The sequence below is a fragment of the Diprion similis genome, chromosome 1, assembly GCF_021155765.1.
Source record: "Diprion similis isolate iyDipSimi1 chromosome 1, iyDipSimi1.1, whole genome shotgun sequence".
In the NCBI taxonomy this organism is placed as follows: Eukaryota; Metazoa; Arthropoda; class Insecta; order Hymenoptera; family Diprionidae; genus Diprion; species Diprion similis.
The window spans coordinates 3,006,957-3,151,135 of NC_060105.1; the positions used below are offsets into that span (position 1 = coordinate 3,006,957).

At 46.0% G+C, this 144,179-nt stretch overlaps 1 protein-coding gene across 2 annotated transcripts; it reads left to right on the forward strand.

Moving 5' to 3' along the window:
* The first annotated feature begins 15,928 nt into the window (after nucleotides 1-15,928).
* Nucleotides 15,929-112,639, forward strand: LOC124409663 (homeotic protein ultrabithorax-like). Of its 2 annotated transcripts, XM_046887470.1 has the most exons (4): nucleotides 15,929-17,854; nucleotides 72,085-72,138; nucleotides 98,270-98,677; nucleotides 111,654-112,639. In XM_046887470.1, the coding sequence occupies exons 1-3, from the start codon at nucleotides 17,182-17,184 to the stop codon at nucleotides 98,596-98,598; spliced, it is 1,056 nt and encodes a 351-aa protein (XP_046743426.1). In that variant the 5' UTR covers nucleotides 15,929-17,181; the 3' UTR covers nucleotides 98,599-98,677; nucleotides 111,654-112,639. The 2 variants fall into 2 exon arrangements, with proteins under 2 accessions (XP_046743426.1, XP_046743504.1); XM_046887548.1 differs by lacking the exon at nucleotides 72,085-72,138.
* Nucleotides 112,640-144,179: the final 31,540 nt, after the last annotated feature.

The window sequence follows — 144,179 nt, forward strand, 5'->3', positions numbered from 1 at the left end:
CGTGTTTTTGCCCCTCAGCGGCGGCCCTTTGGAACCTGCATCAGCGAGCCCGCATCGGGACGACGAGAAGTTGGCCCTGGACGATGAACCCCCTCGATCAACCGCGTGTACTGCGCTAACTTAAGCCTCGACGAACTCTCGCTGCGGTCTTTATGTCCACGGATACACGGCCGTGCCCGTGCAGCTTAGCAGGCGAGACGTGCCAGCTTGCCGTGTACGTCGGACGGTGTACCTCACCAAAGAACGGAGCTAGGAAGGTACCTACGTGCGTGGGTTTCGTTTGCATACCTGCCCATGCACAGCGCTCTAGGCTCGTTGAGTCAAGGATACTCGTCAGGTCGTCGCTATCAGCGATCGCCGTCCGGAGATGAGAACTGCCCTCTAGAGTCTAGAGTGTCTCCGTCCCTCGTCTGGAAAGCCCGTCAAGACTGTCAACGAATTCCAAGAGACATCCAACCGGGGCTTTTTTGGGACTACTCGGTGCGATTCCGCGGTCTGGGGTTGCAGGGACCGCAGCTGCGCAGCGCGTAAATCTCTAGATGCTGAAAACACGCGACGAGAAGAGCGAATGCGGCGATATCTCAGACCGCGAAATTCGCTAACTCCCTCTGCATGCGGCGTATATTGGAAACGGCTTGCCCACGCGATCGTGTTTCGACTTGGCGCCGACAGAGCACGTCATGGTTATAAATAAGCACCCGTATTTATGCACCTGACAACTCTCCTCGTTGCGCAGGGTGTACACTCGGCTATTCGGCGAGCGACTCGCGCTCGCTTCGCCTGCAGATACGACTAAAGCTCAATCGCGAGACCGTGGCGATCGCGTGATTCAGACCGTTTATAATTACCCTTACCGAGCTACCTTTCCGCCCCGAAGCTACCGCCGTCTGGTAAACCGCCGAAAAGTAATGGCCTCCATTTCAAGCACGTACTTGTGTACACCCCCCGGTGTACAGTAATTACCCCCAAGGATCCGGAATATCGGAGCATTATCTTCGATAGAAAGGGGTAGATCAATGTAAGGGCCGTAATTTTAACCGCTGGAACAAATGATGGGCGTTAAATCGGAGCTGCTTGATCCAGGAGGAACGACGCCAGTCTCTCGATCCTCGTTTCGTTTGAGACCGTTTAAATTCCGGTGAAAACTGCGCACGTACCGGCGATCCAAGTCGATTGACCGTTGTTATGACAGCTCTTCTTGCCACAATAAGAGGAGCGCTAATAGCACCGATTTGCATAGCGGATTAGACAAATTATGTGTAAGCGTACCGAAAGCCCACATAATTTTCACCACAGGGAGTGCTTTTGTCCACTCCTCGTTGGTGCTAGGCACGTCGGTCACTCCAAGAATGCGTCGCCGATTCTACCTGCTGACTATAGTCTGGCGCGTTGGGTAAACTGTTGGAAAATATAGATTGGTAGCGCTGAGTCCAAGCAATTTAGATGGAAGGAGTGCAGCGGATATACGTTGTGTACAAATTTCCTCGTCGTTACGACGACCGCAACGTTCGTACTGCGAGTTGAATCTGTTTTCGTCTTTATTTCTATGAATTTTTATTTTATTTGTTTTCATTTTCTGTTTTTGTCCTCTTCTCCACCGTCGCTGAAAGCATTCTCTGCTAATTCACGAAGCAATACCGGCACAGTGAGTAACCGATGCCGCCCGGCTAGTGACCCGAGACAAGAGACACTAAGCGCTTCATGGTCACTGGTGTAAATCACCGCGCTAAGTATAACCGGGGAGATAAGATAGCAACAATTTAAGGAGACTCGCCAGTTTCGCAGCTTAGAATTCGAAAGCTCTTACACCTGCGGTTCGGCCCACGTGTCTCAAAACGAAACGAAACGGACTCCGATTGTTTTCGATTTATAATTTAAACCAGCCGTTTGATACCGAAACACCGTCACCGACGCACCTCAGGTTTACCTTTCTATTCATGGGGAGGGATCGATGACTTCCCTCGAGTCAACTCGGGGACGATATCGTGCACGATGTGCAGCCTTGGGTCGATAGACGCGACGAGGTAACGATACACCGCTAGTCCTTCAGGGAATGTCGTTAAGATAGGCCCTTCTCTTCCACCGAGCAATGCGGTTGTCCCTGCAACCCAGCTTCGTCCCACGGACGTCCTGTCATCGACTCTAAGTTTCCGCGATATGCAGAGTCCTGCAGGACTGCGAGCGATACCGGGTTCGGCGAGGCTGACCTCTCATCCTAGCTGAAACAAATCCTCATCCAACAACAGACCCGTTATATTGGTTTTCGTCTGCGAAAGGTATATCAAGCGATTCGCCTGAAGTGAGCCACGTTGAACGACCTCCGCTGTTCGAAATAATACAGCTGCGATAATCTTCGTGAATTACTGCAATATATTCCAACCTGAAAAACTCTGGCTCACCATAAAACAATTAGTCTGGAGGCGTTGCGTCTGAATTGTACGTCGTAAAAAACTAGCTGCAGGGACCTTTTCTAGTCGTAGATGATGCGGGCGAATTATATGATTCAACCGATCCACGATGAAATCTCGAAAAGATAAAGATAAAAAAATAAATAAATACAGAGATCTTAAAATCTACGACCTTTGTCTGAGATTTAAGAACCTACTTGAGTTTCAAATCAAATACTCGACAGATCTGCATGGAAAAATATTATCACCTATCGAAAAAAAGTTTTTCTCTGTTATCGCATTTGCCGGTAAAAATCTCTGTAACAGAATTATGTACGGTATATACACAGGATGTCGAACTTAATACCTTGCAGGTTTTCTTCTTTCCTATCCTTTTTTTACGACCCAGTGGCGTAACTTCGAGTCCGTAAAGGAATCAAGGCTGACCCATTTCTAGTCGGCAGGTCTTCGCTATGTTTTTATATACACGAAGGACGACCACAGTTCAGTTTTTATGAAGAATTCGTCGCGCAAAAAGAGTTGCCAGTTTTAGCATAAGTATCTAGAGATACTTATGAGTAAGAAAAATGCAGTATTATTTGACTGTACAAGATGGACGTTGAAAAAGCATCGGGAGAGTCTGATGCTAATTTATTAACATCAGCTACGCATTCAGCAAGTGCATCGTGTATCATGTCACGATTATAAGCGAGCTTGCACCGCGCGATAAAATTGTAATTAGAGTGTTAAAAGTGATTAAACCGGCTCCACACTAGCGTGATTTACGAGGAGGGTTTGTGCGCCGGGGATTGGGATGCAAGCGATGGGCTATGGGCGGCTAGATAATTTTACCTAGACCAGAACCAGCTGGACCCCTTTGTGCATGGCTGCCGCCATCCTCTCCGACGGCACCGAGCCTCCGCATTCCCGGCGCGCGTTTTCCGTCTGCAGGCCCAGTTCCACGGGACGAAACGAGGATGAAACGAGCTGCTTTCAGGTTCGATCACTTATCCGACTCGCGTCAAAGTACGTGTGGATTTTTTTATCGCCGTTGTACCTGTCGAGTTTTATCTTTGGTCTGCGTGTTTTTCTCGTGCTTCATCGAGGAACAGTCCTCGAGAGTTACTAAATCTACCGATTATCGAGTGATAATTTTCTCCCCAACGCGAGCGTCGTGTCTGCCCCCCTCGACGCCCCCCCCCCCCGTAAATACGTCTAATTCGGTCTCGGACGCGAGAAGAAAAATATCTCCGAAATCTCGACAATGAAAATTCCCGTCACCGGCTGTAAATAGTCTGGAAAAGTCGACGCTTGGTTGTGGAAGAAAAGCTGAAGCGTTGCTAAATTCGAATTCCTTAAACCCGTGTACTCTTGGCAAGTGGACCAAGCGTCGGTGGTAATTTTTAGATCAGATGAATGGCAGGCTGGTTGATGACGTCTGTAAACAAACAGGGTTGGAAGAGGGGGGAGGGAGAAAGAACACCGCTGGAATAATAAACGGAATAATAAAAGAGAGGGGCTGGGATCCTATCGAAGGAATCATCTTTCTCCCGTCGTCCAGGACACGGATCGGAAGCTGCAGGTAAAACACGCATCTTGAGATTGAATAAAACAATGGAAGGTATCCGGCACACTCTCGTGTGTACACGCAGGTACGAACACCAATGTATAATGTATAATGCCACCTGAAGCGCCGTACATAGTTGAAGCTCATTCGAGAGCCACGTGCGTGTCAGATTGTGCGCCAGAGATGCGAGCGTACGTCAGGAAAACCGGAGTTACGGCTGCATTATGCGGAGAATCGTGTATACGCGACTCGCCGATAATTCCGCGCCGACTTCGCCGCTTCTTATTCTTATTTGAATAATCGACCATTGCTGATCGCCGATATACAGGCATGGCACTGGAAAACCACTTGTAGTCTCGACGCGACGAGTATCTTTCCGGTGAAACTTCAATTCAATGTGTAACTTCACATGATGAAAAACTGTTTCCTACGAGAAGCGTGATTCATTTATGCGAAAATTACACGCGAGCAAACTGCAGCGGCGGGTGACAACGAGGATTTTGTAGCTGATCATAGCTGCTTGGCTAATAATAGGGACACGGAATAACACGTAATAGCCAACCGCTTACTTGGCCATCAGAGCAATTTCATTGTCAGTGTGGTTGCAGGCCAATTTGCCGTTGAGCGTTGTTGGGAGATGTTCTACTCCGTGGAGAACGTAGCCGATCTATTATTAATCGCGCAATTTCACGTGATCCGCGGCCGCTTGGTTCGAGACCTCGGATTCTCTCACCTTTTGAAAAGCAGGAAAATTTCCATGGAATGAACTGATCTGTTAAACAGTTCACGACTCCTATCAAAGTCGAGTGATGATTAGACCGATGATTATACCCACATGGGTCATTGGAAATCCCATAACTTCACGGTCGGGCCGAAGAAGCTTCTGCATCAAGTTTACGAGCGTAGTATAGTACGATACAACTTCACACCTAATCAAATTCCGTTATACTCGGACTTTTACGAGTTCAACACGTTCCGGCTATAAGCTGATGCAGGTGTGATCACAGCCAGCGTGTCGAGCTTTGATTCTCATCTCGAAAACCATTCCACGGATTGCAATATCTTATGTAACACAATGCAGCTATATAGTTGAGTGAAATGACCCACTTCGGTAACATTAGAGCCAAAAGTTAGGTACCACAAACGTTACCTTGAATGAGGGACCGTCGCATTAATAACGAATTTCGGGAATGATCGCAACCAAATTTAAGAAGCCCCCTGATTCAGAGCTGCCATCACAAAGCTTGGTGACTTTAGCGCTATGATCGTGCTGCGCGAGGAAAGACAAATGGCGTTTTCAGGTTGAAGATGTACGGGGGTATCCATTTCAGTTCCGGACGATGGGTCCCGACCTCGGTACCTCCAAAAGGATGCCTTTAGCCACTGGAATGAAAGGGATCCTGCTCCCAGCATCACGCATGGAGCTCTCATATTTTTTTGTGGGAAAATAGTTGGGACAGATATACCGAGTGTTAGATGACGCGGGTATATATATAAGAGACTGCAGGAGAAACGGGCGGAGTTTAGACGGGGTTCCATCGCTGCAAGGTTATATCCAGAAGAAGGTATCCTCCCCTCTTTCTTCCCCGTACCTGCCGACGTCGTTGCGTCTCCCTCTCGTTCTAATTCCCTCTCGCTCTCTTATTCCCTTTCCCATTCCCGCCACTGCAGTCCATCGGCCAAACGACGATGGTGGAAGGACGAGGATCCATGATGGAAAGCCATTGTGTTGGACCGAATTCGACTCACCGCGCTCTAATAAAGACATTCCTCTTTACCTCCGCGTCAAGGTCCTCAAGTTCCAAGCCCAGCAGCTCGCTCTTTGATCGAAATAAAGGCAGGCAGGCAGGCAGGCAAGTTTCTCCGCTCTTCTGTTTTTTGTTTATTTCACATATATTATGAGTCTTGTGCGTTATGCCTTATCGCTGCATTCGTGCGTGTCTATTTATCCCGAAAGAGAGTGAGAGAAATGGAAGAGGAGAGCACTCGAGGCGAGCAGCTGTGAGACCAAGGAATCGTAGAAGCAGCGACGTGCACTTCGCGGAGCGCGTGCAGAGACAATGATTTCCTTATTCTCTATGCTCTTCGATACCCAGAAAAGGGGGAGAGGGAGGGGGAGGGAGAACCAAGAGGCAATTACTTACGTTCGTGGATTACATCCGAGGCTTTGAATTGCAAATGGATGTCGAATACATACGTACCCTTATACCGAACCATGCTGTACAACGTTTACAGAAATGTGTAAAAACAAAAATATACCTGCGGTATGACTTCGTGCTGTTATTATTCAGCCTCGTTCTTCATACGCTATCGTAGCTTTATCAATCTACACGTGACTCCGTTCTAAAACCTCTTTCGCAATTCCTTTCAATCCATATGCTTCGAGTTGGACTAATTTCATGATTTCCTAGCGACAGTGGAGTTCATCATCGGTTGGATTTCTCGATCACGAATGAATATGTTAAGAACTTTGAAAGCTCACCATAGAGTGTGCGTAACTGTTGGTCTTAGTATTTAGTGAGGCTTGATTTTCACATTATTGAAAATCATTAATCATTAAGCGTACCGCATGTGGACGTATTAGATCTGCAAATTCGTCGCTGTGCGGTAATTCGTCGTTGAATCTCACGTGAACTACAGAGATACTTTGATCACGTAAAGATTCGTTCGTTGCACAAAGCCGCCCGTTGTTCAACATCGCACACAGCTTCTCATTGTGCAGCAACTTCCTCGAGTCGACACACTCGCAAGCAGCCATTCTGCTGCTCGCAGTCAAACATGGAAGCGAATCAATACTGCCTTTTAAAAGGCTCAGATCACTCTTGACTTGGATAAAAACAGGGGAAAAAATTACCGCTGCATTTAGTATTTTTGGGTCTGGTGTGTTCTTGTTGCTACTGGTACAACATTTATTTCTTTCGACTGGAATTTTCCTCGGAGGAAAATTGAACCGTCAATATAGTAACCTGCAGCATTTTTGCAGTAACTCGTGACTTAGACAGCATCAGTCCCTCATCTTGCAGAAATTTACAGTAAATCCAGCAGACCATTTTTCCTCCTCAAATTTCCTCTTAAAATTCACTCACGTAGGATATTCCTTTTTGTTTCAGAATCAGGTCGCCAGAAATGGCTCCAAGAACTTCTTGGAATCGTTGGAGCATCAAGATCGAAGACTTTTGGTGGGGATGATGAGAAGGTAAGAGCTGAAAATAACGATGTCAGCTGCTAGAATAGATGCACCATGACAAAAGGGCTTGATTTCGAAATAATCGCGACTGGAATAACGGCGGCATGAATCGCGATCCGATTTACAACAGTGTTCCTGACTAAGGTCTTGCATTGTCAAGAGAGATCTTGCATTCAATGCCGTGCAAAGAAAGGAAAAGACCGGAGATTTCGCATCTCGCACTCTCGTCAAAGTTGAATCGAAGAGTGCAGTTACGTATCCGCGTAGGTACAGGGTACTTACACGTAGCCTCGTAGGTACCTTCGTTCCCCCGGTGTGTGCAGCCTGCAGACATAAATATTAATCGTAAAGCAATAGCTTACCCGCACCCTACCATTAACTCTAGGCATTTATGGGCATTTATGGGCCATTCATTTCGTTTTATGTTTCAATTTAGATGCATTGATACTTGTTTGTTTACATGTACGTTGCCACTCACTCACTTATACCCTCCTTGGTGGTAACCAACCATTATTATCTGCTTATATTCCCGCCTCGAGTTACTTATTGTTCAACAGAAGTATATTCTCATACCTACGCCGAGACGCTCTTCATGCAAAACCCCCGCACATTACATCCATATCCGTTTCTGCAACACACGCTTGCACCTTTCGCGATACTTCTCGTATTATGTAGGTACCTGTAATAACAGTGGGTAACGATTCGTCGGTAGTTCGATCGTTTTTTTTACCAGCTTGAACCGAATTCCGTCCATTGATCAATCCGGAATGTATAATATATGGACTGTATTTTCACCGTTCTTTCATTTCAACTTGATTATTAATTCGCAGTCTCGTAGAAAACGTTAAGTACGATAAAAATTGGTTTTTGAGGAAATAAGTTACGCCAATGGTTGGCTATCTCAGGAAAGACTCGTGCTGGCTCCACGTATAATAAACCAGCTTTCGTTCTAGTTTTATTTTTCACGCACGCAGAGCCGTCCGGAATGCATAATAAGTTATATAGAGACCGATGGAGCAGGGCTCGCTCGCAAGTTTGCAATTTTTACCATTTTTCCCCCGACTCAACTTTATTATCATTATTATTATTATTTCGCATATATCTTGACTATATTTTTACGCAATCATAACACCGTTTAAAATTTTTTCTCTCTTCTTATTTCCATCCAAAGAACCTGCAGTACAGAAATTTACCGAACAGCAATAAATCTCAATCTCGAAAGCTCGATATTTCGAGGAAAAATTTTACGTACAATCTTGCGATGCGTCGGCAAGATCTTACAGTGAAAATTATCCAACTACTTCAATCGATAGAAAATTTATCTGGCAAATGCGAACGTAAAAGTCTCGTAATATGACTAGAATCCATATGTAATGCGGTCTCTCAAAGTTATTTCAAAAAGATTTTAACAGGCTTAATCCCATGCTATAAAAATCCACGGAAAACGATCCCAATATTATTATTATTATTTCTTAAAATCAAAGTATACGTGCGAGAGATTTTTTCTCTCTTTTTCTCAACGCGCTCACATCCACCATGAATTGATCCTTTTGGAGCGCTATATTCCCCACATTCTCCTCCGCTCGGTAAGGTAGGCAGCCCTGGGGTCTAACAAGTTTTCAACTCACGTTTAAATAAATTGGCCACCAATTACTTGGCAGAGAACCGAGAGCTGTCTTCGCGAGTGCTCCGAAGAAGCTGAGCCTGTGGTTTGGCGTCAGTTATGGCACAGCGAGCGACGGCGAGCTGCAGCTCATGCACATGCAGATTCGCATATTCGTTAATTAGGTATATCTGGTGTCTCCTTTTGTTTTATTTTCTTACTTACATTTTTTACAGTTTTTACTTATTTTTTTTCGTCAATTGCCATTTTCTGTGATCTTATTCGTTTCTTCCCGTTTTATTTGGCTCATATCGCATATTTTATGGAGGCGAACGTATTCGCCGCCCAATTATCAGCGTCCGCGTTTCTCCGTCGTGCGATCGCCGTTGCGGAGCTTTTTAGTCAGATGCAGTATAAACCGTCGGGTCTCTCGGGCGGGTCCAGGTCACACGGTATGCAACGAAAGCTGGGGGATAAGTACGCGAGTGGAAATTTATCAACGAAACACGTTTTCGCAAAATATCGACTGCGAAAGCTGCAGTTCTCTGCAACACGGACACGGCCAAGTGATGCGAAAGCTATCCGCTAGATGGCCGCCCGCACTCACTCTATATCCTTAATCCCGTCACCTCTACCAAAGATAGATATTCCTCCGATTTATATGCACGTTCGAGATCGATATAAACATTTATACTTTAGTTCGTTTCTATTTTCTTTTTTCTTTTTTTTTTTATTCTTCGTATTTTTCTCTTCAACTAGGAGAAATTATGTGTTTTTGGGATCTCTTCGAGTCTCGAGATATCGGACGAAAGAACTATAAATTTGATTTACCAGAGAGCAGAATGAATTATTTAATTCGACCAATGATGATACGGTAACCTGACGCGTTAACTATTTTATGTTTCCAATATTCAATCGCATGTATATACCTAAATGAATCGAGGCGATATGACAGTTTGGTTTTAGCAAATATAGACAGCTTTGTACGCGATAAATACGGCAGAAAAGAACAAGCAATGGCGAATAAACGATTACCGAAATTTTTTCGCGGATGAAAAAATTCCAACAGCTTGAATTTAACATGGTGAAGAACATCCGGGTTCTTGCCTTTCGACAGATGATGGCGTGAAAGTAATTACGAACTTAAGGCACAACGCGTTTGCTGAATAGCAAAAGTGCCACTCGGTCGTATGACGGCACTTATTGGGATGTTAGGCAAACACCGTTGAAAAAAATAAACAATGAATTAATAACACGGCAATATTTCGTCGGTTAGATAATACTGGCAATTATAGTAACATGGCCAACAACTCCAATGGCTCAGGGTCGATGATCAATGTAATATTCACACATGGCTCAGCATATATATTATATAAGCGAGTCGTGAAGACAATTCGAAACCGTTGCGTCATTCCCTCCGTGCTTGAAACGCGCGTGAATTTACTAGTGATGTAATCAATTACCGTCTTCGTCGTACGGGCGTCTCGTGTAGAGAGAAAAAAGAAGAAGTAAAAAAATTACATTTGAAAAAAACCTTGACAAGTTCCAACACTGAATAAAAGCGTCATTTATACGTTTATCGAAAGAGATAGGATAGGATAGGATTGCATCGCGAACAGTGATTTCCCAACCGGTGACGGAAGCCTTGTGATACACGCTTATCTGTATTTCCTTAATGTTACAAGTTTTAAAATTCCTACGAATATATATCACGCAATTATATTCATAGATAAATGTATAAATATTTACACAGCGTATTGAATAATATTTTTTTCGCCATTGAAAACATACACAAAGATATTCATAGAAAAATAATTAACTAGATCAATTGCAGTAAATATCGTTGTAAATAACGTGTTTCATTTTATCATCGATAAGAATATTTCGACTGTAAAACTATCCAGTAGCTTTGAAAAAATTCCGACAACTAACCGAATAATAATATAACGCAGGGTCAGTTCCAAACGTGGTTATCGAGACTAAATCCAAGCGCGATATTATAAAATGGCCCCTAAGAAAGAGATTCGAAGTGCGTGCTTTGAGCGCCTTTACGGTCTCGTTCGGTGAGCAGTTAAGTCAAAATATGAAAAGCTCACGACCGACTAGTTGTGATCCATAATACATTATACATCACGAATTGATCCTTGGAGCTTTGATCCCCGCTGAGCAAGGGCTCACTATATAACCGATCAAGAACCAAGGTAGAAAAATGCAGCCGGATCGCAGCGAGCGAGGGATTGTTCCCCGCCCCCCCCCCCCCCCATACGCCCATTGCCACCCCCCCCCCCCCCCATCCAACACCACTTTAACGGCAGCAAAAACTGCATGAAAATGAAAATAAGACGAAACGAAATGAAAGGAAGAGAGCCGCGGGCGATCAAGAGCGACCAACGACCGACGCACGAAACCGCGGCAAGGAACGGCGGGCTTTCGCGCCGGGGGATCGGCGGGGGCTGGTTTAGCAAGAGTGCAGATTCGGCGAGCTGCAGCAAGTGCAATGGCCTCTTACGTTCGGGTTGGCGCGTTGCTATAGCTACCAGTGCACCAGCTCTTTGGTGTATAAGGTACGCGAGGCCTGAAGCCAGAGATTTTTGCCACCACCCCCCGACGCGCCTTTTATTTGCCGGTGCAGCCCCCGAGGGGGACATCAGTCACGGGCTGGACCCGATTATTCTCCCCATTGCGCGATATAAATACTTGAATACGATTTCGGCTTAAATCTTTTGACTTATCGGTGCACCGCGAGGCGAATCTTGATGCACGCAGGGGATCGAAACGCGAGTGAGTATGTATGTATGTATTAAACATGCAGTAATAAATTCCTGAGGCGTAGGTATATGTATAGGGGAGCACGCATATGCATACCTTCTGTAATCTTCACCTGACGATGCCGTTCGACGTGTCTCACTTGCATGTGCGTCCACGCACTTACATGCTTTTGTACACGGATAAGTATACATATATACTCGTATATATATACTTCTTGACGAAAGTTTCACGAGAGTTTTCAGCCGAAAATATCTTCCTTTTCTTCCCTTCTTCCTCGTCGCTAGATTCTATTCACTATTCGTGGTCCCCCGCTTGTTTCTATACTCGCATCGTGCATGCGTGCAGCGGATATGTGTGTGTATGTGTGTGTGTATACCTATGAGTATGATATGGTGTTTCTCTTGCGGTACCATAATTCAGGCTTAACGTTCTCCAGGAGCTCAAACTGATCCTCCCGAGTCGAAAATGCAAAATTTAAAACTCCATGTGGTACGCTACAGCTCCTGAATGCGAGATGCAGCTTTTCGAGGCTCAACCAAGTCTCAGATATAAGCTACATACTTCTGCAGTTTCGATGCCACTATGGACGGCTACCAAGTCTCACTTGGAAAGATCTCCAGATTTTACCGAATTTTTCAGGCACAAAGTTTATCATATTAAAACCATTGTCAGGCACTCAATCAAGCACTTCGCAATCAACGTCACAGAAAGCTTCCAAAATAAATGAAATTCTCAAATCCTACACTTGTTTCCAAATTCTCCGTATACCTATTCTAATCCTGATGATTCCAGTTCTCATTTATTTCTAATTTCTCCTCGCGAACTTGCGCACATGTGGTAAAAATCATGGCGTTATATTATTCGAGTAAATCTTCATCCCCGTAAAACACTTTAATATTCGAAAATACGTTTCGCTTATGCGAATTAGTCCAAATTTATAAAACCAGAAATATATAGAATTGAAAAATTGTCTGACATTTCGAAAAAAAAATTTCCCCCGTCAACTGACACGATTCGCTCCCCTCAATTAGGCCGGTGACCAGATGAGGCTGACTGTAAACTACTGGTAGTACTTCACCCGTGTTTTTTCACCTCTGACAATAACTGCCGCGTAGATGGTTTGGGAACAATTTCTCGTATGAACCGTTAATATCCGCGTGCGGGAGGGGAAGGGAGGTACAAATGAAATCCAGCAGTTCGAGGGGTGAACGAGCTGATTGACAGTACTAAAAACGATATTTGGTCAGCCTTGTACCTACTTGCATTTCGCGCGATCAAATAAAATCCTGCGACGTTACGAAGCTTAAATTCTGACGTGTAACCATCGATCAAAAGAGTTTTTAGTGTCCATTGTGAGTCGCGTTGAGGTACAAATTATTCGTTTTCTGCTCCTGATGTGAATTTCTGATCACGCATCAAGAATGCGGCGATCCGGCGGACGGCGGTCTCAAGGCGGAGCAAGGACTTGCTCCTGAGAGCTGACAAATGTGGTTTCTAAATTGACGATCGAAATTTAACGCAAAATCGGTCGCACATGTACATATATATGTATACGTATTCGGCTGATATCGACACCTCATGCATAAACAACTCTGCAGAAGTTGTTTGTTGTTTAGCAATATGCAAACGAAGCTTAGGCCGGTTTTTCACTCATGCATATTACAGCGCGAGGTAATGTAAAACTTTTTCAACAAATTATCGGCTGGTATCAGCCGCATGAATATTCACGGGCCTCGATGATCCCCTGTCGCGATGTCGGTATATACCTACTATATAAGATGCGATCAGAATGCTATTTCTCCGTGATAACTAATCTCCTCGATCCGGACGAGATCGCTGTTTTCAACCACCGCGAAGCGCACATGTGTATTAAGAAACACGACAGTGTGTAATAAATAATCGTACAAATTATTCATCAACTCCGAATTCAAAACTCGTTTGAATACCGATGTAAAATTGAATTTCTTTCAAGTATCGTTCGATGAACGTAGAAAAATTTGGGGGTGTTGAAACAGAGATTAAAAAATTGTGGCACAGGGGATCGGATACGACCACAGACGATGCCTGCGAAAGAACATAACTCAGGGTAGCTGCTACAGTCTGTAGGACGAAGAAACTCATAGCTGTAGGCTCGTTAACGGGAGTGGCTTTACGAGAATGAGCCGTTCGTAAAATAAACCCCTTGGTTGCAGGCGCAGGTTATCTTTGATGGGTCTTTAAAAGGGGCATTAGGCCCATTTTGGCTACCCAGCGAAGTCCCCACCACTCGAGGGGCTCGCACACGCCCCCACGAACCCCGACACGCGCCCCGTTCTCGTACTCTCTCTGCACTATAAGCTTAAAGGCCCTGCTGCCTGACTTTTACGATTCTGTTCAAGTGGTCATAAAACCCAAGTTTACTACCGTCATGATTGTCAAGCGAACGGGCCGCTGCCACCTGTCGGAGCTTCGTGTAAGAGTGCCCGACCACATCCCTCGCCGCTGCCACAGCACCGTGCCTGACTAGGTATACACGAGCAACTCTCTCTCTCTCTCTCTCTTTCTCCCTCTTGCTCTCTCTCTTCTGATTGCCCCGCCAGATTCACCCGTCAAAGGCTTTCACGAGACGTTTGAGAAAGCCCGGAATCAAGATCGGGGAGCGATTGGCCTGGTGATGTCGGAAAATTTGGTGCATCAGCCGAGATTTCTGAGCTGCAGTTCGAGCGGTTAGTGGTGAGCTTCCGTCGCGCATTTGCTCGTGCATACACATACACGCTTGTGTGTATATACGTGTGTGTGTGTGTGTAATACGGGTGGCGGGTGGAAGAGCAAATGGGAAGCTCGAGCGGCACGGGAGGCTTATGATGGGCATTACTCGGATCGTTATGGAATAATTTACGAGGTGCGAACCGCGGGGGCGATAATCCAACGACATTTACATCCCAATAAACACTCGACCCGATACCAACGTCCAAGATACGGATGTGTGCGCTGGTTTAACGTGCGTGTTGCGCATAACTACGTTTTCACACATCAATCGGCGAAGCCGCGCACTGCGTTATAATATGTGTGATACGGATATTATACGCGATGTAATAGACGCGATATTTGTACGTATAAAGTATATTATATCGCAACGCCGTTGTAACCAAGTCTCCCGTGAATTAATGTATGTCTGTATGTATGTAATACGGAACCAAGAAGAACTCACTTTTACGACATTTTAATTGTACGGTTGTCTAATTGGCCCGTAAAGCATAAAGCGCTCGTAAAAGCTTTAACGATATTATTATTACCATACGTTTGACTGCCGCCGCGTTTCGTGGCACGAGACCGGTTATCTCCGCGATTATTTTCATTCAACTGTTTCATTCGCGCCAGCTAACCGCAGTATTCATTGCATTTTATATCCTACGTGTTTTTAAAAACCTTCTCTCGTTTCACGGAATTTACGTGACATTGTTACCGCGCTTAATTTCCACCATTTTTTATTCATTTTTTTTTTTTACTGGCGTAGAAAATTTGTGTGCTGGGTGTTTTTTGAACCGATCAGTTGGCCGCAACTGACAGAAGCGGCGCCGGATCTGTTTCATTCGCCTTATCATCGCGGCAAAGAGAACGTCAGTAATATAAGAGAGAAAAAGAGAGTGAGAGAGAGAGATAGTATAACGCAAAGCGAAATGCAAATAAAAGAACAAGTGCGACACGGTCGTAATAATAGAATTTGCAATTGAACGTCGTTGATGTTGGTCGTTTGAGGGCCGGGACGAGTATGTGGATGTTGGTTCGCGGCTATCCTCAGAGGTGGCGCCGACGGTAAGCGGTCCTCCACGCGTGGCACTCCGCGTGTGAGGCATCTCCCTCCAGGGCGAAAGCTCAAGGGTGGGAGAGGGGCGGTCCTGGCTGGCCTATTGGCGTCGTTCACCCGGGGAACTACTTTCCCCGGGCGTAGTAAGCTCGCAGCGTAGCGGCGCGTCGCTCGTGACGAATTCAATTCCGATTGGTCCTTAAGCAGCGCTCTTCCCCCACCTGCGAGCCGGACGTTTCCTCGTCGACTCGGTCCTCTCGCTCCCGCCGCTCGTTCTCGGTCCTCGTCTAACACCCAGCGGCGTATCCGCGGAGCGGAGTCTCGATTTTAATCCGGCGGCACGTCGCCGAGTTTCTCGAGTGGCCAACAGGGGGCGCTGTAAGCTCGGAGCTTTCCGAGGGGGAGAGAGAGCCAGCGCCGAGGGACGGCCCGGACACGCGGAGGGGGGCGCGGCACGCGTGCGAGCGAGACGGGACGGTCGCCTTCCTCTTCTACGGGAGGGTCCCGGGGGCTGCGGAAGAGCGAGAGAGATAAAGAGAGGGAGAGAGAGAGCGGACGTACCGAGTGGCGCGGCGGTACGTCGGGCGCGAGAAAAGCAGTGTGCCGTGGACCACCGCACCGGCATACCGTGGCCAAGTTACGATCCCCTTCCCAGGCTGCCGCATTTCGCGTACACCGCACACGCCGTTGCCGCTGCCGCCGCCGCCGCCGCCGCCGCCGCCGCCTCCACCGCCTCCGACTCTCACGCAGGGGACAGAACGGGACGGAACGACGCGGCACGACAAGGAGGGACGAGCGCGCCGCGCCAGTCGCGCTCGAGTCCGCGTAAACGATCCACCACCACGTTCGACCGAGTGCTAGTGCAGTTCCGACCGCCGAGTCGCGCGGCCTTATCTCGTTTCACGCGGTTTACACCCCAGACTGGTGGTACCAACGGGTTCAGTATATACATTAACAAGTAGAGACGGGGAAGTACGGGCGCCACCTGCGCTTCTGCCGCGTGCTCGAGTGGAGCACAGATTTTTTATATGCGAATAATACAGAGCTGACTTGCCGTTGTTATATACATACTTCACGAAACGAAATGTCAATCGAATCGGGTGTATTGTAATCGCGGGGGTGAGATAGGTGGATGAGAGAGAAAGAGATATATAGATAGAGAGAGAACGAGGAAGAGACAGCGAGAACGAGAGAGAGAGGGAAATCTGGCGTTTTACGAAGGTCGCGTGCCAGGCGCACCGCGTCGCGGTTACCAGAGAGTCAAAGACGAGGAGGCAACTTTTATAGCCCGTCTTATTGCCGGGTTTTATTGCGTCGTAACGATTTAACGGTCGTCACTCTCCGCGTCGAGCGACTCTACTCTGCCGCCGAACTACCGCAGCACCAGGGTGCTGGCTCAGCCGGCAACGTGGTACCGCGGCCGTCCGTCCGTTCATCCATCGCTCGTTAAATCGCCAGAAACGCGTCATGGTGTCCGTTCCTAATCGGCACTCGTAGTGGCCCATTGAGTACCGGAGGGCGCCCGCCGAAACGCCACCGAGACCGACTCTCTCGAAATCTCGGTCATCACCCTACCATTCGGTGACTTTTACGGCCTCTTGAACGGTCCTCGCCTCACGGAATCCCCGCCACCGTCCTCCGCACCGGCTCATCTGGTACACCTCTCCTCGTTCGATCGCGGGTCCATAGAGAGCTATCAGGCTCCTCGCGATTCCGTCGCGGCCTGTTGTACTTATACTCCGCAGGAGTGGAGAACAGCCGACCGCAGAGACTCTTCTTCCACGCCGGGACCAAAGTCCCAAGGCGATTCCACGCTTTAGTGGAGGGTATAATATTTCCAGTGAGGGTGTCCAGTGCAAGTGATTCAAAATACTAGGAATAATGAACTCGTACTTCGAGCAGACCGCCGGTGGCTTCTACGGCAGCCACCACCACCAGACCGGGGCCGGGGCTCAACACCATGACCCGGCAACGGCGGCCGCTGCTTATCGCAGCACCTTTCCACTCGGCCTTGGGATGTCACCGTACGCCTCGACCCAGCACCATCACCACACGTCCTCCTCCCTGGGCATCCACCCCGGCGGTGGAACGAACACCAGGCCACCCCAGGACTCGCCGTACGACGCGAGTGTCGCGACGGCCTGCAAAATATACTCGTCAACCCCGGAGCACACAACCTCGTCCTACTCCTCCTCGACGGCGAAGGACTGCAAACAGCAGGACCAGTCGGCCCACCAGAACGGATACGCGGCCGTCATGGCCGCGGCGGCCGTCAAGGACGTTTGGCAGTCGGCAACCTCCGCGGCGAACGGACAGAGCAACCCGGTCGTCAGGCCCTCCGCGTGCACACCGGAGGGCACGCGGGTCGGAAGCTACGGAAGCCTCGTGGGAGGCGATCCTGCCTCGAGTCCGGGCAACAACGGTTCCTCGAGATCGTTAGCCTCCTCCTGGAACACCTGCAGCCTCAACTCGGCGGCCAGCCAACCGGTCGCCACCCAGCTCCATCAGCAACCCGCCGCGAATCACACCTTCTACCCCTGGATGGCCATAGCAGGTGAGTTTATCAAGCGCAATTTGCATCCCCGCTCAACCTTTCGCCGACCGGTCCCGATCCACCTAGCTGCAAGGGTGAAGAGCGCCCGTTCTTCGTCAGAGATCTCGCACACGTGCTCACGCGTATAGGTATGATACCCACACTTCGGGGCTTTCGGGGCACGTGGACTCACGCTCGGTTAGACTCGCCAGCAGAGAAAGAGAGATAGATAGAGATAGAGGGAAAGAGAGAGAGAGAGAGAGAGAGAGAGAGAGAGAAGCCAGGGGACCAAAACGTCTGCACGGTGAATTCAAAGTAGGTAGGCGACGAACCGGGTAATTTGTGTATATGAATGTACACGCGGTTGTGACCGTCTTTCGAGTAACTAAATCGCTTTGTGACAAATCGCTGCAGCCAAGGAACTCGCACGACGCGACGGCCGGATTTTGTTTGACCGAGATTCTCCACTTTGAATCTCAATAAAAACATTCGGCGCGTCTAGACTAGACGTGGGTGTCTATTCAGTGCCGGAGATAAATTGATCGTAAATTAGTCTGAATTCTGGGTCTCTGGCCGACTTACTAGCAGACTGCCAACAACTCACGGCTTGATTCATCCGCAAGAAAAGTTTCTCGTGATACAGTAGCCCAATATCCGCGATATGCATTTTCCGTACGTCCGGGATGAAAACCGCGGCGAATTGACGGGGAATAAGACGGCGGCAAAACGGAATCAAGTGCGTGTAAAATTGCCACCAGCGGAAGCACGGTCCTTGTGTATTATACGTATATACCTACGGAAGATAAGTGCTCTGTGGGCTCGTATACAAATGTCATTATGTGTACGTACGTACGTGTAATACGCCTATTGTACACAATAATGCAGCCGCTGAGGGAGCGTAGCGTCCAATTGGGGTTCAACCGTTCAACTGCCTTTCTCTTGCTACTCACCCCTCCGGAACCTGAATTCCGGCAGTCAGCTGTTTATACTCTGATCTCAGTCACACGTACGCTGCTCGATGCTCGAGAGCTGGTCCTTCTCTCTCTCTCTCTCCCTCCCTCTCTTTCCCAGTATAGGAATAATCACCGCTACACGAGGCTTACCTGTGTTCATCCCACATTCACACACTCACGCATACAGAGGTATCGAGAGCCCGACTTGATCTCACTTTTCGACTCCTCTCTATACGCCTCTCTGTCCCGCACCAGCGCCGCCGAATTGTTTCCTTCCCTCTCCAGCCTCCCGCGGTCCGATTCAAGCTCTCGGAATTTTTTAATTCTCTTATTCCTCATCCTGTAGCAGCGCGCCGGACACAGAAATTGGACCACGCTTAATGCCTGCTTGAAAAATACAAAAGAGCAAGTCCTGTTCAACGATACGAAGCGAATGTACATGTAGCAAGCAGAAATTTGTCTGTAGCTATCGCGTCCCTCTGAGACATGTAATCTGAAATTATAAAATCCTTCGCAATTTGTGTAGCCCAGCAACACGAGCATTAAAATTGAGACAAAACAAGGAGTAGAGATGATCGAGAAGAGGAGTGAGTTAGTACATTCGATATACTCATCGCGAAACGGATCCCCTTGAGTGTATTTGCTCTGGCCGTATAGTGTGTCTGTAAAAGAATAAAAGAAGGAAAGGAAAACGGAAAAGTTTACATTACGTGTATACGGGCTCACGCCCATCTCGTCGACCCCACTGAAAATCCACTTTATTCGACAGTCCCTACGCGAGAACATAAAGTACGCCCATTATACACGTCGGAAGGTGTATAACGTACCTACCTACCTACCGTGATGCAGGTATACGGTAGTGTTATGGACGATCATGTGTGTGCGATACACGCACACGTAAACTCCGTGGCGTGGAGATTGAGATGTCGGTGTAGAGGCGTGTGTGAGAGGGGTGCCTTTCACAGCTAGAGGTCCTGAAACGGATGATAGGTTATGCGAGGATCGCCTGTGGCCCTTGGTTGGTCGCCCATTTGCGCGGGAAAATCGCTTACCTTGTCCCAGCGGTGAAATACACGCGCAGCTTTCTCCGTCTTACGAAGCGCCGGATCACTTTCACCGTAGTACCTTCCCAGATGCGAGTTATATTTATGATATGTTTCCCCCGAAAACGAGAGCCTGAGGGTGCAGGCTCGCTGGTACATCTATAGGGTAATTAGAGGGCGTGAGACTGGAGGACGGGGGCGCTATCTGCGAAAGCCTCTTATATTTACCCTTATATACTTCTCTGCCCCAGAATGTGCCTCGTTATTTGCACGTCAGACCTCGAGAGCTCACCTTTTTAAAAGTACATTAAGAACGCGGCCTCGATAAACTGTCGCGAAGTCTTGTTCAACGTTCTTCTTTTGGTGGTAGGTACGATGCCTCATACTACATCCGCCAATTCCTCGCACCCTTGGTATCAGCTATCAGTTAGATGTGAGAAAGAGCTCTTCCAAAAGTAACTGAATCATAATCAAACCTGAATAACATCAAATCAAAACGAACCGCCATAAAGACTGACTGTGAGAGTTGAGCCTCGTATTCTCCTTGGAATTGAATTGTTTCCAAGTTCGAATCGCTAATTGATTACTAATTGTGAGAGTATACGTGAAAAAAGTGGAAATGATCTACCGCGTGCACTGCATGTCCTACGAGCGCGAGTGAATCGCGTTTCTCCTTTGCTCTCTTTCTCTCCTTTTCTCGCGTCACGAGAACCCACGAGTAGTCGTAAAGAAAAAGCAGCTCCTTAGTCACGTGACGATGTCGCATAAAGTCGTAACTGGATGAGGATCGGTATCCACACAAGAATGAATGGAAACGCGGAGCGGAGCATCGCTGCTGGTTTCCCGCGCAAATACCACGCGCGGTAGTCTTCGTCCCTTCTCTCGTTCTCTGCTTCTCCTTCACGAGCTTACAGTCAACGAGCACTGTGATATCCATCCAGAAATTAGTTAGAGACGATCTGAACAGAGAGAGATTATTGATAAATAAAAAATGATGAAAAATGAATAAAAAAGATTCAAGTCTGAAAGCAGAATTTTTATACCCTCAATAGACGAGTGTAAGTGTGCATTGAAAGGCAAAGACACCCCGCTTACGAACAACTTCCGAGTGCTTTAAGTTAGGATATCGCCGGACTTCACCACGTGTATTATATACATATGAAGAGACAGGGAAGGAGCCAGAGAAGCAGACACGGTGGATAAGGATGGAGAAAAGTGAGAGAAGGAGGTGTTATGCCACGGGTTTACCTCTGGGAGTCGGCTCGTTCAATATAAACCAGCAACGAACAGCGCTGTAACCGTATAACGCTGACGTTTACGAGGGCGAAATCGCAGCTTGCCTCGTTTCAACCCCTCAACCATCTTCTCCCACTCTCGCCGCTACCCGCTACCGACCTTTTCCGACCGCGCGTCGCGGTGCGAGCGGCCCTTCAGTAATGCAGGTCTCTACCCCTGTAGATGGTGCAGGTATCGGCAGTGCCGGTTTCACTTCGAAATGATTAGCCACTCGGAGCCAATGGAGCTCTTGGATTCCATTGCATTCGCATTCAGCACTACAAAAAAAAATAAAAAATAAAAATGCGTTGAACATGTCAATCTAGTTTTCGTTTCGTTGTCAGTATTGAAATTACGATTGATTCCCTTTTCTCTTGTTAGATTATCCTGACAGATTTTGAAATATCAGTTTACTTTTCCGGATTCCGGTCTCCCTTATCATAGAGATCAAGTTCGCATCGGCGATGGCCGGTTGAGCTTTAGTATAGGAATGCTCGATTTGCACCTCATTCAAAATCTTATCGACAAGGAATCTTCCAGAAGATTCTTTTTCACGGTTATGCACGTCCAGAAATATGAAAGAGTATTTTATAACGCGGATGGATACGTAGGTATATATATGCAAGAATCTTTTTTTCCTCTCCGTTTCTACTTTTGCACCGGTTATTCAGCGCGTACCTACGTGTCGGCAATAAATGTATAAACTCGTCTAATTGAAATCTGTTGGTGAACTTGTAACATAGTTGGGCATTGCTGCATGGTTAAACAGGAACTACGCCGTCTGCGGGCGCGATGATTAAAGGATGGAACTCGATGTTCGCCTTTCCAATTCTCCCTGCTTTTCTAGCTTATTCTTCTTGCGCCTTATCTGTCAGTCCAGCCCCTGGTCGGGTAACCGGACTCACCGATACTCGGTGCTGCACAGTTAATACTTACGTAAAGAGAAGCAGGCGGCTTGCTTTGGGGAGATTTATTGCCATCGTCGTACTTACAGGCACAGGCAGCCGGAATTTGTAATGAGTAGTAAATTATTGAGCGTTGTTAAAATAGGTACGTACACACACACACATACACAAAACGTCCAGCGTACACACATCTAGATCCGGTCGATAAGATCTATCCAGCGTTAATTAATTACCGTCGACAATAACCGGGGCTTCTATCTTACGAGAATCATTCCTGCGTCGCAGCGAAGCTACACCTCGTCGTCGTCGTCGTCGTCGTCGTCGTCAGCATGATGCGGCCAAGCTGTAACGAACTGGCTCCAATTTCACAACCCTAATTTCCTTCACCTTGGCGTGTCTCCGTGGCGGAAAGAGGACTCGCGATCACTTCGTTGATGAAAGATCCGATTTTGAAACTCGGGTGGCGGGTCAAAAGGCCCATTAATTCCTCTATCGCTCGGCATAATTTAGAAAACAAGCAAAGACCGGCGACCATCGCCTGGGCCCGATACTCGGGGCGTACGCGTCGATCTCTCTCTCTCTCTTTCTCTCTTTTGGGACCGCCGCCCCCCTCCGATGGGCGCAGGGCCTGATCGCAGCTGTGAGTCCGGATGAGTTTGACGCCCGACTTCGCTCCTCACGACTCCTCGGAGGGCTAGGCCGAGTCGCTGCGGCTCCTCTGAGGAGGGACGCCCGCCTATATCATCCACTCGGAAAACATTAGGCCCGTTTTTGGCCCCGGCCCATATCCGTCGATGGACGACCGAGTCTCTCTGCTGCCCACGCAAATATCATCTCATGCGGGCTCTTCGCTCACCATCAAGTGGCAACGTCAAAATTCAAACGATAAATATCACCGATTCATGCCGCGAATTCCTCGAGCACTTGGAACCGCTGCTATAATCTCGAATGTGATTGCTCACCTATGCAATAAATCCCACAGATGCTCAGCCACGTTTATTTCACTCACGTCTTCGCCTCCTCTTACTTTGTTACAATGGAACGCAGATGAGAGATTTAATACATTATTCAATCCCAGCAAATAAGCACTCGCTCGACTCGTCTGCGGTCGCAAAATCCATCGCCGGAACTTACTTTGCCACGTATACGAGTAGGTATGATAACTTATAAACTGTTAACGGGAGGTTTTTATTTTCCCGCATTCCTTGAATCCAAATCCCGAAGAGCTTGCGCCAAAAAGCACGTCGAAATCTGACAGAGTTATTACACACTTGCTAAAGTCTGAGCTGTGAACTGATAAGTTTTGTGAACTGAATGTTCTCAATTTTGACCATAACATTAATACTTACTCGATAGAAAAAAACAACGTTCATACTGTTTACTGTTGTGTAATGCATATGGCATCGTCGTATTTTATCCAGTCTTTATTACCTGTGCTGCAGTAGCACTGACAAGAGTTGAGATAAAAATTATCGATGTAGAGAAGGTGCGTCCAGGCGTGGTTTGAGGTGTTCGAGTTTCACGTAACTGCGGGTATACCGACCACTGTTGTACGTAGAGTTAATAGATTTTGTAAAAGCCATAGTCATTTGTAATACTTACATGAATAGAAATGTTTTACCTTCGGCGCGTAAAATATCTCAGTTTTGTTCTTTTCTATCTATTCTCCGTCTTATTCCCATCATCGTTATCTGGTTTCGGTAGTGATAATTACAAGTAGCGGCATCCCGATCCCTGTAATTTATTAATTCGGAACTGAATATATCTTTATCTGTCGGCGATAATCGCGTCTGTATAACTCGCGTGCTAATGCTAGCGGAAAGATACGTCAGATGTTTCCGTGTATTACTAGGATCTTGGAAAGTTAAGGAAACAATCTACCTATTGTTTTGAATGAAAACACATCTTGCACTGAATATTACGCAATGAAATCGCCACTTTATACTTCAATACCGAGTCGATGCTATTCTTTTGCCAAGCGTAAAATTTATGCAACTGTTGCAAGTGTAAGGTGAATAAAATACCTGCATCTAAGGTATTGCACCCCAAACCGACGTCTTGCCCTTACCATCGGTGATTTCATTAATTTTTAAGTATACGATATAAAGTTTACAAAAGTAAACCTCTTTCACTGAGTTTTAAATTTTTTGGACCATGGGTTTGATTTTTGGGTCGGTTTCGTGTGGAATGCCTCATAGTGATAATATATATATATATACAATATACACATATATATATATATATATATGTGTGAATAGGAGACGGTGATAAAATTTGAATAACCATCCGATTAAGAAGAAAAATTTAAATTGTCACAGTTGGAAAAACTTTCACTAAACGAATGTGTCAGATTCGTGATACTTGCATAAGTAATTCATTTGGGAACATGTCGTTTTAACGGAACCAGAAGCTTAAAAAATTCCGAGTCAAGTGAATATTCCACGTTTTTCAGCTGCCGACACATCACACATACACAAATGGAATGTAGAAATTATAGTTTTCAAGATAGTTTGACGATCATGTCGTTGACACGGCAGAGCTAAAAAAGTTTGTCGAGAAAAAGAAGTTCGCTGCCGAGTTTAGTGGTTTCGTTTTAGTATCGTTATAATATCCATCAAACGAGGTTAACGTCGACGAATTTAATTATCGTTCGACAAAATACGTGATTAAATGCGAGTAAAAGGATACAAAAAGTAGGCAGATACATGGAGAAGAGTAAGGAAGATGGGAAAAAACGAAATAAACAATTACAAACTGAATTTGGAGATAAAAAAAAAAGAGGAGAAATCGTTATACAGCTACTGCGTCCGCTAATTGATTTCTTGGTTCCCGCGCGTAACTTATGGCCGTTTCTAGCTGAATACAGACCTGCGCCAAGTTCCCGGTTTTGCCTGCCCCCGATGGTCGGCCATTACGTCTAGCACCTGCCACCCCGAGAGTTTAAAACCTGACTACGGAACGCTTAGCGACGTTGCTCAACCGACGTTCGGCGCAATTATCTTCTTTTAGAAGTGCCCACTACCGTTAAAAGGTCGCGGTCTCAAGACTAACCTTATACCGGCTATATTACCGCTATACTCTATCCACGCTGTAAAATTATATGCGCACGATTCTCACCGGTGTTCATATCTGCTTACCGGAATTACGAAAAAAGAAAAAAAAAAAAAAAAGAAGAGAAAAAGAGAAAAAAAAATGTTAAAAAATGCTGCAGCGAGCAACAACTCAGAATGAAAGAATTGGGCAGTAAAATGACGGAAATTTATAGACGGTAGATCGGCAAGAGAAGATGGTATGTAGGTAATATCAAATTTGAATATTCTTAATGCATTCAGGAAACGGTGAAACAATTGGATCTTATAACCGAGTTTATATGACGGCGCCTGGCTCGTGTGCCGTTAATTTTATATACATATACATATATGAGAAAACATATCAGGGTATTATAATGGAATTTATTACACACCCACGATCCTGTTAAGCATGTATAATACGCGTTGATCGATCCGTAGATAAGAATACAAACTTTTGTCTTTGCCCGCGTAAGCTGTTTTCCATAATTAGGAAATTTCGAGCAGTGGCTTAGGTTTACGTGTACAAGATACATTCGTGCTAATTAATTTTTCCCTCCCGTGAAATTTATTCCTCACACGAAGTCGAGCAAAGAAACTTTGAAGGCTCCGCTCAGCGAGATGAGAAAGAGGCAAAAGCGTCGTCGTCGTCGTCGTCGATTATATGGATGCGGTAAGAAAAAAGTGAAAACAAAGGGTTAGCTTGTTTTCTCGACTACATTCGCGGACGTTAGATGGGTGGGCACGCGAATCTAAAGTGTATAAACACAGCGTTGCCAAAGTTCCCCGCATGCAAATATACATAAAGAATTCGATCGATCGCGTCGATGAGCGAGCAGAACTCGCTATGGATAAAACCGTATTGGAAAGTTCCGTCTAGAGAACTTCCTCGATGGCTTTTTTGGCGGACACAGAACAGCATATGTGAAATCACCTTGTTTACGGCATTCGTCTCTTTTGCACCGAAACCGCGTACGCGATTTTTCGCGAGAATCTTAAGGGTGCAGACTTTCGGGCAAAATCGAACACTTTACTTCAAATACAAAAAGATTCATTTTCTTCTTTTCGCACTCAAGAGTACAATTCGCACGAAGCCATTAACTTGAAAATCGTTAGGTATACATACACCATAAAAGCCTGGTGGTATAACCATTACCGTAAATTGATGTATTTGCGTTGATTTATATCGTCGTTAGTATGGTCATTAAGATATTTTATAGAAAAGATAGTGGACTGATTAGTTTCAGAGTTAGATTTAAATTTTGCCGATTGAACAGCTTGCATCGTATAATCTGCAGCAATTACATATAGTTGTGACATAATCTTCTAAAGGTCAGAGACAGTGTTACTGTAATATTTAACGAGCCGGAAAAAGACAAGGGAATTAATTAATGACAACTGGTATTGAATTATCATTATACACTAATACCGTAATTCGAGACCAAAAAAAAATTCAGCAATAAATTATCAAATTTATGACCCTCTACATTGGGCAATATTATACATACATGTCTACAAGCAATAAAAATCTTCGCAGGGTTTCTCCGGTGTTTCATCTGCCAAACTATAAAGCATAAAAACCGTTCGCAGCAAGTCTCGCAAAAGTGACTAATTGAAACTCGTTTGCGCAGAATTCGATCGCAGGCCGATCGCCGATCGAGCACATTGATTTTCCCTTCTTTTTCTCTCGAAGTATATGATGTAACGAAGCCGTTTGACCTCCGAAGGGCTCCAATGGTCTTAGGTACGTACCTTCGGTAGGCGGTAAATAAAAGGGTACGTTGCATCCTTTAAACAAGTCGTTTTGTCAAAGCGTGAATAAAAATTATGACAGATTTTTTCTTACGGACGTTTTTATTGCCGCGTTGACGTCCATTAAACGACAAGGAGCACGTACATTACGCGGACATCATATCCGTCGCTGCTTTGCTTTATAATATTTTGCGTTTTTATTACCGCGACGATGATTAATTAATTTTTTATACACACATAACCGAGGAACCTTTCATCACTCTCGACTAGTTTCCTTCAGACTATATCATGTATACGCTCCCGATATCGAACTTCCGGATTTAATTCTTGACACGTATTCAATAACATTTATACGGGACGCATGTTAAAAGACTGTGGAGATAGATTCGGTTATTTTATCGATAGGTTCCTTTCACACGATTGTACTATTTCACCTCGCATAGAACACTTTACCTGTGATAGTGATAATCGCCGCATTTCTTACGGACGTGTCTATTATATAATTATACACTTTGATCAAGGCTATGAGCGTTGATACACACCTGCATACACCTGTTTGTTTCGTTGCTCTATTCATGTTTCTCAATTATTTATTTATTTCTTTTCTTTTTTTTTTTGCACCATTCGTATCTTATCCCCGGCCGTCCCCTCCCGTTTCTTTTAATTATACCGAATTAGCTCCAGCGGGAAGTCAAGTAGCTTCTTCTCTGACTTACTACCAACTCAAACACGCTGTAATCCGGTTGAACTGGTCTTTACATTTTAACAGTCGTGTATCGGACGATCGCGTCAACTGGACTAGCGTTATACCTACATATACGTACAGGTAAATTCAAGCCCTTGAACTCTGGGTATCAGGAAATCGTTCTCTCCCGCAGGATGTGAACCTGATCTTATTCCAGGCTTGTAGGATCGTTAGGTGTACCTAGTCACGATTATTATACAGCCGCAGGACGATATTCTCCTCGAAGTAAGAACCTGCGACAAGGCCACAGAGGGGTGCAGTGCAATAAAATCGACACTGCCGTTTCCGCAGGCACGTTCCGTGCCCGTCTACATCCCCGAAGACACGCCGTGCTCGAAGCATAACGTGTCTCAAGGTACGGAGAGCCGCTAAGCCCCGGACCTCAATTCCGGGTCCCGCCTATAAACCGTCTACGCACAGCTAAACCGCGTGGACCGTTAGTTTTCTTTTTTTAACGGGGACAAGTCGTAAAACGACCGTCCAGTCTCTTTCGGATACAATGGAAATAACAGTTACAGTTATTCTTACCTTCCAAATCTTCGGGATGTTCGCTTTTCCGCCTCAGTCTTGTCGCATCTTTCGCTCGTCGCAAGTAGCTGCTGCTCCGTTTCATAGTTCGGTGATACGACACTGTAACAGATAAAAAATCGACAGTATTAATAATACAATATAACGGTAGAGATCGAGAAAGAGAGAAACGTGATCGTCGACGATATTGATCAATCTTCTTATAACTCAAGTGTGTCTTTGGGAAAGTTTCCTCCTATATTATAATAACCTCGAGAGTCGCGCTACGATTTTAATATAACAGTTCCTCTGATTCATTTTCATTCATGTATTCGATCGAGGAAGCCGATCGCTTCCTGGCCCAACCGGGCCGCAGGACTGAAAGGCTGGTCGGTGGTTGCATCCGTCGCAAAGACTGCATGCGGCTGTCTTCGCATGGCATTAACACGTCCGGAACTCTCAAGTTGACTCCCCGATATTTACGGCCGGGTATATCGTCGTCCGTATGCTTTAGAATCTACTCGGGCACGTGCAGCCATCGCAACCTCGCGAGTCGATGTCACACTTTTCTGTGTTTCGACAATTCGTCGCGCCTATAACGGATCTACGGTGACAAAGTTGTCGGAGATTTTTCACCGTCGAATCGAACGAGCCGAAGCGTGGGCACGCGGATGTTGATGATGAAACGTCGATCAGCCTCGTCGAGTTGCAACCTCCAAAAGCTGCGTGTACCTACGCAATATAATCGTGCGGTTTTTAATTTTTTTAAATTTAACAATTTTTTCTTTTACTCCGACGTTCTTCTTCTTCTTATTCTCCATCATTTTGTCCGGTTCCTTCTCCCCGTTCTCGATTACCTCGCTTTTCTCGTGTAGCCTCGGCTTTTTTCTCTCCCTATCGAGGCCTAAACGCGGAGGCACGTGATACCGGGGCAGGTATTATACCTAAGATATAACGTGTACAGCGTGGCTTGCCCGCCGGAAATGGGTGTATACGTATGCGTATAGTACGTAGCACACGATGCCGGCTTCTCGCTGTTTGGGTTTCGTTTCGTGAGCGATATGTATATACATTATACACACACCTCCCGTATAATGCCGAGGTCCGTGAGTATTATATGCCCGCTGGTTCGATCGTCGTTTTAAACTTTCGTAACGTTAATTAGGGGCAATGAATTTTATTGCGGCAGCCGAAGGTCGTGGTTGTAAATCAAACCGAACCACCGAATTTGGGGCTTATTCGTCGAGCTGCAGAGCGCTCTCCTCGTCTGCTGCACGCTTTCTTGTTAGCGTTCGTGAATCGAGACGGATAAAAAGAATCGAAATTTGAAGTAAGTAAGTAAGCTCGGGAGACGCCGGCCGTCCCGACGCCCCGAGAGCGATGATCGTTGATGCCCCGAAGCTCGGGCATGATGTGACATAATGTCCCGCAGGCTAACAACCCCTCGGCAAAATTCAAGGGGGAGAGAAATAACGGCTTGCAGGAACTCGGCCGCGTCGCGGCGTCGCTGGAAACTCGAGTCGGACTCGATAGCCATCTTATGTAGCGATCGAGTTTTGCGCGACTCCATCGCTCATCCGGATACTCGATAAATCATTCTCGTTCTCGTGATCTAGAGCTTCTTCTCCGACGGAAGACACTTCTTCTTCTTCTTCTTCTTTTCGATGCAGGTATATATACATACACGGATGTACGCACAGCGAAATCCGCGTTTCCGTCACTGAAACCACCGACGCGTCGCATGCAGACATAAATCAATCGGTCGTTTCACCCTTGCGTTCAAGATATGCAGGGGATGGGTCAGTTCTCACCTTTCGAATCCTGATGTTTGTTTGTTATTTCTGTTGAAAAAACGCAGCAAACAGCGAAGGAGCGATCAGTCGAATCGCGGTGCCTCAAACAAATTCCAAATTGTTATTTCTGGCTGGTCTTGTTTGCCCGGCTTCCCTCTCGTGAGCCTCTTTAGTTATCCTTCGACGGAGGCGCTTCAACACCTTCGCTGCAGCCGACGGACGATTTTCGCTGATGTATAGCGCTGCGCGAACCTGAGGGCAATGTGTAGCTGTAATCTAAAATACGGAGCGATATAACAACGCTTTCAGGCGGTGTAATTTAATCACGTCCAAGGATTCAGAATTCACGAGCTCACCAGTCGTTATTCAGTTATCGTCCTCGGAAGAATAGTCCTGAGTAGTTTACGCGAACATGGTTGAGGATAAATGATCGCCGATGCGTGCGGAAGAGCGGCTTCAACGTCGCGGATCGTACAATCAAGCGCAATAAGAGGGTGAAAAAAAAAGAGAAATACGAGGAGGATACTCGTCCATCACACTTCGAAACTTCTAACGATTTACACCAAATAGAATCGAATTTCTCATGGACCGGCGGAGAACCGCGAACTGAGTCTGCTTTTGGCGGACGCGTTTTTATCGCTGCCAAAAACCGTGAGATACCCGCGATTCGGTGGCGCGTGCGCTGCAACCAGCAGCTTCGAGAAACACGGACATAAACACTCCGGAAGACGGAGGCAGAGTCGTCCGCAGGAAAGAAATAAAGCGCGCAGCCCGAGCCGTAGCATTAAGACGGACGGTGCCAATCGTATGCTAATATACCCGCCAGATCTTATTTCTCCTTTACCAGGGACGCGAATCTCGATTCTGCAGCGGCGAAGCTCGCCGGAGCTTCGATCCTCTTGATCGAAGGGCTCCGCCGAATATCTGGAGCCCTTCGAAGACACGCGCGTATATTTTACCGGGGACCACAGCCTGCTCGAAGGTTATACCCTGCACCGTGCTGGTATTAAGTACCCATATTTATACCCATCTCCATATCCACGGAGAGGAGAGGAGAGGAGAGGAGAGGATATTCTCTCGGAGAGATCGGCGTGGGCGAGACAACGCAAGCCTGAGCTGTAACGCGAGTTTGGATGAGGTTTGAGGTCAGGATCTTGATCTGGTTCTCGATCACTTTTTTCATCGCCTATTTCTTTCCCCGACTCCGGTACTGACTGATTTTTTTCTCCCGAGCCGTTTTGTTAAAACTTTATCATTTTTTTTTTCAATTTCTTTTTCTTCTTTTATTTCGCCGTATGACAAATTATTCAAGTCAGCATCATATTGTACGATATTTTCTTCTTCACGATGACCGAACCGTTTCGCGATCATGCTGTGTTTATACGTATATATTATAATAACCGGTAGTGTTATATGATGATTTTGTACAGATAGACTGCATCTTCGAATCATATATTTATCGAACATCTGAATCGTAAATAGGTGGATAAAAATTTTCGCTGCCTCTTACAGCACGTCTGTTATACATGATATATGTATATACAGCTACATCCATCGATTATGCAAAATGAACACCTATAGGTGAGATTTCCATCTGAGTCGCGCACGCGACGTAGTTTCCAGTGATTGAAGATTTGTCGCAGAACATAAATCAAAGCCTCGCAAACAGACGCTGCAACATTATCGTGTAATACGGGATAATTTATACACATTCATCGCGGTTCTTCGATTGATCATAAATATAACTGCAACGGAATCGAACCGGCGAATACGATTAAGCGCAATTCTCTAAAAAGTTAGGTAAAGTAAAAGAAAAAAGAAAAAAAAAAGAAAAAAGCAAACCAAGAAATTAAGAGAAAAAAAAGAACCGTCTGCTCTTCCGTTACAGATATCCAAGATCTCGTACAATGTGAAGTAATTTTAATCTCCATGGCGTTATAGGGCGGACACCAGTCATACCCGTCCTATAGAAGGAGAACCAGCATAGGAACTTGTTTCGTATAGGTATTTTATGGGTCAAGAGAGTTGGGCGCATACCACGCGTGCGTCGTTCTCACCGCGTTTATATTGTAGGCAGGTATCCTATACACACACACACACACACACACCTGTGTGTAGGTATGTATCTATATATAATATATGTATACATATATGATACGAGTATAACGCGTTACGTTATAGATTTGATTTTTTAGAACCGCATGTCGCGGTATGAATCAGTTTCCGGGAGCGATACGACGAGTTTGATATATATCATTTGATGACGTAACAGGGTTTGAAAGACTTTGCTGCTTTGAAATTATGTGTAAAAAAGGAAAAAAAAAAAAAAAAATAATAATAATTGACATTCAAGCAAAAAAGAGCGAGCAAACTTTTTACCGCGATTTTGCAAAAATGCACATAAAAATATCGCTGAGAACTCGCGAAAGTTACGAAAATTAAAATAACGCTGATTGCTGAGTTTATGTATAAAACATATATGGATGTATGTTTTACATACATATGTATCTATATACAAATATATGTATACGTGACGTTTTGTCACAAGGCTACTATCTCCTCGTAACACCTTCCCTAATGGTCGTTTTCTGTCTCATTTAGATGCAAAGATACGAAATACCACCGTACGTCGCATCTGTATTCACTCATGAGTATTTTATGCACACACGCATACACGTTATTAGATGAGAGATAGATACTATTATTACATGCCTCGGTGTAGCTGCTGGTTTGACTCTCGCCACGCATCAACCCATCGTTTCCATACGTCGAGTAAAATTCGGACATCGATACAGGTATAATGAAAAAGAAGAGCCGCGGAGGGGGAGTTGGAGGTGTAACTTTTTAAAAACCGGTAGCAATTCGGAGATATAGGCTGAATCGGCGATTCGGAAGGTCGCGATTAGCATGAGCTTGGATACACAAAAGCCGAAGCAGCACCTGTTAAGGAACGAATTGGCGAACATTCGATCGGATCTTTTAATCTGAATCCCATTTAGCGTAGTCGGAGTTATTGGACGGTCGTTCGTTCGTTCGTTCGTTCGTTCGTTCGTCGTTCGTTCAGTCGAAGACTGCATGCAGGATTCGGGCAAGAAAGACAAGGAAGAAAGAAAGGAAGGAAGGAAGGGCTAAGCCAGCGGGAAGGCAAACCAAAGGCAGCCCATGATGGAGAAAGAGAGAGAGACAAAGAGAGAGTGCGAGGAGAGGATGGGAGTGCAGCGAAGTGCGTCCATCACCGACTCCCCCCCCTCCCCCCCCCCCCTCTTTCCCATCCACGCTCTCAGGGTCTCTCTTTCTCTCCTGTTCCCTTTTTCTTCCTTCACTTCGAGAGAGACTCCCACCACTTTTGACCCTTTCTCCAACAACCAACCGCTCCAATCGGCCCGGGAACTCCGAACGAACGAACGAACGAACGAACGAACAGCCCGACCACCTGATGCGAGATTCGAGATGCGATTTCGAACCGGGCCTTCTCGTAACTGTACACAGGCTTGTGTGCCCATGCCTTCCTAGCTGAGCTCCACCGCGCTCCAAGATCGAGAACGAGTTGTGCAACTACCGTGTGTATCGATCGGTATTTAACCACCGAGAGGGCTCGTTTAACCTCGGATCGAATTACACCCAATTGTAAATCCGTAGGAGTCCGATGATCCGGGCTAACCGACGATCTCACGTGGAATCCGAAGTAGCGAGGATCAACCCGCGCATATCCTTACAGACCTCTAATTTGTCCGGTTTGCATGATTGCAAGGCGTTGCCCTTCGGCTCCTCGGCCTTTCGTTCTCTCCCTTTTCAATCCGCGCCAGTTCTCAGGCGAATTATACCATCGAGCATATAGATCTCCAGATTTTCGTACGAACCGATCGTCCGTGAGCTCGTCTCTTTCTTTATTCGCTTCGAGGCAACCGCGATTGATGCCGTAGAAAGGCCGATCCGAGTAAAGTGTGCGAATGGATATCCTTTTGGATCGATTACTTCTATCGTTTTACTACATCTTTACCCTGACCAGAGCCGGATCTAAACGGCGTGGCCGAGGATAAAAAGCTCTAGGCTACAGTGCGCGCACGTTTTTTCATTAGACGTTGAGCGAGCGGCAACACTCCAATCAATATCTAATCGAAGGTAGTTCCGGTCGATAATGATCGCTCGGTATCGAATATCGAGTTTCAGCCCGCGGAGAGCGCGTATAATTTGCCGAAAATCAAAGCAAGACGAAAGGCGTTATACCGAGAGCTTATGTATACATATAACGCATAGGATATAGGTATAGGTATCAATTTATCCAGCAGACCCAATTGCGCGGGAAATAGAAATAGAATTTGAGAAGACACGCTTCGTAATTCGGGGAGGAATCGAGGAGTGCGGTAAATGACTTGAAATTCAATTCCCGCGAAACGGTTGCGAACGCGTTTATTATACACCCCCGTCAACGGATACGGTGTTGGGGTAGGTGCGCGTATCTCGATTCGTCGTGTAATGTCCCTTCGATCGAACTCACCCGCCGTCGTAAAACTGTCTCGGAATTACGAATCCGCCAACCTAATACGTATAAAGCGAAACTGGCGCGGATGGGAATAGAGTTTATCGCATTTTACCAGACTGTATAACGACGTCACTGCAACGCGCACAGCGTACGTATTACATAATACGTGTAACACCTTACGTGCATATCGTCATCGATATTTTTCAGTAGAAAAATACTTTCCATCAACGAAATGTGCTTGCGCCCGGTTTCGCGATGAAATAAGGGGGGGGGGGGGGGGGGGGTTAGGGGGTTGGTAAACTAATTTACTCGAGGGGTACGCTGGTAGGTGTGAAAATGAATAAATATAAATAAACCAGGTAGAAGAATAAAAAGTACGGGCGAGAGAAGGAAAAAAAAACGAAAAAAAAAAGTAGAGTGGAGAGATAGGATTTCGCGAGAGAAGTAGCTGCTGTAAGGGATGGCTTACGGAGAACCAAGGGGGCCAGGGGGTGATTCAAGCAGCATTATCAGCACGCGCCGCGCCTTTGTGTGCCTACTAAATCTGTGAAATAACTACCGAGAGAAACACAGCACCGCGCGGTTGTTGGAACATTTTGCACCCCGGCCTACCCTACACGGTCCTGTTGAAGGTGCTGTGTGCCGGTCTCGTATCGGGATAGGAGCACCCACTTCCTCTCCTCCTCCCCCCGGTGAAACGTTACGTTATACGCGCGTTCCGAAAGCGAAAATTTTAATGATGTTTGCCGAACACCCTGGGTTCGCTTAACCCGGATGCCATGCTCTCACCGCTGCGCTGCGGTTCGACCTCGCGAGACTCGGTATCTCACCCGTGCATCAAACTGCGCGTTGACTACACGGTAACCTCTACAGGGGTGGAGGGTCGGAGGGCGGCGGAACGTTATGCGAAGACGAAGCCTTCGTGGCTGAATCTGGTTCTTTAACGTCAAGTCGGCCCCCCTTCTCTTCGAATTATCCGTTTTTTGTCCGGGGAAGAAATTACTCCGAAAAGGGTAATATACCTTTGCTCGATGATCGTACACGTGTAACCGGTAAATACAGCTCGAGTTCTGGATATACCTGTACCAAAATCGCGGTCAACCCTCGAAAGAGAAAAGAAAAGGGGAAAGAGAGATCGTTGGATGGCCGAAGAGACGATGAGGCCCATTATAATGATCCATCCGTTCCGGGGGACTGAGACCCACTGGATCGAAAAGGTTGGCAGCCCTTGTATTTTCTGGTAACACACAACACTCGAGGTCAAGTTTCGTTACGCTGCAGCAACAACAGCAGCATCGCTGCATGGCATGGCGAGGTCGTCCGATCTGAACGGGGTTCGGAACGCCGTCGATTATAGATAATTTAATTCAGTCAGTCATCATTAGTGATTATAGTGGCGGCTGTTCGGGCTGAGGCACGCATTATCCCTACTGCATGGAGGTTTTTTGGGAAAATCATCGCCTTCGCCCCACCTCTTATGAACCCTTTGTCATGGCGTTGAACCGCATCCCCGCGGGTAGAGTTCGCGGCGGCCTTACATTGTAGCGAAATGGTGGCGTATTATAGAGTGTGTGAAATTCAACTGATCGCACGTTCCGATCAACCGGTTAGGTGGAAACGCTGCCCGATCCGGTATCGAGAATAGTCGTCACGTTCCGGGCTCGGGGATGCAGGAAACAGTTCCTCCTAACAGTGGTTGTTAATAATCGATGGACCCGAGCGTCAGATCGGAGATAAACCTCGGAATTCAACTCCGAACCTGGAACCGCACACCTGACTTCGGGCGGTGAAACAGCTCGTGATTCGCGGTCGGCGAGCCTCTCTTCTTTACTTCTCACCGTCGACACGACCAACCATAACCACAGTCGGGAAGCCTGGATCGTCGACCAACAACCAGCACGAGGGATATCAACTCTCGTGGTCGGGGGCCGCCTCATTACCAGGTTGCTGCACAGGTACCACGCTGCGATCTCGAGTCCTTTCCACCTCAGACCCGATGTACACACAACGTGAGGTTCGTATGAGGCCGTGCAGGAATGAAAGATGAAGAGAAACCCTTGGCGCCACGTACCTACTATACGGCTTGCAAAACGATCACCCGGCTGTTCCACAGTCGGCTAGCCAAATTCTGCCAAACCCGAAAGGGACGTCAACGTGTGTTGGCTGTAGTAGTTTTTGGCCAACTTATTGGCAAATGCTCGTGACATAATATGCACGGTTTGCTCCCAACGTTCTGTTAACGAGACGCACAACATGGATGGTTTACGCCGGCAGGACGCAGAGAGCCGGACTCTTACCAGCCATGGGCAGAAGCCTCGTAGGTGGAACGACCCAGAAAACTCGGGACCAATGGAACACGCTAGACAGCTCGAGATAGGACCGCGGTGGTGGTGGTGGTGGTGGTGGTGGTGGTGGTGGTGGTGTAGGTATACATTTGAGAAGTATGGTAACGCACCCTGCGGTGGCCTTTGGTTTCTCCAACGACGCGGGATGATGTATGGCGTTACACACATGCATCGGTTACCCACCCATCCCACTTCCACCGCACCGCACCTCCTCTCGCCCTCCCTCCCCAAGGCTCCATTAGGTATTATATGCCCTCTACCTGTGTGCCTATGCGCCAGCGAGCCACAACCGAATCCAAAAGAATAATAATAAGAACGAGACTATACAGACTATTCCTGTTACCTTGCATTCCTCTTGTTCAAACTCACCGGACCACCCCGATCCCGAGCCCTGCAGAGACCGTACACAAAATCTATACCTTACACGAAACGCCCGCGACTATTATGAGCTGCACCCACTGCGATATACGCGGGGTCGAACGAAACGAAACGTAAAGAATGTTATCACCGGTGAAAAATAATCGGTATACATACGTGTGTCACAGTCTGCGTAGGTATTGCACGTACCTACCGGGACAGTTTAAACTTACTCGGTTAATTTTACCCTTCGTCAATTATATTCTCTCACCCCTCGTCTAAAATACATCGCACCGCGCGTGGTCGGCGTATATACCTACCAAATGCAAAGGGAGAAAGTTACATTACACACACGGCGGATGAATAAATAAAAAATTCATATGTCGCCGGAAAGGGGGGAAAAAAATTAACAAAAAAAAAAATAATAATGGAAAAAAATTCGTCTCACCCTGCTCAGTAAAACAGGTACAACAACGTGAACCCTGCATCGCGTTCTGCAGTGCGATTCACCTGCCTGTGTACCCCTTTGATTGATATCCCAGATGGACCTGGATAAGTAAGTGTTTGTTACGGAGAGGGGAGGCGCAGAAGTACGATCCGTATATGGGTTTAACGGCGTAGTCTGCACGTGGCACGCGATGCGTCCCGACGCCTGACGTCCATCCGCGCAAGTGATCGTAGTTTCTTTCAGAAACGACCCGACCCAACCCCTCCATTCTTGTTGTTAAGGGCGCGTCGCCGATGGACCTTCAGATAGCCCGTGACATCAAAGAGCCCCGGAACCGTCTCCGGGGGTGGCCAGTCCCCGATATCGTCGTCTTGATGAATTTCCCAAGGCCCGGCAGCAGCCGGCTGTAATGCAGGCTTCGATATCGTTCCACCACAGGTAGAATCGTGTCTGTCTTCTATCTATGCGAGTTACGTACGAGGCAGGTTTGTACGCATGTCCAGAATCTTGCTGGCCGAGGGAGAGGAGGGGTAGGGTTGAAACTCACGGCGACGAGAGAGGCGCCTTTATTTATCGCATTTAAATGAAGCCTCACCGTGTAATTGCGCCGTGATGCATCAGGATGATTTGCGAGGCGCGAGGGACTCGCCGAACGTATAACGCCCGTAAGGACCACACCATGTCCATCCGCACTCCACGTCTTCGATGTGTGTTAGGTACCAAAGGAGCCTGGAACCCTTCGCCACGTCCCTGTGCTCACCTCTCCAATTACACACGCACACACGTCTGCTGCAACGTATGAAAATCTACCTTAACGTATCGTAATACTAAAAAAATTTCACTCCATGCGTGACATTGACTCTAACGAACTGTAGGCGCGGTCAGTTGTGATAAACGCATGCTCACATTGTTCGTTATTTATAGTTGAAGACTCGTGTGAAAATATGTACGAATAAAATATCCAAATAAAAACACTTGAACAATTTTTTTTAACCCTTGTTGTAAAATTGTAAAACTTAGAGAAAAGTTTTTCTAGTAGGCTATAATTGTTATCTCCAAATGAAAATTGAAATGAAAATAAAAAGATATGTAGTAGATACACTTTGGCTGATGTTATTCTATAATTTTTTGTCGAATAGATCAGATTAAATGAATTATTTTACATATTCGTATAAAAAATTGATATCGAGCTTTGCTGGAGCTTTTTTTTAATAAGTCTCTCGACCATTGTTCACGTCAGACAAATGTGTGAACAACAAGTCGATCACGGTACCCGTTAAGATAGCTTTGCCTGATGTCTTTTCTTTCTAAGCACCAGATACCCACACTAAGTATAAAATACTGCGTCCGTATAAAGGAGAACACGTAAGCCCATGTAAGTATACCCATACAAAGAATGAAAATTGTCGCCAAGAAAACCAGCACAAGCATTTCATTCCAACAAAGGATGAAAAAAAAGAAGCAAAAAAAAAAACCACATATGCATATATAAAAATCAACGAAAGAAGTAAGATATAATACCAAGGTATACACGTTGTTGTTGACGTCCGTTTCACAATGTTTTGCATAATAAATATATCAAACATACCTTATATATATATATATATATACCATCGAAGATATACGACTGCGGTAACAATAAAACTGCGTGCAAAGGAGACTGCGGATGATGCCGGTTACGGGGGGTGGGGGTGGGGGTGGGGGTGACGAATTTGTGTTATTTTTCTTGATGAATTGAATTGGAATAGGCAGGGAGACGAAGAGAGAGAGAGAGAGAGAGAGAGAGAGAGAGCATTACCTAGTGTCGTGAACGGAGTTGGTCAGTCGGTGGCATGCGTTTGCGGGGCAGGCAGCCTGAACGTTAGGCACTCGCTCGAGTGGATGGCCGGCGTCACGCCACGCGGCCCACCAGGAGTTATGGTTACGGCTTCGGGGACGACCGCTGCTACGGGGCGATCAGGTGGTAGGAGTAGGAGGAGGAGGCGACCGGCTAAAAATAATATTACGACTCACGGACAGGCCAATTTCGTCACAAAATAGAGAGACGGTCAATAACGGCCACTTTGTCATCGTATTCCTGCCGCAGGCCGCGGCGCCGCGAGGCAACGGGCGTTTAAATTTTCCACCCCCTTTGGGCCCCCGAAAAATCTTCCCTCCTCACCGCATACTTTATCGCCCGGAAGCCCATTGTGCCGTTAAACCCCGCGGAACTACCGGATTTTCAGCCGTAGACGGTCGCGTCGAGGGCTGCGTGTAAGAGGGTGGAAAAACCACCCTTACGCAACTTCGCATTCCAAATTAGACCTAATAAAAGTGCGGGTATTAACAAGATGTTTGATAATCGTTCCGATTGTTCGTATAATATCGTTATTCACAGGGAATTTAACAACCGAAAAATGACAACCATTCTTCGCTATCTTCGAAATGCTGTAATGTAGTCCTCGTGAACGAGCAAGTTCCTTGATCTACCCGACTGGTCATCGTAATTTGAGTTCCGGTTGTTACTCAGGCAGGTAAACGAGAACAAAATCAAGGTCTTCGCGGTAGCTGTGGAGGCCAGATTCCCTGGTTGACTCCTGCGGTGGCTAGAAAGTGATTCCCACTGGAGGAAACTCGGTTTGTGGAATCGCGGTCTTCCTGTTTACCCGTATTACGGCTGCCTACGCATACGCACTGCGGCGTGCTCGCGGTTGCCAGGTAGGTTACACTGCTGCAATATGTGCCGAATTCTATAGCTGGGCTTTATTATCACTGCTCTTACAAACTTTATATACGTGCACGTATTTTTTTAGTTTATCCCGCGCAGCAAGCACTTACACCCTGTGCCTCGGACAAGATTTAAGGGTTGCTTGTCGCCACGGTTGCGTGAGCTCCACCCGTGATATAATTACGCGGTCGTTCGAGGGAGCGCGTGTAGCCACCGACGCTGTTGAGAGACTGCCGTTTCACCTAACGCGAGATAACCCATCACCCACCTTCTACAGTGGAGTGATGAAAATATTGGTGCAGATATAAGTGTCAAGGGTGGTGGTTTAGGGCGCATTGAAATACGACGTTAACAAACTCAAATGTTGAATCGACAGGAAAGCAATAACAATAACATTTCTAGTGGTTGTTTCAATTTTTCACACCACCATCCAACCTACTTGTAGGTACAATAGAAGTTTAAAAGTCGCATTACGACCGCAGGCAATGGAAAATATCAGATACAGCAAAAACAATTATTTTGGTCACTTGCGATAGATTGGGGTAGTTTCCGGCTGAAACCCCCAAAATACACAACCTGAACAACGTGGCAACTGCGCCCATCGATCGAGTCAGGTTTAATTCCTGATATTTTGAAACGTGACTGCACGTGCCCATAAGTATGTCGATATAAATGATGAACAGAAGTCATGAAAGCTCAGACACCGACTGTTTCATCCCTACTATATACCTAATGTTAAAGAATTATCTTGAGCCAATCTGTTTCGTGAAGAGAAAATTGATCGCTGCATAGTCTGTAGTGTTGTATACCTTCTTAACGACGGTCTAATTGCCCCAGTGTGAATATTGCACTCGGTATCCCGATGCGCAGAATGAATACAAATATCCTTGGAACAATAAACCATTCTCACTATACTACAAGGTATACGACAGCATGACTGTATGCGCACATCCGCAAGTTCCCTCCACTCCTCCGCCCCCCCTCTCACGGTGTGGATAGCAAACGGGTGGCAGAGCTCGTGACACGGTGAGTAGCTACGTGGTGGTGCAGTGGCGTGTGACGTACACAGAGAAGGTAGGAGCGAGCATCATAGCACGTGGTCGCCGAAAGTCGTCAGCCATAAACGGGCTGGCCATGCAGGCATGAGGCGGCCGTGGCAGAGTGTGGTATCGAAATGTGAGCGGCTCGTCGGGTGTGGCCTTAAACCACGCGAGCGCCATCTCGTCGAGTATGACGGTACTGCGAAGCGGAGTGGCTGGTTCGTCTGGTCGTGGGAATCGCGACGCGGTCGGTAAAGGAGGATACTGTCGGGTGACGCAACACGTGTCATTACGCGCGGGCTCGTTTACATTTTATTATACAGCCGGGAAGTAGCGCGTGGTTTGTAGGTACGTATGTTAATATGTATACCGGTTGTTGTGTAAAACTGAAGCAAACCGCTTAATTTTAGTTTTTATGCGGTTGTCGCTCCCATTATATCCTCACTGCGAGATACTACGACCAAGCTCGTATACGTACGATTTTATTACACCACAAAGTCTGGACCGAGGGGTTGTAAATTTGTTCAAATCACGATTCACGGGTTTTATGTATTCGTAGACCGGCCGTAAGCGTTTTAGTATTATTAATTGATCCATACGAGTCCTCATCACTATTCCATCAGGAGCCATATAGCACAACCACGATTTGTCTCGTTAATTATAAACACGAAATATAAGGCCCTCGTTAATATCGTTAATTAGTATTAATTAGCCAGTTTTATCGAACGTAATAATTCGACAATTAAAACCTCTCAAGTGGTTTGCGAGGCCTGCGCTACGTCAGCACTTAAAGAAAATGTTAATCACCTAATTTGTGACTTTTGATGTACCTAATATATAAGTCATCCCCGCCGGCGGGCCATCGCGTGGCTTTCGAACGAGCTTCCGGTCGCCATGGAGGTAAACAAGGGAAACGCGCCATTGGGGGTACGAAGGGATCGCCGAATCCTTCATGGGGTTCGGGCGACGGGTCGAGGCGGGAACCGCAGGGGCAGGTCCCTTTCTCCGTCCGGGAAACACCCCTGCGGCCATACCTGGCACCACGCAGGCATTATGGCTTCTTCTCCCGGGGCCCGGGGATCGGGAACGGCAGAACCCCATAGGTGTACGATCCACCTATGGAAGACGTATAAAAAATAGTAGGGCCCCGTGTGGAATTTCGAGGGGCAAAGAAAAGACTGCAGTCGGCGGTCGCCGCGCGGAGACTTCACTGCACCGCGCTCGGTGAATACGCGGCTCGTTAGCGCGCCTCCCTGAATACTTGTCGTCCAACAGGATACAGTCTCCTTGCGTTCCCCGATCGTCCGAACGTCGGTCTTCTTAAAAAAATTCCGTCCCGCGGATATAATGTGTCGTACGTTAGCGTCAGTTCGCGATTTCAACATATTATGCATGACGATTCTTCTGGTGTGACTTTGAGAAGTATCGTGGAATACGCGACGTCGACGTCGTTTAATAATCACGATTCGTCGCCCCTAACGATTACAGGTAAATATATATATATATATATATACATGTATGTATCAACCAAATACACCGTGTTCTCGGATCTCGATAATTTGCTTGGAAAATCGTGAGCGGACGTCGGGAAGGCGATTATCGGAGGTGCGGGAGTAACGCGTTCGCCCGAAAGCTGCGGGTGGTTGCGGAGCTTCTCGGTTATGCGGACTGCAGCCTTCGTAGCCTCCGGAGCACCTTTTAAAAGGTCTAGACTCACATGCTTGCGCAATTAGCAATGTAAATGCCGGTTAGTTAGCTGGCGTGTTCGCAAAGCTGCGCAGGGGCATCCGCATCAAGAGACAAGGTACGGGGTGGCCGTTCCAGTGGTGAGCTAGATAACGGACCCCCCGTCTTGAGAGGGCCGAAGATGATCTCGACGAGAGACGATAAGGGAGCTGCTCACGAGCTGCTCAATTCCTTGTTGCTCTCGTTAGTCCTCCAAGGGCGCGCGTCTCGCGATACTGGAGTATGTAACTCAGGGTCCGATTATCCGGATACGAGAGCTTTCACCATGTACATCGTGCGACGACGCCTCGTAACCGGACAATCGTTGAAATACAAGGATGATTCTTGATGAGCTTGCAGCCGGCAGTTAACGCGTGTAAGTTTGGAAAGCCGAGCTAGTCGTTGCGCGGTAGCTTCCATAAAATTTAATTTCGCCTCGCATCAGCCGGTGGAGTCAACCCCTGACTGTTACCACTTTCCCCTAGCTCAGGGTTCTTATTCCAATTCTAATTCTTGGTCGTTAGTTGTTCCGCGGCGTCGTTGCTCGCGTACCTACGTCAGCCCTCCCCAAACAACAATGCAACTATTTCGTAGGCGTAATTACGACGGGAGAAGACCTTCCAGAGTTTCGTAGGAATTTCTATATGCAGTGGTGGAAGGCGCATCCACCCCGTAGATTCTCGGGGGTTGGTCGCTCGGATGAGTCCCGCCATCAAGCGCGCCTACCAACAAGACGCAGTCTGCTGCACTATTACTTCGCACTGTACGTAAAACCTCAGTAAATTACACGGTATACCTATATATATATATATATATATATATACGTTCCCAAGTTTTGCGCCGTCCGGGGGTGCGGAGCGTTATAAATTCTCGCTACTCTTCGTTTCTTTATACCTACCCATATACTCAGCGCATCTTTGCTCAACCGCGTGTCTCTTCTGCAACGAGTGCCGAAGAATATTATTTTCCTTCACAACCACACATCCGTTACAAGTAGGTATACCTGCCCGAACATCTGATGGACCAGATGTGGTTCTGCTTTTAGTTGAAGGATGAAACTTTTACGCCAACATTATGTAAGCACAAGTGTAAAAATCTGTCCAAGAATGAATTCCAGAGGCCCCAACCCTCTTCCTAGTCATTTACATTGACGATTGCGTAGGTAAGGTGGCTACAATCATTCACTAATTGGTTATTCGGAGTGAGTTCTAAGTTGTGTCGATCAGGTATAAAGTAGATCTCGCAACCTTCGGTGCACGTCACACGGTGGGTAGTTATGTTAAATAGGGAGGATAGACATGCCGCTAGCTGTGCAAAGCGTTGGGGGAGGACGAGGACCGAGCGTATTTCTGCTTATCGAAGCTTGCTAAAAATCATTCGTTCAACATACACGACTGAATAAAACCCGAGGACAGAGTATCGTATAGCGTGGTTACAAGCTCCTTCCATTACCCGTTTGCACGAACGAATTCCTATACCTGCAGACGTGTAGAAGTGCCTATAAGACAGACGTGTGCGGATGTATTTACCAAGGAATTCTACCCATTTCTGTTCCCACAACTACACGTGACACGACGATGGCTCCACAGGCCGTGGCAAAAGTAGCGGAGCACTCAATCCATGGACGCTCTGGAAGGAATGGCGGCGGGGACAAAGGGGGTTGAATAGCTCTTCGCCATGTATATACGTACATAGAGCCTCCTGCTCGACGGTCGCGATGCAGTTCCATGCACCGGCGGAAGATCCTGCTCTATGTGCTCGTACACACACCTACCCTGTACCGTCATACGTAGATATATACAAACGTACGTACACCCGCGTAAAGTAAAGCAACTTTTATCCACCGGGACGTTTCGCCGCGCATAATACAGTGCACTGAGCACATAATGCTGACTCTTCGGCTATCCATATATACATATATATATTGTACACACATAGGATGTATTTCTATACCATTGTAACGCGAGTTGCAGAAGTTGATGTGCAACGAGTACAGACGTCGACAAAGTAGGAAGAGAAATAGAGACAGTATAAGGTAGCATTATATATCTTGGGCTAACGACCGGTCTGTCGCAAAAATCCATAGCGAGCATAATAAGAATGGCTTGGGAAAAGCTTGAGCCAAAATCCCGTCCATTGGCGATAGCGGCGCGCCGTGGTCGGGGGTTCTGGCGTGCTTTTACTTAGCGGTAACCGCGCGGACGACTATAACAGGATATGGCTTGGAAGAATCAATTTTCATCGGTTTCAAATTGAGAGATTTCGAGAACGAGCATCCGGCGATACCGATCGGCAGTTTGACCCTTCGTTCAACTCAGCGTAGGCCCAAAACACCCTGAAGGAATACGACTCACGCAGGTGCAGGACGGAAAACGACCGCATCGGTTGTTGAAAAAGTCGTGAATGAGCCGCGTGTCGAGATTTTTGTTTAACAAAAAAATAAAAAAGGTTTCCTCAACCCGTTGCAACGCCGAGGGAGAAATTTTGCCACGTTTCCAGCGTCGGTGACACACGCGTTTATTCCGGGAGTTGCTTCCGCCGAAGCACGAAGAATTGTTATAGAATAAACAGAGTGCCAACGAACGTGACTTTGCGGAAAACAGGCGGAGCACACGCCTCACGCGCCGCACGCACTGCCTGCTGACCCACTGCGCCAGGGCATGCAGGGATTATAATTACACCTAGGTAGTTGCTGCGGTAACGCGAGAGTGCCAGGGTAGGTACCAAAAATAATGCGGCTGACCCGCAGCCCGGTCATTCTCACGTGCATCCGGTTCCGAGCTGATTATTGTCTCTCTCGAGTCCAGAAGGTGCAAGGTAATAGAATATTCCGTTGATGGGTAGGTGCAAGGTACATAACAGATGCAAAGTGTTAATAGAACGGGAGAATGACTGCGATAATGATGATGATGATGATGATGATGACGGCGACGACGACGATGCAGGTGGTAATGAGGGCAGTGTAGCGATGTTAATAACGAAGCTGACGCGATGATGATGATGATGATAATAATTGGCGAATGAACGACGCTAACGAGCGATTCGATCTCCTCGCATTGAGGCACGTCGGATCGTCGGGTCGTTGAGAACGACTTTTTATATTGCATTACAATGGTGCTGAGAAGCTCGAGCACGGTTGGCGATGGTATTCATTGGACAGTGCGGCCTGGAGCAGCAGACCTCGCGCCATATGGCATTGACAGTTTTGAAAACGGCACTGCGCCTCTTCGTTGGCCGAGCCAACTTTTAACGGGGGTGTGTGCAGCGGAAGGCGGCTAGCGAGAATCGTCGTCGTCGCCGGTTTAATTGCTCAATAGAACGCGATAATAATAAGTATCTGGCACCCGCGTAATGGCAGATATATTATTATTAAGGTCGGTAGCGCATAAATTTAACAAGAATTTTCCATCCCTTATTCCCACCCCCGGGGCACGGCGACGGCGTGATATAAGATAGATACGACGACGCTGGTGCGTAAGTCCTATAGAAAGGGGCTTATGTAAGGTGGTTATACTCCGGGCGTTGGCCGAAGGGCGCGAGCTGGGGACCTGAGGAATGGCGCGTGGGACTGGAAGGGGCAGGGGGACAGGGAGAAGCCTCTCGCGCCAACCTCCGCCCCCTTATGAAGGGTAGGAAGCAATTATAACACTAAATTAAGGGCGAGGAAAATTCGGTAATTAGAGGGATTCAAAAGGGATAAAAGCCCGCTTTTCTACCCCCTCTCTCCCACCCTCACCCCTCTCTCTCTTTCTCTTTTCACTCCTCCTCCTCCTCCTCCTTTTTCAGCGTGCCAAACTGACGCCACATTTTTATCGCGATAAAGTCGATCTTGGGCACCCTATTGTTCCCTTTTCATAGACCAAGCCTATATAGTAATGCGGTGTCCGATCTTGTTGCGCAGGAATGTCCTCTCCAGACTCTAGTTTACAAAGTCGACAGTTGGTTCTCAAGCTCTGGAATGTTTGCAGATAATTAATACATTTTTTCTAACCCAATCATCGACACCGATCAGCCATCACGTTCGAATTTTATGGACCTGGTGGTACACCGGGCAATGATCGTTTTCCATTACAAGTCTCGTGTCGGTGAAGAAATGAATCACGTTAGTCATCGATGGTCGTTGTCCTCCGTCGCGTTGCGGCACCCATACCTGTACGGATTTCTCTCACACGCGCTTGTTGCATCGTACATTGCACTGTACTATTGCATTGTGTTGTATTGTATATATCCTAGGTGGTGTTGGGAGTTACGGACCCGCGGGTAGGCTAGGCTACCGTACCCGATCCCTATAGAGCGCAGTTAGAGAGGAGAGTGATCGACTGGGTTAGAGTTAGGATAGGTTAACATGCAAACACGCGCAAACTAACGCTGGACCATGGATCGAGGGCGTCTGTATATCTATACTCGCTATACGGTCAGGCATTGCGATCCGTCAGAGCGGGTAAACCAGGGGCATAAATTTAATAGGTTTCGCGCCCCTCCTTCGAGCTTTATGGCGCCGCCGAATTTCCCATTAAATAAACAAACGCAATGTTCATTACGGGCTGGCGAGTTCCGACCGACGATCCGCCTGTCAGGGGCTCTCGGAGAGAAACTATGCTACTCTTTCCCTCCCTCTCTCTCTCTCTATCTTTCTTTCTCACTCTCTCTACTCCTCTCCGCACGCCAGAACTTGCGGTTGCGTAGACGCGGCTACACCTACTTGCCTCAAGAGATATTTACTTTGGCCAGACGCTGCAGCGCCGTTACAAGTCCCCTCCCTGTATCCGAGGAAATTCCTCACTAAACTCGGAGGCATCAGATCTCACCGAATTCTCCTCACGTTCAGCTTTGTCTAGCTACTGCACCCCTTGACTTGCTCGAGATCAGGTTCTGCTTAACAAAATTCGCCAAATTACGATTCCATCGAAATTCTCTCGCAATGATCATCACTCGACCTCTGCCTGGACATTGTCACAGATGTAAAGCCGTTCGTCGGGATTCTCTCCTGTTAGCGAGGTTAATTACTGCGCGTTGATTCGATTACAAGCCATCAAGCAGAAGCGACGAGCACCGTCGATAATTTCTCAATCTACAATCAGCGCATAACTTTGCACAGTGTAGAAGTGGCAGGCTACGAGAAATCACGAGAGTCGATCGGCAGGGAATATTCATGCAGCAAGATGAACCAGATGCGTATCTCGAATCTCACGTCTTCGTTAGAGCGCCGCTGCACCATCCGCGAACCACGTCTTCTTCGAACGGTTTCTCTTTTCTTCATCAACTGTTCAACGAACTGCTGTGCATCAGCCGGAGGCTTCGGCGCTTTCCTCAAAGGCCAATAACTCGGACAAGGATGCGATGGGGCGCGGCTGACTTCCACAGCGGTTCACCCTCGACCCTGCACTACGACCCAGCTTGGGTTGTCCACACATGCTGCCACAACCTTCTCCCGTTTCCTTATCAGCGAAAAGAAAACTCCTTGGTCAATTCAAACAGCCAATTTCAAAGACGAACGACCAGCGTCGAGCGGGTCTCGCCTTAGCAAGTTAGAGACCAAGTTCTTCCATTTATCGTCTCCAAACAGATAAGTCAATGCTCTTATCACAGGCATTTATTATTCAGCATAGAGCCTCTGACTTTACTTCCACTTGGAATCGATCGGCTCAAGACGTCGCGCGTCGAGCTTGATCCCCAAGTTTGACTGTACAGGAGATGAGGATGCTGCTTTCACCCCGCGCCGATGGCCACGGGGCCATATCGCTGTAACTCCTGCTTGCTGATAATTAGTGCATCCATCAGTGGGAGCAAGCCGCCGCAGCTAATGCCGATCGTATGTTACCGTTATCACGGGTTCCCTACCAACGGCCAGCCTCACCCTTTTGCCACCCTCGGTGCACCTATTTGTGGATCGTTCGACGCGCTATGTATCGACGGAATGGGTACCTGGCCGTGGCCATAGATACAGTCTCTTCGACCGGTTGTCTGCTCATCTACCTGATCAGAGCGTGTATCTACGGGATAGGTCCGTGCGACTTGTCGATACGGTTAATAATCTAATAACCGGTAGTTGCCACCAGTGTTTCGTACCTTCTGCAACCTACGTTGTATGTAGGTGTGTACCACTGTGTATATAATCGTAAGTCATTAGAAACGCGTCTGCGAGTGTGCTGATATACCTACCCGCGCAATTTGAGGTCCACGAGTTGGGGGGAGAAAAGGCTGAGGTTTTTCCATGGAGGATTAAAATAGAAAATGTTTGCGTAACCTTTATCCAAGGATAATTATCCACGTTGTGTCGATCAATCATGAACAATATCCGTTATTAGTATCGTCCAACGATCGCTGTTGAATTTTTTATCACGACGGGAGTAGTTATGGTTTCATATAATTTTCCATAAATTGTTACTTCGTGTTCCATTATTCATCTGATCAGAATAACCCGAAATCATGAGGCTTTCGCCTAAAAAAGAAAAAAAAAAAAAAAAAACGGTGGACGGATTTCACGGTTTTTAAGGAGACGCTGCAACTCTGACTACTACTCGTTCGGATACACTGAACACTTTAGGAGCATATTAATGCCCATTAAATCAATCGGGAATTTTATCCTCATTATGTAGTCGGCACACACAAAAACGATGATCACACGTTAATATCGTTAGTTCCGCATTTCGGACCCGGTACCACAAGCCATGTTCAATGACCACACAAGGTCCAGATTCGTGGTGTAGTTCACCAGCATCATGACTAAAGGCAAACTCTTTGAATCCATTTTGGGCCCAAGTTTGGAGAAAAGTCAATTGCACTGATTTGAACAGCAAAATCGGGACCGGAAGGAGCATGAAACTTGAAAGGGTCGTTACGTCAACATGCCACTGAACGATATTCGATTGATCAGACACCTTCGATGGAGCATTTATGGCTGGCAATCGATATCCCTTTATGCCCTACGGGGCAGGTTATTCTTTGCGAATTTGTTCCTGCAGCGGCACCAGTGGGGGTGGAGCTGATCGATCGGCATGGCCCCATACTTTCCCCGGACTTCGCCCCATACCTTCTACTGCGCCATAGGTATGAACTCACCCGCGTTTCAGAGTCACTAGATTTCTTCGGACGGATATTGGTAGAAAAATTTGCCAAAAGGATGACATTTCCGTTTGCGTCAGACCGAAATAATAATAGTTGCGCATCCATCAGCCTTGTGATAATCTGAATGGATGACTTGTAAATTGATTGCATTATAACATTAAATCAGGACATTAGACAGCTTCTAGATCAGGTCAGTTAGTTGTAGATACAGCTTTTTACGTACATCGAATCAGTCCTTTCTGGATCATTTGCTCCCTAGTTCAGTAGGACGAGGACCAATTGTAGGCAGATTTGACGGTCAGCTCTAGAGTTTATTAGGATTTAATGCGTAGCTGGATTAAATTATGCAAAGTCTATTTTTTTCTCAACGAAGTAAATATGACCGATTGAATTTTTATGTTTTCATATTAATGTTGCAGGTAAGCACGTTCGTCCACTTGATTGGCTGGTTCTGGCGTGTCGGTAAGTTTGATCAGTGGATTTTAACTTGGTGGCAGAAAATTTGAGATATTGGGAAAAAAAAATGAAAAACAGGCGGTACAGTCAAGCGGCGAAAAAGCACCGATGCACAGAAAATTCGCTCAGTTCAGAAGTGAAGTTTCGTACCTGCAGGGGTTCGAAGTTTTCTAAACGGAATGGACGTTTCTCGAGGGTGAAAATCATGGCCGCCGGTGCGTCGTCGAAGACTCGAAGCGCCGAAAGAAAGGTTCGCTCGCAGCTGGCCGTTGCTCCAGAGATGCTTTTCCAAGGGTTTTCGCAGGATCTTCCTGTAGCCCAAGGGGTGATCAATAAATATCGGTGCCTCAGGGTAAAATTGGGGAGGATTTTGCGGGGACAGTCGTGCTGCGGTTGCCACCCCTTCCCTACCCCTCCCCCTCCCATCCCTTTCCAGCGGACGACGTATGGTGGCAAATCGAGGTATGCTGTATATAGGCGTCCGGATATATATATATATATATATATATATATATATATATATATATATATATGTATATATAACGCATTATATGTCCACCGACCCGAAGCGTGTATGTGTATCCATCTGTAGCTGCAGGGCCATAGAAGGCAATCGAGGATCGCTCGTAGACTGTAATTCTCTTAAAGTTGTGATCGAAACTCACTTTGGTTTGATCCAAAAGGGGAGGGATGAACCGAATTTACGAACAAACGGGACCAACGGCTGCAATACGCGGGTAAAGTAGAAAAACGCGATGGGAAAAAAATCCGGGCTAAACGATTGGGCAATTCGGAACTTCCTTCGAACAATAACTCAGCCATCAGGATGACGCGCATCGCTGTCGCTGGTGATCGTACAACAGTATGAAGTGTACATCCTTCCAGAGAAATTTTTGCCAAACTCCTAAACGCCCCCCGAGGGGCCAGTCGAGACCTCCATGCACCGCTAGGCGGGAACTTTTATAAGAGGATGGAAGAAAAATTTCTCGCATCGATGGATAGAGTCGAGCCAGGATCACACAGAGCAACTCGAACGGAATCCGCACTCCTCGCAGTTCTGCCGGATATGAGTTAGATGACGAGCTGTTCGATGCTTCCCGAGGCGTGAAATGGGAGCGTTAACCATTCGCGTTTCACACGCCCCCGATCTTCCCTTCCTTCTTCCCCTTCGGGAGGACAAAACGACAAGCCATCCCCTCGTTCGCAGAAATGCTCGCTCTGCAGACTGTTTGGTGGAGTAGGTGTGTTGGCGGGTGGCGTGGGGTGTCGGATAGGTACCCGGCACCCTCCTCCCCCATCCCTCCTCCGCCCCTCTCACCTACCTCCATAATATCGCTGGATCTCGTTCGCCTCGCGAGAAGATCCCGGGTAGGTAAGATAAAAGTTATGCGCTCCGCTATGCGCAAGGGAGTCGTAGATCACCCGGTGGACGTCTGCGGGGACGCAGGAGCACACGAACCAACCCCCTCGACCCCCGAGACTGGAACCCCCGGCTTCCATCCCTTCCGCGCCCCTCTATATTCGTATCTCGCTATCTCGAAGCCCCAGCCACGTCGCCTGCACCCGCGCACGTCTTTCCACCGTGATATATCCTTTAATATATCATCAGTTTACCTATATATAAAATGCCGAACCGGGCACATAAGGCGGCCTCCTTCACGTGTATATATATATATATATGTATATATACAACACATATAGATATATATTTCTGCGTATGTGCCCACCCTGCTTATACTTCCTCCCCCGCTTAGGTCCGTGAGTATAGGTATAGGTATAATGTATATACTTATACATACCGTACGTCTACCTGACCCACTACTGGGCGTGGCAAAGACAACGCAAATGATTTCCTCTTCTCCCCCGTGTATGCCTCTCGGCAGAATACAACGATTTATCGGTTTGGCTTGTTTTATGGATATGCAGAGGTGGGTGTGTATAGGAGGCATCGCTAAGGGTTCGGATAGTCTGTCTCGAGCCGGCATGGAAAGCAAAATAGTTCACTTATTCTTCTTCTGTTACCCCGGACCTAGCCGGTGTAAACACAATTTATTGCAAGGGGTAGATTTCTTGTGGAGATTCGCGGTCCTTTTGCAAAATAAAAAAAAAAAAAAAAAAAACAATTTGCGTCTCACTTTTGCAATTCGGTTATTTCCTTCTAACAATTCAGCTAGCTCGTTGGCTTTGGTCGTTATTCACACCTCGCTCTATCCGAATCTGGCGCAACTCTGGAACTACTCGTATATACTCTCTTCTTGAACTTCGTTGGTTGAAGCACTTTATTCTTATAGACCCGGATGAGGAATCGACACTAAGAAAACTTTTTCATCATACTGCAGAATAACATCCCGGATAGATATCGACGTACGTAATAAATTCGTAGAAAAAGGCCATCGTATAATAGTGTAGGACGAATAGTTACGTACCAAGCACTTTATCCGAGAGCAGGATGGTGTGTGAAGAAAATTACCAAACGAATAACGTTCTGCCTACTTATCAATGTAATTAGGCAGTGATTTAGACAAAATGTGGGGCGGTGTCCTCGACGTGGAGCTGATAAAGCTGAAGCTCTAATAAATCCTCGCCAACTCTCTCTCTCACTCTTCTATCTCCATCCCTCTCTCGGCCCAGCATCTCATCGTGGTTTAAAAGCAGGATTCTCGAAACGTGACTAGGTATGCGTGCAGCTGATGCAAGCAGGCTCTGAGAGCCTGAATCTTACGTCGCAAATGCATTCCAAGTAAAATTTCTTATACGTACGGCTATATCAGATTCGAAAAGACACACTTTTTTATAACCCTCGTCTCGCGCTACCTTTTTGGGTGGATGGGTGATACGTGTATGTATGTATAAGTTACACACATATACATATATCTGAACAAACGTTATCCACGCATAAATTAGGAGAAACTGAAGTGAGAGAAGGCGCGGAGGATGAGAAGAGGGAGCGATGTGGGAGGACAAGGAGAGCCTCTCTCCTCGTATTTACATATAGATGCCTTGGCTCGGGAAGCACCGGCGGAGCATCCCTTATCCCCGTCCCTTTTCGTTTCCCCCTTTTCCCGCCCACTCTTCTCGCCTTCGTTGGTGCTACTTTAATTATTCGCCGTCAATAAAATTCTTACGGCAACTTCGCGTCCATACGAGAAAGGATTACCTACAGTCAAATCACTTAGTCAGCAAAAAAGAAAAAAAAAAAGAAAAAAACAAACAAAGAAAAGTGAGAGACAGAGAAGAAGAATCTGTGGGCAGCGAAGCGTGCATCAGTCAGATTCGTATCGATGGAAGTATTCCTTCTCATTCTATTTTTTGCACTTACTTCAAAACGATTACACAAGTTTTCACGAGGTTCAAATCCGCGAGTTTAATTGGCGAGCTGTTCGAATAGTTGTTAGGTTAATTAAACGAGTTCCAAGTTTTCTTGAAAGGTAATAAAATTATTGTAGGCTCAACACCGTGCTCCGAGTCTGAAATAATAACACAGCATTTTGAACGCGATTCTTTGCTAAAGTTTAATTAAAACTTGGATGCGTAATCATTCCGACAATCGTCTTCTTGCTCAAGGGAATTATTCCCGCATGGACTATACCGAGGAATCCGCCATCAACTTCCGTTGTCGCCCGGGACCCAGAATCCTATACATACACACACAGCAAGCGAAGACAATGCAAGCAAGCTACCAAATTTTTTCCCGTCAACTAAACTCGACTCCTTTATTCTACGAGTTTATTATTTCATTTTTGCACATGCTGCTTTTCCTTTTCTTATTCTCTCCTTCCTCTCCTCCCTTTTTTGCAACAAGAATTTTAACGAACCGTTGAACCCGAATCTACCGCATCTCTGCATCCGGATGCAGACCGCAGTAAAAACTTGAAAGAAAATATTATTTCCTTCATGTCGTATAATCAAAATTCAACCGCGGGCATATATCAAACTCTCTTTTCATACAAGCGAATATGTGACATTTTTTTATTTTCTACTATAACCGTGAAGAGAATCTCTAATTAACCAAGTTGTCGTCAGATTTTTCCCGCCTGTCGAATCACGGAGCAAAAGTTGGGCGTGCATTCCTATGTATATACCTACGTGAATAAATTTTCGGGGTGACACTTGTGACACCGGACAAGATGCATTGCTGTATCCATAAACTCGGCTGGAAGACATTGAGGTCTCCGAGGCGACTAGTCACCGTCTTTCCCACAGACTCCGGGACAGCCATTTCGGTTTTCAAAAAACGAGACGGAGAAAAAAAACAAAAAACAAAAAAAAAAAGAAAAGAAAACAGAAAACGAACGACACCAAGGGTAAAAAGGAAAACACCGATCTGGAAACGATAGTATTTGGTGGATCGTCCACTCGGCAGACCCCGTCTGAAACTATTTTTCGAAACGACACAGACGCTGCATAAGGGACTCGCCTGAATTCTCGACGCATCACCAACGCACGAATATACGTATATGTGTGTATACATATATATATATGTATAAACATCGCGCGGGTGTTATCAGTTGTCGGACGCCGGGGCGCCGGATATTGTCGCATCCTCCACTCGGCGCCTCTCTCTCCCTCCTTGGACCACAGCCTCCAGAACGAGAGAGAAGGAGAGAGATAGAGAGACGACTGGAATACGTTCGGCAACTCGATCGCAGAGTAAAAGTGAGAGAGAAACAGGGTTATTATTACCAACCCTAAAACCCGTAGAGCATTTCTTCAGAAGATCCCTGCGCATGAAGACAAATTCAGATATAATTCTGGAACACGAGGTTTCTTATTCATCTCGCGGCGGTGTTTGCTTTTCCTACGGCAATTTCCTTTTTTATTCCCTGTTCTACTTTTTTTTTTTTTTTTTTTTTACCTTTTACCCGTACGCAAGTGAAGCGAGTGAAGAAGTATGACCGTCGGAAATCAAAGTACGTATGTGATACACGAGGCGCGGTGTTAAAGCTACCCTGGATTATATGTACGTACGTATACGTACGTCTCTTCGAGTCGACTCGCGCCCTCGAAACACTCAGCAGACATCTGAAAGTACGTCTTCCTTTCTTCTTCATCTTGTATTTTGAGAACAGAAACAGAGAAGATACGACGATTCCTGCTGAAAACGAAACGAAACGAAACGAAACGAAACGAAACGAAGCGAGTTAACGGCAACGGTGAGTTTTTTTTTTTCTTTTTTTACTAGCAAGAAAATTCGGCCCTGCCAGCGTGTCCGAAATGCGAAAGCGTGTCTTTTACGGCAACGGGATTGTTGGCGCAATTTTCATTTTTGTAAACTTTCTTTTTTAGTGCTGCGCAGGGTAGGTATATAGATGCGTATACCTTCGAGGGGACGGGTGGCAGGGTACCTCTGGGGCTGTAAAAAAGACGGATCCGCAACTTTCGACGGTGAAAGTTAGCTCGCTTCCTTCCGCACACGAATACGAACCTCTGATACACAAACGTTTCGCACATTCTAAGCTGGGTGTAAGAATTCAGGGAAAGGACGAATAAAGGAAAAAAATCCAGTCGGTGTTTTACTACGGGAAAAGTCGACGGGACTCTCTCGACGGGACTGACTGGCTACACGGTATATAGGGTCGGTCCTACTCGTCCTGCCGGCCGTTGAATATCCTGAAAAATTTTACGGCTAAATTATTTTATTGCCCACGGCGGTCGGGCTGCGTAAACAAAACGCGAGAATACCGAAACCTCAGGTGAACTACCTGTTCCCCAAACTTCGTCAGTCGACGATTGACGTCGTGCGGCGCGGTTCTTGGCGTCGCGAACGTAATCCGGAGTCGATTTGCCTCGCGAGTGATGAGATTAGCGGTGCTTTTTGATGAGGTGTGGGTTTCGTCAATCCTAAAAAGTGAACATGCGAAGGAAAATATGGTAAAAATTTGCAACTGTGAACGGTGAACTTATCGTTTTCCGCTAGAATTTTAACGAGCGAAAAGTATTCGTCGATTCTTTGGATTGAAAGAAGAATTGAGCAGCCTAGGTATGATCTGCAGCAAGGTAAAGTGTTCATGGTGTATTCTGTGCGGATGGGGTGAAATGGCAGCGAGACATTGCAAGCTACATGGGTATCCAGTTGCGGGGGTGGCGAGGGGGCGGGCAGGAATACTGCAGGGGTGGAAAGAGTTAGAGCTATAGGGAATGGGGCCAACGACGAGCAAATAATCGAGTTTAATTGCAAAACCGTCGGCATGATTTAATTACACAGTACGGCACACAGTGCTGGCGTAATAATAAGTAAAACGACGGCAGAGAGAAGATAAATAGAAGGGAGAGAGAAATGACAGGGTGATAGGATTCGAAAAATTGGCAACCGGAAGTACAAGGACTTTTGACACAGGATAGCAGGTAAAAATTTCGCTCAAGCGTATGATATTAAAAAAAAAAGCCTGAAACTGAGTGGAAACCGAATCGATGAATCTAAAATTTTTCAAGACATTATCGCACATATCGATTCTTGAGAAATTTTTACAACCATGGATCAACAGCAAAGAGGTAAAATTATTCTCTCATACTTTTCGAAAGATATTCAACCACAGAAAACAAATTTCCTTCAAGAAAACGAAATGCACTTGTTTCTTTGAACACACGCACAGCTGCAGCAGTCAGGCAGGCATAGGTGCCTTCATATCTTCGGTCGGTTTGTAGGGCCGAGTTGGTTTATCTTTGAGCTTTTTGTCTGGCTGAAACGTCGGCGTGGCAACACGCGAGCGGTTAGTTCGCCCGAGCAGGGAGTCAGTCAGCAGCAGCGCAGCACTCGCACGAGAAGATCCGGTTTCGATATCGCTCGCTGGTTTAGCACGACACGCGAACCGTTTACCCCGCTTTTCGAGGGATTAAATTAAACAAAATTCAGTTATACAATTCGAAACGAACAGCTCGAGTAGCCGTCGAGCAAAGTAGGTACGTCCCACGCGAGCGCGGCTCTCCGGCTCTATAAAACACTTCAAGAAGCTATATAACCTGTGGCCGATCTGAACGAGCCAAAATGGAAATCGCACACGCATTCCGCGTACCGATCACCGCACGCGGGAATAAACAACGCCGATGAATCAGGACCGCTTGCAATAGAAGTTTGCGGGGTTTCCGCGCGCTACTTGAAAGCCGCGGCCAGCCGACGGCAGCGTCGCGACGGTCACTCGGTTCGTCGGGTTTGCGTTACAAAATTACTTTCGGTCTTCTCCCTCTCCCCCCCTCTCTAGATTCAACATTTAACCAGATTCAAGCTCATCTTAAGAAACTTTAAGCTCTCTCTCTCTCTTTGTCCTAATACGATCAGTCTCATTGCTTGATAGCTTTGGGTTCACTGCTGTAATATAATAAAAACTGTTCCATTCCTTTCTCTCTCTCTGTCTCTCCTCCCGTTTCGCATCGGGGGATGAACTTTCGGCGATACTTAATACTTCACGCGCCCCCGGAGCTCGACGCCGGGCGTCGCGACGGCCCTGTGGCGGTGTGACGCGGGACGCCCAGCCGCTCGCCCACGCCTGCACCTCGTAAACTTAAACCCTAATTAACCGGCGCTACTGTTCCCATGTATACCCGCGTTACGCTCGCATGTGGGTACGTGCAGCACACACGTTTGCTCTCTTCGCTATAAATACGCGTTAAGGTCCGCATGTAGGTACTTGTGTCTCCGCAAGCTCGGCTCAGGCAGCTCAGGCAGCTGTAGGTATGGCGATGGTGATATTCTCTAGCTGTTCCTTGCCCATCAAATAGCACTGTTTACTCCTCAACTCTTCGTTATTTACTCCCGTCAGCGTTGTTTCACCGTTTTCCTTGCCTCTTTTCTCATTCCCCATCCCGATCCCCATCCCCATCCCCATCCCCCGAATCCGCATCCGCCGGTAAACTAGTGGGAATTCGTCGAGTGAATGTTATACTGTTTGAGATTGCAGGATATATTCGTTTGCTCGGGATACTTATTACACGGTTTTGTTTATAAACCATTACGCCAAGTTTTACGCCCGACGCGCGGTGAAAAATGGATGAATCAGATCATACGGCGCGCACGCTAAGACGTAATTTGTTGTGTACTATTAACCGTCCATTCAATCTCATGACATTATAATTTCAACGCGGGCGAAAAACCTGCTCTAACCAAAACGTCGAGATATTTTTGTTGGGAAAAATTTCAATCTCGTAAAATCAATAAATCGTTATGAAATTCCTGATGTTCCATATAGTTTCGATAATATATAAAAGAGATGCGAATATTCGAAAATTCCGCACATAATTGAACAAAAATTACCATGTTGCGTTCATGTTTTCATTATGCAATCGATTATGCATGTAGTGGCGTAATTAGCACACATCATCTTGCTAATAACGATGGGCTGTTCATACTTATCGCCAGTCACGGTCAGTCTTATTTGCTCAGGGCGTATCGACGGCCTTCACGGACATACGTGTATCGTTCTCGTTAACCGGGTATAACCGGGTTTCTTACCTGTTATACCACGATGTATTCGTTTACGATCAATAAACTGAATTTATGAGGCGTCGGAGGGCCGGCTGATTCAAACTCTCGGACATTGGACTCGAGCACGGGATACAAGAAAAGGAAGAACAATTAATGGAGGGTGAAAAATCATTCTCCGAGAAACAAACAGACCGTGAAATAATAGCGATCATTATATCCGCGCGCGAAAATTAGTTCCTCGACTATTAAGTTTCATCGGATACTTTAACCGCGGCGCTTTAATCGCTGCAAAATCAGCATGCTTTTTCCGTTATTATTGTAAACAGCGTGAAGCGTGTGGAACAAAAATTGATTTACAAGTTTAATTCACATTGAATGACCAATAAACGTTTTAAATCGATATAGACCCAAAAAGCCTGAACAAGATCACTTTTCGCATAGAAGTATATCGGTATCAGAATAGGAATTCCGAGTCTATTGGCTTGATGCGATGATGCGATGTGGGCTTCACCACGTCATACTGTAATTTCTAATCTTAGACGGCTCCTCACGGCGATACAGAACACCACTATATTACACGTTATATCACGATCTGAAACTCATGAGAAATGCAGTTTAAATTTCGTCTATTATGATAACCGGGAACATTTTTTTAACAATTCTGGGGTGAAGGGGCTTATTTTTTCTGATTTGAATAACAGTGACAAATAGTTTAGGAATTTCCTGTACCTTTACCGTATGGTACATAATGTACTGTCTTGGTTTCAGGCTTCGAATATAATCACTTTCAAAACCTATAACGAAAACATCGTGCTACGTACATATAAATTTCGCGGAACAAAGTAGCCAACTCAAAAGCTCGCGTCTCTACACAATGATTTTAGAAAAGCACCAAATCGCTGTGAGTTTGAGAAACTCTTTAAAATCCAGTTGCACGTGATAGTTGAGAAGTAAAAAAAAAAAAAACTCTTCTAAAATTTCTAAAAGGGTGGCAGAACCGCGGGGGTGGTTTGGCCGACTCGCACGTGACTGGATTCGGTGGCGATGCAGGTGGGGGTTGGGGCAGGTGGATGTGTGCCACGAAGACACGTGTGCATGGGTGCATGGGTGTAGAAGCGACGAAAGGAGTAGGTAAGTCGCAGGTGTGGGTGGCGGGCGTGGAAGCAAAATGTGAGAGGACTTGGCTAGTCTCCTTGGAGCCAGCATGGCCGCCACTAGTGCACACAACGTCTCCTTGAAGGCGCGTCGATGCGGACCGCATCCGGAAAAATGCGGCCGGTTATTTGATTTCGTTATTGCGGAAGAAGGGTTTCCGTCGAAACCCGGAAATCGGTCATCCGACACTCGCGTAACGACGACGCCTCGGCGAAATTACGCGCTCACGAAGCGCCAGCTTCGTCGCGGTTTTTATAAACGTGCGTGGGCGTCGCGCACGCCGCGACATGGCGGAGAAAGTGTGCGCCGGACTGACTACAGGCTGCGCTAGCTGCGCTCGCTTCGTTCGCGAGACGCGCGCATCTTCCAAATTCCGACTAATATGGCGGGCTGCTGGTGGAGGAAACCGGTCGATGCGATGCCACGACGACCGAGAACCCGCTCCTCGTGGACCCGACGCGAGCCGTCGGGGTGGGGCAGCCCACCATATTCCAATATGGCCACCATAACACCGCGGTAAGCCAAACATGTGTTATTTAAACTGTTTTTCATACGTTTTTAATACCGTTTTTACATTAGTTTGTATTTACGGTTCGTCGAACGATGTGAGGGTAGTGCGTACGCCGTTTTGCCGATAATAATTCGCCCGGATATTCGAATACTTCGGGGAAATCAACCCCCTCTAATGCCGAGTGCGTCTCCGCCTGCAACTGCAGTTTTCATTAAAATAACGTGACTGTGTATATGCGGTGTATTTGTGCGTATATGTGAAAATTGATGAAACGAAGATTAATAATTTTCTCTCACATTGATCTGATCAGTTTCGATCAACTTTATGTTCATAAACTTCGGTACTTTAGAGTAATTGACGTTGCAGTGTTCAAAAATTATTATTATTATTATTTTTCTTCAGTGACTTCTGAAATTACAAAAATCCATTGAACTATGGCAGTCGTATGAAGAATTGGTTCAATTTATCACTCACTAATTCAGGTTTTACTTTTTTTGGACATCAGTGAACGCGTGGTGCTAGTATTATTTTCAATTTTGGATATCAAGAATACTGACTCTTGCACACTCGTTGAAATCAGTGGTTCTAATTTTTCGTCCACTTAACTACGTTTAAAAATCTCAGCGAGTTTTAATAATAGAAACATTGAACTGAAACATTTTTGAATTCAAATAAATAATGAATCAAGCGAGAAGACAAATTCCAAAACTGAAAATCCGCAGCTTAAAAAAAAAATAAAACGACTATTATCGTTTATTTTGTATTCAATGGCGTAAGCAAAAATGACATTTTAAATTTCGAATATCCAGATAGTTGATCTTACTCGCGTCAATAATTCATTTATTTAAACCAAGAGTAACAGAGATCGTGCTTTGAATAACTTGATAGGTATAATCCAGGGTTGAGAAACGTGTTTCGAATATTGACGAAGTGCGTTTCGGATAACATGTTTCTTCCTTTGCTGCAGCAACAAAGTGCATTCGTTTAATTTATTCGAAGCGGCGCTGCACGTACGAGGCGCAAGCGGAGCCCTCAGAAAGCTCGTTGCAAGCACTTGTTCGTTATTTTTAATTATCTCGCGGGGTCTGCACTTTTAATTGAACGACAAGATTTATGGGATTGAGTTTGGCCGAGTGCAGTTGCCATATGCAATTTCGAGTAGCTGATCACCGCACTGAATATAATCCACGCTGCGTTATATACGAATAGTCCGAAAACCTATCCGTCCATTTTCGATATTCCATCGAGTTTGAACCCTGCAGTAACCACGAAGCGTGAACTGCATTCTAAATACTGATCGCCTGTCTAGTTCCTATAATAAAATCAGTTATACACACAGTGCATAATTATTGTGCAGCAATCCGTGAGCATGAGGATCATTTTTGCATAATTTCAAGATTCATGCAGGGAAGGGAAGGAAGAGGAAAGGAAAAATAAAAACTGACCATTTCTGTATGTTTATGTATTTTGTAAATTCATTGCCGACGATATAATTAGACGTTGCTGCACCGGCACATCGCTCGATTAAACCATTGTTGATTCTGCATGATCATTCACTTATAAAGCGCCTGTGCAACGGCTAGCTAGTCTACCGATGGCGTGACTTGAACCGATCAATTTAGTTCTGAGAAAATAATTAGGTACTCGAATCGTCTAACCATCACTTTTAACAATCCGCATTTAATTAGCGAATCGTTACTCATATATACCTATATATGTACATATGCTATGTAAAATACACGTTTCTCATGAATAAAGCGCATCGTTTAGTGTCGATTCTTGACGGTTGATCAAATTAAAAACGCTTGAGAAACGCGAGTAAAAAAAGAGAATAAACGTATGTATATAAACGGTACATTCTTCTGCGACTTTACACAGGCCCTAATTGATATAATTAAAACATAAACCATATCGCGAGAAAGTTATCGCTGGCTGTAACGCTATCGTAATAATACACTTACAGAGTGTTTTTTTTTTTTCGTCTCATTTCATTTCTGTATAATAATCGCGTTGAAATTTAATATCATTATTCCACCATTTCTGTGACTGAATATTTTGCTGCGTACAATACAATTAATATATACGTATAATACCAACGACGTTGATAAATTTAATATTTGTTTCACGCAATTAGTACACGAATTTAATCAATCGAACATGCCTTTCGATAAACAGTAAAAAAATTGTGTAGGTATTTAAATAGTATGTAATGTAAAATATAAATAATATTAATAATAATAATAATAAATGAAGTACGTAACGCGGATTTCTGTCGCCTGTTGCATTATATTTCGGCTGATGCCTACACGCAGTGTATAATGTCGTGAAAATAATTACTGTATCATGCCTACGTTGGCCATTTGGCGGCCGACGGAAGGTTGCAGAAGGCAGCTGATGACCGGCCGCGCCGTCGCGCATGCGTTTTCTGAACTCCCCTTTAGCACAGAGAGCTTTTCGCTAACTTTGAAACGCGATCAAAGTTCACCGTAGATAAAGATAACCTCGGTTAGTGACATGCGTACGTTCGTAATTACGATAGGAGGAGTCGCAACTGCGGAGCTGCAGCTGCATTGCGAGTAAAACGCGTGGCCGTAAACAAAGCTGCGATTTGTATGTCGCGTTTTATCAAATCGTTGCAGTTTGCGAATTTTTAAACGTCTGATACGGTTGATCTGATAAAACGCTATCAGTATCACACCTGGACTTTGAAATATATATTTTACCACGGAATTCTGTATAGCATATATATGTATATACATATATATATATATATATATATATATATGATAAAGACTTGAATGAATGAGAGAGAAGCAGAGAGCGGAAAGAAATGGAGTGTTTATTTCGGGAGCCGAATGCACTCGACGAGGCTGCTTACCTGATGCCAGATTTATTGGCGTTGAGTGTAAACTCTTATCCGAGCGGCGACTTTGAAATCATTTTTAACGCGTGTATATGTAGCTATGCCATCTCTGGATATCTCTGTTACAAAGACACATGATCGAACGGTGACGCGTGTTTGTTTGTCGAGCATTAACTATAGGCTTCGCGCTGTTGCGGCGGTGCGGACGAGAAAGGATTGAAGAACAAAAAATTATTCACAACTCGTTAATCCAGCTTGAAATATCAATCTCCAAAATACACTCAGATGCAAAAACCTTGCGCTTAATATATCAAAATGAAAACTGGCGACAAAAATTTACTTTGTAGTTTAATAATCATGGAAATGACAATGCGCGACGAATAAGTACAAGCAATAATACTTGTGCCGATAAAAAATATTAAAATCAAAAATCCTTACTGCCGGATTTGTAAATTTTACGCAAAAATAAGATATGAAGAATTAGGGACAAAATGAACAATTGTACTTCGGAGCGAGCAAATGTAAAATTTCGCTGCCATCGGAACTTTAAAAAAGTCGGATTTCTCGGTTGGCCAATGAATGATTTTTCCTATCGAACGCTTTGGTATTCAGGTTTCATGTTCTTTACGACGAGCGAGTAATTACTGAAAATGATTGGATATACGTGATCACGTACGTACAAGACGTAAGATTCGCGCGGAATTTCAATGCTTTATTCGCTATGTCGAAGTTAAATTTGTACTCGATATTCTCTTTCGTGTAGCACAAGTTGAAAAAATTTCATTTTACCATCTGAGATCCAGCTAGCAAAATTCGCCTCTATACATTTGCTTATGTGTTTCTTAGATTTGTGCGTCTGCCTGCATACGTCGGTCGAACTAATGGGCTGTAACACGGAAAATTGATTGCCCTGTTATATGTAGAGGTAGTCTAAATATAGTTGTACAAAGACGGTTTATAGATAGAGCTAGTCGAGGCATGATGCGTACATGAAACAAAAGTAATCAAATTTCATTTATTGTTCAATGTATTTTTCGAAAAAACTTCGCCAAGTACAACTCACTACGAATTTTTAACTTCGTCCCTAATTCTTTGTTTTTCCTGTTGATTTCTTATTTGTGCAAAAAAGTTACTTTTTTTTGTAGACAGTGATTTATTGTTTTAGAACAAAATACTGGCTATTCTAAGATGATTTTGTCGCAGCATCCGATTTATTCGGAGACGATATAGATTGTCAATTGAAATTTAACCGATTGCATAAGCATAAACCTTTTAAATTAAACCGATTTGACTTGGTTTAATAATTATTACAAATTTGTATATTTTTACTTACAATTAGTTACGATTATGAAACACATGAACATCATTGCATCCATTAAATTATACAAATTGAATAGTCTAAAAATTTTAGTAGGACAGTCACTTAAATAATTTGTGCTAAGATTCGTATTACCAATTTCGCTTGTTCGAAGCTTTTTGTGCATTGTACCCCGGAAGATCAGTTACAATTAGGACGATACACTTTACTAGTTCGACATTTTCTTTTCGCTTCATGTACTCGATATTTCCATCGATCGAGTCTATTTGCATTTTTAAGCTATCCAAGTTTCCTTAATCATTGAAATATTGATCATGGAAGCTCGGTATTAACATCAAATTAAGATTTTAATTAACGTTGCTTCAAAGTTGCTATTACAATAATCTTGTAGAAAGATCCGACTTCAGATTCCGAAACTCGTGAAATTTCTAATCTTACTAAATGATATTATAAAGCTACTTTTGACGCACCATAAAGTTGTATGAAGAATTCCGTGGACAGATTATACGATGATGGTCCAAGGAGCCACTTGCTTGAACCATCACCAACGATTCTGAAATGATTTCCTGTTAATTTCTAATCTTAATTAATCGCTTGAATTCCACTGATCATTAAGTGATTCCTAAACGTTAAAAGATGTTTGTTATCTCTGATTTTCAAGTGTCTCTCCTTGTTGAAGTACAGCTTAAATTCCAGTGGTTCTCAAGTGACTCCCAACTAATTCCCCAAGAAAATAACCTCTTGATGATGGTATTTAATCCTGCGACTGGTTATGCCAAATTTGAAAAAAAAGTTTCACCTGAGATGGGTTAGGACTGAATAAATATCATTTGAAAACTATACTGACATGAGATTTTTAAACCCGCGTTCGAAATAAAATTTTTAAATGTCACAGTGAATCGTAAAAGGGAAGAATAATATGCAAGAAATGCCCGCGTACGTTCCGTTCGCGCATTGCGTGCACTACGCGGATGATTAACGGTCAAAAGACCAATAAATCACTGATTACCTCTGTCTCAGACTGTACGAAACAGCGATTAGAATCCTTAGCGTGCTGTTTCAGTCTCCCCCACTCTTTATCGATGAACGATCGTCAATTATAATCAGGTTATGATTTCATATGGTAGTTAGTCACGACAGCGTGTATACACACGAGTTCTACGCGAGTATTTTAATTATATATGTACATAAAGCAGAGAATTAATATTTCTATGCGATGATCAGTATCGCGTATCCGCCACATACACCTTCGCCTATCACTAAAGTCAATCTAGCTTAAGAAGAGCTGTGATCTAGAGGAAGTCGGTGGTGTCGGCAAAGCAGAAACACAACCAGCGTCCACACCTACATATACCTACACAAGAGAAGAAATCCTTCGTCAGCCAGTCTTGTTCGTCTTTATTCACACGGCCAAGGATCACGGAGAATCAATTGCGGTCCGCAGGATCCAGGCAGAGTTTGTCATAAATCTGTGCCTAATTGAAAGACGGCTAGCGGAGCTGAGCACGAGGGGCGAAAAAACTAGCTGCGGTTCTACGCCAAGGCGACGAGCCGACATCCTGCAGGGCTCTATGTAGGGCAGTGAAACTCGCTTTGGATCTTGTTAGAAGAACGAATGGTACCGGGACTCGAGGGGTGGCGGAGAGGGGCGAGAGATACGGACGAGGTGGATGTAAGGGGGCAACGCCGAGAGGCGAAGAACCAAGGAGAAGATAGGCATTGAGAGATAAGGGACGCGCTGCGCTATCTCTTCTACGAGGAGTCTGATGGGGAGGCGCGGCTCGAGGGTGGCCGCTGACTGGATCTCGAAATCAATTTAGGGAACCATTCACGGAAAATTGGATCGAGCCAAACTCCTAGTCTTCCCTTGGAAGGTTATAAATTTACCAGATTTAGGCACACCTCTTACCTACTGTATGTGCGTGCGTATCTGTACTGTTTTAAATCCATTACTATTAACGGGTGCACTTCGCGTGTAATCGCGGATTAACTTACTCACCGTCAAAATCCCCAGCCTTCGCGAATTTCCGCAGCTCGAACCGCTCGGATACACGTATAAAACCCTTCGAAATAATAACGTCTTTGTTACGTGTGTGTATATGTACTACATATAACGAGAATAAGCCAAAATCCTCGCGGAAATAACGATACTTGATAGTTTTAACACAACGTATTCTGGCCATTTTCTACCTCAGAAATTCTTTTCGAATCGATAATTATCTGCAAGATTTCATCGTGATACGAAGAACAAGATCACAAAACTCGCAATAATTATAAACGGTGAATAAAACTCTCTGCAATAGCTCTATAAATACATATATAGCTACTTCATACATATACCTAGTTGGAACATCAAGAGACTTCGTTATTTTATTCACTAGACTAAAGAGCTTTCGGGGCATAAAATGTCAGGGACTTTTGTAACATGCCAACGGTTTTGGATACCTCGTTAAACTTTCGCACCCTGCGCCACTCGTCGAGCCACCAATCAGGATAATTCCATCTCGATTCACTTTGCAGGGCTTGATTTCATTACACGTAGATCATATGTCTTTCGAGGTCAAACGAATAGGGCATTTTTCTTCTGACCTTCGCTCGTTCGTTGTATAATTGATATATTCGATTCTCTTATTTTCGTTCCGCACAAGCGATAAAAGTGACGGGAGGTTGTGCAGCGGGAGCATCAAAGTCGTCTCGGTCGCACAAGTGTGAAGGAGTTGATGACAGATAAAATATAACGCGCAAGAAACATTAATTGTATTTTTCTTGCTCGGAGTTTTATAAAGAGGGGGAGGGGGGGGGGGGGGGTAACGCACAGAGACGTTGGTGCAGCGTGGTTGTCTCGTTAATTTTCTAACAACTTACCAAAGGTTCGACCTGCACCAGCCAGAGACTACACTTTATGTTATTTGGAGAAGAGGAAGAGAGAAAGAGAAAGAGAGAGAGAGAGAGAGAGAGAGAGGCGAGAGAATGCGGGGCTGAAAAGTACCGTGGATAACGAGGTGACGAGAAGACAGACGGGGTCATCCGAATACATCGTATGTAACTCGGCGAGGCCGAAAAACGGCCAAGGATAACGCCCACGATACCTCTCGAGCCGCACGTTCGTCTCTGACCTGGAGCTGTGCAGCGTCATGCGGTGCAGACGCGGCAAGAACATCTTCTTCGATGGAACATTGCGTGGTGCCGGTGGAGAAGTGCATCTCGCACACCACTAATCGTCACGGTTGTTTCGTTTATATAACGTGCAAAATGTGAATGAACGATCTCGTCGCGGAATATAAATTGCTCGCGAACAATGTCCTTCTCTCGGTAAGGGAAGAAGAGAAAAGAGGAAAGAAGAAGAAGAAGAAGAAGAAGAATAAGGAGGAACAGCCTGCAGGCACTGCTCTCTTCGGGCAGCATCCCGAAGACGTACCCGTTTCGTTGTACGTACACGGGGCGAACGCAGAGTCGCGGGGCCCGCGGGCCCATCGGGCATTGAGTTGTAAAAGCGGTCGTTCGGTCTCGCCGGCAGGCAACGAGGCGGCACACGGTTGCCTTATGTAAAGGCACCAGCACCAGCACCAGCACCAGCACCAGCACCAGCAGTAGCATGCCACTTGACGAGTGGACGTTGTACCGGCGTTCCTCTTCAGCGTCGGTCTCTCCTTCCCTCGACGTTGCTCCGCGTCTTCATCTTCTGCAGGTCACCCTCGAGGCAGAAACGCGTTCGTTTCTTCCTCGCCGGGGTTCCGGTGTTTGGAAGACGATCACGTCGCCTCGTTTGATCGCGAAATTACATACCGACGAATTATTCTCAGGGATGAAAACGTGGAATTCGTCGCGAGGATCACGACTCCGAGGCATAACTCGCTGGAGCGTGTAATCTATCTGGACCAGGTTCAAGGAGAGCGAAACGTTGGTTCGACTCGACGAGGAGGTGGAGGAGGAGGAGGAGGAGGAGGACAAGGGGAGCCGGCCAGAGGGCCGAGGGACGCGATGACGAGCGTGAACCGGTTATATGGGCGAGGCCCTTTACTTATTCGTCTTCTTGTTCCTCGCTTCGTTTTCGTTGGTAGATAGAGAGCGGGGGAGAAAGGAGGAGGAAGGAGATCGGCAGGACGACGGCGGGAGACGAGGAGGTGAAGAAAAAGCCTCTCTTAGAGGTATCGGCGGCGGCGGGGCGCGGGCGGGAAGGTATACCAAGTATGGTGGCAAAGAGGACGACGACGGTGGGACGAATCGGCGGGGCCGAAGGGGGCCGAAGGGGGCCGGAGACGGGATGAGGAATTCTCGTTGGCTTCGCTTCGATGTCTTTATACGCGGCCCTTGTACGCCCTGGGACATATATCTGTCTGCGCGGAGCGAGGCGCGCCGCCAAAAAATCAGATCGAGTGTAAAAATCGCATAAACTCGTCCTGCTGCTGCCGTTCCTGCTGCCGCTGCCGCTGCCGCAGCGGACTCCCTGCGACGAGGGCCTGCCGCTCCGTAACGCGGCAACGGCAACGACAACGGCAACGGCAACAGCCGGTTGAGCTCCACCTCGTGTGCCGAGGCCGATCACCTCTCATATTTTCTCTTATTCTACATGTCTGCCCCGACCCAAGAGTTATACGCGGGTTGCCGCGCTTATGAAGGATCCCCGCTCTCTTTATCGGCGCATATTCGAGAGGGCCCTGCCCTCCCGCCGCCCTCCGGTATAATATGCGCATCCTCTCGTATCGCGCTTAACGAAACCCATTCGGCTCGCGGCGAGCACCTTCGCATATTACGATTTCGTCATGGAGGGTCATACCCAGTATTATTATTATTATCATTATTATTTTTTTCACGCGGTTTCTCATTTTTCGATATCTCTGATCGTGGACGTCAACCCAATTCTCTCCCTCCCGTTTTGCAATGTCTTTATAACACACACGCACAGTCACAGGTAGGCACGTGTACCTAGATAAGATTTTTTTCCCTCGAGTTGGCAAGAACGTACTAATTAAACCGTACAAACGGTATGATAGTCGGTAATCGATTCGCACCCGAGTATACGCGGATAAATCATGAAGTCCAGCCGCACCACGCCGCGCCGCGCGGCGAGCCGCGAGTAAAGTAGCCGGGAATAATTCACGGATGAGATCTTGGCGAACACCTCTAACCAATCTGATCGAGCCGGTGTAATAGTTATTGCCCGAGTGGCCGCCGTAGGTGTCTACCTACACGGATACCTAGTCGTATGCCTTTTACATACACCGCAACAATAATCGCGCAGAGCTTTGGTACCGCGCGTTTGCTTGATTCGCGATCGAGATCTGCGGCCTGCCTCGGAGTCTCGCTAGGTGTAGATACGCGTCTCGAAATCGAACAACGGTCAGGTTCTGCATCTCTCTCTCTCTCTCTTTCTCTCTCTCTTGAAAGAGAGATAGAGACCATGAAGGTGGTAAAGGTTTCAAAAGTGTAGCGACTGCGAGGCGAAGCAGAGACACGGACAATTATCCATTCGAGCTTTATACTCCGCGCTGATTCTTTTGACTTGACTCGGCTTTTGCCTGCTTGCTGCACTTCGTCCTGGTATTACGCCTCCCGCTATAACATACACGGCCGAACCGAAGAGCCCGGTGTACCAGTCCTGCAGTGGTTGCAGTGGTTGCAATGCACCTCCTAACGAGCCCGCTTTGTTTTGCAGTGCATGCATGCCCATGCTCCGTCTGCCCAACGGACGGTACTCGCTTCCACGTCCGCTATACAGGGTGTCTCGGTGCCGAACCTGCAGGTCGACAAACTTTCGAATTGTGAAAACCCCTGTCAACGCCACAAATTTCAATGAGAAATTCGAAAGTTTGAAACATTCGTTTATTGTCTATCAATATACCGATTGTGCACCTATGTATACTAGTACCTATGAGTGAATAAATTGTAACCGATTGACTAGATAAATTGCGTTGAACATTTAAATTCATTTTTTTGATGAGTCAAATTTTAACCTGAAAAAATTTTTTACCTTACACACTCGAACAGAGTGACTTTCGTTACGATTTTTACGACATCTGATCTGGAACATAATATTCTTACCGCATACATATCGGAAAACCCCGATATACAAATAGCAAAGCGATATTTGATTATTGCCCGGAAGACACCGGGTATAGGAGAAACGAAGTGAGGAAGGGTATCTCCTCCGGAGCGACCGGTTCCATACAAGGCTTTCGAAGGTTTCTTCTTCTTACACTAAGACTCGAAGACAAGCATCAGCTGCACCGTTTTCTCGCTAATGAGATGGAATTGAACGTGGCCTAAGATTTTTCTAGACTCTCTTTCGTAGCTGACAAGTTCTCGCTGTATAGAGCAGGTTGTGTGTAGGGGTGCGGGGATGCGCGGCACGGTGCGGCACGGCGCGGCGCGGCGGTTCGTTCTTATTTCGTTCTCCGCTAGTTCGTCGCGCGCGCGGCGCATTCTAACCGATCTGGAAAGAGTTTCTCGTTCGCGATCCGGCGAGCCGCTCCGCAGCGGCGTTCTTTGATACCAAATCGTTTAATTGTGTCCCATTAGCTCGCCGGTAAGGTATAATGTGTGTAGGAAGACTGGACTCTTCTGCCCTTCCATTCCGCACCCCTTCCACCGTCTCACCACCACCTCGCCATTTCACTTCTGCGCCCCCGTCTTCGTCCACCGGTTACATACTCGTCCTGCATGGGAAACGCGAGTCGAATGGACACGCGGACGTATAATGCGACGGTCATCACGCTCGTTGCAAAATACTACCCGTAATTTATAATAATTACCTACGCTGATCGCAAGACCCGTCGCGAACGTTTTTCCCCCGCATTTTAAGGCGCGCGCATGACAAGCAGCGGTGCTTAAAAATGAACGGCGAAACCGTCGTTTCAGCTGCTCCACCATCCCTTGCATTCGTTTCACCCCCTTCTCCTCTCTTCGCTGCATCATCCGTACGTGACGTAATGGCCACGTGACGCCAACGCGACGCCGACTATCGGGAGCAATGGCCGACCACTTCGAGAGCCAATGGCTGCCACTTTTTCCACGAAAGTTCTTATACGATTATTGCTCGAAACATGAACGAGGATTTGAGTCGGGTGTTCGAAGCCGGTTGGCAGATTTTGTCCCTCTTGAACTGGTCCCGTCACGTTTTTGGTATTCAGAACCGAGTCTGACGGTATTGGATTTATGGAAATCGATAAACGGAATTCAGAAGTGCTGATTCACCTCATTAGCCATCCTGACTCGTTCGAATGCCACTTCGGATGTTGTAATATTATCTCGACAAACGCACGAGGTTTCACCCCGAGTATGTCGAAGCTATTGATGTTTTTCTTTCGTGTTTCAGGTAAGCAGAATATCTCGGATGTAAGATGTTATATGGAAACGTGGTTCAACCTCGGTAAGTTAGTGTAGTTATTCCACAATACGTTCTCGTTAAAAGAGTCCATCATTTCTTCATCCATCGACATTCATCTGGTAAAGGTGCGTTACAGTCTAAAATGAAAAAAATTATCCAACAAAATCGGTATCAAATATCCCACATCCTAAATTTTTTCAAACACCCTTTCTTCCTCCGGAACCTACAACGATGACACCCCCAAGCGTAAGCATTCCGGATGGATCGTGGCTCTGAAAATCCTGGGTAAAAGCAGCTGCTGCACACCGTGTACCGTGAAATGTAAATCGGCGAGGGTATATCGTTGGCGAAGATACAGCGCATTTATAAGCCGCAGAACCGATGGCAGGAGACAGCGTGGTGTACCTTATACCCACCATCCTGACCGGTAGCAAACTCATTACGAAGGAATACCTTCCTCCTTATACCAAAGGCTAGAAGAGGCGACGCGAGGTGAAGTCGAGCACGCGAGGGTTACGGAGATGGTGGAAGCGTCGCCTCGTTCCCGGTCTGCACACGGAGGACTTCCTCCCTCTAGTCGAAGGCAGCAACGAGCCTCGGCCTGACAGCCGCGGCTAGTGAGGATTTACGGCTGAGGCATTCGAACTCGAGGAGCCGCGGAGCGAAGCGCATGGTTTCATCGCATCGAGTGGGGCCAATGAGATTACGGGCCTTAGGCGCCTGAGTCTGAGTCCAGGGCTCTTGGCCTAGCCGAGGAGCCTAGCGTATCAAGATGGCCATGCAGGACGTGGTTCCCCGGTAGTCGTGCTCCCCGATCCGGGGAGTGAGTTCCGCGACGTCCCTCTTCGGGACTCGAGAAACGCGGCCGACGTCATCAGCGGCTGTTGAATGGTTCGTTTAGCTCTGCTGCAAACTATTCGGCGGAATGTCCGCGCGGAAAAACTGTGAATTTATAGCAAAAAGACTGTGGACCTCATCCAAGCGCAGAAAGATGAGTCGCGAATTTAACGCCCCATTAAGACGGCGTGCAATGGGTTATATCTGGCGTTTAATCTCCACCAATTGCAGCATCACTTAGCGTACCTACCCACCTACCTAACCCAGACCTGTCAGCGAGCAGATTCGAGTGACAGATATCGCCGATGTTAACGCAATTTGCGAAGACGTTACCGTCTGTACTTCGTATTTCGTTAAAAATTGCAAGTTGCGAAATGTCTGAGGTTTCGTTTAATCCTCAATATTTTTCTACCTCTTTTTCATTTCCCCCGTGAAACGTGCGTGCGCGCGGTAATCGAAGCTTTCGAATTATCAACCGGTACCGACGAATCGCTGCGGTATAATATATGTATAATACGAAAATCGAATCGACCCTGGATCCCGAAGAGCTGACTGGTCGTTATAAATCTCGAGTATTTTTCTTTTTGTTTCAATTGTATTTTACTTCTCTCTTCCCTCTCTCTCTCTTTCTTCATCTTGAATATAAAATAAAAGGCACTGAATAACGTTGTAATAAAGTCGTAGTTATATTTTACCTCGCGTACATGGAGCCGAGCCGGTCGATTAATACCTGTTTTATATACGCGGGACGATTATATAGAGACGTCCGTACGGACTTATATCGTGTTGCTCTGCCTGCATAAGTAATAATAACAACGGGAACAACAATAACCAACAACACCAAAAACAACAACAATTATAACAATAATCACAACAACATTGAAACCAGCAACCTTACCGATGTAAATAACAATGATAATAATTCGGTTGAAAAACGCCGGAACATCCTTCGATGATTATCAGCTCGTAAATCCTGGTATAAAGATATCGCGAGTAAATTGCCGGACGATCCAGTCCGTTCCACCAACACTCGGGGGTTTTGTCGACCGTTTCGACCCCCTCCCTCCCCCGCCCCCCTTTCTCTTCTCTCCCAACTCCTTTTGCAGGCATTCGCGACTCCCCGAAATGCATATATGTACACACGCATATAGTATATATATGTTACTTACACACACCTAACGGCTCAGAGCTCACCTGCAGTATCGGTGTAGCTGTTCACTGTATCATATATATTATATATACGTATGTATATAAAGGCGGAATATGGACGGGGCGGTAACAGACCAATCACGTGCCGGCTACTAATTTGCTGCTCTCAAACAGCTGCCGTTCTGCCGCCTATGGGTTCCCGCAGGTTCCCGCAGGTTCCCGCAGATTCGCTCGATGCTGCTTACAGGCGCTGCTGTGCACCCGATTCTTCGCCCGACCCGATCGACCGGCTCACGCTGAGATGCCCGATCGTCCTCCCTTGGTCCTCTCATCCTCTTGTTCTGCCTCCTTCAGCTCTCTTCCACTTCTTGCCCTTCCTCCTCATTCGGCTTCAGTCGCCGTACCCTTGGCCTTCCTCCGCCTGTATTCCTCGATGCGGACAAAACATTTCTTAATTGGGTTTCGTCCGGAGACGAGGAACCGACCGTTTTCTCTCTCTCTCTCTCAAGAGAAAGAGAGAGGTTTGCTGGTTCTCTTCTCCTTTCATTCGCTTGTTTATATAATTTATATGTATTTATCCGTTCGTTTCTTCACTTACTTATCCTTGCTCTCCGCTTGCTGCAAGCCCGAAACTGTATCGCCACTTCTTCCGCTCACGTGGTTATTCCTTTTTACTTCGGCTATAACCGAGCCGCCTCGGTAACAAATTCGCGTGGTTTTACTCGCGTATGAACAACTCACCAATTCTCTGCTTGATCCGACTGCACGCGCACTATTTAGCGGCCACTGGCCTCTCTCGTGGTTATACATAGTGCAGCATCGCATCGATGCATGCCAGAAGCCTTCATCTTCTTCTCAATGCGCTCACTGTTGTATCTGACATTACACGCACGCCTGTAATGGCTCTTTTTGCAAGACTGGCCATTAGAGAAAAAAAAAAGGTAATCGAAAAAGAAAGAAAAAACGCCAGCTGCGTTGCGGTGCTCTCAATCTCTTCTCTTTCTCCGCACTTTATATTATATAGACTTCTCGATGGAGTTCCATTTGCAGCGAATGATCTCTTCAAACGTGACGGATCTTTCTCACAAATCTTCACTCGATGATCAAGAAGTACGCTAGCTTGATTACGAACTAGCCGATGTATGTAAAAAGTATGAAATTCCGTTGATTAATGCATCGAGTGCAGCAGTGAAGTAGGCGGCATGAAATGAGTTCACGGCAGAATGTTTATACAGACCTCGAAGCTGGAACAACGATGCTCGCATACACGAACAAAACGAGTCGGTAAATATATATATATATATAAAACGCGTTGCAAGTTGGTTATAGAAGCACGCCGTCGTCGAGTTGCCGCAACGTCGTTAAGTCGGTCTTTATACCGAGCAATCTATAAAGCATAGGGATACAAGCGGATACCGTAGAAAAATCGGAAATAATAAGATCAGCCTTTGTCGCTGCGGCGGCCCCGTATTTCGCTATCGTCGACAGCAGCGGTGCAGCAGCAGCAGCAGCAACAGCAGCAGCAGCAGCGGTGCAGTCGAGTTGCAGTTCGCAAGCAGCTCGGCTATATCTGACAGAGACGGAGAGAAGAAGGAAAAGGGAGAAAAGAGCAGGGCGTTTGAGTAATGGCGGCGCGGTCGCGGTGCAGCGAGACGTAATGAAATCCAGCTTGCACTGACCGAGGTGTTTTGCTCCAATCCTTGCAGCGCAAACAGCCCTGACCACCCTCAGCCACCCCTGACCCCCAGTGACCCGCACTGACCATTCCCAACCCGGACGACAAGGTCACCCTTTGCGGATTTCTCCTCGCCTAGTCGAGCCTCCGGACGCGTTTTCTGCTTTCCATTATGCACCCTGCCGCGTTTCTTTTTTTTTTTTTTTTTTCTTGTTTGTTTTTTTTATTTCGTTTTTCACACCGCACGTTCGCCGCCCGATTTTTTTTTTACACCTCCGCTTTTCCTCGCGCCACCTCAATTCATTGTTTACCAACTTTCACCGAATTTAGACGCCCGTGCGCTCGCTCGCTCCCCCCTGCAGTTGCCGGGGACAAAAAGTGGAGAGTGGCAAAAAAGGGAGGAAGGAAAAATCATAAAGGGGACGAAATTTATGGGGGCTGCTTGTATACACACCTCGAGTCCTGGACCGACTTCGGTGACTCTACGCTTCGCTCTCTTATTTGCGGAAGACCGACGGGAAATCTTTTGAGAAGTAGATTGCAGACCCTTGAAACGCGTTGCAATTTGTCAATGGCAGGAAACAGAAAAATTAAAGAATAAAGAAATTGATAAAATCCCGGATGAGAATTGATTAAAATCCATTAGTTCTTCGCTCGGGAACGTTAATCGAGAGTGAATTAAGGATCGAGGTTCGAAATCAAGGCTTTTAGGTTATCGGAATATAGGTCGAAGGAGCCTAGACGTGCTAAAGATAAGAAGAGAAAAAAAAAATCCTCGAATAAAATGAATAAAACATGAAACTCTTACGTAGCAATCTGAAAACGGCCATGTATTGAAGCTGACAACCATCTTCTTGCCAATTCTTTTCAAAGGCCGTATAAGCGTAAAACATTTCAAATATCCCTCTTGAATGTAAATTCGGAGTACACGAGCATTTGAAAAACTTGCAGATGTCCCGAAAACGAACGATCGTATCGTTTCTCACGGTAGAGCTTCATCCAGTTTTCTTTACCATGAAGGGAGTCTCTGTTTCTTAACTCTCCGACACCCAGAGGGAAGCAAACATGAGCGAAAACCAGACGAGTACGAAGTCTCGAGTTGAAAAACGATAAAATAAGACGCATCGAAGGCTCGTTGGCAGCGTTTTTCGGACGCATGATTTATAACGATCACAGTCTGACTCAGCGGTCCGGAAAAACAGGCACCGATAAATCGCGCGTACGGATCTTGGTTGACCAATAAAAGTATGGCTCGCGAGGATGAGGGTTAAAAAGGTGAAATAAAAAACAAAAAAACAAACTATGGCGTGGCTTTTCGTTTTTTCTCTTTCAAGCTGGGATAGTAATTAAAGTTGGAATTGGACAGGGTCGGTGCAAGTACGACGCGTCGCAGGCGACAGCAAAGGGAGAAAGGGAGAAAGGGAAGGCTATACGGCACCCTCAGGGTGACGGTCTGAGCTATTGCCCAATAAAATGACGCGGGCAGTCGTGGTCGAAATGGCGTTTCGATTGATACTATTATTGTTATGGGTGACCTGGGACGCCCAGGGGTGGCCAGGGAAGATAGCGACACGCGGGTCGCACCTAAGGGATATAAAAGGGCGACCCAAGCAGCGCGCGGGAAGCGAAACAGACGAGTAGAGGTCGAATTCCCGGATTCTGCAGAGTAGTCCCGAAAAAAAATTTGATACCGCTAGTGCACAGCTGCGTAAGCCCACCCGCGTAAAGGAAAGAAAAGCGGCTCGTATGTCAGGAGAAATAAAGTTTTCCTGCTTGTATAAGGTTTCCTGAACCCCGAAGGACGAGGATAGACGAAGCTCTGCAAGGGCTTTCGAGAAGCGTGCGAGTTTACTTGAAATATTGCCAATTTGTAGAATGCCGAGTTATACAGGCTTGATTGCGCCGGGGGCCCAAAAACAATCAATTTACTCGCTGCGGCACGCAGCCGGTGATGGTATGCAAATCAATTCGGCAGTTTCCAATGATTTACAAGAGTGCGTTGTTCAATTTGTTTAAGTGTATCCCGATTCCATCTCCGCGTGGTTAAATAAGCTCGAGCTTGCAGGAAGAGAAGAGAGCGCAGGGCGCAAACCACCCCCTTTATAAACTTCGGCCACCATTCAGGCCGAATGTTTGACGAAGAACTCTCCAAAATGCCCGACAGCTCATATCTTTCTCCCAAAAAATCCATCGGCTGACTAGCTATATGTGGAGCGTACAACACGCGGGGCGCCTTTATGCGAGAAGGCAAAATTTAAATATAACTAAAAGGTCTTGTGGCACAATCCAGGAATAGCGTTTGCCTTCTGGCAGTTGATTTGCCTTGCATGAAGCTTACGGCGGCGGTTCCGAGCCGTATGGAGAAGAAGAAGAGAAGAAGAGACGAAGAAACGAAGACGAAGACGAAGAAGAAGAAGAAAGAAGAGGCGTTCCTCGGTGTATACATACGTAGCGCCGGAGAGTCCCGCGAAATGCTTCGGGGTAAACCTAGGCGTCGCGACGCCGTCGTCCCTCTTCTATTCTTTATCTTTTTGCGCTCCAACGTCCTCCTAGAACGCAACCCCCTAAGACCCCGACCCTCCGCCCTCATTCCACCCGTATCACCAACGGTATGCAACACTGTGTGTTTTATGCAAATGTAATCAGATTGTTTGCGATTTTCTCTGCTACCGCCGTTCTTCCAACCAACCTACATATACTCCGGGTCCGGATATACTGCATAACCCCCCTCCCCCCCCCCCCTCCCCCCAGCGCCCTTTCGAGTTTACGAAACAAACACCGACTATATTGACACATGCGGGTCATTTCGATTCCTGTTTTTCTCTTACCAAACTTCACAGTCGCTCTAACGAAATTACAAGTCATAGATTTTCTCCTTCTTTTATTTGAGTGAAGTTTCTTCTACACTTCAATTTCACAATTTCTAACATTTCCGTGTACCAAAATTTTAACCGATATCAATATAGTCACAAAGAGTAACGTGATATTAAGAAACTTATGGTTTCGTCAAAAATATATTCGATTGAGTAAATCAGTCACTTTTTATTTCTTCAGTACCTCTGTAATCTTAAATTCTTACTTGTTGTACAGATTCGATTTTACAAAGAATGAAAAAGAAAGGTGATTAATGAGATAAAATTTTTCTCCAAAGATCGTCACAAACGTTCAACCTAGCGGAAGTATAACATATTCAACACCATTTAACCGCGATAATTGCAACCCCTTTATAATGTCCGGTATTTTGTAGCCCCATAGAACAGAGAACATTTTACAAAAATTAGTCTCGAACAAGCAAAAATTCATCCCGCTATTTACAGTATAACAAATAAATATTATAATCATGTTTGGAATTTGCCGATCGCGTAGATAACAGGATACCTAATATTTTGATCATGTTCCTGCAGCGTGCACTGAGCTGCAGTCACGGAGCGGTGATGACCGGTTGGACAAGCGGCGAAGCACATAATGAGGGATAATTTGAGCCACAGTACTCGACTTGTATACATATATCACCTACACGTTGCATCGTAACTGGTAAATACCGGCTACCGTTTCATCCGCGAGAGAGATACGAGATGAAGTAAAGTACATAATACAGAGATCGAACCAGTTCCGCACCCCTAAGCTGAAAGGGGCATGCACCCGACTGAGCGAGAGAGAGAGAGAGAGAGATAAAGAGTAGAGGAGTGCAGACCGACTGCATGCACCTCGTTCTCTGTCCTCCACTACACTTAAGCCGGCACCCCGAGCATGCAGCAGCGCTGTTCATACCGTAAGCATAAAGGTGTGTGTATGCATACCCTGCATATCTCTCGGCACATACGTGCTCCCATCCCTCCGCCCCTTGCGGATGTACAGATATAGATGTAGACAACGGGGGCGGTGGGGGCGGGAGCGTTGGTGCATGCTCTGCCGTGATGGCAGTAACTCCGGAATCCTGGGGGCTTAAGCGCGCGCGGCGAGGATCAACGGGAAACTTCCCGTCGAAGCTTAAAGGCTTCGCGGTCGCTCGGTCTCCCGCCTCCACCCCCGTCCGCGTCTCTCCACCCCCCCGTTGCCCTCCACCCGGCGAGGCCGCCAAAAGTACTTTGCGAAAGGTTAACGAGCACCCGCGATCTCGGACCGAGCACCGATCTTCCGCGTCCGCACGGCTCTTGTCATTTTTCCAAATTTAAGGGGAGAGGGTCAGACTTCGACCGGGCCGACTGATTAAAAAATAAAATCGTTATACGAACGAAGATTGCGATTTGAAATTCGGCAGATTCGGAAGACCCTGTACCTGTTCTGTTTTCTATGCCGCTATTCCGCTCTGCAATTTTTTCTACACGTTGTTGCGAGGTAGCCGCTAAGGGAGACAAAGAGCCGCGAGAATGCGGGGCAATTTATTAATCCTTAACGGCAACAAATCACGGTTCATTAGAGGGACCCATTATTACGAGGCGATTGTACCGTCGCGTAGAGAGGATACTTCCTAGCAATTTGTCAGCCCCTTTGCTATATCCGCATCCCTGTGCTGCGGCCAAAGTGTATATCCGTCTCCTTCTCACTCGCGTGAATACCTATAACTATAGGTATATATAATAATAATACCGACCCCTGGAAATCGCCGTTGGGTATGTGTGAGATACACACTTGCAGTGCTGCCGCGTAAAGAGCGATAGGATGTATCTAATAAAGACATTAATATCAGCCACAAGTGTATCTAGATAAATTCCCGAGGTGAATTCTACCGCGGCGGAAAGTTGCGAACTTTGCCTTGAGGCGGCTAAGGGAGGAGGGGGGGATTAGACTTGGATGGAAAGGGAAAGAGGAGGAAAGGACGGGAACGAATGGTGGTCACGTATGCGAATAGATTATACGATCACGATTTCACGACTTGAAAACCCGGTGGCAGCACTATAACATCGCACGAACGATCTTTGTTGCTTTGCTGCTTTCGTTTATACCGAACGCCGACTCGCTGTTAGTATGAAAAACCACAGTAATAATAATCATCCCAGCGACATTAAGAGAAACAAGTATATTCAAAAAGATGGTAATTTTAAGCGATCCATCAAGAGGTTGAAAAGAGAAAAGAATAAAAAGAAAAAAAACACCCGCAGAGCGAGAGAGAAAAATCATCGCGTCACAAATACCTGTACGCGTATAATATTTATGTAAAGTATATATGTATAACATATATATGCATTTAATAAGATATCGTGTATGTTATCTGTTCTTTAGAGTAGCCCGATGACAGGTCATACTTTTTATAGCTTCATTATCGCGTAGATACCTCGGTAAATAATCGTTATGGATTCCTTGTCGTCAAGGTCCTTGAAAATGGTTACTCGGTGTTCTGAACAACAGAGAAAAAGAAAGAAAGATAGAAGGACGATGACGCAGTCGATAATTAACCCGAGATGGTAATCGGAGTTATAAATCAATGGCGTTACAATGTTTTCGCTTTTGTGGTTACTCATTTTTTTTTTTTTTTTTTTTCTTTATTTACCTCCTAATAAACCATAATTCAGGTATAATTATACATCTACCGACCGTAAATTTTTTTTTTTTCCTGCAACCTTTTAACGCCCACCGAGTAGGTACCAACGCACAAGTGCAGAAACGCGACTCTTTCATCTCTCGTTCTCAGAATAATGGCGTCCTTAGCAGCTAGGGCGTTTTGTCCGCCCGTGGGCGAGGCTCCTGTAATGGGAACGACAGATGCTGAGCGGACGCCATATTCCGGGGAAAGAATCCATTGGGACTTGGGATTGACTATCGGGGTCGCGCCCCAGACCTTCCGAGCCCAACCTGCAACCCTCCGATCCCGGAACGAAGGCTGTGCTTCACAGACGGATGGACGGGTAGGTAGATCGGGTTACCAACCTTCCAACACAAGCACGGATCACCGCCCCCATCCGCAACAATTTCCCTGATTAGCTTCACTGGCTTACAATTCGCCAATTTACCCAAAAACCCGTAAAGCATCGCCTGCCATAGGACCGCAGTCCCACATGCACAATATCGCACGCACGTGTCTCTCTACACACGGCGAAACGAGGAGGGATGAGGGCGCGAGTGAGACAGAGAGATAGTAGAGAAGGAAGGTATACGGTTAGCCGCCATATGCGAGGCACATCTCTCACCTCTCTGGACCCAAAACCGAACTAATCTATTTTTGGAACATTAATAATCCGCCCGTTCGTTTGCATCGAATTTCTCCGCAACCCCCCGCGCGCTCGGTCATCACGATTTTCGACAATTATAATAATTAGATATTATTACGTGTGTACAAATATATACATACCCACGCGATATGCGTATATATTATTCATCGCAGGGTGAAAACACTGAACCGAACGTGCACTGCAAGGCCGTACGTTTATAAAAGGTTGAAAAAGGTTCGGTAATTCGTAACGACGACGTGGCGTAATTCAACTGCGTTGGTATCATGTACAATAAGTTGGTTATGGTTTGTGGCTAGATGCTGGGGCAGTACCTATTCATACATGGTAGAGTGGATCGAACCCATACGGCAGGGTGGTGTTTTTCTCCCGGATAAAATGGTCACGAATAAAGCGGTGAGGAGGAGCACATGATCGTGCGGTATATATAAAGGCGCCAGATCCCAACCGGCAGCATCTTCGTAGTTACATGGGGTATAGTTTCACGTTCGTCGCATAACTCTGAACTACAGTCAGCCATTGATTGCAGGGTGCAGAGCTGGCGGCGTCTTATCTTCCCCTCGCACGCCCCTGCAGGCTGCTGCTCCGTACGATCACTCCTCGGGCAGAAAATCCCCCAAGTAGGTACATCCCCAGAATTAATATCCACAGCTCGTCCGACGGCTCGTCCATCACAATTTGTCGACCCCGCACCGGGTAAAGCGACGTGAGTCACGTTGCACATTATTGCATCCGTGTTTAACCGCACGATGAAATGCGGCGTGTCAAGAAAAACGCCAAAAGCCGATCGTCGATTTGCCTGGTAAAAGGAGTTTACTCGTGCATTCCGATCCGTATAACGTATCAACGGGTGAAAACTCGCTGTCTCGCACAGGTATCTACGAGATAGCCGAGTAAAATTTCAGCGTAAAAGGATAACGAGGAGCCAGCTGCTCAAGCTATGCAGAAGTATCGCGTATGCGGTAAAGTGCATTGCCCTGCCCTACTGCACTCTTGAGAAATTTAATCATGTAGACTTTTTTTCTACTTCTCCATTGAAGCGCGAGTCAGTCTATAAGTGCGAGGGAAGTTCTTGATAGATCCTTGTGTACCTACATAGTATCTCGCACAGGTTATATAATATAATTGTACCAAGACGGCTACTGTAATTTGTACACTTGATAACGGTTATTAAGTCCTTCATTCCGCAAACCCTATCAGTCTCCGTGTTAACGGTTAATAAGCTCGCGATGAATTTCTTTACACAGTTCATTTTCCTCGTATTGAAAATTGCTCAACGTACGTACTATCGTATCGGTTCAGAATTGGAAATGACGCGGAATTAGTTTTCCGTGCAGTTTTTTTTTTTTTAGTCCTTTTTTTTCTCCCCGCAATCTTGTACCTTTTCAGATTCTCGGACGTCGGCAAATCGTTCGCCGCTCAAAGACAAAAGGATTGTTTGAAAATTTCCAAAACAAGATTGATCCTTGCCTTGGAAGTTGCTTCGTCCGATTTTTCGAAGGGTCGTTTGGCGGATTTGCGACTCAATCGAGAAAAAAATCCCTCACGATAATATCACTATACTGTATAAACTCGGTGAAAAATGTCGCATGAATGTTGAAGAAAGACACGCGCAAGTATCGGACTCGAAGTCCCGGAGGGGGAGGGGTTGGAGGGCTGGAGGGAGATATTTCGCGGAACATGCAGATGGGACGAGGCAAGGAGGGCATGTACTCGTTTTTGACAAGGGTTATTTCTTGCGTCCGTTGTCCAAGGATCAGGCGAATGACGCGATGATGACGAGCCGCCATCTCGCCGCAACTTGGGAGGTCCACCGTTGATATTCCCCCCTCCGTTGCCCCCCGTGACTCCGGCGTACCGGTCAGTCCCTTTCGAACACCGGCCTTCCCCCCCGCTTTCCTCCCTCCTCTTTCCACTCTCCTCTCTCTTCGCCCTTACCCTGCCCTCGTATCTCCGGGCCTCGCGCTTCTTGCGCAGGTAAACTTCTATTCTCCTTGGCCGGAGTTCGTCGGACCCCCTCCCCCCTCTCCCTAGCCCCCTGTGATCCGGGGTCCAGACCCTCGAGAGACGTCCGGGAGACGAGGGACGAAGGGTGGGGGTGAGGGAGGCATGAGACCTCGGAGCACGCCACGATCATATTTTTTGCATCCTCTCCGCGAGACGAAGAGCCTGAGAGTGAGCCGATGAAAATGGTGGACGTCGAGCATTCCGGGCTGGAGGATATATTATCCGCGAGTAGGTATCTCTCCGTTTCGTAAGAAGACTCGGAGTTACTGCCCGAACCTATTTAACCGACTATATGATGACTGTTATGAATTGACCGGGGGGTGGGGTGGTGGTGAGCCGGAAGAGAACTTGCGGCCGCGAAGGGCGGGGAAAGAGGAGATGAGAATTGAAGGGTGGCACGAAAGAGGTTTTGGCGTATAAGCGCAATCGCTGCAGCATCGATAAACGCAACGTCGGTAATAACCGGCAATTTGCGAGGACTTTTAGTTAGGCAGCTCGCGTACCCGGCATTCGTGAACGGGTCGGGGATCCGTAAGAGATGGTAGGGGTAATTGCTATAAGAGGGGTTGGTCCGTTGGCTGCTTCGTTCCTATGTCTTCTCGGCATTCTGCCGCTGATATATATATATATATATATATATGTGTGCGTATATGTATATATATGTGTGTGTGTGTGTGTATCCCTTGGTGAAGAGAGGACGTGGTTTTCTTCTCAACTTGGTTCAGGACCAACCGCGTGTCGCGAAACGAGTGGCCGAAAACTTTGCTTGAAAAATGTCGAACGACCCCCCCCCCCCCCCCCCCTTCCCCCCCAAACTCCTCTTCGCAAAATTATGTGTAGATACATCGATATTTGTCTGCACGTCGTTAAAAGCTCCTCAATAGCTCGATTGCGTTAAGCGAGTATAATTTTACACGGTAACCGTTTAGGGATCGTCCTGCGTATAGAGATTCCAAAAAATTTTTGCGTATAGAAATTAAATAATGGCATAAAAGTAATCTGCCGTTCTTTTCCTTACATCGATTTTACAATAGAGCAGAATAATCTTCACACACCGCGTACATCGCGGAATGTAATAAATAAGTTGACGGGTTGTCGTAAATCGCGTAGATACATGTATGAATTGCGTTGCGTAACACTGCCTACACTACCTGCTACGAAGGGCCAAAAGCCTCGAGACATCCTGTCGGCGCGTAAAGGTCGATGTGGATATCTTTATAAGAGCTTAATTCGTGGGGCGTGTGATGTGCTAATGACTACCTACGCTCTCTATAACATAATCATATCCTATGCCTAACCCCCTCATATAGGTATACTACAGTCCAAGGATATTGACAGTCGGGTGTGTGCGTGTATATGTATATCCTGATCCTTGGCGTATCTATATATACAATGATTTATACTCGGCACGGCCGGCCGTAACTTTCAAATTATATCAATTTCCTTTTCCTAAGCGTGCGGAAAATTTTTTCTATCACGTATATTGTTCACGAACAAGAGTGAAAATTGCCACTGTCCGCACGTCTAGGTAGGTACCTATATACACGTGTATAGATAATATAATACGTCCTCCCTGATATTTTAGTCCACATCTTTAGAGATCTGGTCGGCTATATTCAGTGGATGAAGAGGGTGAGAGTGCTGCGCGTATATTGAAGCATGATCTATATTCGCGGATATTATAGACGGCGAGGTTTACGCGGATTGTGTTTTACGGAGTGGAGTATATTTATGACAAAGTAGTCGCATCTCGATTGGCGTTATTCAACTGCAGGGTGGACAGTTTATTCTCTCCTTTTTACATACCTACTATATACCTATTTCTTCTCGCTTTCTCCCTTTCTCCCTCTCTCCCTCTGTCTGACTTTTTTTCTTTTTTTTTTCTACGTTTCTGCAATAAAGTACGCCTATCTAATCAAACTATAAAATTGATGGGGTTCTCCTATCGCTCGCGAGACCCACACATCTGTCTCTTTTTCCAAAGTTCGGTGAAATACAGCCCCCCTGCACAGTCGTCGCGGTAGTTCCACGGACTCGATCTATAACCGCTGCGTCGTATCCTGAGAATGGTAAAAACGATCTGAAAGCATCGCGCCGCGGTGCTGCGCCATTGTCATTCGTATATTAACGTCGCTTTCAAACTCGTTTGATTATTATTCCTGCAGTTCCGCCGCAATCAACGCGGACAGAGTAATTGCTACCATAAATCTGTTCTTCGGGTTATTGCCATATACAGGTACATACCTAGGGATTTTCTTTGCAGGCTAGAAGTCTCGCGTAGAAAACTTGAATTTCTTTTTATTTCTTTTTCATTTGAAAAAACGTAGAACCGAAGATTGGTAAAGCTGACATTGCCGTTGCGCGCGTAAAATATTTACGCGTCTCGGATACATCGGATGGAAAACAGAATCCAACATGGCGGTTGGTAAAATGATAAAAGAGATTAAAAAGAACTTGCTGTCGGAGGCCGAACTGCGAGGACCTAATCTTTTTATTTAGTTTTTCTCTCTCTCTCTCTTTTCCTCTCTCTCTTTCCGTAAGTGCTCCGTGTCCACCTATTTCTCATAAATTTGAATTAATTTACATGTATTTGAATTTAACGCTGGCCATACTTTATCAAAGCAATTAAGCTTTTAAGCTCCCATTTGCATTAATCCCATGTTTATAATTACTCTGACTTTGAAGGAATTCAAAAGTTTCGGCTGCGGCAAGGGGATCGACGCATGCGTCTCGCGCAACGTGTTTGTAGATTTTATCCCGAGTGACGTGCTGCAGCTCGAACTTTCCATCGCCGCGATCCTGACGCAGTACATATATACCCGTCGAGAAATGTCGACCGGAACAATTGACAACCCGAAACCTGCAACTGCACCAGCAGATGAAATAGCTGATTACAGAGACCGCAGTGAAGAAGAAAAAAAATACTCGAGAGAAAAAAACAAAAAAAGCAACGAAAAAGAAACACGTAATTGACCACAATCAATGCATAATCGCTCCCTAATTGTTCCCGATTACGCGTATATACCTACCTTACAACCGTTCTAACGTATACCTATAACCATGCAAGGTAATTACGATCTGCGAGGTTCACAGTTATATGTATACTTCAAGGAAGAATCGATTAGCGAACTACGTTTCCCTCAATATACGATCGGTTGATTGTTTGTAAGTAATTGGACTGCAGCGTTGCACACATGCTTATACGCCTGCAGTGTTTAAACTCTCGGTTCTTAAGGTATACGAAACGTATTTAAAGTTCTAAAAATACAGATATCAGTATACATATTATAGTAATTATCTCACCGGAGATTGGATGCGAAGTATCAATCAGCCGGAACGTGAAATATTATCGATGCAAATACCAAATGTACTATTAACACGTCGATTATACCAACTCATATGTAGTTAACTCGTGTACGAGTTTCATTAAACGTGTACATGGTAATAGGCAGAGAAAATTGGAACCAATGACTTGATTCTTCCACGCAGCTTTTTTCACACATTGTTTTAATAATCTTGTCCTTTACGAAAGGAAGAAAAAAATAATAATAATCAATATCTGGTGGAAAAAGAATTCGAAAAAAACCAACTTCCAATTTTCCAGAACATTGCCTCCGTGAGTGTGAGAACGGCTGGCTTATCGGTAGATTCAACGAAATGGTAAGGAATCGCTGTCGAGTAATTATACACCCGTCTGAATGGTTGTAACGTGCGTAAACGTAACAGTATATCAGGGCATTCGACATCATTACGTGTGAAATGTTAAACACAGCCCATGCAGCATGTGTCGGTCTCATACCGGTTTTCCGAGTTTCGAACAAATCTCTCTCTCAAAGGTCCATCGCAATGCGATTAGCTCGCCTGAATGAGGAGAAAAAAATCTTGTACGATGTTGCATCGGAAAAGCGAGGTACCTAACGATAATTCCGAGAAGCTAGCGCACCCTTAGTTGGAAATCGAAAGGTGTGGAAACACGCGTGTTCGTCACGCATACGTGCGATACATTTTGAAGAGGAAACCAGACGCCCCTTACACACTTAGTGTCATCCGGCATTGTGTGTCACCGTGTAAAACGGCGTCGCGGGGTTCAAAGTCGGTTGGACGAGACACCAGCTAGCCGAGGTTAGACGGGACTGCAGGATAAGCAGCAACTCGTTGGAGGATGAGGATGAGGAGGATGAGGTGGGCGTCGCAAGGTGCGCGCTAGGATGTCTCGCGTGTGGAGTCAGTGGTGTCGCCGGTTTGGATTTAGTGCGTGCGCGGGTTGGCGTAGCGCAGCGCACTTACGTCTCTACGCAGGCACACGTACCTGCACCTACACTACATAATCGTCTCTGGGAGCGTTGCGCATACTGTGTATCACGGGACGAGCAAAGTGTTGGGATATAAGGTGTACAATGTGTCCATGTTGTACCCTCCGTACAAATATACACGAGTTCCCGCCGGTGTGTGACGAGGGTACGTGTATATCCCTGATCCTGACTGCAGCATCACCGGCAGAAGCATGGCAGCAGCAGCATGGCTGTGCAGAGGGTGTGGGGAGCGAAGTCGAGGCTCTATTCAAAGCGGATGATTCAGTGGCCGCTGCTGCAGGGGATAAGATCTCCTGGTCCGCCGCCTCGTTCATCTTCCTACTCACCGGCGAAGCGACTTTCCTCGGTTCGAGAGAGCCTGCAACGACGACCAACGAACCAACCAACCTGTACGCAACCAGCCGAACGACAATCCTTTCCGTTTCTTCTTCGACTTGTTCGTAGATAGCGAGAACCGACCCGCTCCAACTAGCCGCGGTTATCTTGAGAAGCCCGGGTTATAGGTACGAACGCGTTACCTGCGGCCTCCTCGGAAACGTTTGTTTTTTCACCCCGATTTTCAGCCGTAACGAGTGGCGAATGGCAGAAAAGTTTGATATGCATGGAGCTGCGGATTTTTTGGCACCAGAAACCGCCATCCTCGGAGCGCACCGCGTTATAACGTCGAAATCGCGAATGAAGTAGCCTCCGTGAAACGCGGCCACTAGTTTCCTAACTTTCTGATTTATCGCTGTTCATTACTACATCCGCAAACCGTCGAATAATACTCGAGCCCTCGTGTTAACAACTGCATGTAAAACCCACGAATCACAGTTCCGGCAGCCAACGAGCCATCGTCACAGGCAACCCGCTCGATAGAAGGCTAATTTCGAACCAACTCTACCCCGTTTCTAGCAAAAATGACCAACCCCGGTGTTCGCAATCATTTGCGCAAATACGCAATACTCTAACAACTTCGTATTCACACGGTATAACCGTCAGTTTAACGTTTTTAAAAGTATAAAATATTAACGAATGGTGAATATCAAAAAACCGGTTGTTTAAAGTGAAACTAAAATTTTTCGGTAATGCAAAAGAATTTTGAAATTCGGCTATTCTTTTCACATGATAATCTTGTAATCGTAATCACGCGTAAAATTTATAGGTGCACCTCGATTTAGCGAAATAGCCCCTAATTTTGATCTTCGCTTTGAATTCGCACCTCATTCGGGACTCTCTTGCAATTATTTGAAGCCAGTGAGGTATACCACTGTTGGAACGCTATGGCGTCTCTCGTCCATGGAACCGGCTTGCCCCACCCTGAACAAAGTCCCGGAGCCGGTACGGGGCCCCCTGGGGCCTAAAGAGACCCGGGTCCCTCCTCTGGCACGGAGCGAAGGGACCGCCTGTGTAATCCCGCTTGCAAATTATCAAATCATCTAGCCGATACTTGTTAACCGCGCCAAGTTAAGTCATTATGACGGAATGCCGCCGTGGTGGCATGAATTATGCATCGATGCATGCCCATACTTTTGCGGGGGTCGAGCACCATTCGATACCTATAACCTGTCACACGGAGGTTTAGGGTTACGCCAAAATTCGACGTTTAGTCCATCGAAACCGTGCAGATCCGAGTCTGTACTCTGAATTGTTCAATTTTCTGAACCTAAGTACGTGCGAAGTCGAATTCGCAATTGGGGTGCGTCGCAATTTTCACGGCGTAAGATTACAGCGGCGAGACTCGCGGCATTTATTAATGCCTCTCCGACGGTTCCCAGAGTTTTTTATGCACCGTGCCTCGACCGGTGAGGATTTGTAGTTTGCCAAGTTTTAAAAGGTTTCTAAAGACCTCGAGTTCTCGAGTTCAGAGGTAGCCAAGCTCTCGTGGTGTGCAGGACGGTCGCGTGGATCAGGATTCAGCTCGTACCTTTAACGCACTGCGGCCTCCGCAGCAGCGAGAAATAAGGCGGCAATAAAGCATATGTAAAATATATTCTGGAATTCCTTTTAGGACGCAGATATACGGTCTGCTGCCCGTTGTTCGGGTCTGTCCGACGCATGCGTGCGATGCAGGGCTGTATTATAGCTGCGGTGTGCTCTACGAGTCAGTGTTGTGCTTTTACATGTATATATGTATACCTGTGACCATGCCCGACCCAGCAACCACAAGAGAGAAAAATGCCGTGGCAGTGGTGAGACGGCGAGTAGGTATAAGGATGAGTAGGTGCCAAGATTTAATTCGCCATTGACACAAAAGCTGTCCTCCTTCTCTCAAATCAAATCTATATAACCACCCCTAATTACCGAACTCATCAAGGGTGCATTTCTATACCGCATACATTTCTTACCGATGTTCACCTGCAGCGTAACTCTGACTTCAGCGTGAAATTTTTGAGAAACGGAGACGGCGAGAGAAAATCTCGGAGGATTTGCCGGTCCGGGGGTTGGAGGAGCTATTGCAGGAATAAGGAGCGAGGGGCGAGGTGTCGCCTTACAACCGGCTCGCTTACCTGGGCGAAAGCCTCCTTTGCATTCCATCTCCTTCGCCATCTTCGACGTTTTACTTCTTTTGCCACAGGTATACGTATACTGAGCTATACGTCCACCCCTTTGCCCCCGTCTCAGTTCTCTCCTCCTCCTCATCCTCATCCTCCTCCTCCTCATCCCTCGCGTTGTACATTTCTCGTTCTCGTTTTGCCTGCAATGCACCGTTGCACCGGTCGCTTCTCTCGGTCTTTGCATAATTATAACAGTTACTGCGGCAAAGTCGAATCCCTGGGCAGCGCGAGCATAGCCGAAAAGTAGCTGTGCGATTGCTGTCGTGTATCATGTATTTATACCGAAATTCACGATCCATAATCCGTAATGTACTCAACCAGTTGGCAATGTTTGCTGGTATTATTACCAGGTAATTGAAGAGGCCAGGAAAGTTCTGATAGGAATGGAGTCTTGCAGATCTGTTTTTGCAACAACCTTTTGTTTTCTCCAGAACTAATATAATGAATCAATTATCATCATAAAATTCTATCGTATAATGGGTAATAGTGAGATTTTAAAAAATTAGATTAATTTGCTTTCATAATAGTTCGGGATATTTATGTTCGATGGAAAACTTTAGCGATAAAAGTTTTTCCCAGTTTCCATATCGGTAAAAAAGTTCAAGATATAGGAAATCCACTATCGTAGCTGCGCATCGCTAGAAATTTTAAAACAACTTTGCGAATGTTTGTGATCAGATTACTTTTTCCTGCTCGATTCTCTCTGAAAAAAAAAAACAAAAAAAAAAACAGCTTGTATAATATCAAGATATCGAATAGTTTACCGCTACGCGTGTATAAAATACAACTCTGCAAGGGTGAGAATAATTCCATTTACCAACACATTCGTGTCACATGCGAAAACGATCTCCCGAAACTTTAGGGTGAGTTTAAAAAGAAGATCTGTTCGGATGCAGGGTATTTGGAGGGTAGGTACCACAAATTAAGTCGCGAATTGTCGTATAATATAACTAGGCATTATTTGATTACTGAGGGTGGCATAAAATATTTACGGTAATTAGCTCAGAAGCTTTCTCTCGTGCCTTCACTTTTCGTTCCGTACCTACTACCCCCTGAGCCTTGGGCCTCACCCTCTCTCTCAAACGCCCGAGTAAGATAGGGAGGGTATATCCTCGGAGCTTCTCTCCTATTCTCTTTCTCTTTCTCTCTCTCTCTCTCTCTCTCTCTCTCTCTCTCTCTCTCTCCTCCTTTCCCTCGCCTTGGCTCTTGGCGAAGCTGCAGCCGAAACGCGGGCACGTAATACCCACCCGCTTCGCCCCTGCAGCCGCGTCTTGTGTGTTCAGAGCTCCCGCCGTTGTTGTCCCAGCGGACGCCGGGCAGAACATCCCCAACAAACTCCTCGGTATGAGATACGCGTAGCTACGCAGCGAGACCGTAGCTCACCGTAGCACTCTCCCCCCTTCCATCCCCCTCCCCCACCCCTCTCGTTCTCTCCCTTGCTCGAGGCAGGTAATCCCCTGGAGGGCGTGAGTTACGACCCGCGGCCTCGCGCGCTGGTCTCTCTTCGCACCACCCTCCCCACCTCCACGAGTTCCTCGGCATCCTCCCACCGGCTTTCGCCCTCTCCTGCACGGCGTCCCTCTTTCTCCTCGTTTCGAATATCTCTTTCCCTTCCTCTCCGGCGTGTCCCTACAACTCGGGGTTCAAGGATGGCGAGAAACAGGGCAAGGAGCTCCACTGCAAGCTCGAGGAAGGCGACTATAGCGCTGAGCGCGGAAGACACAGCTGGAGCGCATTTGTCAACCGTAATTAATAACTTATATGTCGGGAGGAGGAGAGTTAACGAGGAAACCGATGGCGGCCTCTCCGCCTCGCTTTGCGATGTCTCGTAAGTTGAGGAGAGCAAATGACGCGGGGGTGAGGCCTTCGTAAATAGGAGCTCGGCACGGCCTGCGTGCTTTGCTGCCTACCATGCATTCGAGGGTGCCTGCTCCGAGTGGCTCCTGGGTAACGAGGTTAACGAGGGGCATCTGGCTCGCCCATGATCCGCTGGCGGCCCGGCCAGCCGGCCCTACACCCTTCCGACCTTTTGCGGGGCGGCGAAATATTCCAAGGATTCCTCGAGGATCGCCGCGGTCGAGATGAGAATACTCAAGGTGCACGCCGTTGCGTCATGTTACAGCCATGGTTCCATATTTCTATCCATCCTGGCTAATTGTCCGTGTCTGAAACTCGGCGGTCTAGAATCCATTATTCATGTTACATCATTGGACGACGGATGGATGGATGGATGGACAACCGGAAATCAAACTACCCTTCACATGCGTCATATCCCGGTCGATGATAATTCTTGCAAATTTACGCCACAGTTTGACAGTTTCGTTCACGGATCGGTAGCGTTAACGGATGCACCCGGAATCAGCAATCGCGCAGAAATGGCCGCGGATAGAAGTTTTTTCAAAAACAAGAATATCGTACGAAGACTCTCGGAGGAATCAGCTTCTTGTCGGGGTCACGGAATTCCCTGAAATTGGCAAATGCACTATTCTGCACGATCGGGCAGATCATTATAATAATCCTCGGCGATGCGGATGACGTACGGACGTGCGTTTATCTGCGCAGCCAGCTCTTTCACCCCAGATAAAAGCGATTGCTTCTGTTTCCCAGCACGTTGATCGTGTAACGCGTGTCTACATATGTAGGTCCCCGATGTACCATATACTCTTACAGTGTGTGTAAGTCGACGTAGAGGCTAAATTGGTATCACAAAAACCTTACGGATTGCCAATCTCAAATAATTCCGTCTCGGCGAAGAGACTGCAGGGTCGGGGGATGATGCATGGCAGCCAGGCTAATCTTATAAACCAAAACTTTGCTCATGGCTCGGACCACCATCTACCCGAAGCTGAGGAACGACTGCAGGGGAGGCGGTCGTCAGTCTAGTGGCCTAAGCCTATGGGAAAATCACCGTTCGCGAAGAAGAAGAGTGAGGGGGAGAGAGAGAGAGAGAAAGGAGGGCAAGAGAGCGCAAGCGAAAGATACATTTCTCCTGCGGTCCGGGCCAATTCACTTACTTTGATTTGATTGGCTCCACACGTGTAAACGCGCGTCTCCAACGCCGCAGAGCGCGCTTAGCACTCTTGTAACACACGTAGCTGTGCATGGGGTATGTAGATATCAACGTCTGGGTTCGGATCACGTGGTGTCTAACGTACACATACGTACATACGTGTAATGGCTGTGTATACGCGGAATGAGGGGGGAAAAGGGGCCGCCGGTTCACCGTATAGACGGCGGATAGTGAAGGGAGGATTTTGGCGAGCTCGTGTTTTGCGAACCACGAACAAAGTTATGGGAGCCCTGGCAGCAATCAGCGTATTGGCTCTTCTTATTAGAGTTGGCAACAACTCTCCCGTTTCCCCTTTTATTGCCCGCGCCCCCATCGCCTCTCCCTCCCCCAAAAGAACATCTAACCTTTTTCGGCCTTCGGCTTCGCGTTCGCTCGGTTAAGCTCCAGACAATTCGCGTACGCTGCTTTTTGGAAGAAAAATGACTCTCTTTATAGGTACCTAGATATATGTATACTGTCCCACTCGGTATCTTATTCTCGAGTAAACTCGAAAATGTCCAAAGAGTGAATAGTGAAATTAGTGTAAACATATCGACTTCACTCACCGACTCGCCGGAGCAGCGTTTTTGGAAATCCTGGTCCACAACCTGAAAGATGAAAGAAAGTGTAACATTATTTTTCAACGCTAGCCAATTCAATGTATGAGAAATATATCTACCTACGGTATATTCTTTGAATTCTATCAGGTATATAGACGAACTGACTGGTAGTTTAGAAAATTCATAAAACGGACCGTTATACATCCCGATAGACTTAACGAGTTTGAAAAGTTTAAAGGACGAATACCCGAGCATTTAAACTTTCCAACTATGATCGTTTTAGCCCCATCCCAGAATGTTATATGTTCACTCTCCGAAGCGATAGCTTAAGTGAGTGAGCGCGAGTAAGAGATAGATAACGAGGCAGCAGGAAAAGTAGTCGACTAGCGTATATATCCAGCGCAGTTCATATTGATCGTCCAGAGGATATTTTCACGGTTCCGCTAATCACACGCGTCGAATAAAACGGCGTGCCGGGTGGTAACCGGTGTGTACACCGCCCCCGCAAAACCAAGAGGGGAGAAACATCCCCATGCAGAGTTTTGGTGAAGACCGAATCTGCCTCTCGAGAACGAAACGCATTTTGCTATCCACGGATGAAATTTATCCACCCTCTCGGTTAAACAGCCACGCACGCGTCTTTCTCCTCCTCTCAGTCTTCGTCTTCTTCTTATTTTTCCGTGAGGCATATAAGGGGGGGTGGTAAGCCTCCTCAGGCAACTTTGTTCCCCATCGTCTGAGGCGGGAGCTACTGGCTGGCAGGAGAAAAAGCACCGAGATAAAGAGAAGGAATGAAAGAAAGATGGAGACGTTGGGTAAGAAGCCATGAGGGGAAGAGAGAGAGAGGAAAAGAGAGAGGAAGAGAGTCGCGAACCTGTCACATTTTCTACTTTACCCGAGACGTATGGGGGCGGCTTAATTGGGGGAACCCCCTCTCTTTTATTTATAAGTTTCGGAGTCTATCGCCCCCGCCCTGCACGCCGAGAGGGTGGCGAAGCGAGATGCCGTGGAAGTAGCGGGGGTGGCGTTCCCCGATCTCCTCGCCCCCGCACCGGCGGACCCGTGTGACAAATAACCCTTATAAACGCCGCTCTATAACTCCTGCCTCATGCCGCGAGTCCACGTGTAGGTGTTCGTCGGTGGATGGAGGGGGTGAGGGAGAACGGTAGCAGCAGCACCGGGCGGCGGTAGCAGCAGCAAGCAACCCAGCAGCAGCGGTAGCAGCAGCAACAGTGGCACCCTGGAACGGGAATCAGGGACGCCCAGAGGGAGAGAGCAGCCGAGGGGGGTGAAAAGGGGACGACGGTTGGGCGCCGAGCCACTTGATTACGTCGCGATAATAAACATGGCGCCGATATGAACTCCCGCGTGCTCCGCCTGGCTGTGTGTACTGCAACATTGTTCTCCATGCTAACGTATACCTATACGTACCTACGTAATACGCACACCCCTGTATACGTATATACAACCCCAGACACCCATGTGACTTTATGTACCTACCGCCAATAATAGATTGGTTAGATACGGGTACGAATATAATGCATTTATTGGGGGATGTTTCAAATTGAGTTACCGCATACCGCGACGCCTCTCTACACTGCGCAACGCGGTCGGCAAATCGACACTTCGTTACGATGTTTATAACCAGCAAATCTCCGCACGGGAATTATAATCGATATTTATTTGCAATAACCTTCAAGTCCATCATCGAATTCGCAAGGCGATTTATATACGTGTAAAGTTATATGTATAACCATGCGAGCAGTTCATTTTCTTCTCTGTGTACTCAGAAGAATAGATCATTTATCGAACTGTCATTGATTGTTTATGTTGAAATGCCAAGGGATCACTTATTTTCAACGTTAACACTGTAAATAACATATCCTAGTTGATTTTCCAACGAGTCTGTGCTCAAGGTGTTTGACACGAATCGCAAGATGAACTGAGAAAAATTTAATGACTTTTCTTACCTAAATATTAGACGATTCTAAAAAGAATAAGCTCAATATTTGATTGGTATCTATAGCTGAAAAATTCTACACGTCGAGTTTAAAAAAAATTACGTCAAGATTTCATGATGTATGTTGGTCAGAAATGAACCGTAACATTATAAATCACCTGACTCGAAAGCTCCATGTACGTCGCCGCTCGATTAAGTACCGTAGGTACATAATCCCATCCCAAACAGAATTTAAAGTTTGAACAACCACCATCGCACAGTGTCGCAATCATTCAAACGTTCACCTGCGAAGCCGAATGCATATACATATACATATATAAATAAATAACTCATAACCCAAGCAAGCGCAACCACGTCTCTATAATTTTCAAGGATGTGCCTATGAATCTCAGAGTACCCTGTAACACGTACCGACATAAACTTCCGAAGAGAATGATAAAAAAAAAAGACAAAATAATTTTTTTTTTTTTTTCAAATAAACCAAAAAAATAATACCAAACGATAACGCACACGTGTAAAAAGATCGCCGTTTATATTTCGGTGTCGCCAATTAGTCGCAACGCACTGGGGAATCCCCACATAGGTATAGTAACAACACGCGACACCGTCCTGCCGTATATATAGCTGCTAGCGCGAAGGGTGTAAGAGGGTGAGGAAAGCGATGAGTTTACGGGTGTGAGTAGGTGTCACGTAGGTGCGCGTACGAGCCGGCGTCGATTTGGGTGTGGGTATACCTAATCGGACGAGTGTGTACCGAAGTACGTACGAGTACCTACCATCGGTGGTTGGGTTGCGGGGGCGGCGGGGTTGGCGGGGGTTTTACGAGGCAGTAACGGCCGATAAGGTGAGCCCGCGCCCCCAGCGGAGCTTATGCCGCTACCGTACCCAAGTGGCTGTTCAACGCCCAGGCAGGCCGTGCGGATGCATACGCGAGGAGTTCTTCGCCCCCTCGATCCCCAGCCCCTTTTTTTCCTCTCTTCCTATTCCGCACTCCGCAGCAGCAGCAGCAGCCCCGTCAAAGCTCTGGGTATCTGCCACCCACCCTCTCACCCACCAGCCAGCCAGCCTATATCTTATATATAGATATACCTACCTGCGGTACACCGTGCACACATGCAACGCAGGCGGAAAGCCCAACCCTTATACACTTTATTTAAAACCATTTACACGTCTCTAAAGCTTTGCCTCCGGCTCTGCATATCCTTTCTCCACTTGGCTGTATCCCCTGCAACTGCACCGCGTGGGTATATGCATATATGTATGTATCTACCTACACTAGGTATTGACTGCCGTACGCTACCGACTAGCGCCGGTTATTTCCTCGTTGACGATTGTTAGGGAATATCAAACTCGATCGATGAATCATTTTTTATTGTTCATTTTCCGGGCGATAAGATACAAGCATGAAACAAAGCGATTATTTTTACGTGAACATGTATATTTATCCCTTACATCCCCCCTCATAGAATCATCATCATCATCATCGTCGTCGTCGTCGTCTTTGATGCAACGCGCATAGCCACCCGCAGTAGCTACTGTCGACCAATTCTTGAACGCAATTATAATTGTTGGAAAAATAACATTTTGCGATATTTGTGTTGGTTGAAACCAGTTTTTGCGCGAATTCTTGTTATGGATATGTACGATAAGTTGTGGGAATTAAGATGAACGTCAATTCGTATATTATTTACTCAGTGACGTTTGTCGTGTGTTATTTTTTCCTGTTTTCCCTCACTTAGTTTCTCGAAAGAATACATTATGGGCTTTGGATTTATGTAATCCCAAGCCGTTAATATGCCACGACCGATTGAATCGCCGCCGTGCCGGACTCGGTACCGGCTGGATCGGACCGATATATATACAATATACACGTTCGGCCTAATCGCTTACTTGACTTTTTTTCCTTCTCCTGTTTCCAGGAGCCAACGGACTGCGCAGGCGCGGCCGGCAGACGTACACGCGGTACCAAACCTTGGAATTGGAGAAGGAATTTCACACGAATCACTACCTCACAAGGCGGAGGCGAATCGAAATGGCACACGCACTGTGTCTAACGGAAAGACAGATAAAAATATGGTTCCAGAACAGGAGGATGAAACTAAAGAAGGAGATACAGGCGATCAAGGAGCTCAACGAACAGGAGAAACAGGCCCAGGCGCAAAAAGCCGCTGCGGCGGCCGCCGTCGTTCATCAACAACAGCAGCAACAGCAGCAAGGGGGTGGTGGGGGCCCAGAGGCGGGGAACTAGGGGTACGCCCTGCACCGGACACCCCCAGACCACCCGCACCATCCTCTGCTAGCACCGCAATGTACACAGCTATATTAAGGTAAGGACTGCCTCAGATACTTGCTACCATTAATTTGTGAAAAGAAATTTAAATTTCCGAGAGACGACGTCGAGTAATCAATACGATAACCGTTTGAACTTCGATTCGACGAAAGGAAACCGCGAGGCAATCATCCGTGACTTCGTTACACATAATATCGTGTTATTACATATGCATGTCGTACCTACATTGTACCTACTTACATGCGCGTGTCTAAGATGTAGTATATATACATACATAGTGAAAGGTAGATAGCAAAAGCCGACTTAAACGCGTGGGTAAATTCAACGACATAACGTTAAAACGTTGCGACTTCGTGATTCGGTTGCTGAGGTTTCATTTTTCACGTTATATATGTACACGATACACACGTGATGTAGATGCATACACGCATGATGCTTGTACCGGTTGAGGAGTATCGGCACCGCGAATGCGTGTAACGCACATATAAGATCGTACATCTTTCGAACGCGTTCGTGTACCGGTGGATCGGTAATTAAGCGATCAATCCGAGGGTATATATCCACGAATTATGCAGGGATATACCGTGTTGGCCGGTTCGTAGGTATATAACGTTCCTTCGTTCAAGTTTAACTTAATTATTTTAATTAATTCAGCGAGCGGAGGATCCCTACCCTAAGCTATTTATGACCTCTCCTGTATTAGGTAGACGTGCACGTACCATACCTTAGGTACACACCTAGATGTATAACCTGCGGATACATCCATCGCCGTCGGTGTACCAGGTGCGTGCGTTTAGATCCGTCGTAGGTATAATAAACGTAGAGAGAGAAAGAGAGGGAACAAATTATTATTGCGAGATGTTAAAATTTGAGGGATTTCTCTTCTGCGGCCGCAGGTCATTCTTTCATACTTCATCGTATGTAAGGAGTTTAAGGAGTTTAACGCGTAAGCTCTTGGCGGAATTTTTAAACCGCAACGGAAACTCGGGAATCCACTTAGATCATATCCACGTTGAAAACTATACACTTACGTTACTTTACGTATGGATGCAGACCTGGGAAGACGAAAGTAGTTATACTCGGTTTATGAAATGTTAACCCCGCAGCTCTCGCTGCGGAGCTGTGAGGAATATCTGAACGCAGTATCATCCTTTACGTCCCTGCATTCACACTCCATCGCTCTCCGCGCGCGGCAGCCGCGATGTATTATGGGTGTCTATTTCCATCGAGACGTTTTGCATTCGAAGGTAAACCTTTCAGGATCGGGTATGTGTGCGTGTTTGGAGAATGAATGTATGCAGAGATTGGCTGATTTCCGAGAAACCGGTATTTCGCCACTCACCTCCTCATTTTCGGCGTTACAATTTCGCGGTACGATGCGAAATAAGCCATGATTTTCAACGGCTGAAATCCCCATATCTCATACCGTAAAAATTAGAAAGTTTAACATTTTTTCACCTGTTCAGGTATAAAGTGACCTGAAAGAGAAGAAAAAAAAAAAAAAATGCGGAGGGTGGTCGCGCGATTTTCAGTTTCTGAGCAATATCCCGGTGAGATAATTCGACACTTTCACCGAAACACAGTTCGCGTCTATCTAGAGAGAGAGTGAAAAAAAGTCGGGAGAAAATTTTCGGGGCTTTTCTTTTTACCTTTCTCACCCTCGACTATACAGCGTCACTTAGTTCCAGGAAAATGAAGGACCCTTAGGTCGACGCACGGTTCGACAGTATTGGTCGTAAAAAAAGGCTCACGTTTTCGACACTTTCCTTACCACTGCCGACTTTCTCCGGGGTAAATGGAGGGTTTTATGACTTTTTATATCCGTCTGGGGTGGTGGAAATAAGCCAGGGAAATAGAAAAACAATTCTTAACTTTCCGTTGGAAAAATAAAAAAGTCCTCGACAGACTCTAGACTCACACGGGGTGGCAGACAGATGACGGACAAAACTGACCGATCCTTCCGCCGGCCAACCAACGATCTAAAGCAGCCACTCAGTTAGTCGCATCTACAAGACAGTCGCGGCAGGATGGAAAAGCCCTAAGCTATGGGACGTCGAGCGTCGCGACGTCGTCCTTCGTCCTCGTCGGAAGTGCAGGAGCTGCAGCAGCTTCCAGATGTTTTCAGAAATAACGATACCTACTTCTCTCCGGCTCTCCTGCGGTAGTGAAGTGAAGTAGAAAAAAAGGGAAAGTAGAGAAGCCGGCACCGGTTAGGCCCTGATTTGTGTGGCTGCTTTGTACCCTGAAATAAGCACGTTCTACCCATATACCTATAGATGGACGCGCGCTCCCGCCTTGCCATGTTTTTCTGACGGCCGCCATCTCATCCGTCTATGTCTTTTAGAGTGGGAACCAGTACAGCTTGCTTCGTTGGTTAGTGAACTGTTGGATTTAGGAATAAGGCATCGCGGTTTCAACGTTATTCGATGGATCACGATTGGTCGTAAATTCCTGTCGTCGAGGCTCAACCTAAATTAAGCTCTCCTCGAAATTCTCGACGACCGTTCATTTATTCAAGCTTTTATCTCTCTAATCATGAGATTTATACCCTAACGTAACGTGGGATAAACGAGCACGTGAGACTTACGCGCGTTTCAAAATTCAGCATGCAAATATGTTGGTCCTATTCACGAAGAATTTATATCCACGATCCGGTGAATTAAAACTTGATAAAAATTAAAATGCAAAAATTCTCTCCGTTTACTCCGAATATACTTCAAGGATTTCTTGGATCATTAAGATAGTACGATTGCACTAACGTAACAACTCTCGGCTACCAATCCGCCGCAATTATTGGCTTATACAAAATTAAGGGGATAACAAAGCAGGCACTGAAAGGTACTTTATTCTCGAATCAGAGTTTGACTCTCCGACAAATGGGGGGCCAATCCATGAAATCAGATCCAGTCTATTCATTCGTTTCATCGCCTATTCCATGGGTCATATGTCGACAGTCAACGATTAGCGGCGACCGTTTTGGACTTGGCGTATCCGAATTCAAGCCACGCGTGTGCCGGTCGTTGTATCTCGCTTTGCGTGTCGCGTAGTTCTGCATCCAGATGCCAATACGGTTATTTATTGGAATGCTGGTTTTAACGAGGACAACGAATGCACCAAAACGTCGTAGAGAATGCTGGAACGATTCGTTCACAGCGTCAAGTGGATGTTATTGCCTAGTTTGAGCCGTGTAGCTAGTGCTATGCTTGGTAAATTAATCGACACTAGGAACGTGTAATTAGTGTACAGGATCCCAACTCTCGTTACATGTACCTTTCATAGCCAGGAATTACAGCTTGACCATTGCTCCGCGGTTGATTGATCGGACTCAGGCAACCTCTTGTTTACAACTCCGGATAAAAATTATTGCGTAATCATCGAAGGTGAACTGGTGAAGAGCTCAGGTGGCGATGTTTAATTCTAAGATCCCAAGTCAAATATTGAACGAGCTGATCATTAATCTGTGCAGAGTAAAAATCCAAAAGTTTCAATCAATTCCGACAATTCCAAAGGGCAATAGTCTGGCTATCTTGATCATACGGACAATCGGTGATCCAAAATCCTCTCCAAATCACCGTGGGTATCGACTCTGGTCTATTGACTTATTCAGTAGCTAATTGAACCCCGTTGAGAGGCAGCGAAAATCGGAAGAGAATGAGGCGACTAATTCTGAGTGAACTAGGGGTTCAGGCATTTTTATTAGCTGTGTTGTGTGTGACACGGCGTGCGTGCGTCTCTATAATCGAGCCTTTGTAAAGGCGGCGGTGCCATCTAGCGGCGTTAACTGTCGTCGTTTTAGTTATGGCTGCTTGACCCTCCGAAGTAAAATGGGCGTGGCATAGAGAGGAGGGCTTTCTAGGAGGGCGGCCTTCCTGTTGCATAATAATAACCTTACGCGCGCGCGAATCTCGACTGTCAAGCAAAGAATTTGAATTTTCTGCTATATTATTGTATCCTCGAAAACACAGAAATTTTTAAGAGATAAATTATTGCCGATTTGAGGGTCCGTTTTGAATGAAATAGAGAAGAAAAAAAAAAAAATCGAGGAAAAACTTATCAAAAAAAAAAAAAAAAAAAGAAAGAAATAATTAATGAAATATGTCAATTTTTAAGCACAAAACATAGTGGAATGGCACGAACAAAGTACTACGTCAAATTCAAAAGTAACGAGCGAACGACGAAGCGGTGTATCACTACACTTGGTGGGACTACTTTATTGGTTGGTCGTTCGGTGAGGAGATGGCAGCACGACTCGACGGTTACTCAGAGGGCTACACTCTGTTCCTATTTTACCGGCGTCCTCCCGGTCTCCTTCGATCGGTATGATGGTTAATTTAGAGTCCTTCTATACCAGCTAAGTAAGAACGGCCAACGAGTATGATTATTCGTTGGTAGCCTAACGATTACCAGTAACCGGGGTTTATGGTTTGTTTTCGTCGTTCAGCCGGTAACTGAGACGCGCGGCACGTGCCCGATGAGCTGGGCTTAGTGATAAACGGACATGCGCCAACGTTGGTACGCAGCAAGTGAAGCACTATGAATGTGGATGAGCGCGGATTACTGTAGCGCCAGGGGACGGCTCGGTGTAGGTAGGTGGGTATAGTTCGATACCGTAGTCTGGCTTCGGTCTGGCTTTTGAAATGAAAATAGACGTTTTATTAGGTAGTAAAGCGTGATTTCGACAGATTGATGCCGGCCCGCCGAGCTGCCGTCAAACGATGCGATGGTCGGTGATGATCTTTATTGGCTTGTAAAAGGAGACATTTACGATCCATAAAGGCGTCACCGCTGCGACAAGTAGGTAGTCCAGTAGCCGTGCCTCGTCTCCGCTCCCCGCGAGTCGCCCATCACTCTAAATCGTGAGTCAACCCTTCCTCCCCAACCCTGGGAGACCATTAGTCCCTGGACCCCCTTCGTCTTCCGCGTTTCCACGTCGCGACCGGAGAGCAGTAACGACAGTGCAACGGCCAAACCGACACCCACGTACTCCCAGCATCCATGGGCACGCGCCATCGCCCCCGCCTTTCCTTTTACGCTGATATTCGAAAGGAACGGACGGCCCACGGAATACCACCACCTCTGCTACATGGAGGCGCCAACCGAATCGAGAGAGCCTTTGAGATTTACAGGTTGCGTTACCGCGGTAGCACCTCGTAAACTTGGCTTAACGACTTCAACCGGGCCTAACTGCTTCCTTCCTGCAATCATCTCCCGACCTACCCCTACACAGTAGAGTCAGTCTGCAGCGCCACGCTTTCGCCGACACTCTTGCAGTATGGCCTCACATCGGTGAAACGATTGTCTGCGGTCGTTTACAATCTGCACTTCATCAGCCTTCGAGTACTGTTGATTAACCACATTTTTCATCTTCGATCAGAGCCTGGATCATTGATCAAAACAGGTTTTGCAGTCCATCCAACATGGAAACGTTTTCTAAGTTTCTCTTGCGATATCGCTTCTTTGCCATCTTTGACAAATATAGTCAATTGTTCGAAGAAGCGACGTGATACGTGATGTACATGGCCAGTTGACAGATTGAGGCAGGTCTACCGAACGTGCTTAAGAGGTAGTAGTTAGGTTTCAATGTCACGAGGGAATAGCAGGTACCAATGTCTTGAGCATGGATCTCGTTCCGGGAACGCTGACTTTGCCGTTGGTCACGTATTGCTGTTTTACGATTTGTTTTGATTGCGGGTCATTACCATGTAACGCCCTTCTTAATGGGTATAGCGACCACACGTTAAATCTTCTTTGTTGATTTTGTCGTGACATTTATGAGCAGTTATTAGGTGATACCACTCGGACGATCGTAAAGTCTACGCCTTTGAAAGTCAGGGAGTAGGGATTCTCCTTGAAGAATATAGTGGCGGGGAGATAAATAGAGAGAAAGGGAAAAGATAAAAGGAGGGGGAGAGAGAGAGAGGGAGAGTGAAATAGGCTGTCTCCAGAGAACCGGAGAGGGGAGGCTTACGGGTTGACGAAATGTCCGCTAGATGCTGCACGGCTTCCCAGGTCGCGTCGGGCCCAACCGTGTTTCGAAGGCTGTTTAAAGTGTTCAGGGTGCCTCATTCTTCGTAGTAGTGGTCACATCGATCGGCTTGGAGTTCGACCAGAAGTTGGATTCACACGCAAACCATGCCGTTTCGATTCAATTTCGGAGCTCACGCACAAGCTCGTTTCTCTTCAAATTTCAATCAAATGCAATCGCCGGAACGAAAGGTTTCCCGTGTGCTGTATCATCAACGTGCGATCGTATAACTTGGGGGAAAGAATGTCGGTGTTAAGGGTGAAACTTGACAACGCTTCTCGGAAGATAATTGACTGCGACTAGAAAGTGCACCGGGGCTGATTTAAATTCGGTACATAGGTTGATGTAAAACGCGAAATATCCGCTTTGGTGAAGATATTAACATTTTTTTTAATAAAGAGTGGTCGGTCTACCGCAGAATTCGGGGTGCACCATGGTATAGTTCGTTCGGGTTATAGTAGCGACGGTATTGCAGCGGAGCAGCATTTACACAACAATGAGAGGGGCTGTACTCTAAAAACTTCCAGAATCCCGATGCTCTTTACGGATAAAGGAGTGAAAGAGCGAAAAAGAGGAGAGAGAGGACGAAGTAGAGAGAGAAAAAAAGGGAAGAGAAACAGAAAAAAAAAAAAAACGCAACAGAGAACTCGAGAGAAAGAGAGGGTGCTGGTGTTCTGGCTCACTCTCCCGCTGGGATGGGATGCACCCAACGTACGGTCCCGCTCGCTAGAGAACCAACGAACACAAAACCCAGTCCGACCTTCTCTTTTTACCTTTATTTTTACCCACCTTTTTACTTCCACCTTTTTTTCTTCTCTTTCGACAAACCAAGAGACAGGCTAGCCTGCCTGGGCCTACTAGCACACATCAGCGATGGTTAGATATTTCGAACACAAGCAATCGCGGTGCCGACTAGCGACGTTGCCAAACTGTAAGGTTCCTTTTCAATTTTCGACAAATCTCATCCCACGGAACCATGTTCAAACGAAGTCGGAGTGAGTGGACTCACCACGACCGTAGGGACAAAAGAAAAGGACATTAGTCATTCGAAATGACACGCAGATCACGTTACCCACTTGCGGGCAGCATATACCGCGGGATGGGTATCATGATATAATGTGGATAACGCGCATGAGGATAAAGACGATGACGACGGCGACGGTGAAGATGCGGCGGACCTCGGAGGAACGGGTTCGTATTTTAATTTAGTGAATTTATAGCTGGCAAACGCGGATGATACGCCGGCATAATACGATATGGGAGGACGTGAGTACCCGTGGCATTTTTTGACGTGCGTGTGGCTGACGGTTGGTTGATGGGTCGAATTGGACAGGGTGCATACGTACGCGTAACACCAGACGAATCACCCCCACACGAAACTCGTATACCATATCTGGTAGGCGAAGAGTGGGGGCGTGGTGGTGGCGTCGGATCCACTAACTTTTACCGCGGCTTAATACAGCTCGGGTGCCGTCGCAAGCTCGCTTATTCATCGTAATATTGAAATAAGCTTTCTAAAGTTTCTGCGAGGGGGTTGCGGAGGCGGCGGTATAACACGAGGAGGAGCAGGCAGGGAAAGAGAGCGAGCTAATTGTGATACACTCCGCAGGGAGTCCGCGTCTCAGGGATGGGGGATGGTTCTTCCCATGTACGTATGTACGGAAAGTTTCACCCACACCACACCCAGCTGCAGCATCCTCGCCAACGGAACCATCCACGCAGGAGTTGCTCACCTACCACACGAACTTGAGAGGAAGAAGAAGAAGAAGAAGAAGAAGAAGAAGAACAAGACGATGGAGAAAAGCGGGAGACGCGGAGAGGGGACAAAGCGTAGTTAGTTATATACGTTGGGGCCCGTGCATGTTGGCAGCACGGTGTTTTTCATTTTCTTTATATCACCCTTGACGCTCATAAAACCATTACCCGTGACCGAGCGAACACAACTTCTATCTATATAAACCGTATACCAACCTATACTTGCCGCTCCACTTTGACGCGATACCAACTTGCAAGTTCCTCGTGTTTCGTCGTCTTTCTTTTTTTTTCTTTCCACTTTCTTCCCTTCATTTCTTTGCTATGCTTTTTTATTCCTCCGTTTGTCTCCCGTGTCGCGTCGCGTCACTCAGTCACCCAGTACGAGGAACCCAATTTCTTTCTTCATAGAAAGTTAAGTCTCCTAGGTGCACGACGGGCAGGTGGCCCGTGGGAAAAATTCAATTCCACGGATTCGACGGGTTGCCGGATAGCCTCTAGGTTTTTAACTGAGTTTTTCCTTGTCCACTCCCCTCCCCCCGGCTTCTTCTGACACAACTCATACAATCAAACAAATCTAAACCGTGTGTCCTGCGTTTCAGCGAACGATGAAGATCCATTGAAAAAAGAACCATTCACCAAATCCACCTTACATCGAACTGGTTTCAATTGCATTTCGCGGTATTGATGAGAATCAGAATTTCTAAGAAAGAAGCGTAGGATGTAGGATTATCTTTTCTCGTCCGTTGTAGAACGAGAAAGAATAAATCCACCCGGTGGATGAAATACGGGCGTAGATAGTCTTCGTGTATCCAAAGATCTCTAGAATTTCTCTGAAGTCTCGAAAATGTCTTGAAGGTCTGGAAAGAGAACGGATCCTGGGACGAATGAGTAAACTGAAAAAACGGACTGAGAGTAGTACAGCAGATAAGTCCTTGCCTCGCCCCAGGTTTTTTTCTACAATTTCTTTTTATTTAAAAAAATTTTTTTATTCCCTCTACATTCGCCTCTTATGGCTTCTCCCTTTTCTCACTCAGATTCCAACTTTCTTGGCGGGTGATTAATCATCGGTCTCCTCTCTCCAAGGCTTACAGACTGCAGTCCAGGTCCAGTCGACACCATCCCGTGCTCGTTTCACTCCCACATTGAATTCGCACCGCAAACAGATCGAGTTCTGTCTCCGCAGGGAGCTGACCGAGCTATTCGAGCACTCGCGGACGTCGCGGGGCCCTCAAAAGATATCTCGCCCGTACAGCATAGTACGCAAGTCGAAGAGGTACGTAGGCAGGTATAGGTTAGAAGCGAAGTACACAGCAACCACGCACAGTGTATCCACCATGGAAAGGTGGGCAGCCCTGTGGCGCTGAGTAGTCCAGAGCCGGCAGAGATCGCAAAGTCCTTGTTGAATATCCAAGGTAATACGTCACTCGCGCGATATCACCGGTACCTAACACGTGGAGATATACTCGGTGCAATATTTTCGTCAGACGTTGACTCGCACACCTATACAAAGGCAACCATTCCCATACATCCCTTTCCACCGGAAGCGTCAACCATGATTTTTCTGTCTTCGAGCTTCACTTATGCTACCAATCTTCATATCCAACGATGACAAACACGGCTCAGCGGATGGTATTAATTAGGGAAATATTCATCTGAAATGGAGGTGAATTCCTCGTCGAATGGTCGAAAGGAGGATCGACCACCAATACCAATTTGGTAAGGGTTCGTCGGCGTTTCCAGAGGGTTCAGGCACTTCTGAACAAGTGGGCGGCTCGGGCGTTGGCCGGGGGCTTCTAGGGTCGGGGGTCGGTCCGGGCAAGGGTGGTAAGATAGGCGGTCCGTCGCACGGAGGTACCCCGCATGGGGTGGCTCTTGGCTCTCGGCTCACGCGACACCCGGAGCCATCTATATCCCCTGAGATTTATGGGCTCCGGTGCAACGGCTGCCCCAGCCTGCGCTACACGCCGGCACGTTGCGGTGTGTCGGCTATGGCGACGAGCTCCTCTTTCCTCTCTCTCTCTCGCGTTCTCTCTCTGCCTCTCTCTGCCTCTCTCTTTCGCTCTCCTTCTCTCCTTCTCTTCGCGTTGGTCCGTACCGGGCAGAACTTCAGCCTGGGGACCCCCGTCGTGATCAGCGCGCTGTTGCCCCGCAGGGGTTACGCGCAATTCGCGCTCATGCACAGCGCGTCTTCGATATAAAAAGTTTCACTCGATCTCAATCCGATCCTCGGCCCTCCCCCTTTACTTCTCCTATCTCATCCTCGCCTCCAGTGGCAAGTGGTACTACGTCCAATATAATCTTGCTGCGCAATGTAGAGATTCCTGCAGTGATGCGAACACGCTCTCTCGCCGAACGAATGGTCGAGCATACCTGCACTGTGTTACGATCTTTGGCGATTAATTCTAGACCAATGATACTTGCCAGTCGTGCGATATTCGATTCAATACTAAAGTCAAAAATTTTTCTTACAACAGATCGGTATTCAACATTCTACTGACTTTTGAAGATAACATAGATAACCACGATTGACACGTAGAATTGAGATGACAGTGTCTGAATTATGTCCTTTTCCTTCTCAACGACACACAGATATAAATGATCCTATTCAACGGTAACGGACGTCGTCCATGTCAAAGGATTCATGATAGGACGTTTTTGGTTGATCCGGAGTTCCAGAAACGCGTAAACAAAGTTTGTGAAATTGGTATACACGTAGGTTGGAGTACCCCCTTGACTACGACGTACGTTGGCACCCTTCGCATATCATCCCGTAGGTAGGTGGGATAGGTACGACTACCCCCTCCCATCGAGCCAACCCCCAATGCGGCCGACGGCCGGCCGGTTTACGAGCAACCTGTGGTAACGAGGGCGATAGATAATAACCGTTGCTCCCCCGACCCCTAGGAACTCGCTTCCGTCTGCACAGGGACATCGTGAACTCTGGTGTTAGTCATCTCGTTTCACGACGAAGCGCAAGAAGAAAGCAATATAATCTCAGAATCTATTCGCAAGAAGTGCGGAAAGAAGAACCGTCGCTTTGGTGTATATTTATCATCCTCTCCTTTTCATTCTTTCAAAATGTGTTATCGGGTCTGAAGTGAGTCGAGTTTGAATGAGGAAAAAATCAAACTGTTAGTACGGTACATAAATCTCATGGACTCCTTTGACTTGTTGGGACATCGTTGCACCGGCTTCGTAGGAAATGCGAAATAGTCGCGGGGTACAGTGTCGCTGTTGAATCCGGGGGAAGACGTACCTACGCGCGTAAGGAATTTATTGCGGCTTAAAAAGTCTAGTCGCTTTGAAATCCTGATAAATGCGTACAGCGCAAGGCGAGTTCTTCCAGGGTGTAGGTACGTAGTTGCATACCCCGCACACTCTTCCTTCCACCCTACGTATATAAAACGTGAGCCGGTATGATCGCCTTGAAACTATAGGCCGAAAGGTAAACTGCAAAGAGCAGCGCAGGCCTCGACTTTGCAAACAGCCGCTTTGGAGTGAAAAGAAACCAACGAATCGTGAAAATTAGTTTCTGGAAATTATGGGAAAAGCTATCGTTGTATATAGAGGAATTTCAACAAGCATCAATATAGATTGCCACAATTTGACTAGACGTTGCTTCATGAGAAAGGTCTATGCACGAGTATATAAAAATGTACAGTCAAGGCAGTAGTAGTGTATTATAAAAGTGGTTGGTTTCTGTCAAGAGGAGTATGAACCCCCCTTTGGTGTTGGTTGGCTGGGCGATGGAACTGCGGGTTCGGCTCGAAAGAGCGTCGGAGATGCAGGACAAACAACTTTTTCGCGTTCTATAAGGATGAGTAATGGTGTTTCTACTTTCGGTACGATATTTGGTCGCGGTTCGGTTGGCTCGCCACACCACGTGAGAGAAGGACCTCATCCTTTTCTCCTGCATATTTTCATCCTTCCCCCGTCCCTCGGCACCGCGTATCCTCATATCGTATATCGAGCTCCCTCCTCCTCGTCGGGATGAAAAGGAAGCTGGGATATCATCGGATCGGCTTGGCCGGTGGAACCGACCGCCCGAAGAGCCTTCTTCGATTGGTGACCATGGTTGGGAGCCGTCGATACATCCCTGACTGAGGAGGATCCCACAACACACAGCCAGAGCTTCCCCGAGGCAGACGCAACGTGCGTGTGTCGGACACTGGGCACCACGTGCAATCGCCCCATTACGAAAGGAGCTGAACGAGCAAGCCACCCTCCAACCCTTCCACCCTTTGCCTCTTGGGATAAGCTGTACGAGCTGCCCAGATTCAAGGAGACCGATGGAAGTGTTTCTCTGAAATTGCATCTTGTAGTACGAAACTAGCTAGAGTGAGAAAGATAGGAAAGTGACGTTTGCATGAAACGCGTGTCCGGTTTTAGAGAAGTATTCGTGAAAATCGAACCCCCGGTTCAAAGTTCCTGCGGCGACGTTTCGTCTCCAAAGGGTATAAGATAACCCCTATAACACACCGCGTCGGTCCGAGATATACTCTATATACTCCACGTTTTTATACTTTACCGAATTTATTGAATTATAGCTTTATAAGATCAGGCTATATTTCACATCATGGCTAGCATAGATACAAATAAACGACCCTGCGGATCGAAAACTTTTTAATTTATCACCGTGAAAGATTGCTGTTTCAAAAGACGAATATAACTTCGCCGTTTTCACTGTAGGAGAACAAAAGATGGGCGAATCAGATAGGGCTTAAAGATTTTTTGGTTACTACTACTCCTCCTTTTCGTCTCCAATATTTACTGGTAGTACTGTTACATATTTCCGAAAGCCTCCGTGTACAAAAAACGCAAGTTTGCAAAATTGTATAGCATAAAATAGAAAAACTTTGAGAGTATCCAATATCACAGCGGTATCAACGAGTAGCTTACGATTCCGTAATCCTTTATACTGCTTGATGAGATGAGCGAAACGACGAACCAGAGTATTACGCAATTTGAAAACACGTGTAAGTACGTATACTCCTCGTCGTCGAAATCCGGTTACGTGTAAGGAGAGGGCGATTGCGTGTTCGGTTTTTGGTAAATTTTTTTCTTTTTTTTTTTTTCTCAACTGTTGTCGGACAATCTCTAGTCCCGGGAGACACAAGGCTGACGTAACCGTGCAAAGCCGGTGCCCTCGGGAGTTTAGAAACGACAAAAACAGTAGACTGAGAGATTGAACCCAGGTCTGAATAAAGTTTTTTTTCTTCATTTTCTGTTACAGGTGAGTGGAAGGCTGCGCAACGCACTTAAACGCCGTAGTACCTAACTACCCATCCACCCACCCAACCAACCAACCAACCAACCACCCACCTACCTACCGACCCCCGTAATGCCAAATAAGTATCGATCGCATCTATCGATATAAAGAGACGAGGGCTAACTGATAAATCGGTTGCGGCGAGTGGACTGCTGCTCCGGTGAGTGACGAATCCCGGACTCCCGTAGCTCACATGCCCAACACCCCAAAACCAAGCGACCAACGTGTTCGGTCGACTCCTATCGATTCGCCGGATACAGTAGGTATTTGCCTATTGCGGCCTATTGCAAGCATTAGTGCAGTGCATTTCGTTACTAGAGGATATCTATCTCGAGGTGTGGATCAGGGGCTCGAGGACGTTGCAATTAGGGCATGATAGACATGTGCATATTGCGAGTATCATTAGGTACGCGAATATTTATATGCACAAGCTCTGGGCCAGACGAGTGCACGGAGGAAAAAAAGGATGCGAGGTGACGACAAAATGGGAAAAAAGCAATGAAACTGAAATACGTAATTAACGTGTTCCAGAAACGAACACGTGTCTGAAGTTATTGTAAATTACCTCCTAGGTGTAATAAACCCCTATGCATATATTGCAAATATAAAGGGTGGATTCGATATAACTGACATTGATCGAGATGTGATTATTAAACTTGTGTTGGAATCTTATGATTGTTTTCTTATTATTTTCGTTTTTAAATCCTGTGTATACTCGACGTAATCCCGGACTAAAGCGGCTTCGTCTTTTTAATCAGCTACTAGGTTACTACATGTATACGTAATAATTCGATCTAATCGTTGTTTACACCATTTTTATTTTTTTATTTTCTCTTCTTTTTTCTTTCCTTTTGTTAATTTTCTTTGTTGTTGATCTATGATTACATGGCTCGGTCTGAAGGATCGTTTACACCATTCCCGTATAGAGCTGCCCAATTTAGTTTTGACGTGAACAACAAACATATTTAAGATGAGGGATTTAATTGCAAAACTGCACGTAGTTTTACATACGCGCTATAATTGAGTGGTGAAAACGAAACCTTTCGTTTGCTAATAGCGAGCTGGTGTACTTATTATCGAAATATTCGAGTGTTTTTTTTTTTTTTTTTTTTTTTTTTTTTTTCCTTTTGTTATATTAGTTATTATTAGATTGTAATAATTATATAGAAATTGTACACTAGGTATATATTATTATACGTATGGAAACGATTGCAATAACGCGATGTCCGCGAGGCAAATAACGAACTATTAAACTACCTAAACAAGAATTACAGTTTATAGAGATTGCTTTTCGAACCTATAATATATGCCTGTATGCCTCTTCGAAGTATTTTTAAGGACGAAATTACAAACATCACAATGATTTAACCCTACGTACTGAAACCGGAACATCCCTGTAAACTCACGCTTGTACAACTTTCCAGCCAAGGGAAGGAAAATTATGCACAGAGGGGGAAGAATAAGAGGAAAAAAAAGTAAAATGAAAAAAAAAAGTATATGCATATATATATTGTATATGTATACCTTGATACGTACCTACCCAGTACCTATTCGCCTCTAGCTGAAAAGCGAGGCGCGACCCTAAATAGTAATTTTATTCTAGTTACGAATGTATACGAGTAGCTGCTAAGCATATATAGATAAAGATAAACAAAACTGAACTAAAAAAAGAAAAAAGGAAATGAAAAAGAAAAGTATTTCTAAGAGGAATGTAATATTATTAATTATTTATTTTGTGGGTCTCTTAAACGAATCTCCATTGCTCCACTGTACTATATATATATATAATTATACATATATATATATATATATATATATATATATATATATATATATATATATATACGTACGTACATACATACGTAATTAGTCGTTAGGCCGTAGGTAACTTAATTACCTTGACGTAGTTCTATACTTCTCAATGTGAAAGATTTACGTAAACAAAAAAAAATCTAATTCTTTTCTTTATTTCGATTGCTTTATTTTGTATTTTTTCTTTTTTTTTTTTACCTTTTTTTCATTTCTCTCTTTTTATTCTGCTGAATCGTATGTGATTATGCATCTATGTATGTATATATTGTATATATATATATATATATACATAATCTCTTGAATTTTTGTTTTCTCTTTCTCTTTTTTTACTCTTGTTAATTTTGTTTTGTAACATAATATAAACTATAATTATTTACGATCTGATCTAATGTCTGTATCCCAGCGGCCAGGGCCGCATCTGCTTCCTGTATTGTATGAACTTTAGAGGCGGTTGTCGTTCTGAACGCCATTGTAATATTATATATAATATAATAACTATTATAAAAATTGAAAAAAAAAAAAAAAAAAAAAAAAAACCAAAACAAAAAAAAAACAATGCTAAGAAATAAATGCGACTTGAATCTATAATCAAACTGTCTCTCGCTTCTTTGCTAGCGGCCCTGGCCGTGCTGGCAGAAAGACCCTTTCCATCTCCGAAATATCCAAACACAAGGAACAACAGCCCTCTATAAGTCCATAATACCTATACGAGTAGGTATAAATTGAAATGAAACAAAAACGTTAAAGGATTTTGAATCTGCTTTTCGATTATCTATAATCATCCGCCGTCACATAAGTCGGACAATCAATCGCTGATATCAATTTCGCATGAAACTCGTAAATTCCACGGCGTTCAGTCAGGATCTTCAATGTGTGTACGGAGGTCGCGTAAAGGGGCGACTCGCAGGACAGGAAGGACGAAACGTGTGGCGATTGCTTTACGAGGCTTAAAATCATGGCAAAATGGAGTGTCATCGTCGGTTCGGGTCCCTTGTAACGACCGTCAGGCTCATCCGGACTCGACCTTCCGCGTACGTAAGCCTCCATAAGAGCGAGTGAGAGAGAGGAGCAAAAGATCGAGAATGAGGTCCTTGGAGGGGGGATATATTAATATGTTATTGCGGATAGACGGTGTCTCATGAAAGTCGAAAAGGACTTTGAAAATATGTCGTGCTGTATGAATCCGTCGGTGCGTGTGCGGGGAAAACACTCGATATGGTTCGCTGCGTTTCTGTGTATCAGTGTGTGTGTGTGTGTGTGTGTGTGTGTGTGTGTGTGTAGGTATGGGGGAGATCAGCTGCATACGACCACCAGACCCAGCGGCTGCTGGTAGGACGAGGAACGCGGGGCGCGGGGTTCGGCTAGAATTCAGCAGACGCCATTTGTATTAATGAACCTCCGACAATGGTGCACGCCCGATGAATTATGCACCTACAATCGAAACCGAACCTGCTTCAAGCTTAGGCATCGTGATCCCATATCCCGCGTTCCGAACAATCATCATCATCCGATAACCTCGTAGTTTTACGCGCACGCACGGTAACCGCCTTCAAATTACATAACACCAGCTATTATACCTCGTCTGGAATTGATCGACGGCATGTGTGGACAGCGTGTAATACGTAGGTACGTCGGTGATCTAACGACCTGCAAATTTCAACGCGAAGAGACCAGTGTATGACGGTTTTGATGAAAGGGGATGAAATAGATATACGCGAAATAGAATCCAATTTAGGGGTGTAATAAGTGCGATCGTACATGTGTGAGAACCACCATCTCTCCATCCTACACCTCTCCGTTCGCAAATGAGGATAGAATAGCCGGGAAAATTTAGTGTATCGTTTTTTTCCTCCCTTCCATCTTTCCTTCTCGGTTCTTCTTTATTCCCCGGAAAGATAATGGACGCCTTAGCAAAAGGGCGATCAATTTAGACTGCGGGTAAGATGTGGTACATCCATCTCCTCGCGACGCTATATGGGGGCAGGGAGGGGGGGTGTATGGCGCGGGGATAAAACCGCCGCTTTACTTTGGATAACAGGGGCGCAATTTACAGCAGACAAAAGAGCACCTGTTCGTTCTTCGGGTGATGGAAGAAGGGGGTTTGAGCGAGCGGGTGGTCGGTCCGTTGGCTGGTGCACGGGGGTAAGGTAAGCCCTCTTACTCCGCCTCGTTTGGGGGATGGAATAGCGTGCCTCGCAGACGTTGCGGTAATTGAATCCCACTAAGTTCTACCGCGGCTGAGGAGCCGCTTGAGGAAGAGGAGGACGACGCTCTCGAAAAGGGGGGTATAAGAAATGCGGAGGTAGAAATGGAGATGGAGACGACGGTGAATGTGGATTCACTTGAACCCGGAACCTTCCTCGTGTGTACGTGTGTTTGCTTGCGCATTGTGGCAACCAGCAGAAGATGAAAATCTCTACGCAATGAACACTTTTCGCAATTCACTCACGAAGGAATAATGTGATTCGAATACTTTTACGGAGTGGAAATCGGTGTTGTAACGAGAAGAATCGAATTTGAAAGATGCTAAAAGCAAGGTTTTGCAGAAACTACATCCACCTTTTTTGAAAGAAAAAAAAGGTTGCGACTAAACCCAAATCGCTGCGATATAACGCTTCAAAAGTTGTACAGAAAAAACTTTGAAATTATTATCGGTATTTTGTAATCGTTTGTTTCTATCTAATTTCAACTGTCAAACAAATTATTTCAGGGAATCGCTTTACGCGCAAATCATGACTAAGCCTTGAATTTTAGAACAATAGAATTAATCTACCCGCAAATACCTACCCGATAAAATGATGCAAAGGTCAAATAAGAAAAAAAAGTAGTTTCTCGATTTTCTCCGATTTATTTATTAATTCAACTATTTTTTTTTCATGGAAAATCCATGTCTCTGAGATTAGTTCAGACAGTCCAACGGGATGCGAAGACATGGAGGGTTGGGTTGGTAGCGTGTTCCGTCCTCATATAATTACTCGGCGCGCCCTCCGCGATTCGCTTTACTCGCGTGTATTGGTATACCTAAGCGGAGGGGTAGATGTCCGCGGACGTAAATGTACGGACAAACTCACACCGTCACGTGAGTTTTACACCTAACAGCGGATGCCGAGTGTGCGGGGTCGGGGTGGACGGAGGCGGGGGAGGTTATTAGGCAACGCAACACCTCATCCCTCATCCCTCACCCCCCATAGCTCATTCCTCATCCCTCATCCCGCGTAACCGAGCCGCATCCTGTATTATGTATCAACACGAAAACGAACGAACCAGGGCTGGCCCACCCCTCGATGTAACCATCCAGCTAGCCGGTACACGAGAGAAACTGCTAGTCCACCGAAATCATGTATAATTCGCAGATGCACGTATTTACTCGCCAAGCGCAGCAAAATCCCGACACAAGTTCCTGTCGGTCCTTCGAAATGAGCAAAACTAATTTCAATTTAATTTCCACACGGAAGTAGAACAACCTCAAATGAAAACAATTACACGAAAGTGAAACTGTCCAGAGCCGACGGCAACGACGCAGATGGTCGAGCATTTGAGAAGCTTTCATTAGGAAAGCTGTGTGTATAAAAATTGGAAAGACAGAAGTGTAAGGAAATGATCCTGGCAAAGAGTGTAATTTTTTTTTAACATAAAATACTCTTTATGTACCTACTTTTACCGTCTCTCTCTCTCTCTCTCTCTTTTACAGTGCAAATCTATGTTTTGTGTGTGTACAAATATTTAGAAGGGTAGAGAAACAGCACCTGAGTTACACTTTGATCTGCTTATCCCGGCACTTAAGGTGTCAGGCGTTCTTATTAAAATAATTTAACTTCCCTCTGGTCGAGATGCTTATGCATATAATACATAACCTGCAGCCACTTACACAACTACTACACTAGTATAACCGCTTCTCGGCTTCGCGTTTTTACGCGAAGCTTCCACCAGCCTATAAAACATTATACATACATCACCGTATGTATTATACATATTTATAAATACTTTCGAGGATATACATAGCACACCAACCGCCCACTTCTCCCGCAGAGTCTCGTTCCGTAATTGCAAAAATTTACGAGCTCCTCTCAGTTTGCGAGAAAAAACCAATTAAATATCTGATATACATAGAATAAGCGCGCCCCTAATTATTCGCTCTCTTAAATTCCCCGCGTCGTTGTTGTTGCGAACGTTTTTCAACTATCATTCCTGAATTTCCCTTTTTCCTACACAAGTAGACCAACAGTGAAAGGTTCTCTTCATCAATTTATGTACCAAACATTTTCTTCGTTTTTTTAAAAACTACCTTTATCGAATTAATTCAAAGCTCTATATATCGATAAATTAATGCAGCGGGATGCTCAGTCGACTGAACCAGCGGGTATTGGCAGCTGAACTTGTCCAGGAACAGGGGCCCCAGTCGGCCGGGTTGTCCGGGTCGTCCGCGTCCGCCGGTCGGGCGGCGGCGGAGGATAATACAGGCGAGTTCTCCGTCGGAAAAGCTACCCCTTGCCATCGGCGCACCCGTCGTCTGCAGATAAATCTTTCTCGCCCTCTAATTGGCCGTCCCTTTATTTCTTGGTCCCGAGATCCCAGGGAGCACCAGCACCGGCGGCACCTTCTCACTCTCGTCGCACGGCACGTCGTTCTCCTTGTCTTATTCGCGTATTTCGCTTATTCTCATCCCGTTTTGCCGACGTTTGCGGGCAACCGTCCAGGACGTCGTCCCCATCTTCGCCCTAACCCATACCGCAAATTATTAGCATTATTAGATACGATATTGGCCGCTTCAACTGAAGCTTCAGCCGTATCTCGGAACACTAATTCTCTCATACAATTAAACTCGAATGTAGGTGTGTAAATCGCTATTCCAGGTCCTTCAGCCTTCCTTTTACCCTAGAAGCTACACCGGCAAACTTCTAACCTTTTTCGTATATACCTAACTGGAATTGAAATTTTTCTAGCCATGATTCATCGTCATCGTCACGTAATAAAGTCGGGTTGCATGATATGAAACTTGAGTTTCAACCAAGGATCAAAAATTGAACCACAGATCCTCGCAGTATAAAATCGTGTCTTTACGAATTGCGAAACAACATCGTTTATCGCACCCCCCGTAAAATATCTCTAAAGAACATCTACCTGAGTTCCAATTAGTATTTATAGCAAATCGCAGAGTCTCGGCTCATGAGCAAGGTCACAACGAGTCGACCTCGAAGGAGGGCCACTAAATTCGCACCGGCGTTCGGTACCTGACAGTTTTGCCATTGGACGCGGTGCCGGCAGGGTGCTGAGAAGTAAAAACCTTGGGTGATTGTCGTTTTTCAAAAAATAGGGCACACACCGTTCCTCGTATTCAGTGACAATTGCCGACCTAACGGTAAGCGCGGCCAACTGTTTGCGGAAACTACGGGAACGGCGGTGGCGGTCGAATCCGTCACGCGGAGAGCCGTCTTCTTTGTCTTCTTTTATCTGAGGCAAAAAACGGTACCTCGTTGTCCCTAAACAAGGTACGGAGTAGCCGTTGTCCAGGGTCCTTTAATTTCCTCACCGAGTGGAACCAACCCATGACCTCGTAAATCTAGAACACCTATCACGTGACCTTCGGCATTCCGCCGTTGGCAATACCGTCGAAATATTCTCTAGAGTGAAAAGAAGAAAAAAAAAAGTGGAACAGAAAATGGAACGTGGCCTTCTGAGTTTTCGCGTGTTTCACATCATCATGGATCACATGACTCATCACGTGTCACGCACGGTTTTCAGAGCTGCACTGCAACCGCAGTTTCAGTTCTCGGTTATAATTATTCCAATGAAACTCGACACCTTAAAGGGTGTGGAAAATTCGGGATTGGGGGAACACAGCGGACGGGTTGGTGAAGATTTTCAACCGCGAAACAAAAGGCTTTGTAATTGCACGGACCCCCCGGAGGGTTCGTGTGCCCCTTGCGGTTAATAATATACGCGCGAAGAAGCGTCGAGTTAATTTGTAATCGTTTTTGTGGTTGGCTGATGGGCCCGCCTATCTGTATGTACCGAGTTACTCCGCAGGAAGGGTGGTGAGGTATACGCGTACTGTACATAAGGGAAACCATGATGGTTATGTAGATCAGGCGGGAGGGTGGCATACCGTCTAACCCAACTCTTCGTACTCAGGCATAGAAAATGAAGCTCCAGCAAATCGTGTCTCCGAAAACAACCCTTTGCCACCAACCGTGAAATGGTGAAAAATGCTCGAAATTTGCTCACGTGCTTTCTCTTTAATGATACTAGGATAATACTGTTGAGTTCCTACTATTTGACAATGAATAACATGAATGCAAAATGCTGTAACTGGTTCATTTTTTTCCACAGTGACTTGCCAAATGTTCATTTGAAATCCTCCGAAGGGTAATCGGAGTGCGATCAAGTGGCAGCCGGTTGAGTTAAAGTTAAGTCGTCTCTCACGAATGACGTAGAATCGACGATGAGTCAATTTGAAAATATCCAGCAAGTGTTTTGCCGGAGAAGGTGAATTCCGAGTGACAGTTAGTAAGGACATTGTATAGCGTTAGTTTGTCTCTCAGCATGTACGCCGGTCCCCGTCGATGATGGACATTTAGATATCCGTATACGTAGTCCTGGTTGTAGTCGGGGACTCGGGCAGTCGGACAATTCGTGCGAGTGACGTTTGCTCATCAAGATCAAGAGATCACACGCTCGCTAGCCCTGCACGGTCTGATTTATGAAGAGGTAGAATTTCAGGGTGAAATATTAATCCACAAGTGGCAATATCAGCCGGCGCGAGCTGCTCGAGACTTGGCAATTAAAACGTAGGTTGTTACGGAGAACCTCGGTACGGAGGTGAAGAAGAGACATAAGCACCGTGCGCGTTAGAGTATGATACGAGCATCGGGGAGGCACTCTGCCAAGTTTTAGTAGGCGGGTGGGCCTAGGATCAGTGTCAAGCGGGTTGCGTTAGGTTAGGTAAGTGGCGCGTAAGTATGCAATACGCGTGTTTAACGTTGGCCAATAAAAATACCTTTGCGTATTGAAAATCAAACGTGCCTAGTGTCACGCATCCATCTCGGCAAACGATATTTGCGCGTTGCCCTCGGGCGCCATAAGCCTCAGTGTGTATAATTCAATCCAAGCAGAGGTGGTCGTAGTGTAATCACTATTGTTAAAAATAAGGCACTAGCAGTGGCATTGTATGCGCAGCCATGCCTCGCGTCCTACCAAACAGTCGAATAGTGGTCGTGCAGGTTTGATATGGTGACTTGGCTGTACCTAATACCACATCAAGTTTGTCAAGAATTGTGCAAAATTTTAAGCAAAGGTTTCAAAAAACCTTCTACATTCATTCAAGCTATCTCGTGTAAGCAGAGGACTCTCAGGTTCATAAGAATGAACGTGTTGCTTGATTCGTGCCACCTTTTGCAAGGTCACAGATGTCGTTGTTTCATTAACAAAATGAGCTCCGCTTCGCAGATTCCGAATCCACAGATCGAGTGTGCCAATCTAAAGTGTTGGGCCCAAGGCTGGTGGCCACAGCTGGAGGGCAGGGTGCCAGGTTGTATAGAGATGAGTTTTCGCGCGGTTCGTGTATCCATTTTCTCCGACTAAAAGACAGTAGGGAAGACATGCACGCTGAGCGAATACGGGAATACAGAAATACGGGTATACGCGGGGAGCCCGCAGGCGTGATCTATCGCAGCATCGCGGAGATTCGAGGATCCGGGGTGGTGAACGGTGGAGGTGGGGGTGGGGGTGGGGGTGGTAGCGAATGGCTATACACACGTACACAGAGAAGTTCGTCGTCGTCGTCGTCGACAACTGGTAGGAACGACGAACGGCGAAAATAGGGAGGAAATTCGAGAGAGGGAGATCGACGGAGCTTGGCGCCGCCGCCCCATGCTTGGCTTGCAAACCGACTTCCGTCCTTTGCGCGACTATTCAGACGCCGGTGGCGTTTTTACAGGCAAACCGGGTACGAGGCGAGGGATGAGTGGAAAGAAGAAGAAGAAGAAGAAGGATAAAAAAGGAACGTCGAGGGCTGGGGGGGGGGGGGGGGCAGCGAAATATAGAGCAGGATGGTGGCTAGTATACTTATACGTGTCCTTATAGAACTCCGGAGGCTTCTTCGGCGGCTCTCGCATAACCGTGGTGTGTCGCAGCTATAGAGAGAGAGAGAGAGTGAGAGAGAGAGTGTGGAGGTACGATGGAACCAGCGGCGTCCATAATATATCTCTGGTCTTATCTGCCGCTTGCTGTTTACTGCCCGATAGACTCGGCAGATAGCGGAGGACTGTGCATCACCGCCCGCGAGCTAGTCACTTACTTTTATATATGTTGTTACTTACGTCACTGGGATTCGAGACAAGTTGGAAAATGGTGATGCCTTCGCAGAGATATGCCGCCCCCCTCCTCCCCCCACCCTCCCACCCTCCGTCACCCCACGGACTTGGTCCACGCCCGGTTACCGCCCGGGGTCAAACTCTCTTCGTGGAACACCATTCTGAGGAAATGATCTACGCACCCACCCGGACTTTCCGTCGGGAAAACCACCGTCGTTGCAGACCACCGACACCAATTATCATGCATACGGTTCAAATTACAAAATATGAATTATCAAGTTCAGTTTGGTTTTATGTTTACTTTATTTTTTTGACTTTTTGTATTTTACCTAGATAATTATCTACAGTGATCAGAAGAAGTGATGAATGGTCGTGTGAATTGAGTCTTATGGGTTCAATTAACGATATTTCAGACCAATCATCTGCCAATAATGGCTAATCAACGCGTCTCAGCTACTGTATATATGAGATATCTATTTCCATCTAGAGAAGACAAACTCTAAACCAGCATAAAATAAAATGAGATCATTTCGTGATAAAACCTGTTAAATCGATTTCAGTTTCCAAGTAAAAAGCAATCCATACTGCCTAAAAATTCATGAGGAAATTTTCGGTTAAAAATTTCATCGTACTGTGAGGTATCACAACAGTCTGCGGATAACTCAAGGACTGCGATAACTTGAAAGTTGCTGCACGCGATTTCAGCTTGGAAATAAAAATCCAGTGACACCCCGTAGCTGGAAGATAATTTCAGAATATATGGAGATTCGCGCACCCCGTCTTCACGGGGGGTATTAAACGTCTAGCGCCAAAGTAAGCACGACGGGGTGGATATATATGCGGAGGCATACACGGTAGCTGGATGGAATCGTGCGAAAGATATACACAGCAGTGGCAGCGCAACGTCGGCATCAGGGAGAAGAGGCGAGCACGCGTGTCCTCCTGCAGTGTCCTTGCTCGCTCCTTCCTTCCTCGCTTCCTTCCGCCATCTGATCGACGAGCCAACTTTTCGCATCCCTCGGATTTGGGTCGAGTTTTTCTTTTTATATTATTCTTTTGGATGTACGCGTCGTCCTTCCAGCGAATCTCCCCACCTCCACCTGCACCCCCATCCCCATCCCCACCCCCATTTCCATCCTTCACCCACAACCCCACCAGCTCAAACTCTTCCTCTGTCTTTTCTCTTGACAGAACCTCGACTCTTTTCTAACTGTTCAGCAAAGTTGTTATAGGTTTTTTCGGAAAATACAAATAGATCGAGGAAGTACGAAAGAAATAACCCAACGATTCATCTCCCTCGAACGATAATATTGCGAGAAAACAAACACGACTGAAATCTTACTTTCGGATCATGAATCACAAGCCAAGATCGTTAAAGTATAATTGACGAGCAAGTCACAGTAAATTTTTGACACACTATCACTGTCTTTCAAGCACTGAGGAGCAGAACTTTTCTTCGTCTGTTCAGCAGGTCAGACGAAGATTCTTTAGCGCTCAGCTGTGACCGCGTAGGCCATGTTGGCCATGGGTGCCAACCCCTCCGCACAGCATGGCTACGCCATGGAGGATGGGATGCACCCCGATGGTCTGGCATGGGAGTGGAGAGAAACGAAGGGGAGAAGTGCAGCTGCCGTCGAATGGTAGCTGCACCGTCGAGTTCGACTGGCTAGGCGAGGATGGCACAAACAGCAGCCATACTTTGCTGTGAAAATTTTTCTCTTACAGTCTAACGCGAGCATGCCAATAGATCCATAGTGAACTGCAGTGACAGAGTTTTATAAATCAACGCGGCATATTTTAGTACGGATTTGTGCCTGATATTTGTGAACACGCGCGAAACGTATCTGCAGTATCTGCAGTGGAGCCAGAATTCGCAGAGATACGTATGTACTGTAGATGTGAAGGGCTGGACGAGCTTTACCCTTCGCTAATCTGCTTCAAAATCCATTTCCGAAATGGCGTCCAGTCTTACAGACTTCGCGCTGTTCTTCGGTTGTACACGGCGATGGTGTCACAAAGTAATTCATTACAATTACAACTACAATTACAATTACTGTACAATTATGTCCTCGTCTGATTTTATATGTCAGTCAGATTTCTGATCTCCAAAGTTTTATTTATGAATGATCGGAGTTTTTGGTGGGAACGAATTGCAATGTTTCAATATTTCATCCAGCCTATCTGGCAAAGAGAGTTATTAATTCTGAGTATTCAATTAAGAGGATATAGTTTTTGTTCAACATAATAGGCAATATGGTTTATAACAAGCAATTGAAACGTTGCAAAGTTGTACATACGAAGTTACGAATGTATGAATAAATGAGTGAGTGGATTATTATGGGAAAAAATTTAAATACTCAGACAGTAGCAATAAGCAATACGAACGTATAAACGAAGGTCGTAATGGAGTCCGAAAGTGTTTTTCCAAAGTCAGTATCCAACTGTAAAAGATCGGTGTAAAAATATGACTCGATAATTCAAACCTTTGAATATAATGATCTGACGAAACGTTAAATGTATTTGAGGTCAACTGATCCCGAATCACGTACTCAAGCGTCTAATCCATCAGCGAAGTCGGGGTCGAGGCGTGAATTCCTATGCGTTTTTATGACGACTTCAAAGTCCCAGAGCGCGTGTGTATATGTACAGATTAAAATGAGTATATTCCGAGAGTATGAGATGCAGGGGGCCGGCTGAATTATCGCCATGGTCAACTGTCATTGCTGCTTGCTCGAGTAGGTGATTTAAGAAGAGAAGTATGGTGGCACATGACTCTTTAATAAATCGTTGAACGTTATCAGCAGCTGATCGCCATGCGTCATGGCGCGGAGCGTTGACAGAGCCCCCCATAGTACCTCACCCTCGTCCCACACCCCAGCGGACCCCTCATCCCATGGCGGTGCACGCACACGTACACAAACACACAGTGCCCTTAGAAAGATATGGCATTGTACGTACGGGGATGGAAATAATCTATAGCTCATTCATCTACATTTTATCCGCGAAAGGTACTTCACTCCGCTTGTTATCCCCATCCCCTCGGCACCTCCGCACCTTCACCCCCATCCCGAGGGAGGTAAGGGTGGGGGTAAGCCACACCCACCCGCGGCGCGGTTTTCCTCTCGAGAATTCAAATCCGAAGAACCATCCGGCGCTATCGACATTCCAATAGCGTTCTTATCGCGACAGTTTTCAGAAAGCTAGCTGCCGTATCCGTCGCACATATGAGGTACACCGGCTCCGAACATTGCTGCTGTCCTACCGCTTCCGTATTTTCCAATTGATTATAAATCTTCTTAGCGTGGTTTTGGAAATTATTTTTTTTATCGACTCGATCAATTGATTTATCACCCCCTTCCCCAACCGATCAACCCCGCTATTATATTCCCATGCCAAGATACTTGAAGGACCAGCAGCAGCATTTTCCCCCTATAATCAACTTTGCGCCATCTTCCGAGACATACTGTAATATGTATATAAACGTTCACTTCGTCAACGGATATGCAGAAAATCGGAAATAACGTTTCCTCATTATTACCCGGTTTTCCAGAGAGCCTAGCTCGAGTGTTGAATTTATCTTTCTCGGGTATAACAACCGTGCAGCAGCGTTTGCGTATATATATTAAACAGCGCTCTCTTTACCTTTTTCCTCGTTTAAACTAAATAAATATTTATCACATCCTGCACCACATTACGACCTTGACACAACACCCTCTGTACAAGTACTCGCAGCGTTGGTCACGTGTTACATATACAGACACACACACACACGAGCGCACGAATAAATGCTACACAAATAAAACAGTAAAAGCTGTACTTTCTCTTTTCAAAAAAGTTTCGTTTATACGAACGAAAATTATTCAAGCATAAATTTTCAGCTCCCCAAAATTTGGACCATCGTACAACTTGTCGTAATCTTCGTCTTCTGCCTCGTCGTCGTCGTCGTCGTGGCCGTAGCAAAATCTTCCCCCCGCACCGAACCTATGGGAATAATAATAATGACGCGTAACCGCGAAGCGTATCAAAACCGTATCGGACATGCCGATTCGTAATGCGCGGTTTCACGCATGCAGTCCTGGAGGAAGAGTTACAACGGGAAGTCAGTCATGGTGAGGTTCTGTTTTTTCCGTTTCTTTTTCTTTTTCACTCATTCATTACTTGTTATTTTTTATTTCGCAAAAAGCGGCACTCGAGGGAGGGCGGAAGGTGGTTTGAGGGAGGCGTCGGCGGTCGGGGGTGGGGCAGCCAGCACAGACATATATCCTCGGCCATGCGTTACGGGTTCAGCTAAATCCGCCGTGATGAATGTGTTGGCGGGAATAAATCCGCAGTGCATACCCCCTGCCCCCCGCCTCTGTTTTCCCTCCCGGTTCCACCCCCGACTTTCCCCATCCCTTGGATACCACTCTCACTCACTCACTCACTCACTCACTCACTCACTTTCCCTCTCGCTCTTTCTCGCTTTTTCACTCCCACTCGAGGCATCAGCCGGCATTGTGCGTGCATTACCTACGCGAAAAGGGAGTTTTCCTCCCCCTATTTTGCCGGACCTGCCGTGCCACGTGCGAACTTGTGTCCTGGACGAGAATACGTGCGCATCTCTCTCCCTCTGCGTGTTCAAATTTCCGTTTGTGCGTGTCATGCCCTGCTGCCTGCCGAGAGAGGTCTGCAGGTATGCTGCGCGCACGGACATTAATCACAGGATTTATAGGCGGATCATTTCGTCCCAGGGAGGATTTTTATCTATCGCACCTCCAAATGAGACGTAATAATTACGAGGTTTGCGTTTTACGACGGATCCTTGGATACCGGATGGAGATGGGGATGGGAGGGGGAGGGGGGTGGGGGGTGAAAGATATTAATTATCGCAATGGTCGAAAAGGGGGAGGCTACGTAACTTGCCAGCTCCGGGCGTGCATACATATAATTCTACACACATTCGCAGGTGTTTAATGAAAAACATCGTATACCTGTACGGATAATATCTTTTTTTCTACGTCGTGCGATTATATGGATCGGCTCTGAGGGTGGGCCGTTTTTTATTGATGGTTTTTTTTAGGTCACCCGTGCACGTGTCAAAGAGGGATTCGGACACGATTTCCCGTACTGATCATCCTTCCGTACACACGTCCGTCATAGACGGTTGTATCATCCCTCGTATCGATGAATTCTAGTTTACACTCGATGAAGGGCGAAAAAATACGACTTCAGTAATTGTTAGGGACGTTCTCAAAGCTCATAGTTTATAGTTTTGTGAAATTTGGTGTCTGCCAATCGATGTCAATGAATTTCTACAATATGGATCTTTCGTACAAAATCTCAAACGATTTTCAGTATATTTGATCTATACGATACGGAATTCAACAAAACCTTAAATTTTGAGAGCGCAATTTTAATATGCGTATCGCAAAAGACCCAACGATCTCAATCACCAGAGATGAATATACGTATACTAAAAATGAAACGCATTTCTGATACATCGAAGGCATTAGATTAGATTTTCAGTGACAATATCGAGGCGTAGGTATTGCTTGGGCCTATTCCACGGCTTGCCCATGTGTTGGTATATCGTCCATAATATATCGTGGCCCATAGCATGTAAGACCCTTCGCTATATGTAACGGTATTCACACAGTTCGGTCCGGAAGCCCCTCGCAGGCGTGCAGAACACGAAGGATAATCCTGGTGGATTATTGCGGTATCACGTGGGTCCATATACCGGGCTTCAGGGGGGGGCGGGGGGGTGATGGGCCGCCCCCATACTTGTATACGGGCAACCATACGGCGTACACAACGTGTGTGTGCGTGGGTGGCTGGGCGGCCCCTGTCCGTGCCCGTGCATGGGTTCCATGGAAACCCTTGCCGGGACCGGCGCGATACCCTAATTCCTAAATCTGTCGCCATAAGTCCTCGTTACAATAAATATCCCTCCAAGCGTCTGCTAGGCTCGTGCGAAACGGAATGTCCCGAAATGTTCTCTGTTTACGTTTACGTATACGTATACCTACTACAGCACGTATCCCCTACATTTTCGAAGCGAGAACCTCGATTCATGAACTTCGCGAACCAGTTTCTACTTCCCATTTGCCCATTTTTCTTTAATTTCTTTTCTCTTTCTGCCGCGAAATTTTTATCAACAAAAAAAAAAAAAGAAAAGTAGACTACTGTGAAATCCAACGACTGACGAGCCCTTTGAGTTATTTATTTAGTACCTACCCATGATCGCGTGAGTACTATATATTTTCGATTGAATTTCAAATGACGTTTAATAAAGTCAGTAATAATGAATATTAATTATCCTATCTGTTTCTTTGCCATTTTTTTTTCCATAAGCACTTTTGTGCAAAACATTTTTATTCCATTATTTTCAATTCATTCGCTAGTGTTGCCGTCGAAAACTCACCCCTTTAGACGATCCGTGACTCCTGCGGGTTCTCGAATTACAGTCAAACCAAGCACACAAACACACACACACAGACACACACACATACAGCGAGTGGCGCGAGAATAATAATTGAGAGGGGCTGGGAACGGTGAGAGGCCCACGAGGTCGAGTCGACGGTGTGGAGGGATGACAGGATTCATAATTTCACCCAAGCTTATTGCTGCCGGCGTAGTTATTTATCCTACAAGCTCATTTCGCATGCAACGCATGCCAGCACCTCTCGTGCGCCGCGGTTTGGAACCGCACTTCGTTTCTGCAGCACCTCGCCTCGCCTCGCCACGCCTTGCTGATCAGCGTTCCTCCATCCTTTGCCGGCCCCGCAAAGCCCGAACGTTTGTCATAAGGAACGAAGACGTCTTCTATTGGTGCCGCTGCCGATCGCGAGACATCGGTAATCACAACACGCGCCTTATCGCGACGTACAATTTATTTATTTCAAGCTACAGGTACACAACTACGTGAAACTTACCTACTTCGGTATGAGAAAGAGGAAATAAGAAAACTTGTGGACATTTCTAACTGTAACAAAACCGTCGCCATTTTCTTAGAAGCGAGCTCTTTACATATACATATACAAGTACGAATATCCGCCTCGATGGTATCGCATCTGTTGGTACCGCCTTAAACGCGGTACAAACCCGTTGACAACGTGTCAAATTTCATCCTCGGAGAAGAAGTGAGAACGTTTTTTTTTAGCCCACCTTACTGCCATACTTGACCCCGGGTCATAATGTTCCTTAGAGTTGATGACCGGTTGAGTAATTCCCAAGCGTCCACATAAAAAAGTGTAGAAAATACATAGTCGACCAGTTCATAAATTCGGTGGTTCGAATCATGTTCCAGCGGGCCAAAAGAGGAGCGGAAAAACGTATAAAAAGAGGCGGGAAAGAAGAGACAAGTGCCTGACCGACTCATGTGAGGCTTTATGATTTCGCGCCGCATGACAGGAAACAAGATTCGGAGGTTGCCAGGGAAAACTCATCAAAGAGTGTTACAGCGCGAACGAATAAATTACCAACGTTTCATCACCGCCATAGAAAGGTCCAAAGAAGCTGCTGCCGTATTATACCTATACGAACCTGGCAATTTCCAAAGGCTGTATTATAAATCAAGATTAAAATGCGACAAAATAATTGGAAAACTTTGTTTCCCGTTCGTTCGCTCACACAGCTATAGCCAGTTTTCTTTGTAGCTGTGTACCAATACATTGCAATCCACACACTCGCCCTACGGTATCGATGAAACACACATTCAGCCCTCGGAGTCTTTCGATTATCAATATACGCTTTGCAGCCAAAATTAAATAGCAACCATCCTATTATTAATTGATAAATATAAATTGATCCCTCGAAATATCTGTCTAATAAAAAATCTGAAGACCTGCTTAGCCTTGGAATATAAATTTTTTTCCAACCCTGAATCTGGAAAATGTACCTATATAACATTCGAAAATTTTGTTTTTTCTCTCTAATCAAGATCAGATTAAAACTTTTCCATCTTATTGCTGATTAGGATAAAACTCATCATCAGAATACAAAGAAAGAGAAACGAGGATAAATATTTCTCCAGTAGATATACGAAAGAATCGTAAATGTAGGAAGATCAACAACCCCGGAATTGGTTAGCCGGTGCATCGCGTATTTATTTGTCAGTCCAGGGGTGAAGAGAGCCGGGGGTGGAGGGGGTAGGAGGAGGCCGCGCGTATAGAATGCAAGTCGCAATCCTGGCGCGTGCTCGGAAGTGTCCCGTTTCTCCGGTTCCTCCGGTTTTGCCGAGTTTTCGGAGGGGGTTCCACGGCACATCGGGAGATCCAACTCGCGGGGGACGGCTGGGGGGAAAACGGAAGTGACGCCGGCGCCTCGACGGAGCCGGTGAGCCGAGGGCGCCAGTGCGGGTGGTTCGCTCGACTGCTTTTCCTATCCTCTCGTCCTCGCACTCCTTGCTGCAGCCTCATCTTCCTCTTCCTAGTTTTCTATACAGTGTACAACCCGCTGTATGTCTTCCTTATGTCCTCATAGAGCGGGCTATATCGACTCTATGTACCCACCTATACGCCATTCCTTCCGCGACTGTACGCAGCACTGAGACGATATATTATTTTATATCATCGCGTTGCACTGGTTTCAAGATCGTTATCGATATCAACCCACGAAATCTTGAGATTTCTTAGCTTCAGAGCGAAGTTTCGTTCAATGCAATTCGAAATCCGTTTTTTTTTTTTTTATATATGAAATCGTTGTAAAATCAAGGGATCCTTATGGTTTTAACAGTGAAATATGTTCGACTTGAAGTCATAACTGGAGGTTAATTAATTTCTTTTCTAACGATACGTCCAAGCCTATTACCGCACGGAGCTATAATTTATCACGGACTAGTTACTTTGAGGAAGTTTTTCCACGCACAAGTTTGAAGATACGTGAATTGAAAATTGATGCAAGGAAATCCGGGATGTATTATGAGAAGCGATATCGCTCCGGCGTGAATTCATCGAATCCATATTTTCAATACAGATACTCAGTACCGCAAAGCATACGTATACCAAGATCTTTCGTAGTAGAAGCTTGCATATCTAATTCGTAAAGTATTAACATTCGACGAACGCTAATAAAAAGTATTTATGATTAGAGGCTAAAACAGTACTTCATCAAATGGCGTTAGCTCTTCAATATACATTAAGCATCAGGACTATAAATATCACGATATAGTAACGCAGTGTATACGATAGAAGCGTTGTAACAACACGAACTTAAGGCTTGTATAAGATGAATAATACGAATACATAACCAAAACGAAAAAAAAACCAACGTCAAAAAAATTACAATAAAAGAATAGTCATATTTCCGTACAAAATTTGTCTTCCGTCCATTGTCCATTGTCGTTTGACCGTTTGAAATTCCCATAATAAAATAACCCGCAGGCGTGAAGAATACCGTTTTACCCTGTTCACCTAGAGCTCGAAGCATCCCCAACGTAGAAGAGGTGGGAGGTTTTCGGTTCCCGGTGTATCCCCGAAGGGATTTCAGGCACGCCAAGCAATCCGTCAAAGTCTATGATGATTGCGCATGTGTGTAGTCGTAGAACTGTAGTCGTCCTGGACGCTGGTCTGCGTGCCACGTATTCGCTGCTGAATTATTCTCGAAGCGCTTCGATGACGGTGTCCTGGCGTCGACAGTTATAGCAATGTTGATCGTGATTTCCTGACTCCCATGCTGCGCGGCGTCGAGGGCTCTCAGGGTGCCCACCTCCCCTTCTTCCTCCGGCGAACCACACGTGTAGCTGGCCCAGGGGGCCGCGCAGCTCCGAAGACGAGGACGAGGACGAGGACGCGGGCCCATCGCATATGCCAAGCTCGTATTGCGCGACCTCATCTGATGTACAAGGCGAGTTATTACAACGCGCAATATAAGATCTACGAGCAGTTTCGTAGGCGAAAGGGGGGCGAGGGTGGGGGAGAAATTCTCGCGAGTACGATCAGCGTGTGCGATGCCTACTCATCGTCGCGCACTCGCTCTACCTGCAGGGCGCCATACGTGCAGGTTTGTCCGTGTTTTGTCCCACCGGAAGATCGACCGCCGAGCACGTAGCGAGACTCTGTCCATCTCTCGGCTTGTAATCACGCGTACGCGACCAAACGCCATCGCTCGAATGATCAGCGCGAGCGCACGCGCGCTTCGCGCCGCCTTTTGATTGATGGAACCGTTCGCGCGCGCACGGTCGCAAAACTGCATATGCATAAATCATGCGACGACAGCTGACGATGGGAAACTCGGTTGATACCGGAGGATGCTGATTAGACTAACGTCGATCAGGGTCTTTTCATGGGTGATAAACTCGCGGTGAATTTTTTCACCACGCAGAGAAATCATGTTTCCCAAAAACATTTCTCCTCTAGGGTTAAGGTGAAATAATCACCTTCCTGTAACTGTGCACTATAAATCGGAGCAATTTTCTTCCCTTGATAACGAAGATGAACTGGTCGAGTATATGTGATCTGTTTTTATTCAACATTCAATGCGATATATAATGCACGGAATAATGGTTTAGGATTGTAATTATTAGTGATACGATGGTGATTATTCGTATAATTGACCGAACGGTATTTAAATTTATGCTAATAGTTTAGTTTCGTTAATTATTCGCTAATTTCAGCATACGTGTCAGTGTTAAATAAAATATATTAACGCACAGCCTCCGCACGGGAACATTATACGCCCCGCGATAATGCAGTGCGGCATGGTTATACGAATACACCGTGTATACAGATATGGCTGCACTGCCATACAGAGCGACGAAATTTCTCTACACCACGTGTACCCCATCCTGTAAACACATGCTCGTCGAGGCGAGTCCAACCCCTTTATTCTCACTCATCGTTGTCTACCAGGGAGTGAATGATGGAGCGTATAATAGAGCTTTTTGGTCGAGATTCAACGACCGTGATAACGCAATTAAAAGAACCAAAAATTTCCAACCACTAATTGAAATTTTAATTAAGAATTACACTCGAGCAGTTTGTTCGAGTAATCATTGAAATCGCGATCTGCGATTGCAGCTTCGAATCGCTTCGCTGAACTTCTTGAGCGTATCGTTAAAATTTTTCCAGCAATAAAATGGAGATTCACGGCTGACTGAATTTTAGGTCATCCCTTGGCGCGATGCATTGAACCAATCGTATATATTTGTATACGTATAACGTAAATAAGTACAGAGACAGATGAATCCGGCCATACAGCATTGCACTTGGCAAATAATATTCTTTCTTACGTACGAATGCCAAGGCAATACCCGCCTAACTTTTCAAAAGAACCAGAGAAGCGCATACGTCTGCCGAGATTTAGATCTTGGCCGGTATTCAAACGATTCGAAGGCGAGCGAGTCCGTCAGAAAACTCGTAATATATGTATACCCTGCACCAAGAGACCCGCAAAAGTTATACCAATTATTTGCAAAGCGAATATAATTCACAGCCCTCCAACCAACGTCTCTCTCCTCGCTTTCGAATTACCAAAATCTATTACAAAACCTACAACTGCCTGAGGGATGTGAAGCTGAATTAGCATCGATTCGATCGTCGTTTTCTCATTCCCTTCGTTCTCCTCCTGTAAGCTTGCCAGGGGTTGAAGATCCAGAGGGTGGTTGTATACGGTGTATAGGTATCTTTAGCGAAAAGGGGGTTTACTTTGTTTTCTTTTATTTTTTTTTTCTCTCTCACTCTTTTTATCTCGTCCACAAGACCCGGTAAGGTGGTTAGGTGGTTGCGGGGATCGGCGGGGAGGGGGAGGGTTTGGTTGGTGTGTTATCTGGTCGGCGGACGGCCGAGCGAGTATCACATAAATATTAGGCTCCTCGTTAATGCCTTGGGTAGCTACTGGCGTTGCGTTTCGCAGTAAGTAAATTATGCGATATGAAATTATTAGCACCATTAAAGAAATTTATACTTTTTGCCATACCCCCTTGCAAGCTGTGACGATTTTTCTATTTTATCTGCGTGGTGGCGAGGTTGCCGTCGTTGCCGGTTGCTTGCTTGCTTGCTTGCTTGCTTGCCTCTCAGTTCTGATATCAAGTAGCGACGCCTCTCCTTCATCCCCCCCCCCCTCCCCCTCACCCTCCAATCTTTCCTCACCACAATCTGCACCGGGCCCCAGCTCTTCGCTTCTTCCTTCGACGCGGTCCCCCCTCCCCTAATGTATTTGCAAGAGCCAATTCCCCTCGTTATCCGACACGTGATCAATGGTTACGGCATTTTCATTCTGAATCTTGCCGTCATTTGCGGGGACCGAGAGACGCTTCGCCAAAAATAAGCGCGGGTGGCTCGTCGTTCTACCACGAGCTTGAGAGGAGAAACATCACTTTACTCACTTACTTACTTTCTTACTCAATTACTTACTATTACACAGACAGCCATGGTTTCGTGAATGAAAACTTTAAAGAACAGTTACTGTCACATGTAATTACACCCCGTAACAGTAGCATCCTATATCTACTCTACACCTACTAGTGACGTAGTTAAACCCATTGTCGAACCATTATCGTCTCTGCATACTTAATATAATCATTTCACAGAATGAGCAGCGGTTTCTCGGTTGTATTTCTACGAGAAGATCGATAAATTTTGATGAAATAAATTATACCACTCTGCACACTTCCATTCACACGGTCAGAATATAATCTGCGGATCGTTTCTCATAATCACACCGCAACTCGGTATACATATATTCATACCTACCTGTACATATTATACCTACTTGCATGTATACCTAAAACTCGAAGATAAAACACTGCCACCCATACCATCGTACCTACGTCAGGTTTGCATACAGGCTGCCTGATTTATAGTTGAGAAAGCTATCAGAAGCTCGTACCGCATAATTCTGCATCGCGACTAAACGCATACCTATATGAGCTAAAATTATCCTCCGCGCCAGAGAAGTCTCGCGCGTAGGTAGGAGGTGAGTAGGTAGTACCTATTGTACAGGTATGGCTTAAGGAAATACCTCAATTTCCTAGCATCGAGAAGTAAGGTGAGTGTGTTAGTTATTAAAACGTTTAGACCCAATAATTGATCGTTTTATTTTCCAAAATTATAAATTGCCAATTGCTAGAGGTTTAGACACTACAAACTTATTTTTCTGTCAATAACCGGTACACTGACCTTATACATTACACCCGATACTTGCGATTCCAACCCCAAACAGTAAGGGGTGACAGAATGACAAGCTTACACAAGAGATTCTACGATTTTTCTAAATAACAAGTCGATTTTTATTCATTGTCAGTCTGCAGTTATACATAAAAACACATTCAGACACCGAACAGTAATAGAGAAGAAATAATACGATTTTTTCGACTGGAACGAAATTATACCCGCGTTTTGGATCCCAGTTGAAAAAACACACACGCGGTGTATCCCGACTCAACGAATGCATCATGGATGTCGGTGCTGGATGCTGGAGTTGGTTCGGGGTTGCGCAACCGTGGGTTTTAATCTTGGCGCGGACTGTAGGCTACATTCTTGCGCCGCGGGCAAATAAAAGAGGAATATACAGACCGTACCGATGTGAGCATATGTGAGTGCAGTGAGCGCACCTGTGTGTGTATAAAACGAACGAACGAACGAATGAACGGAGTAAAAGGAGCAACAAAATCCGCGGCGGGGCCCCGACGAAGACAACATTATTACGGAGCGCTGCCAGCCATTGCTCATGCTCGGTTCGCCCTCCCCCCCGCTGCCCTCCATTTCATCCAGGACCACCCTCGCCCCCGCCTCCGCCACCCCCCGTTTCCACACGTATATATTCGCGTGCATACACACGTATTATTCCAACACTTGATGCGCCATCGACAATAATTGAGTCCGCTCGAGTATGGAGGAGGGATATGTAACGAGATGGAAGGAGAGAGAAAGAGAGAAAGAGAGAGAGAGAGAGAAAGAGCCCTGCAGTGGTCCATTAATTATCACCGATTCCCCGATTCCCATGTCCGTGTCACACCGCGGTTCGCTGCTTTCACGTGTATACATATACATACATAGCTTGTACCCTATATATAACGAAACGCTCAGAGGCGCGCTGGTCGCATCCACACAGAAGCAAAGTCACGTATGTACGTCGAATAGCTAAATATCGCTCTCACCTCCGGAAAAATATGGCCGCCAGTGACCCAGAGAACCGAGAGAATGAACGAACGAACGAACGAACGATGGAGAGTATAGAGGGTGGGTTAATTAATCGGTGAAAAAATAACGTACAACCTGCTGTCGAATCACTCTGCGTGTGTGTATAGGTATCGAGTAACGAGTGGCTAACGGATTTCCAATTTCGTCAATTTATTTCAGCGTTATTCACTCGATTCCAGAGAGCACCGATGACGCTGCGGCGATAATTGACTCAGGATTAGGTGCAGGAAAGTTGATGGAAATAATTGATGAAAGTTATACGTCTGGTAGAAATATATATACATATAAACGTATTGCAGGTCAGTTGTACCGTGCTGTACATGCGGAAAGTAGAAAAAAAAATTTCGGCTTTTTTCTTGACCGGATACGTTGACATATAGGTATTACCGGTATTACTTTGCATATTCCCGTTATTTTGGGAAGTATATTAAAGAAGTGAGAAAATTTTTATCTATTTTTATAACACCGTGTTTTAATCTTTATGAAAATTGTTTATGGCTTGCGAAATATAAGGTTCTATCATAGAAATTTGACATCACAGCAATGTGTGCGAGAGATTTTTATCACCATGTTGATTATAATACTTATTTAAAAGTAATTTGATGGTATAAGGACGCACGCGTCATTATACGACCTTTTACCACACACCAAGATAAAAAGGCGTATTTTAATTTTATTTTATTCGCGAAAAAAAATTTGAAATTGAAAAATGGATCAATTGAGGGTAAATCCTTGTGAGTACTGTCGGCCATGTCTTTTCGTGACGAATCTTAAGAAAAATAATCACGTTCTCTAATGATGTAAAGTCGTATCTGCCCACATACGACCTTATACCGTTAGGTCCAATATTATTTTGTCAGAAATTTTTTTCTTTCAAATATTCTTCCCAAAATCAATAAATCTTTACGTTTCAAAGGTTTTTGAAGCGTTTGCAAGTAAAAAAAAAAAAAAAAATCAATTGGTGGATACGACCTTGTGCGATTACGTGCGATATTTAATGTTAACAAAATAAAATTTTTTAAAACTTTTTCCCCGAAATTGATAAGTGTTTGTGTTTGGAAGGTTTTTGCGTTTTTCATGAAAAAAAAAAAAAACACGAAACAGCAGATGCGACCTTATATCATTGATAAATGTATTGGATAAAAATATATTTTGGTGCTAAATTTGGGCGTATTCACCAAATATAAGGTCTTTCACCTTCATTCATTTTTCCGGCTAATTTTATTATAGATACACGTTTTGAGTGCTTTTATAGGAAATAGCGGGAAAAGAAAAAATTCTATACCTTTTTACCTCCAAATTCGCATTTTTAGTGCATACGTCCTTGTAAAATTAGACACGTGATATTATTATACAATATCAAACAGGTAGAATGGGAATAAATGTTCCCTAAAAATATGAACTATGCCCTAATTGTGCAAAATTTAACTTATTATCCCAGAGTACCAAAAAATTCCTGTATTTTTCCTGATTTTTTCCCGGTATTCCCGGTATTCAGTGTACCTGTATATGTACAGAGGATTACCTGCAACGCTGTTTAGGTGAAATACAAAAAAAAGTCTTCATGTTTCGCGAATTAAATTTGCATTGCAAAAAATATGACTTTTCGTCATCCGCACAATTGTTCCACGCTTCAAAATACTCGATCTACCTACAAATTGTACTTTTTTTTAGAACCCCGAACGATAATAACCTAGTAAACCAATAACGAATAAGGATCCGAAACTGCTTATTAAAAAAAATAATCCTAAATCCACGCATCGTATACTCATTCAGATGCGCATTTCTGACGAGAAAAAAAAATTCTCATGCAAGTACCGCAGTCTCGATGTCTAAACGAAATAATTGGGGCAATTCACCATCAATGAAACAAGCGGAGGGTCGTAATGAAGAAAAAGAAAGTTAACCATGTTTTAGTACCTAGGATCGGAGGAGCAACCGGACGAGGTCCTGGAGCGAGAGGCCACACATTCACGTGGAATACGAATTCGTGGAGGGTGAATAGGCGATGGTGGTGGTGGTGGTGGTGGTGGTGGTGGTGTAAGTGAAATAAAAAGAATCAGGAATAGAAAAAAACAAGAGAACAAGCACGAGAGCTGGGAGAAGGAGCATGGCTCGACTATCCAGAGGGGCTAGAGGAAAGTGGCAGAGACGTTACAATGGAGTTGGCACGGTCTGCGGTCATAGAATCATGGCTGTCTATTCAATGAGGTTGAAAATGGGCTTCTCCTTCAGATATCTACCGGAATTCTGTAAAGGGCTGAGTTATTCTCCGGCGTATACGTATCTATATATACATACATATATGTGATACGTATGTGTGTGTAATATCTCCGTACATGCAGTCGTAGGTACGTGTACCTAACGCCCGTAGGAAACTCGCTTACATCTGCATTATGCACTCCCTGTGCAGACGTTCATACAGGCGTTCCAATAACCGGGTGATCGACGCTCCGATTCGCACCCTCAGGTCGACTTGCTCCTACTTAATCCCTCGGTACAATTCAACCCGCAAAGAGAGCAGAAGAGCGGATCTTCCAATTCAAAGATAATTCTAGCCCTTGTGCAATGGACGAACTTATAGTTATAAATGACAATTTAGTTATTTCTCGTTCCAAATGACTATTCGTTCGTCAAACAGATCGTTATTGTGACGTTAGTATAAGTACCATTCCAAATCAATTACCGATCATTGATAAATACGAAAGAACAACTTGTTGAAATGAGAAGAAAAAACAACTGTTTTTCCAATACACCAGGACAAACCCTGTTAACCCCATTTCGGAATGAAGTTAGCATGGAAAGTCCCATGTGCGAGGGCCAGTAATCAATAACTGGAACAGTTCTCCCGAAGATTGAGCACCTGAGCACAACGACTCGACACGATTGAGAAACAATTATACAAATGGCGATAAAGCATTGAGACAAATTGATCGAGAATTGTCTCTTCGTTACAGTACTTTGGTAACCATTCTTCATGGCGATTTGAATGAGGATGATCATCTAGCCGAAAGTGAAACGACGAATTTTGTAGCAAGAAGTGGCCGAGCCACGTGGCGCAGCAAAAGAAAAAAGGGTGTTTGGAGGGCGGCAAAGGATCGCGAAGGGAGGTCACCGTCGTCGAAGGAGTTGCAGAGGATGTAGGTGTGTGAGGGGTAACAGAGGAGGAGGAGGACGACGAGTGGGGGAAGGGGGGGGGGGGGGGGAGGGGAGAAGAGGTTGCCCTCCATGAATCACGACACGGAGGCTGATTTAGGGGCCCAGCAGTCGGTGGTATAGGTTACTAGCAGCCTCCTGTAACCTCCTTGTGAACCTCTTGCCATACCGAGTGTTCCGAAAATTAGGTACCCACTTGGATCCTGCGGAGCATTTGATCCTCTTCTGGCTAAATCACTGCCTCCATTCTTTCCACCCTTACATAACCCCAATTCTCGACTCCGCGTGGTATTGTTCGTTAGGGATGAGAGAGAAAGAGAGAAAGAGAGTGAAAGGGAGAAACAGAGGGAGGCTCACAAATAGCGAACGATAAATTTTATCTTTGATTTTCACACCGTGGACCGATGCGCAGGTGCTTTTTGACTCTCGCCTGATAGAAAAGAATCGGTTTGAATATATAAATGACAAAAAGAAACAATGTTCGGGATCGTATTCACTGAACTCACAGGTTATTTTATTAAATTCTCCGTTTAATCTGTAATTCACTCATAAATCCGTTCGATTCAGGCATTGAAATCGTACAGTGATCGATCGAGAAGCCATGACGGTAAGCTATAATACACACGGACATCGACTTACACCTGCACGTTACACCGTTCGAATGGCCTTTTAATCTGGAAATATATCGTACGAATCCGAAATCTTATCGGCTGTAAATTGAAACGCGCGGGAAGGCGAGATTGTGGAACCGATATCCTGGCCCTCTCCGGGATATTCGCCAACTAATCGCGTATAGGTATACCTTCACGTTCAACTTCGGATTCGCTTATCTCTAGCTGAAGAGATGTCCTCCTTATTGTTAGTTTACTCTTGAGAATAATATGTAACACCTTGTCCCTTCAATTTTTGAGCTTGGCTATTACTTAATACAAGAGAATATCGCAATCAAGGCTGTTTGGAATTGTGTCCAAAGAATCCTGCCCACGAGATGAGGTACCAAAATCGTATCGCAAGCTCGATTCGCCATCCCAGCAGCCTCTGATAATTAATGTGCACTTCCAGGATACCATTGCATTTCCGATGCACTGCAGGATCGTCGCTTGAGCCGGTCGCGAGCTGGCAAAATTTAAATTTCGGTTATAACTGAGTAGAATTTAGTTTAAACTCGGTTAGCGGATCGGATCTCGGTGTATAAGGTTGTAATGCATTGCCTGGCTATATCCAGCTCTCGGTGTGCAGAGAGAGAGAGAGAGAGAGAGCGAGAGAAAGAGGGTAGAGGGGGATGGAGACGGGAGCGCAGAGGCCGGAATGGAGTCGTAGGATAGCAATTTCCAGAGCGAGGCAATAAAGCAAGTCTACGCGCCCAAATCCTGACGAATGGTCGCGCTTAGGCTTGAAATGGAGAATAGACGGAGGCTTCCCCTTCACCCCCCGACCAAATTTCTCACCCCCGTTGCTCGCGGCTACCGCCTATGGATACACGCCGCGCACACGCGTGCAGGACTGAACATACGTGTACGTGGTAGGTACACGGGGTGAAGGAGGAGGCGAGGTGTGTGCGGCAGGATACGGAGGCAGGCAGGCAGGCAGGCAGGCAGGCAGGCCCGATAAATCTACTCTTACCAAATTGAGAATGTAAAATACATGCGGCTCGCGTCTGCGGGACGCTCTGCTCGGGATTTATCAGGACTGCGCCCTCGATGGGCCTCGATGGGCCACGCGATGGGCAACACCGGGTCGGTATCACCTCTACGTACCCCCCGAATGTATTCCACGAATGCTCAAAGCGCGGACCGAAAGGGGCTGCGCTGCGCCTGGAATCCACTGATCTTGACATCTTGATCCGCATCCGCATTCAGATTTGGAGGCTGGTTCGCAATCGTTCTACATTAGGTACTAAGATCATTTGTTGTAATTGAAATTTTCAATTTTTTGATATAATAACAGAGAAAACGAATTTCGTGTTATGCCTGGAACCTCGAATCAATTCTACCATCTCATCGGGGTTGGTAAGAATTTTGAACCTTCCTATATCCTAAATCTAGTTTCAGTATTAGCTGATTCCGTTTCAACGAATCGTATAAATTAATTGAAGGTGTAAGCTTGGACCATATTCTAGTGAATAATGTACGACAATTGCCAAATACTGTTAACACGTAATAAATTTTTCCTGGTAGCTTAAGAATACCGCGAGTACCAGATTGTTTAGAAAACGCATTTGAAAAATTAGTTGGAATGATTTAGTTGATGAAAAATTTGATGAAAATTTTAATGCATATTTTCAAATAGTCATAAAATATATTTGAAATAACACCAAATCAAATGGACTTGGTTCTTCACCCCATAATGTACAATACGCTCAACTCTCAAGCGTGTAACTCGTAGATATAGCTATGGAGAGTATAAAACAGACGGGCGAGACGTGTCGTTGCATATATTTACGAGATCTTCGTATCTTCAGCAGCGCGGGAATACGAACTATTTGACGGTGATGCGTATGCTCAGATACGTCATCCGTTTACTGTGATGAACATCGCGCCATTTAAGAGATGGAAAAGACGTTTTTCATCCGCGACACTTCATCGCCAAAAAGGGCAACTAATTCATTCAGTTTGTTTGCATTTCTAGTTACTGAAGACGAGTCGATAACTTTTCTTTTCTTTTTTTCTTTCATTTTTTTTTTCTACATGGGAAGGCAACAGGAAAAATGGATAATTAACAAAAGAGAGATATAATCGTACTGAAATTACACGCCACAGTGTTTTTAAAAGATCTGGAGAATGTTAGAATGGTGTGGTAATCAAGTTACACTCTAATGCTCGAAAGACAGACATTCAAATAAGCCAGAGATACAGCTACGGTACATATCTTAGCCTGCAATGACTTTTCCCTAACTCGTAATCAGAATAATGTCCAGATGGTCATAGAATTTGTTTCGTGAAAAAAGCCTCAGTACCGAGCGATAAAGAAATGTAGGATAACCCATATATGTATAACGAGTCTGATCATAACCGCATTAATCGATTATCAAAATTACGTTTATATTGATTTCAACCGTCAAACGTCTAAAGAAATATTAAAATTCGCATGAGCATATCGCAGCATGTCTTCGTATCCACATGACTACACATACAATCCGTGCTCACGTGTGTAATAATTCATATTCTCAGAGGAGGAAAATTTGTCCAGCGAGCATCGGGGCGCGTACCTACGTTGCAGCACAGCAGAGCAAACATATAAAAGATCACATATGTGTTCGTAGGTATAAATAGTGTGTGGGAGGTAGAGAATAGTAGGAACCGCCGGTTTGGCGACTGGCAAAAGTTTGCGACCACTGAAGCGACGCCGCTGATGCCCGGAGCCGGGACGCTAATGTGACAGCCGCCACATTCCGGAGCCATCCCCGTATCGCAGGGATTATAAGGATGATAATAATGGTGGTGAAAATAATGATGATAACAATATGAGAAAAATAACAATAATAACAATATACCAAGACGGTAGTGAGCGGAGGAAAAATACACGTACACAGTGCTGAGAGGGGGTGAAGCCGAGGTACACGCGACTCGAGATGCGAGGTCCACCAACCCCCGAGAGGGGGAGGAACGGTGCCGGGAACTGGGTGAAGAATAAGATACCAGACACATATTTTATAACCCCTACTCTTCAGGGCCGAGGCATTCCGCCCAGCGCAATGCTATCTCTTGAATTATCGTTATATAAAGCACTTGGCCAAAATATACATTCGTCTTTGGACACCCGCCGCCGCCGCCGCCGCCGCCGCCACAGCTCGCTTAGCCACGACGAATAGCGCGGGTATTCCAGGGGTGGTTTCCAGAGGCCCCCGAAGAGTCTCGCCGCCCCTGCGCTGCATTTTCAACGTCAGCATCCGCTGCGCTGTACCAATCCGCGAGTATTTGCTCGTACGAACATCGAATCGACGTAGGTACGTTGTAGAAACACTTTGCCAAGGAAGAACTCGCGTATTTCATACCCAGCGAATCATGAACCACCGCCTGCTGCAAGGCACAATGTACATTACGACGAAATCCACCCGCCCCCAGCCGATTTGATGGACGGTGTCATTGTCATTCATTTCATTCCGGTTTTCGTTCCTGTTTCTTTTTCATCCCGTACGTTTACCGGTCAATGACTTCTTCGATCATATTGTTTTCAGGGAGGGATGATCAAGGTCAGGGGCCCGGGGTGCAAAGTGATCCGATGACGATGAAACGTTTTGTTTGAAAATATTTATTCTGGTCGATTGTTTGTTCGTGTTTTTTCAAAATCAAGCCTAAGCAACTGCAGCAATTCAACGATTAAGATGTACGACGAATTTTCAGTATCAATTTTCCCTTTTACAAAGACAAAAAGGCGTTTCAAGGTTTGCGGTGGAATTCACACCCCTTCGTGTCCCGCGCCATAAACAGCGATTAAGGAACGAAGAAAGATGGGAAACGGCACCGAGGACAGATCGGTATATTATGTAAAGGAAAATCAATTGCACTTGAAATTTCCTACATGCAAGTATAACTAGACGGTATGAATTAACCGTCCGAGTCACGCAGCCGGCCTGGCGCGCGGATTCGCTTCCGTACCTACTTGAGACAGTTCGAAGAGAGTAATGGACGGTATAATTTTATAGGGTGGATGATGATTTTCCGCGTCTTTCACGAGGTACGAGACAAGTTCTGTACCTAGTACCATCGGACCTAGAACCGGACGTTCGTTCCTCCAGCAGCAGCAGTAGGAATGGCGAATTGTCGAATTTCCGAAAATTCGATACATACTCACACACATGCGCACAAAAAGGAGACACACGTGAACTGAGTCAGGACGAAGGAGGTCGATATATCCGGGAAGAGGAAGTGGTAGGAATCTTAATACGAATATTATGATTTATTGATAGAGAATCGTAAGGGGGTGGGTGGGGATGGGGGCGGGGAGGGACTAAGGGGAGAGGGCGGGGGCTGAGCGCGTTCGCCGACGGCGTGCCCTGGTAACAAAATGAAGAAAAAGAACGGGGGTTGGCTGCACCAGGCCGCGAAGGGTGGCGGTTATTCTTAGCTGGCTGAGCCGCCGGAGATTTA

What these genes read in the sequence shown, in the direction of transcription:
- LOC124409663 (XM_046887470.1), top strand. Translation starts at nt 17,182, where the DNA reads ATGAACTCGTACTTCGAGCAGACCGCCGGTGGCTTCTACGGCAGCCAC. An exon ending in CCCCTGGATGGCCATAGCAG is followed by an intron (nt 17,855 to 72,084) that starts GTGAGTTTATCA and finishes TTCGTGTTTCAG; the next exon opens with GTAAGCAGAATATCTCGGAT. An exon ending in GGAAACGTGGTTCAACCTCG is followed by an intron (nt 72,139 to 98,269) that starts GTAAGTTAGTGT and finishes TCCTGTTTCCAG; the next exon opens with GAGCCAACGGACTGCGCAGG.